Below are 143,081 nucleotides of genomic sequence, written 5' to 3' on the forward strand. Positions count from 1 at the left end.
CCACGTGGCCACGTTCATTAGAGGGACAGGCTCAGCTCTTATCAGTTAGCCATGAACACAGCACATGCCCTCAGAACAAACAAATGCTCAGCTTAAACAGTCCAAGTTGAACTAGTAGTCGTTGAAGTTGTGTGGCACTACCTTTTGGCAGGCAGCCCTCTAAAAAAAACACAAGTGTTGCAGTCATTCTTGGCTCTCTGTGCTCACTATATTTGTGTTGTGTCTGTGTTCACACACAGGTGTCAGCAAGGAGGATCCAGAACTATCCATTGCTGCTGAAGAGAATCAAGATGAGGAGCCAACCAAAGCCAAAAAGAGGAAGTAAGTCCTATCCCTGTGAAAAATTCTTTTTTTCCTTTCTCTTTTTGATTCATTAATCTTTAAAAAAATGATTCTCTCACCACCACCTCTGTTTTTAACACTTGCAGGAAGGAGGACACGAAAGAGGCAGACTCTGAGAAGGAAGCAGCCATGGAGGCAGAGCTCCGAGCAGCTAGAGAAAGAGCTATAGTGCCACTAGAGGCCAGGATGACCCAGTTCAAAGATATGTTGTTGGAGAGAGGGGTAACACATCTTTTTTTTTTTTAAAAAAAGTTTGTTTGAGAGAACCACATGAGATGAATTGTTCCCACTTTTTGAGATTTTCTTTCCATTGCACATGCTCGGAAATGTCAAATCTTTCAGGCTTTTGTCAGACACGTGGTCACCGTTTAGTCTTGTTGTCTTTCCTGCCTGTAGGTGTCTGCATTCTCAACTTGGGACAAAGAACTCCACAAGATTGTTTTTGACCCACGTTACCTACTACTGAACCCCAAAGAAAGGAAACAGGTTATTTTTTTTTGTTTTTACCCTTTTCTCAGTATTTCTCTGTACTGTATTTTTAGCTGTTACACTTTGTTGTGGCCTTTGAGTCATTTTGGTATAATTGTGCTTCAGGTATTTGATCAATATGTGAAGACACGAGCAGAGGAGGAAAGGAAGGAGAAGAAGAACAAGCTGATGCAGGCCAAAGATGAGTTCAGGAGGATGATGGAGGAGGCGAAGCTCACACCAAGGTGACAGGACAGTCCACTTTTACTACATTTCATAGTGGTTTTATGGGGTCAAATCAGTCACCACTACAATTACCCTCAAAGAAAAGTCTTATTACATTACTCGTTTGCCTCTTTTTTACTAGTACCTACTAAGCTCCGTTCAACCATTGGTTTCGGTCATTTTCCATTACAATTGAGTACCTCCTCAATGTGGGTAGGGTCATTATTAGGGTTGGGTTTTGATGATCGATTTATCAATTAAAATCGATTCTAGCTTGGATAATGTAAAATTGATTCATTAAAATCCTGAATCGATTTTTAAATATACTTTTATTTTGCCCGAAACGCCAGAATCTCAGGTTAAACTTCACAAAATTTCAACAACCACCAAACAACTAAAACAGTAAATGTGAGCAGGTACACGGATTCTGCACAAAGACTTAAACACAAAGCTCGAACCCGCCGACGGATCAGAATCAGTGAGACGTCGCCTTTCTCACCCGACAGCATGGACATGGTCGGGGCTGAAAGCTGACAGCTCGCTGATTCGGAGGTTTCGGCAGGTCCACGCTTTGTGTTTATGCCCTTTTTGCGCAAGCTGCAGGTTTTTGTCTCTCTCCAAACAATATTGACTGAACCAGCAGCAACAGAAGATCCAAACTACGCTTCACATTTCGCTTCACGTAAACATCGTCATGAATTCACTCTTAGTTTTGCTGTTTTGCTTCCACCACGATAAAGTCACACATCATGCAGAGCTCGCTGTCTCTCTCTCTCTCTGTACTTCAAGAACAGTTTCCCATCTAAAAATATTTTTCCTGCATTATTCGCTTGCTTATTACGCACAAGTCTACCGCTGTTTACAGCGCTGTCGGCCGCTGTTTTTTTTTCCTTTTACTTACTTCCGAAAAGAGAGCCTCATTTCTGCTGTTCAATAGGCTTCTGAACAAATGTAAACTTTTTAAAATTATGCAAAATTGCAAAACGCTTAGCTGTGTCTCTAATAAAACCTCTGTAACTTTGCTCTGCTTCACTTCAGCAGCATCAGGTAATGTTCATATGTTGATTAATCACTTTCTTTCGTTTTTGATCTACTGCAGAATATTTTTAAGGTCATCTGCTATAAAATCCCAGGCAAGGAAAGTCGCCTTCATGTTTTTCTGTGTTTTATCCTCCGTTACTTTGACACAAAGGCCTCTGCTGTGATGCTTACACTTTTGATAAAGGCTCGCAACTGTCAGCTTTCTTTTTATAGATATAAAAATATGGAAATGTACTGATACGTGATCAGAATTATAATGGTAGAATAGAATAGACTGAGGCAAAATTTCCCCGATTCAAATCTAATTGAATGGAATCGTGGATCGAATCGATTCTAGAAATCAGTGACAATACCCAGCCCTAGTCGTTATAGCAAGGTGGTGAGAAAGTGCCGTGATGTAATTTGTATGCAACATAAACACCACACAGTAATGCAGGACATCGAAGTGACATCAGAAGAGAGCTCGACACATGTTGAACAGTTTTTATCCTGTAGCCGCTAAAGGCTGGTCGGCTATGAATGAATAAATGCAGGAACCAGGTAGCGTAATATTTTGAAATTCTACCCACCCCCCCAAAGGTCAGGTCCTTGACCTCAAGGTCAGAGGTCAGGTTTTCTGAAACTCAGATGCGTGCATCTACTAGGAGGCTAAAGAGTAGCACTGGCAGCCACCAGTATTTTTGCAAGGTCCTTTTTAGACTTTAAATATCTTTGTACCGGGTCGTTTTGCTTCCTAATAATCAGCATTGTTGCTTTTTTGCAGGACAACATTTAGTGAATTTGCAGTGAAGCATGGCCGAGATCCCAGATTTAAGACCATAGAGAAGATGAAAGACAGGGAGGCTATCTTTGTGGAATTCATCACCGCTATGAGGAAGAGAGAAAAAGAGGACTCCAAGTCTAGGGGAGAGAAGGTAAGACTCACTCACACCTCAAAGTGCACCGTCTTTCTTTCTTAGCCTTAAACTCTCCAGAGTTGCGTCTCTGCTGCTGACGTTGTTTTTACACAGATTTATAATAAAGTTTGACGTGTTTGTTTTTTTCTTTAAGGTCAAGCAGGACTTTTTTGATCTTCTGAGTGAGCAGCACATAGAGGGAGGTCAGCGGTGGAGCAAAGTGAAAGAGAGGCTAGAGACTGACCCGCGATACAAGAATGTGGAGAGTTCTGCACTCAGAGAAGAGCTTTTCAAACAGTTCATGGAAAAACAAGCCAAGGTAGGAGCAGCTTTGTGGAGATAATGTCAGGGTTTATGTGCTGATCAGGGTTTATCTGATGTGTTCGAAAGCATTCATTGGAATAATAACTGTTCATGTACTTTTAGGGAGGTGCACATGTAATAAATGTTAACTAACTGGACGTTGACCTGATGTATATGGCACCAGCTCAACCTAACTTGTATTTCTAAAAGAGAGAATTTAGTGCAACATATCGAAAGAAGCTTACACAGACTTCTTGTGATATCACCTGCAGAACGTTGACATTGAGAAGGAGCGAGAGCTGGAACGCCAGGCTCGTATTGAGGCCAGTCTCAGAGAGAGGGAGCGGGAGGTCCAGAAGGCCCGATCAGAACAGACCAAAGAGATCGACCGAGAAAGGGAACAGCACAAGAGGGAGGAGGCCATCCAGCATTTCAAAGCTCTAATGTCTGACATGGTGAGGTGCTCTGCAGAAACACTGGGGTGTGAAAAAACACATGCTCTTATCATGTGTGAGTTTCGTTAAGTTGTGATCATTGTTTGTCAAAAAGTGTTTGAAATGTTACAGTTCATGTGTTGCTTATTTTGGGGATAATCCTACTAGATGGGTTTTTTCCCCCTCTTTGATCCCTTCAAGCAGTTTTTTTTTTTTTCCCCACGACTGTTTTTGTATTCGCCCTTCAGGTCCGTTCTTCTGATGCAACATGGTCAGACACACGTCGTAACCTGCGGAAAGACCATCGCTGGGAGTCAGCTTCGCTGCTGGAGAGAGAGGAAAAGGAGAAGCTGTTTAATGAACATGTAGAAGCGCTGGCCAAGAAAAAGAAGGAACATTTCAGACAACTGCTGGATGAGACCAGCATGGTAAGAAGTGAAAAAACAGGACAGAAAAAGGTGCCAGAAGTCATTTTATATGCTATATTTATAATACGTTATATATGATAGATCTGCAGCTCGATCACTGACAATTTTAAAGAAAAGGCTGTTGTTTTTGTGTGTGTTGTAGATTACTCTGACAACCACATGGAAGGAGGTGAAGAAAGTTATCAAAGACGATCCTCGTTGTATTAAATTCTCTTCCAGTGACAGGGTAAGACGTTATGGGCTCCAACCCATCTTTATATTATTATAAGATGATAAGAGATTAGTCGTGTTGCAAAAGTACGTCACAAGAAAGCAGTATTGCTCTGTAGTGTGTCTCTTTCACTTAAAATCTCACTTAATGCCACACCTTAGGAGTAAACACCCTGTAGCAGTCTTCACAGCTGCTTCTTATCCTATTCCAGTGTTTTTCTTAAATTTTTGCTACTATAACTTTGCACTGTCCACTTTCTGCTGTGATACAACAGATTTCCCACGTGTGGGACTAATAAACCTTATCTTATCTTATCTTATCTTATCTTATCTTATCTTATCTTATCGCCAGTCTAAACAAAAGAATCGGATAATTCAAAAGTGAATTATAAATCCAGTCCTTCTCCATGTCTCTTCAGTCAGCCCAAAAGATGATTTGACTTAAAAGTGCGTCTAATAAAATCCAAACCATGAATCTGAATTTATCAAGAGGGTAGTGAAAGTGATGCTGTATCTCTCGCTCTCTGCTGAATCTTCGGTGGTGTGTGTGGTAATTATTGTGGATAGACTCTCTCTGTTGTTCAGCGAAATGCGAGAAAGGGGAAGTCCAAAAAATTCCAGAGTTCAAATGTCTTAACTTTCGCTTTCAATGTGCTCTGCTGTTTGCAGCATAAAAACATCACCATCGTTTACAGAAGGACAGAAAAAGGACAAATACTCTATTTTTTTTCTTTATTAAAACAGCAATTAATTCATTTTTTGCTTAGTTTAAACCCATGTTGGTTGTTGCCATAAGGTGGTGCTGGATCTCCTGATCACCTTTGGTTGCGAGCTGAGATGCCAAGAATACATTGTGCCAATTAACCTTTTGAAATCCATTACATAGGTGTCACTACAAGGAGGCTTTCTACTGAGTTTGAGCCCTCAAAGTGGTTTCTTACTACAAGCCTCATTCACTCATCACACACACATTCATACAAGCAGTTTTGTGTATCATTTGTGTATCTTTCGCACACGCTCACACTCCAATGGATGGATTTGGGGAAGCTTAAAAGATTTAAATGGATGGGGATTCAGATACATTGACATGCAGAGTAGGGGGACCCACGTATTGAACCGCTGACCTTCCAATTAATAGACGCCTGAACCGCATCCGTCCTATTCAAGGAAACGTTTAGATCGAAGCAAACGCTAAATTACAAATTAAATGTCAGCATGAAAAAAAACGCATGCATGAATTCACACTATTATTCAAAGGCTTCTTGTAATCAAATGATTACTTTCATTGTCATGATCTCAAGGACTTGGCAGCTTACGTTGTTTTGGATTCATGGGGTGTTTCTATTCATAATCCTTCCTCTACAATGAAAGCTGCTGCCTGTGGACTGCAAACCTTCTCAACAGTGGCTGATATATCTTAAACATATTATAATGTGAGTTTAATTATTTGTGTGAAGTACACTTCCATTTTCTGGAGTTCTGACTCCTGTTTGTCCTTGTTTGTAGAAGAGACAGCGGGAGTTCGAAGACTACATCAAAGACAAATACATCACAGCCAAAGCTGACTTCAGGACACTGTTAAAGGAGACAAAGTTCATCACATACAGGTCTGTGCTTTGTTTCACATATGTTCAGTTTGCATAACCCGACACAGTTGTGCCCCTTCCTAGGAACTTGTTATAAATAAAGCTCATCTAGTCTTTATTTCTCTGCAACTTTAAGCAGATGGTGTGTTAAATGTTTAAGTGGAAAACTGGTGTGGGTGAAATCGTATTTATTTTTTATTTTTTTATAACGACACTGGAAGATTCTTGCACAGGTTGCATGACTTGAAACTGTAGTCTGCTCAATAGTGAGAATATCTGAATTACAGTTTTTAACCATTGTCCCTGTATCCCCACTGGCCTGCACTCACACTGCGCTGCACACAATTCACACCTGAGTATGCTTTAGTTTGTCTCAGCAGCTCGCTAGTCCTTGATGTGCCCACACAGAGCACAGTGAGGTTCAAGATTTTCAGAATCTTGTCTACAGTGTTAAAATAATACAACATAACAGAAGTGCTACTCCCAAAATAAAGAACACTACAAAAACAAGCCATTCACACAATAATCCAAGCCCTCTCAGTAAAAGATAATAAATAATTTTTAATATGAAGGAGTCGAGAATTAAATAGAACTTCTCATAGTGTATTGCAGTAATGATGCTTGATGTAGCACAGCTGAATAAAAACAGCTCTTTAGTCTACGTGTCCTTGTTTTGATGGACCTGTAGCATCTAGCACAGGTCAAACAGTGAGTGCAGAATGAGATCTGTCTTTAGTGACTCTTATATAAAGCTCTTGAGTGGTGTCTTTGCTTCTGCAGTCTCTTTGATTGCAACAGAAGACCAGAGCCAGTGATCTTTTCTGCTGGTTTTATTACCCTCTGCAAAATAGTTTTTTTATCTGCTGCAGAGCATCCAGGATGCAACGTTGTTACATTTTGTAGCTTCATGAGGACCAATTTTAGAAGTGGTGACATGCTGTCAGTTAACACAGCTATTTTTACTGAAGGCAGCTATATGCAGCATGCCTGAGTCTAACTAAATTGGGCTGACGTCTTAAAAACATTCAGCTCTAGAGCGAGTACACTCCATCCCCGGGACTCGGAGAGGGTGCTGTTCATCTTATTGTATTCCTGCTTGTGAGCGCGCTCTGCCTGTCTCCTTGTGCGCAGGTCGAGAAAGCTCATCCAGGAGTCGGAGCAGCATCTGAAGGACGTAGAGAAGATTCTTCAGAACGACAAGCGGTACCTTGTTCTGGAGTGTGTCCCAGAGGAGCGCAGGAAGCTCATCATGTTCTACATTGAAGATCTAGACCGCCGTGGCCCGCCACCTCCTCCCACCGCCTCTGAGCCTACCCGACGATCTACCAAGTGACCAATCTAATTACTGTCTTGGCCAGTGCTGTACTCCTCCTCGCCCTCCCTTTGGCCAGAGCATGCCCTCCCCTCAGCACCCCTTGATCTCCGCTCTCCAGGCCCACGGCTGGCCATGCAGTGTTTTTTCAGGGGGGTTACGTTGCTTAGATGTGTACCATAGAGATGAACGGTTAACGTCTCTGTGTTATGTCAAAGTGATGAAAAAGCCCTGCGTTTGAGGCGCAGGGACTAGAGGTTACCTGATCCCAAGGTGACCCTTAACCCCTCACCTCTGACTGACCACATTAGAGGGAGGAGGGATAGCAATGAGGCTGCAGGTTGTGCAGCCACACAGGTGTAAGATAGCCGATGTAAATGAGGTTGAGTGTGTGTATGCATGTGATTGAGGCGTCCTTAAGCCTTACAGATCCACTGTGCCAGGTCATCTTTTCAGCGGCTCAGTGTGAATGTTAGTTTCTGCTCAGTGGTTCACTCCAATGTTGCAGCAGCTTCTCTGTTGAATGAAATAAAGACGACTTCCACTGTTTTTCAATATGCTGTGCTCTGGATTATTTGAAATGTCAAAATCGAGGTAACACTTTATTCTCAAATAACACATGTCAAAAAGTTAAGTCTTGCTGCTCAGCAAGAATCTTTAAGTGCACCGGGACACTTATTTAGGCAGTTATTAAAACTGCAAGTATTTATAAAATACTCCTTAACCCTGTAACAACAAGTGTATCATATTTTAAATGTGTGTTTTTGAAATTTATTTTTTTTAGTGACAAACCTAAATAAATTGTACAATACACACAATTTTAAGTAATATATTGAAAAAAAAAAAACATATCCCTCCTCTGTACGTGTCCCAACCATCTCAGCCTTGTCTCTGTAATTTTGTCTCCAGAGCTGTCCCTCTGACACAAAACCACCTGAGGGGTGGAAATTTCCTGTGAAAGCAGTTTGCTTTATGGTTTCAGCTGGATGTAAACAGCCTCCAGTGACAGTGAGTCATTTTCTGGAAGGTATTAACTAATGCCAGCATTCCGCCAAGCAAGTGAAAGAGGCAACTGAAATCCAATCTCTCCTTAAAAAAAACTTCACGTTCTATAAGAGGGCACCAGAAACAAAGCAATGAACAAAGATGCGTTCATCTGACAACCAAAAATGCTATATAATATATATATTTTCTATAGATATCATTAAAGGTCTGCTTTTCAGCGTAATTTGGAAGCAGTAATCTTGAAAACCACTGACATGCACGACACAGCAGTCGGCCGTCTCTGATTGGTCGAAAAAATCTGTTTGGATCACGTGATATTGCCGGACGTAGACGTGAGTGGCGGTCCAACTGCTGCACCATCATCATCATCACCATCCATCCTTTGTGCTGTATTCTCGTCTTATTCGGCCTCATTTACTTACATGTTAATCGTCACTCCGTTGAGTTTCTACTGTTGTGAACGCACAGAGAAGGTAGAAGCTAGCCTCGTGTGCTATTAGCCTAACGGTCGCATCCTCTCCTCTCCATCCGATCATCGCTGCTTTGCTGTCGCTATGGGCTGCTCTTTGCTCCCTCTTTTCGTCGCTGTGTTGGCAGCCCGGTTTGTTGTCGCAGACCCGGAGGAACACGGTCCTGTCGACGGAGCTCCGCCTTCAAAGATAGGCAAGAAAAGCAGTTATTAAACCATCCTAGTTAGCTGTTTAGTTCAGCTAATGTTAGCCTCTCAGTCAGTCTGAGGGCTGATGAATAAGCAGCATCCATCAGGGGTCTCTGATACTGAAGATAAAGGCAAACACTAACCTAGCCTGAACATTGTGTGTCACGTGATTAAGAAAGCTTAATTATAGACACGAGTTATCTGTTAATTTGCTTTTTGAAGCAACCTTTATTCAAATAAACAGGAAGTAAAGCTTCAGCTGTCATCACCAGCCAGGAGGCCCAAAAAACCTAAAGATATGACGGAAAATATAAAAGCACAAAAGAGGAAATACAGCAAATCTTACACTTGAAAAAACAAAATAATAATGTGTTTGTTTGTTTGTTTTTTAAGTTAAACATCAAAGTAATAAATTCCTTTTAAATTCCTTTTTCCTTTTACATACAGTTGCAGTCAGAAGTTTTTCATACTGTCATCATAAGCATGATATTTGGTATTTTGGGTCTTTTTATGTTGTTGTTTTGCAAACAGCAAATTTACACTGTATTATAGATCTCCGTAAGATTTAAGGCACATTTCATCACCCAACCTCACTCTGTGTCTCTTGCTCTCCAGCTGTGGTTGGGGCAGGGATAGGAGGCAGCGCCACTGCCCACTTCCTGCGGCAGCACTTTGGCCCAGAGGTCCAGGTGGACGTGTTTGAGAAGGGAGAGGTGGGAGGCCGTCTCGCCACCGTAACCGTCAATCACAACGACTATGAGTCTGGAGGCTCCATTATTCACTCACTCAACCTCCACATGCAGGAGTTTGTCAAGCAGCTGGGTGAGTTTATGGACAAAGACATTAATTAGTCACAGCAGAGGTCAGATTTTAAAATTTTTCTTTGCTTTTTCAAACCAGGGGAGGGATTCTTGCGTTTTTTTTAAATATTCCCCAGCAAAAGCGATCACTTTACAAGAGGAAAATTAGAAACCTGACACTATGTTGGTCCTCCGTGTCGTCCTGTGTTTGCCCAAACAAGGTTTGAAGTATCGTCGCAACGTGGCCGGAAAGATGGCGGTATTTAACGGCGAAGAGGTGATTCTGGAGGAGACGGACTGGTACCTGCTCGACCTGTTCCGGCTGTGGTGGCGCTATGGTATTAGCTTCATACGTCTGCAGATGTGGGTGGAGGAGATTATGGAGAAGTTTATGAGGTGAGTCAGAAATTTTAGTGCCTTGATTTTATTATTTTGTCTCTTCAGCTTCTTTGCATGTTGGACACTTGATGGGATGTGGCAGGGGTGCCGCTACAAACTGCACTGTCAGGGTATCATAACTTTGTTGTGGGTGTCTCTGCAAGTGGAAGCAAAGCTTTGTTTATTTCTTAATGCTCATTTTTTCTCCTGCTTTTTTCTGGTGGCAGTATTATTAGTTGATTAGTGGTAATGACAGGAATGCTCCAAAATTGGCACTGCAGATCCAGCTGAGTCATTCATGCCTTGAGTGCTTTTCTTCCCAAAATTGTTTTTTCTATCTCAAAGATAAGGTCTTGCCCTTAAAATGTGCATAGCATTCCCTTCTGGTGTTGCAGTCAGTGGGGGAAGCCTGTTTTTGAGCTATTTATTGCTCTCTGCGCCTTAGGCATCTGCAGCCATAATAACTGCAAAACCTTGACTCATTGTGTGCCTTTCCGAGCATGAGGTCTGCGTAAATATAGATAGCCATCTGCCTGGGATTTGCCAGAGAGAAAGGACCACTGACATGAAACTTGTCTCTATCCTCCAGCAACACAAATATACAGTGTAGAATTGCATGAGTGTATTTCAGATATCATGTCAAATCTTTTGCTTACATTTATATTTCCTCTGCTCAGTTTTGCCTTGAAAAATGAACCAGAAACAGATTTTTGCTTTTTCCTTCCTCCACCACCAACATCTATTTCCTCCCTCAGGAAGTGATTTTTATCTCTTCATCACTTTTTTCTTTCTTTTCTTCTCTCTAAGTCGACAACCACAAGCCTCTATATCTTTCTCTCCGTCTCTGATTTGTTGCCAATAGATTATTGCTGACTGAATAACTTTGAGCAGGAAACGAAACCAAAAAACAAAACATCTCCATATTGCTCTGTCTACTGATTTAGTCGTTAACTGTTATAATTTGTGTGTCTGTGCATGTGAAATATAGGATCTACAAATACCAGGCCCACGGCTACGCCTTTAGCTCCGTAGAGGAACTGCTGGACTCTCTCGGGGGCAGCGGCTTCATCAACATGACCCGGAGGCCACTGTCCGATTCGCTGCTGGAGCTGGGTGTGTCCCAACGCTTCATTGATGAGGTTATCGCACCCGTGATGAGGATCAACTACGGACAGAATGTCAGCATCCCAGCCTTTGTAGGTCAGCTAAGTGGGAAGATGCAAGCAGCAGTGGAGGAAGAAGTGAAGGGGTGATGAGTAGTGAAGTAAGAGGGCAACAGCTGTGAAGGTGCATTCGGGGACAGTTATGACCTGAACGTCTTCCTTTCCGATTTGGCTCAGGAGAAAGGAAAGGACGAGAGAGGAAAAGAGATGCAGGGTTGAGAGTAGAAGAGGAAGGCAAGGTGAGAGGGGAGCGGGGTGGTCTGTGGGAGTGAGAGAACAGGAAAGCGTGTGGGCAGCTGATAATTGGTTTAAAGCACTTGGCACTGTCTGTTCAGCGCGCGTGTGCTTGTGTGTGTTTCAGGAGCTGTGTCTTTAGCTGGTGCCCAGAACAACCTGTGGGCGGTGGAAGGAGGCAACAAGCTGGTGTGTTCAGGCCTGCTGAAAATGGCCAGTGCTAACCTGCTGGAGGCACAGGTCAACTCCATCTCTCCCATCCACTCAGGTAACGCCATCCTGATGTGTCCTGTTTTTTAAGGGGTTTTTTTCAGCTGTGACAGCTTTACTGGTATTGATTATTCTTTGTGAGTCTGTGTGTCCTTTGTATATTATAATCCACCTGTTGTGTTGAAGAGGGAGCTGAACATAAAAGCAAACATGAAAGAAAGAATGAGATGGTTTGTCATCCACAGAGCTTTTTTTGTAATACAGGAGAGGGACTCCAGTACCAGCTGAGCTTCACCACGGCAACAGGGACGGCATCAGAGCTGTATGACATTGTAGTGTTGGCGACGCCTCTACAGGCTAGCGTCGGGTCTGGAGTCCAGTTTCAAGGTTTCACGCCTCCGTTTGATGAGCTGCCTGGCAGCTATCACAGCACTGTAGCAACCATCGTCCATGGTTACCTCAACACTTCCTTCTTTGGGTTCCCGGACCCCCGTCTGTTCCCTTTCGCCAGCGTCTTGACGACTGACACACCTGATCTGTTCTTTAACAGCGTGGCTAGTGTTTGTCCCGTCAACATCTCAGCAGGGTTCCGGCGTAAGCAGCCGCAGGAGGCTGGAGTCTACAAGGTGTTCTCCCCACAGCTGCTGGAAAAGTCTCAGCTCAAAACACTATTCAGGTCAGCCATGTTCTTCCCAGGAGTTGATCCCATAGTCATGCCTGGGCAATTCTGTATTTGTTTGGTCCAAAGTAAAGCCTGACGGATATGAGATTTTTAAAACCAATCTGTAAGAATCCAATATATTGGCCGATTATGTTCCCTAACGTTTCTTAAGTGTAGTTATGTAAGAGTCAGTTTAGTTTAAAAATAAACTTGATTTGTGGTTACAGCAAGTCGTGGAAGACTCCACGTTTACTTGTTTAGGCTCTGACTGGTTCAGCTGTTGTTTGTGCTTTTATTACATGTTTGAAGGGTATTTCTACCATCTCGTCCTATTGAATTTGTAATGTATCAGCTGTGATAAATGCCAGCGCTGATATCGGTAAATATCAGTCAAGCTCTAATGTAAGTTTTTAAATTTACTATTGTATAAGACAGAGAAAACCAGCAAATATTCCTATTCAGGTAGTGAAATTTAGGTATTTATGTTTAGGGGAGAACATTTTTTGTTATCAGAATCCTCTAAATACATTATAGTTGTTTTTTTTTATTTTATTTAAAAAAGTTATTTAGTGATCTTACCACCCACATAGATCATTGGCTGCTTTACTCTATCATACTGTTCTCTTCAATTTTAGGTCGTACTACTCAGTGCAGGTGACGGAGTGGCAGGCCTACCCTCGCTACAGCAGCAGCCAGCGGCTGCCACCTGTGGAGCTGCACCCCAATCTCTACTACCTCAATGGGATTGAGTGGGCTGGTAGCGCCATGGAGATGAGCTCAGTGGCTGCCAAAAACATCGCCCTGCTAGCCTACCACCGCTGGAATAGACAGACAGACATGGTGGACCAGAGAGATCTGGTGCACAGGATCAAAACCGAACTATAACAAACGAATGCTAAGACCCAGATGAGTAATGTGATGTATGTCTGAGTGTATGGACTCACCCAACCAAATTATAAACTTTTTGTGATTTTGACCAGTGGCAAGAGAATTTAGATGTCCATTTATATAATATAACCTTTCGTGAATGCATCGAATTTATTCAGTCAGTACAGTAAGTTGAACATAACCCTGCTGCCTCCTAACTAAACGTAAACATCAAAAACCATAAGTCATTATATTGGCACCATTATAGACTCTGGTCCTGCTCTGCTACTCAAAAGGCCTGTTTCACTTCACTGATTCTCTGTGCCACATAAAAGAGACATGTTGCACTTTTGTTTGTGGATTTCTTGCCGATGCTAATTGGCAGTTTCCATCCAAAAATGATGCCGCAAGGACCTTTCCTTTGCCAAGAAATAAGAAAACCAAGCAAATATGGAGAACACCAGCTGGCGTACTGTATACTGTACGGACTGTTAGGAGGTGGTAGTGCTGTTAATGAACACCATTGAATATAAATACCAGTTTACGGTTTTGGTACTGCTCTTCTTAAACAAATGTTTCTGTTTCCAAGCCAAGAAAGCGTTTAGAACAATAAGCTGTTGTACAGTATGTAACTGATTTAACTTTGTCATCTAATCAAAACCACAGCACTGCTGCTGCTACTCTCTGTAAATGTAGGGACTGTTAATGGACTGGTTGTTGCCACCAATGAAATCTCATTAAAGTAATCTCAGTAGGATTTCTGTAAATTAATAATTATTCACCAACCCATGGTAGTGGCCACTGGTGCAGTGCTCTATTGTCCCTTTCATCATTATCTCCCCTTCCTGCTGCTTTTGTTGCATAATCCAGCAGAATTTTTATTTTTTTCTTCAGGGAAATGAGCCAGCCAGCTTTGACAGTGGACTGAATAAAAGCAGAGGACAGATCCGTGCTGCTGCTGCTGCTGCTGCTGCTGCTGACCACAAATGTTTCCATTTTCTCGCAAGCATTAAAAGCCTCAGTGGGAAAAAAGCTTTTCTGCTGAGGACTTTAATCATGTAAAGCACACACATGAAAATTTTGGGTTTCACTTTCAGAATGGGGAAAAGGTTTTTACGAAGACACAATGAGAAATCACTGACAGCTGATTATCTTCATGTGACTGAGTAGTCTTGTTTTCTGAATTTCTAATTTATCTGCACTGGATTTGGGCTGAAGTGGATTTCTAGAAAACCTTGTAACTCCAAAGGGCTTCAGTTGATGGATAATGTGATTTCTGTTGTGTGTTGAAAAGTGGCTGATGACACTGATTTAAAACACTGTGATGGCCTCAGAATCAATGTGGTGGAAACTGTGTATTTTTAGCCTTTTTTTTTTCTTTTTTTTTTTTTTCAAATTTCAAAAATTGCTTCTTTAGGCAGAACAGTACAATTTGTAGCCCCAGTGCTCGTATATAAATCTTCTAGCGAATACACATCTCAATACTGTTCAGACTACTTGTCTGTGTCAGCTGTAAAGTTCTGATCATGAAAACATGATCAAATTAAAGACGAATGGGGTCTGAAATTGGAATTATCTGGCAAACTCCTGTATTTATGGTCTAAATATTCCCGTCCCAATTTGTGCACTCTGAATAGTACAGTAGTACTTAAATGACGGGGGGTGGGGTTCCTCTACAAGTAAAAATTAGTATAGTCATAAAGATGTAATAAAGCTGTACTGTAAGAACAGAGTGAAAGTAGTAATAAATTGCCCCTTGGTATTACTCATTATACTGTCAGGTCCATAAGTATTTGTATAATGACACAATATTTGCATTTTTGTCTTTGCATAGCACCACAGTGCTGATTTTCATCTTTAGTTGAGTGAGTTTATCAAACGTGTTGCATTAACTGTTTGGAAATTACAGCAATTTTTATACAGAGTTCCCCAGAGGCTCAAAAGTAATTGGACAAACATAATTTTAAATACCAGAATTGTTTTAAATACTTTGATGAAAATCGTTTGCAGTCCAATCCTCTGAAGTCCAGAACCCATGGACATGACCAGATGCTGTGTTTCCTTCTTTTAGATACTCTGTCAGGCCTTTACTGCAGCCGCCTTCAGCTGCTACTTGTTTTTGTGTCTGTGGCTTCAGGTTTGTCTTCAGTAAATGAAAAGCATTCTTTAATAAAGGTCAGATGTTGTAAAGATTTTTTTATTAACCATTGGAAATACTTCTGTCATAATGCACTTTAGTTGTTTTCTGTGATCTTTCAGGCCTTTTGATGTTTCCGAGTTGGTCAGTGCATTCCTTCTTTTTCGCAATGTACCAGATTGTTTATTTAGCCACTCCTAAAGTTTTTCCTGTCTCTCTGTATGTTTATTTTGGTTTTCAGCCTAATGATGTCCACCCCCACAGGCATCAAGTATTTCTTCTTACCTGATATAGAGTTCCAGTGAAGAGCTATCAAATCGAAGGTCAGCTCCAGATCTTTAATCTGGCCATCAATGTGCTTGTCGCATTATTGTTCAATTAATTTTGAGCCTTGGAAAATGAAGGACTAAATAAAAATGTCTGCAGTTCCTAATCAGTTAACGAAATGCTTGTTATTGTCCAAATACTTAACTAACTGTACATGACCTTATTGGTTTGTATACAGCATGTTATTCTTGTAGCTGGCTGGTAAGGCAATTTTACCTACTTGACATCCAGCTGGGGAGTTCAGTCCAGTGATTCCTGTCCTTGGGATCAAGTCCTCCATATGAGAGATCTGAGGGGCTATTGAGGGGGCTTGACCACCTAAAGACTTGATAACAATAATGAGCTGAGGGCTATTTCTGTGCTAGAGGTCAGATGCCTTAATTCACTCGGAACCAACAAGTTAATGTTTAACAAAGTGTTTAATTTCACAAAATGTCATACACTGATTGTAAAATATTGTACTTGCCTAAATGTATTTCTTTTTGAAATGTAAAAATGAAGTGGCATTAATCAACATGTTGCATTTAATCTTTCTGATGCACATAATAATGCATTTTAGAGTAATTTGCATTTTTCTCTGACTGTTAATAGAATAAAAGTTATTCTATTGTAGCGAGCTATTGTTCATTTTGGCTTTCAAACAAGGACACTAAGAAGTCTACTTCAGTGCTGACTATGTGTCAGCAGACAGGGTTTCATTTCTTCTCTATTAATAATTACACATAAGAAAATTGATTTGTTCAATAATGCAAAGTCCTGAAAAACAAGCCTCCTGGTGTCCAGTGAAGTTTTAATTCTGTGCTCCAGTTGGCATATAATCTAAATCACTCTGACAGGGTAAGTACTTATTCCACAATGAATTATTCGTTTTGTTTTTCCTGTCACTGCGTCTGTACCTGGAGAATTGACCTTATCTCCAGGAAGATTACCCAAGGTCCTTTGGTCGTTCTCTGGATCACAGAATTTCTGATGTAGATCAGATCAGATGGTTACTGAAGATAAAGACATTAAAAACACATTTTAATCATCTACTGAAAGAAATGCAATTAAATATATTTCCAGGTTATTACATGTAAACGGATGATGGTGCTGCTGTAGGAAACTTAAGGCAATAAAAGCCATCTCCAGGCTTCCAGCAATGTAATGTAACATATAATGGGCTCTGTAGCTTCTCCTGCTTGGCTTCCTAGCAGCAGGAAAACAATCACACTGCTGAAAATAGAACGCAAGTCTCCCAAGGCTCAACCACTTATGCACTTTTTCGTCATTCAATCAACCGGGTTGATGGGCACATAGCCAACTAGGTCAAACTCTTATAATTAAATATTTATGTGACCATTACCCTGTTTTACAAAGGCTTGATGAGTTATGACCATAGTCATAAATCATCAAGCCTGTCATCATGCACCTTTATATACTTCATAACTCATAATGAATTGACTGAAGATGTTTTCTTCAGATGCAAGGTTCCCCTTGATTTTAAATACTTGGGACATTACATCATTAGTAATGAAAACTGAACAATAAAATATCTCTCCAGTCGGTTTTATAATGCTTTCAGGTTGTTTACACCAGCAGGCCAGACCAGGAAATCTTTTTTTTTCCAATCTTCTATCTAATTTTGGTGAGCCCATTCCTCAGTTGCTGTAGCCTCAGTTTCCTGTTCTTAGCTGACAGGAGTGGCACATGGTTTGGCTTTCTGCTTCAAGGTTTCAAGTGTTGTGCACTCACCAATGCTTTTCTGTGTGTTTTTGGTTGGAAAAAGAGGTTATTTGAGTTACTGTTGCCTTCCTATCAGCTTGAGGCAGTCTGGTCATTCTCTTCTGACATCAACAAGGCATTTTTACTCAGAAAATTGCTCCTCGCTGGATATTTTCTCCTTTTCAGACCATTCTCTGTAAACATTCTCATCACAAACACTCAGACCAGCCCATGTGACACCAACAAACATCCAACATTCATGCTGATATCACCTTTCTTCCCCCTTCTGATGCTCGGTTCAAACTTCAGCAGGTTGTCTTGAGTATGTCTATATGCCTAAATGCACTGGGTTGCTGCCATGTTATTGGTTGATTAGATATTTGTAATAACGAGCAGATGAGCAGGTGTGCCTAATAAAGTAGTTGGTGAGTGTATGTATCATACAGACACAAGCCAAATGGTTTATCTTTATCTGAAATACATCTACTGATTATAGCATTTTTTTTAGAGAATTATAAATTGCTATTAGACATATTTTAGATGTGGGGTAAGTGGTTAAGAAATTGGACTGATGGATTTACAACTACATGCTTATAAATGCTGAAAAACTAGTTGATGCATTAATTACTTCTAGGGTGGACTGCTGCAATTCATTATTATCAGGATTTCCTAAAAACTCCCTGAAAAGCCTTCAGTTGATCCAAAATACTGCAGCAAGAGTACTGACAGGGACTAAAAAGAGAATCCAGAATTGAATTCAAAATCCTGCCCCTTACATACAAGGTCTTGAATAATCAGGTAGTACCATATCACCCTGTTACAGCACTTTGCTCCCAGACCGCCAGTTTATTTGTACTTAAAAGTAGAATGGGGGGCAGAGCCTTCAGCTTTCAGGCCTCTCTTCTCTGTAACCAGCTTTGAATTTGGATTTGGGAGACAGACACCCTCTCTACTTTTAAGATTAGGCCTAAAACTTTCCTTTTTGCTAAAGCATATGGTTAGGGCTGGATTAGGTGGCCCTGAATCTTCCCTTAGTTACGCTGTAATAGGTGTAGGCTGCTGGGGGATTTCCATGATGTACACTGGCTCTCATCTACAACATGTCTTTGTCCTGTCTTCCTCCCCTCACCCCTACCACTTGTGGTAGATGATCAGTATGTAGTACTATGCAGTATGATCCTTTTCTAGGCTGGCGGAACGATAACTCATAACCAAAAACGTGTGCTAAATAAAGGGATTTAATTGATAACAGTGCAGCTGAGTGGGCAGACACGAGTTGCTCTGAGGATGCAGTGAATTCCTGTGAAATCTAATTTCAGCAGAGGCTCAGAAATTCCACAGAACTCTCTCTCTCTCTCACTCACTCACTCACTCACTCACTCACTCACTCACTCACTCACACACACACACACACACACACACACACACACACACACACACACACACACACACACTCCATATTTCATACTGTTCTCTTCTATCTGATTCTCTCCCATCCCTTACCAGCCTGGCCGAGCTTCCCACAGGCCGTTTGATGTGCATGTGATCTGTTTACTCTGAGGCTATTAAATCAGTGGAAGTCTGTAAGACTGCTGTATTCAGCTGACAGATACAGATGGGAAACAAATTAAAGAGGAAAAACTGACACATATTTGTCTTAGTGAGGTATTGGTCCACCATATGTTACCAGAACAACTTAAGTCTGCCTTGGAAGTCTGCAGAAGAGATCGATGTGATTCTTTAAGAGAGTCCTCTGACTGCAAACCCCCACATCTGAAGACCACCCATCAAACCCCCCCAACTATCGTATTATTAACCTCACTACTGTACTAACATTTTTTGGACTTTCACTTTTTGGACTGAGTAAAAATGAAACTGAAAGAGCTATGTTGTTTCATTTTCTGTTAAAATGACTAATTTTTTTCTGCTCCCTTTCTCTCATCAAGACTTTTAGTTCAGATCAAAATATAAGTCGGATCTTTTTTTTTCCAAGGATGTTTTAATGGTAAATTTAAATTTGTTTGTGGCAGTCTGTACCCGTGTTGACACTTGGTGGTTTCTCTTTCCAGTGAAGAGGTGGGTGGAGGCTGCCTGGAACAGTTGGCTTTATGACCCCCTTTTGGATAATTTCTTTTGGAATGAACTCAATGGAGACTTACTCTGTTAGTCCTGCTTTTCCTCAGTCAGAGAGCTGAAAGCTTTTAAATTATATTTTTCAGCTTGCCACTGCTTCTTCAGTGAATCTGGAAGGATGTGTCTGTTCTTCGACAAGGACACTAAGTTGTTTTATCATATAGACTCTTTGTTAAAAAGCTGTTTGATAACTTTGTTTGTTCTTTACTCAGTTAGTCATAACCATGGATGTTCATTTGATCTCGCCAGGAACTCGCATGGCATCTGAGTATATTCTCACTTTATCACCCCATCATTATCACTCCTCAAAACTTTTAAGGAGAACTGTGAAGGGAATCTGTCCGTCCTTGCTCAGTGTTAGTGACTGCACACCCATAGAGTTTCCTGTTTTTATTCAGGGTTATTGACTGATTCATAAAGCCCAACACATACCAAAAATTTGCACTGTTGCAGTCGTGTTTATATTCTCTCCCTTTATGCCTCTGTCAGTGTTTTGTTTTTTTTTAGGTTTTTTTAGCTTATTTCAGTTGTGTGTTTGTGTGATGTGTTTTCCACTGCCTGACCTGGTTTTGAGTCTTGTAACATTTCAACTGTATCTGAATGTTTCAACTATGTTTTGCAGATAGTTGTAGACGTTCTCTCCTGACCTTCACCATTCATACTGATGGTGTTTTGTTCTTAATGTTTTCAAATTTGGATTCATCACTCCATAAGTTCTTGTGTAATTTGACATACCTCAACCTTTTTGCCTTGTTTCTCTTCCTTATTAATGGCTTCTTGACAGCCACCCTTCCACTGAGACCATTTCTGATGAGGCGTCAGTGAGCAATAGATCATCTGAAGGATCAGATGCATCTCTCAGGTGTTGTGTCAGGTCTTTGCTATACTTTTCCCCATTTCTTAATGACATCTGCTACAGATAGACTTTTAGCATGTCCCCTTCTTCTTTTGTCCTCCACTTTTTTAAGGACACACTGCACACTCAAAGGACACACTAAGGATATATCCCAAGTTTTCAGCTAACAGCTTTTTGGGAATCACCTTCTTGGTGCAAAAATGCTATTTTATCTCTCTCAAACTGTGTTATCTTTGGCATTTTTGTAGATTCAGCAAAAGTTTTGTGACTAAAGATTTAAAAAAAAATAAACTGGTACTTTGCTAAGTTGTTTGTTATGTGTAGAAACAACACTGGTTCATCCCTTGAGTCAGATGACTTTGTGTGTTTGAATGATTCATAGATCAGAGTTCACTGTCTTAGCAAACAAACACACAAACAAACAAAGAATATTCCTCTGAAAATGCTTAGGTACAAGGACTGGGCCAAAAATGAATGAAAAAGCAATCGGTGTCTAAACAAAAACTTATTTAGACACTGATTAGACCCTTCCTAATGCCTGACGAACAATTCAAAATCACTTTAAACATATTATAGCGAAACACGATTCCCAAGAAACACAAAAAATCTAAAGCTTTCTAAATAAAATGTAAGAAATTAAAATAATAATAAAAATTATAAATTTGGGGATAGTTTCTTTTGAGTGCTTGGTCTCAGTTTTCTAAAGCAGACAGAAGTCTAATAAATTGTTTATTAAATAATGAGCTGAACCTCCTCAAGAAAGTGGGAAACAATGGTGAAATGTTGCAGGATGTTAAGGTCCAGCCTCGAGCTGCTCTCCCATTGGCCCTGCGGCGCACCACGTGGTAAGGCAGTCACGCGCTTTCCAGGAACCCGTCAGGAAGAAGAAAAACAAAACAAACCCGAGAGAGCTGTAACAGCGTGCGGACTCCATTGAAAAGGGAACGTTATTATCTCTAACACGGGACACACACGAGGTCCAACACCGAGAGAAACGTGTGTGGGGGCGTCCTCAAAGTGAGTACGACCGTTTTTCATCCGTTTCGGGGAAAGTTGGGCTTGGCAGCGGATGGGTGTTTTCATCGCCGCGGCGGATTAGCTTTGAAGCTAACTGTCGGTCGGTTGTTGTTGTGTATCGGGCTTCAGCTGGGATGAGGAAGGGGGCGGACGGAGGCCATACTGACTGAGGCTGCAGCTGAAAAGGAAGCGAGACTGTCCAGTTCCGCGTTAAAAACACAACCAGAAGGAATAAAACACGAGCTGTTTGGTTGTTGTTGTTTTTTCTTCTTTTCTGTTTTTTGGACCGCAGTTTGTTGAGCTCCTGTAGGAAGTGGAGAAATGTGGCTAGCTAATGCTTTACGACGAGCTCAGGTAAATTTCGATCACCGAGCCTAAAAACCTGTCCACAAAAGACAGACTGTTTAGCTGATGTAGTCCTCTAAGGTGTAGTGGGTCAGTTCCCAGAAGTGACTGATTCTGGATCAGCGTGGTCAAAAGTGTACTTATGTAAGAAGATTGGCTTGAACTCTACTTTAAAACTACCTACAGTCATCCTGCACGGCTTGGAATGCACTTAAAACTACACAGCATGCCTTTATATGTGTGGCAGAGCAATTGTAGACTGTTTGGAGGTGTATTTGTGGTAGGAAAAGCCTCGGTAGTCGCGTGAAACCCCTTCTACTGTGACTTTTTGCAGGCAGCCCGAAGTCTCATTAAGGTACACGCCCCCCAATGCACAACACATCGAGAGCAGCTGGAAAAAAACTCGACACAGCCAGAAATTTCCATGTGGTTGAAGGCAAACAGCAGACTTATATTTTCACCGAGGAAATGGCCTTAGTGACGATTTATTAGTGTTATTATATTACTTTGGGTTTTCACCTTTATAGTTTATCGTCTGGATTGGGCACTTAAACGTTTGATTCAGTGTTTCTTCTTCGATATAAATGACTAAACGTGCCCCAGATTGAGTCGTACTGCAGTGCTGCGTTGAGGTTTTGTGGTAGGTGGTGGATTTTACTTTAAATATCTGTGAAACACGGTTATCTAGGCCACGGGCATGTAGGCCTCCAAGTTGTTTATCTTCTGCCTCAACCTAGGCTGAATCCAGGCTGTTTGTGATGAAGCAGCTCGTTTGATTGACGGCTGCGACGGCTATTCCAGGACACGTAGAGGCGGGACATATTCTCAGCTCGGCCAATGGAGGATTGGGATTACGTGGGTGTTGGCACAGAATGGTTAGTTTGAGGCTTTGTTTTGCTTTGCTGAGGATCTGTGATGAGTGCAGTGACTGGTGAGATACTGGTGACATTTATGGGTTTACTGGTGTTTTGTAATAGGCCATTTGTAATGTACACCACTCCGGTATACTCCGATTATTGTTTTGATGCGCACGCTTTTGCAAAACAAATGCATCCACCACGAAGTGGTGCAAATATGTGCATGGAAGACATTTAGTAAGAAGCAGATAGTATTTGCGTCTTTGTGGAGGGTTGATGTTACAAAGCTCACCCTGCATTCATCACCTTTTATCTGTGCTTGATTTTAGTTATGAGTGCTCCTTTTAACAGGATAAAAACATCTGTGTTGTACCATACAGTTATCAGGCCATCATATGCCTCAAATGCAGGGTAGTTTAAAAAAAATGCCTTCAAGCATGAAATACTGATTTTATTTGCTTTTATCAAAGATAATTTGAAACCATATGTTATTGAAAGCAGTGCTTTCAATAACATAGGAGAAAAGGATCCTGGATAGCAAAGTAATTTTACCATTGAAGGAATGCTGGGATCAGAGCGCGCCAAACCTAATTACCCAAAAGCCTGTCCTGCAGTGCTGATAGTGAACTTGAGATTGATTTGAAAATATTTTAGACTCGACTGGTTTATTGGGGATCACCAGATTTAACTGTTTTGTTTGTTTGTTTTTTAAATTGTTTGTTTTTTTGAATTTTAACTTTGTTTGTTGCAATCTTGTGACTGCTTTAAGACCTTTAAACAGCTCTTCTTTCTGTATAGTTTCCAAATGATTCACGTTTATCTACGCCTTTCAAAGCAGGCCTGTCGTGGCAGGAGAAGAGGAGGTAGCTGAGTCGCATGAATTTTTGCCACAGTGGTATGCATTACGTTTGTCTGTGACAATCCAATTAATTCAGTTAAGTTTCACGTCTCATTTTTTTCTTCCGATCACGTGCCCGCCCAGCACAATGACTCTCTGTCCTTCTCAAAGGCAGCCAGCCGCCCTGCAGTTTTGGAACTGCTGTGTTACCTGTAATCTTCTTGCAGGTATGACGTTGTGGACTAAAATCAAACATCTGAAGTGAAGTAGGCGTCAGCCATCAGTGCTTATATATAGTGAAATGATTGATGTTTGTCAGATGCTGAATGCAAAGATTACTGAGCTGCAGGGTTAGTGAAAACACTGTCATAAGATTCAAGATTCAAAGTGTTTATTGTCATGTGTCACAAGAGAAAAGGCATTTCTTTGTGCAATGAAATTCTTTCTTTGCTGTCCACCCACAGATGCCAATTAATATATACAATAGAAATAGAACATATAAATACAAATAGTACAAATAAATAGCTGAAGACAGAAAAGGAGACAAAATATGGAGATTTGAAACAGACGTGTGCAAAGGAGCTATAGCTTAATATGCTGGCTTAATATATAAACATATTCAATTTAAAAAAAAGTCTCTGAATCTTCCCATGTGAAGTTGCTGCGTTAGCTCTTTCTCCGCATAAAGACAACATTTTTTTGCAGCTTTGAAAACCTTTAGGATTTGTATCTGGTTTTTCTGTGCTGCATAGGCAGAGACCATCCTCACTAACTTCGTGTGCAAACCCTGTCATTTTGTTCTATAAGCAGGCTTGAAATATGATAGAAACCTCTCAGTTCAGAAAAGCGAAACAAGAGTTAAGATCTGTTCACTGCGGAGGATGCTGTGGTAAAAGCTGCTCAGTGAACTGAAATCAGTCTCAAGATTTAAAAATCAAATCCTTGCTCATGCTGAAGTTTAAAATAACAGTTTTTCATGGAGTTTGTAAAAAAACGGAACATTGTTTTTCTTAAAAATGCATGAAACTGATTTCCAGATATATAAGAGCAGAGAGAAAGAAATAGATAAACGTCTGTTGGTACATCCTTAATAAACACAGCTGCTTTTCTAATGTTGATATATGTTTTAACATGGAAAATCTCAAGGTGTAAGATAGTTACCTAAATGTGAAAAGCAACTTAAAGTTATTAATATTTTTCTCTGTCAGAAGACAAACACTGTGATCATTCATCACTAGATGATTCCTCTGAATGGCCGACACATAATCAATAATTGCCAGCTCTAGTGCCAGCTCTGTGCCTGTACCACTTAGTCGTAAACTTATGTATAAATAAATAATCTCCAGCCTTTAAGCACAGTTGCCTGTCAGTGAGCGCTCATACCTAGTTTTCTTATACGACTTATGGATTGGTGACCTTTTCTGATATTTGCAGACTTCCTCACATGTCCGTGCTCAGAAACAGACTGCTGTCTCATGCTTGTTATCACTGTAGGGATCATGGGCTGACTGCTATCAGTAGGTAACTCATTCCAAATAAGACATTGCTGACTGGCCTACTTGGACCACGTCCAGTGTTGTGGAGAACGAGAGCTGTTTGCATGATAGCGCAGCTCATGATTTGAACTCAACACTCAACTCCCCCCTTTTTTTCTTTTTTTAACCCTCAGTGCACTGAACTAATAGGGAAGAGAGGAAACAAACACCACTGGGTTTTAAAAAAATGATTTTTTAAATGCTTTTTTCCACATATAAATGTCTGAAGCTTCAAAGTTAATGGTCGCCTTTGAACGCTACTTTCCCACAAATCTATAGATTTAGTCTCAGCACAGTGACACATGTTGCACTCTCACACTTATAGTCACGCTTTCTGTTTTGCTTTTAATTTTAGTAAATGGTTTTTGGTATTGAAAATGCAGCAGTTTTGCTATCGGCTCATTATTTGCTATCGTTTTAATCATTCAGTGCAGTGATGAGAAACGAGGAGCAGGTGTTGTTGTTACTTTTTAAAATTTCCTTTATTTAACCACAAGTGTAATTATTGAAAATCGCCAAGGCCAAGATGGGTAGCAGGTCAATCAGCAGTGGCTACATACATACTCTAATAATGCACACATGAATACACAGCAAAGCACACAAAATAAATATACACACATAGGTGAGACACATACATTATAAACATTAAAAATAATGCAGCTTAAAACTTGAGAACATGTTTTAAATGTGGGGGAAACCTTTGAGAGAGGTTTAAAAAAATGATATCAGGGATCTTAAATATTACCCATAAATAACAGCTGGCATTAAGCAGATACACCAGCGTTATGATCAGTTTATGACTGCAAGGCTTACCTTGTTATGTTTGCTTCAGTCATGTGGCCTAGGTGGGTCTGTATGCTGCTTAAATGGGATGAGACATCTCAACATGTGTTATTGTTAAAAGGATATGCTGGCTTGGGCTACTCAGTGCACCACAGGTGTATAAATGGTGCAGGCCAGTGTCTCCATCTGATGGGATACATTTTTAAAATACTCAAATGCAAGGCCCTCTTTCTGAACTATGGCCAAAGTCTTCTTCTGAAGCCTGAAAACAGAGCTGTGCCCAGATCAGGTGCAGAGTCAGATCGTCTGAATTACAACGTGCTAAAAGGTTGTTTTGGTATTTTGTTGACTTCACAAGCTTTAATAAATACTAACAGATCAGCTGTAAAATGTTGCATTCAGTGGTATTTTTCTACTGGTTGACATTTATATCAATCACCCAGTGTTTGTTCATTGTACACAGAAACAAAGACAACTATTTTAAGCATTTTGTAGACAAGAAACCATAGATTTGCAGTGAAATAGCGCTATGACCAAAAAAGCCAAAATTAGTTGCCAAGAGTTGTTATAGAGAACAACAATTCATATTGTAAAAATGGTGTAAAGCGTGTGAGCAGAATGATGCAGCCAGAGTGCATCCTAGCAGCATAATCAGAAGTCATTTACATTACTGATGGTGAGTGCTGTGTTTTATTACTTGGTCTGGATGGGTAAAAGCTGACCCTGAGTTCAGACTCAACCGAGATGTAAACATTATGCTGCAAAAGAATCTGACCTGTTGAGCGACTTTTTCTATCTTCATAGCAAGCCTTATAAAAGAAAGAAATAAAATCTTTAATGTTCCCAAAAGCAGCCTTGGAGAAAAAACAGAAATGATTGAGCTCGTACAAGAATGCTGATATAAGCGGAGGTTGCTGTGGCCTTAAATAAAGCTCAGTCCTAATGTACAACACCTAATGGAGGCGCTTTTATCTCTGAAGTCCAACCAAACAGAGAGAGGAATTCTTCTTCTGGGTTCTTGCAGCCTGCCACGGTCGGTCATAAATATCTGGCTCTGCATCACAGCCTGTGTCACCCACTGGGTAGTGAGTTGGATTAAACTGTGCTGCTGGAAAAGATTCAGTGCTACTTCGACTGGATAACGGTGGCTCATTTTCCACATGTTTTTGAGGACCTCTGGTTGTGGACACGGGCTTTCTGTTTCCCCTCTGTGATAGCAGCGAGTTTGGATTGATGCTGTTGTTATTGTTCAGGCCATATATGTCATCACTCTGCTTTTTTTTTCTAAACATGAAACCAGACACAGCTGCCCAGGAAGGAAGTGCACATCATGATATGGTAATAAGAGAATTTGTATTTCAGAGGAGGAGGAGCTTCCAAATGGGTGACCAAGGTGGTTAGTGTGTATGTGTGTGTGCAGAGACTTGTTTACTCACATGTGCATTGATGTTGGTGAAGGTGTTGCTTTTACAAATGCATTTGTCCCAGAGGTGTGCACGGCTGTGTATTTTTTTTTTTTTTTTTTTTTTTTTTGCCCACTTCCTGTCTCTATGCAAAAGTGTGTATACATAGCTCAGGGGTGAGAAGTTCATTTGCAAGAGGAAGTGATGTTGTTATCTTGCTCAGAGAGGAGTGTGATTCGTGTGTGATATTGTGTTGACAGATTGCTGCTGGGGTCGTGTCTCCACGCAGACTCTCGTGTGTTTGCTATGCAAAAGCAGCAAAAGGACCAAAGATCAATCTAAATGTTGCCATCATTTGGTGATGCAAGAAAGTGAGCGAATGACAAACAAGCAAAGAATGAACCAAGCTTGATGATGGTGACGGAGGTAATTAAAAAGGTTGCAGCTAAGCTTGATGCGCGGTTGACTCAGAACAGATCAGATTAACTGTGAGCGATTGCTTGGCAGCATTTGAGTTTGACAAAGAGGCTGCTTACCGAATGTTTGATGAGGACAGGGATCAGAAGGTGGCACAAATTTGGTAGAGCGTTGCTGTCTACTTTTCGGTGCTCCGTTTATAGTCTCGAGTCATAGAGACTAATGATCTTTACCCACAATTTTTAGTATTTCATGTGTGTTTTTCTTGCTTGCATCAATTTTACATCATGCATCATTTATGTCACAAAGTTATTTCAGTCTGCTGAATATTTTGGCTGTTGTTTGATGAAACAGAACCGAATTGTTTCTGTATACTTTATTTTGTCGTTTGCTTTAACATTACACAGTTTACCATCCTGCGGTTTCGTTTGAGAACAACAACCAAACACAGCAGCTGTGGTTAAAGTCTACTTCTTTGTTTTCAACTCTTTTGATTTTAATACTTGCTCTCTGTGTGTTCTTCTAACCACAGACCTGAAGCTTACCAAGAACCGCACCAGACCACAACAGACCAGACCTGACCAGGTTGAGCCCAATTATTCACAGTCTCCCTCTCCCCCCCCCCCTTAATTTATTGTGCTGATCGGACAACCTCACACCACTGGGACTGGACAGGAGACCCAGAGGTTCCCACCACTGGAGCTCTAAGCTGTGCCTGGCAATGCCTCAGGTAAGAGGTACGATAGGAGGAGGGGAAATTGTGCTGTCGCTGTTGTTGATTTGTTTTTTTCCATTAACCCATAAACCCACGAACAAAAAGTGACTTGATTTTTTTTTTATTTTTAAATGGTCTGAATGAACTCTCCACAAAAATCTGAGACAAAACTTCCTGTGAGCAAGTATGCAAAACACCTGTGGACAGACAGAATCGTAGATGTGAAACACGGTTCAGGGGCTTGAAAGAGGAGAGTGACTGACCCCAGTGCTGTATGATGTCTGTAGACCCTGCATCCAAACAGCTGCTGAAGCCAGATGGGCTGACTGTGAGCGACTTTCTCAGTCCTTCTAAAAAAATAAGTGCAGAGTGCCAACTCTGAGCAGGCTTTAACATTTTTGTAATTCTCTGCGGTGCCGAATTAATAGCAACGTAGCAAAGTCAGCTCCCGGAAATGATGGTGTCAGCCTTGACAGTGTTTTTTTTTTTTTTTCTTTTTTTTTCTGCTGTTCTTTTCTCCTGTTTTATTATTCATATTAGATACCACAGGGACTGTTTGTTTCTTAGGGTTTTGTGGTATCTTGCAAAATGTGCAAGTATGTTGTGATTGCAGCGCGTCTGTAGCTGCAATCTTATCAAATAATTCCCTCAGCTGTTAGAGTGAAGAACAGGAGATGCTGGTGGTTTGTTGGGCTGAGACACGTGTTTAACTTCAGCGCTAGAACAAAAATAACAACAGCAGCTCTGGAGTAATATCTGTAGATGTTAACTTTATTGCAGATATATTAGTAATGGGTTTTATTTTAAATTGCAGGAGTGTTTTTACAGTATTTTCTATTGCTGATGGAAGTTTTTTTTTTTTCCTTGATGATGATGATGATGGAAAAAATCAGACAGCTATCCATTATTTTGACATATTAGATCACTGATATACTGAATGTAACATGATTTTTTTCTCATAACCTTTAACTACAATATATTATTCTCTGTCAAAGTCATGGAGCATGTCTGGGAGCATTACAGGGTAGCAGGTGCTGTTGCTTCCTGATGCACCTGTCAGTAGCCATGTTTGTGGGTTATACTGATTATTAATCAGATCGGTGTGCACGCAGACACTTCCTCTGATGTTCCAATGGTGGTAAAATTATTCTCACTTTTCATGTCTGTTATGTCGTGTTTCGGTGTCCAGTGTGGCAGTAGAGGGGGAGCAGAATAAAATCACATATGAAAAGTTGTCTGTATGAGGGAGCGGATGGAAAAAAGCCTCCCATTCATGTATTTGATTATGCTTCAGTGCCCAGCTTAAGTTTGCTCAGTTCATAGTTGCGTGTTTGGGCACAATAGCTGCAGTGTTTTTGGTTGTTTTTTTGTTTTTTTTGTGTGTGCTCTAAATGCAGAAAATTTATTTATTTATTTATTTATTTGCTGTTGACATGAGACATGACTGCACAGTCAGTGCTTTATCTTTTCTTTTCTCTCTCATAAATGCACACTGCTTTCTGTTTTAGTTTTTAGTATTATTGTTTATTGAAATACATCTAATGATTATAGGAAGATTGAATGACAGATAATTGTATTGTGACTGATTATATTATGTAGGAATGATGAGATGCAGAGTCGGTCAGACTATTTAAGAAGTTGAGAAACAGCATGAACTCAATATAAAAGATGGACGTAGCCTTAGGATGTCTCCCGTTGGTTAGGCAAGACTCATCTCATTCAAGATCCCAAAAAGCTGATATTATGTAAAATATACAGAAAGAGTATTCAAGGATTTGGCAGTCATGTAAAACTTTAGGATTAACAGTAAATGGTATGAACGCAATTTTATGCTATTAATTGTGAGGGGCAGCACATGGGGGCAACAATAGACTCACGATTGGGTATTTGGAAAAAAAGAAAAGAAAAAGCTTTTTTTTTTTTAAATTAAGGATAAGGAGGTGATCACCACTCTGTGAAAGACTGCGTGGGCAAATTGAGCATTTATTAGTGTCACATTGCAAAGACCTGGATAATGTAATCATGTACAGTACAAAATATCCCTAAAAGATTCAACAGATGATGTTGAAATCAAGGCAATATTGACTGGTGATGAGGGCAGGGATAGCTCAGTAGGTAGAGTGGTGGCCCCATGATCGGAAGGTCGGGGGTTCGATTCCCCTGAACAGCTACCCTGAGGTACCCCTGAGCAAGGTACCGTCCCTACACACTGCTCCCCGGGCGCCTGCTTAGTGGGCTGCCCACTGCTTCACTGAGTGAATGAGTTAAATGCAGAGAGGGATTTTCCCCACGGGGACCAATAAAGTACACTTTCTTCTTCTTCTTCAGGCCTTCGGACAAACAAACAAACAAACAAAACGGCAGACATGACTTTTTTAGTGCAAATCACAGCGTGAGCTAGGGAGCACTTCTGAAACCCACTGTCTGTGAACACTGCATCGATGTTTTGCACAGGTCAAATGCATTTGTGATGTGATGCATCTGGGAGGTGCATTGGTAACTTGCACTTCTGTGAAACCCTTTCAAATAAGACAATGTCAAACCGCATTCTGCACATATTCCAAGAGCACAGCTCCGTAGCAAAACAGTCCCGCTGGTAAACTGGTCTGTGTGCAGCAAATGATAGCTTCATCTATCTTTAGAAATTGAAGTCAGCTAAACTGTGAACTTACATAATTCAAATAACTGCACTCAAGTCGGATTTGTGTGTCCACTCAGCTGTTGTACAAACCTTGATCATAATGACACAAAAATACACACAGAAAACACCTGTAGCTTCCTCCGTCTAGCTTATAATAATTCCTGGCAGAATTGAAAGTATGGCACACAAAATGTAAAAATAATGGTAATAACTTTAGTTTTATAGCACTTCTATAGCACAGTTACAAAGTGCTTCACACTTTAGATAAAACCACACACTAAAGTCAAGTATACATGTTCAAACATATTGTCTTACATTCTTTCCTGCATGCACATGTTGAAAGAACAAGAAATATATGGGCGAAGGTCCTTTAAAAATGAGTTTTCATCAGTCGGTTAAAACAACCCACAGTCACAGAGCCGACAGGCTGAAGAAGGCTGTTCCACAGTTTAGGAGCTTTAACCTCAAAAGTGCAGTCACCTCTAAATTTTAACATAGGAGGATGAAATAGTTAAGAGACACTGATGAGATTATCGGAGAGGAATAAGGTCTCAGCAGCAGCTCTGCTGTATACACAGGGTCAAGGCTCACTAGAGCCGGTGAGAACAGCAAACTCCTGGCACATCGTTTTCAGACCCCACGCGGTCTTTCGCTACTCACATTAAACATGATATATAGGTCACTTAGATAACTTAAAAATGTTCTTGTTTGGCTTTTTTTCTGTGTTTTATTTGTTCCTCAGTAAATCGGTTTGGCTGAGATTAAAGTTATAGTTTTTACACAGCTGAATAAACATCAAACAGAAAACTGATTAAACAGAAGTGTGAAATGGTAGAGAATTTACTCCAATGTCCTGTTATATTTTAGATAGCAAGGAGCAACGGCCGAGTTTATTAAACTCCACCGAGACAATCTGCAAATTTCATTAAAAGTTTAATAAACTATCATCTTGTCTTTATTTTTGGTTGACACATACCTAAAACACTTCAGGCTGTAAGTTAATGATAGCTATATAAGAGCAGATGCATGCTGGTGCAATAAGCTGTACGTTTTACGTTCAATGGATGCATGCTTTGATTAGTCGACTAATCGACAAAAATAATCGGTGACTGTTCAACTACCAAAATAATTGTTTGTGGCAGCCCAACTGCACAGCAATTGTAGGAGATACATTTGAAAAGAGTAACATAAAGAAAGAAGAACTGGACCAAGGATTGAGCCCTGAGGGACACCACATGTGAGGGGCACTGATGAGGACATGTAGTTATTAATATGACATCTGAAGTGTCTTTCAGATAGTAATGATTTAAAAAAACAACAACACACATCTGATAATATGACAACAAACATTACAGAACAATATTCTTTTAAACAATAATCTTTTAAAAACTGAGCAACATTAAAAGGAAGACAAAGGTTGAACTGAGTTTATCAGATTTTACTTGTGTTGCTGTGCATTGTTGTTTAATCAAGTGTTCCCCCCCCCCCCCGTGTTTGTTGCAGCCCAGCGTCAGTGGGATGGAGCCTCCCTTTGGGGATGCCTTTCAGAACTACTCGATTGCTGACCAGGCTCTGACCAGCACTGAGCTGCTCGCCACCAGCTCTGACCCAGATTTCATGTACGAACTGGTGAGTAGACACACACAAAGACGTAAGACCTTGGTAACCATGCTTTGAATCCGGCTTCTTTTCGCATCAGTCACAGCTGCTCATGCTGAGCTGACACTGAGTTGCATCCAAATGAAGGATCCGAGTTTAAAGGTCAACAGCAGCAACTCAATACCGTCCCCCATCACAGTCACAACAGCTTTCTCAAATAAGAAGAAGTTATTTTACGGCAGTGAATGTGTGTATATACAGTTATATTGATTCTTGTTAAGTGCTACAGTTGCTCTAAAAGACTTATATATATTTGTCAAAAAAAATCAATATAAACACTGAAAGTCACCAAGATTATTCTAAACATACATACTCAAGTAGCTGAGCTGTAAACTAAGAAGGTTTTGATTGTGCTAAGCCACATTTATAGATTCGCCAGTGGAGACCCAGTCTCTGCCGGTGGGGCTTGATCAGACACAGCTGCTCAAGGGTCAGCTTGGCCCAAGCACCCCCACAAATATCAAAGATCAATATAAGGTTACACAGCACACTGTTTAAGGGGCCACAGAGCAGGAAAGCTGCAGGAAATCCAGTATCGTTCTTCTGATTAAAGGAAACCATATTATAAATGTTCCAATTCTTCTTTTTCTAACCTAACATTGACTTCAAGAAACCTTAGAAACCAAAGTTATTTCATCAGTTTAATTTCTCAATTCAGCATCTTTGCTTCGCTGGTCTTCTCCTGTAAACATTTCAAATTGTGCAACTTGTTTGACAATTTGTTAAATCTGTGTGCGATGTCTAAATAGAAATCACTGGAACAGTCAAGCCAAACTGAATCAGGGCCTGTCATGTAGGGACTTTGCTGATCTGAAGTTGGTGGGTATAAATCGATTAATTTATTTTTCAGCCCGAGTTGTCTTTGACAAGAGTGCAGTGGCACAACAGTGTTACTGTGGTGAACTAATATGTCCCTAGGCTTTTAACATAACACATATAAACAAGCCAAAGTCATTTCCTGTGATGATTTTCACACAAATTATCAGCCTCGCAGTTGGTTAGTTACGGCTAGTTATTAATTGCAAACAGAAAAACAGGCAGGATATCATTTGGGATGAAACAGAAGGCACTTTGGTTTTCTGGGATGCTTCCGTAGAATGAAGCTATCATTTATGTGATAGATAATACCTGTCAAACCATCTGCTGCAATGGCAAAAGGACTTCTTCGCCAAGATTCACAATTGAAAATATTGAGGTCGGACGTGATTCCTCACCATTTACAGGGATTATTTCATTAATGGTGAGAAATCCTGAGGTTTATAGAAACGTTTAATGAATGCTGCCGTGGACTTGGCTTAACTTCCAGACTGGCGTTTATCAAAGCAGAGACTCGTGTCTAATTGTTTAGAAACTGTCTGACATTTGCCAGGCTCACAGGCAGGTGATATGAAGCACCGCTCATGTTGTCAGCTGCAGGTGTCTGCCTTAATTTACTGTCCTCTGTAGACTAAACAATAGTGATTGACTGCCTCACTCTCAATTTCTTTCACCCTAGTAACCCATTAATGAGATGATGGTGTGCAGGATGACCTTCCATCTCCTTTAGTTAGTTTGTTTATCATTTGGTGTGACACCCATTTATTATTAAAGCAGCACTAGTTAGTCAGGGTGCAGAGTTTTCTAAGCTATTCAGCACAGTGGGGTGTTTTTTCTTCTTTTCTTTAACAAGAGTATTGGAAATCCTGTCTGGGGCTGCGTCAGCATCTTCTGCCCTTTTATGCAATCCCAGACTGATTTCACAATGTTGACATCAGAGCTCTGTGGGGGTTGTACCATCTGTTGCAGGGCTCCCTGATCTTGGTCCTTTCATGCAGGTTCTTTATGGCTTTTGCTGTTTGGGACCGCTGTGTAGTGAATTTCCAGACAGTCAAACACCTGGTTGCTGGCATTATGTGGTGGCTTGTTATCATAAATGTCTTTTATGAAAGTTAACTAAATCATTCAATAATGAAATCTAAGCTAAGTAGAATTTCATACAACATCACCTACCCTACCACCTGCCTTGATCAGCTCTCTGTCTCTTTAAACACTTTGGAGGACTTTAAAGGTCTTTTTTTTAAACTCAACAAAGCATTTAATTGTTACAAAATCTCACACAAGGTCTAATCATCAGATAAAATGAAACGGTGGCACTTCATGTCCAATAGGTCAGCATGACTTCAATGTGAAATCTTCACTAGTCGGTGCCCTTGACTCAGTAACAGAAGAGGAGATTGTGGGAATATTTCACATTCAGTTAGATAGTGAAATGATGACACTGCATGGCTGAAGTTTAGGAGGAAGGTGGTTGGTGGTTTGATCTCTGGCTGCTCCAGTCTGCATGCCAAAGTATCCTTAGGCAAGATACTGAACCTCAATTTGTTCTCCGATGCTTTCATTGGAGTGTAAATGCATGACTGTTGGAAAAGCATTTAGGTAGAAAAAGGTGCTCATATGAATAAGGCATGTTGTATGAAGCACTTTGATTAGAGTAGGACCAGTCCATTTACCATGATCCTTTGTGTCTGGGACAAGGACACGCACTCTAACTTTACAGATCATCCTATCCTATAACAGCTGCATGGAGGTAATTCTTTAATTTGCTGCTCTCTTCAGGACAGAGACATGAGCCACCAGCAGAGCCCCTGTGGGGACAGCATTGTGGGGGTCGGGGATGGAGGCAAGGAGGTTGAGGGTTGCGTGGACCAGCTAATGGGTCTGGGTGAATGTGAGACAGTCTGCAGCAGCTCGGCGTTCGAACAGTGGGACTCCTACTGGGAAGACCTCACCAGGTACTTATGATTTATTCATGTGTTGCAGCTTTTTTTTTTTTTTTTTTTTTAGGCCATGTTAAACAACAACAACAAGTAACTGACACACAAAACTTTGACCTCTTAAACTCTGTGAAGCTGGTTTGGTTTGTAAATGAATAACTAGCAGATACTTTATATAGTGCTTTTCAAAGAGTCACAAAGTGCTTTACAAAATCCAATACAGAGCATACAAAGCCAGGCTTAAAAGCAGCAGAAAAATGGAGCAAATCACTGACTCTAAGAAAGAAGCGAAAACGAGAAGCCTTTAGCAACAGTTGAAAATGCATAGGTCACATATTACATGTGTCAACTTGAATATTGAAATCATACAGAAACACATCCAGTGTTTGATCAACAAAGTCCCGTAAAGTTGACTTGGTGGGTTTTTGTGTGTGTGATAGTTTCTTATAAATTATGTAATTTTAAATTTTTCTGTCTTTGCTTTGAATCACGTGGGTTAGCTGACGGAGCAGAAAGTGTTGAACTATTATGAGATGCATTAACATGTTGTTGATCTGGTTTATTTTTCATGTCATTTGCTGCTATTAAGATAGGTAGGCTTCCTGTATTTTTTTAAACTAACATTTAAAATCTGAAACTCACAGTTATGCTGTATTTTTAAACTATTATTTAGATATTTCACCATCATCTTACTGTGGTCACGCCAGGTTTGTAGTATGAGGAGGCTGTAGTGGGCCCCTGCTTTTTATAAGCTTGCGATTGATGATACGACTGATTTTAAGTTAAATCTGGTTTTAGTTAAATCTGTTGTTACGTCTTTCAATGAGCCTCATGAGAAAGGTCAGAAGGCTTTGAAGGTTTGTACAGAAGTAGAACAGTAATTGTGAAGGCCTGTCCTTTTGGTCTCAAATAGACGCAGCAGATGAGAATTTGAAGCAGATAGTCGGTTAGCCGGGAGGCAGGAAGTGGTTTAAGAGGCCTGTAAACAACAAAGTAGCTGGCTGCCGCAGTCTCCTGGGGTCTCAGGTGATGCTCCGTCTGTCCTGCAGCTACCCTGATGTTTTGCTGCCAGAGTAGCTTGTGTACTCCCCTCCCCAATGTTGAGTGCAAACTGAGGGCAGACTACTGTCTCTGAAAAACAAAGTCCATTAAAACCGGGGTGGAATAGTGCTGGTTGTTGCAGGGTTTGAAAAATCTGCTGCATACAGACTTAGGTTTGGGTTGTGCCGAAGTGGAACAGAGGAAACTGCTGTATCTTTTTTTCCTAATGTGCAAACCATACTTTCCAGCTTTGACTAAGAATGTGTGTTTCGGCAACTTCAGATTAATTTTGTTATATTGTTGTGCTCTGGTGCACCAAAATAACGTTTGGTGCTTGCTGGTCTTACCAAACTATAGTTTTCTTCACCGCACTGAAAGTGCTGAGAGAGCCTCAGAGCTTCCTGTTTATATCTTGTGGCATGAAGAGGCTTCACTGTTATCACTGGTTTCTCACTGAAGTTACAAACTTTAAACTAAGTTAAAAGTAAAGTTGAAAAAGAAAGTTGAACAGTTACAGATTTTCTCTGAAATGTTCCAGCTTGGAAAAATGCATTTGTCTCAAGCTCTGCAAAGATAAAAGTGAAAGTGGAAGAGTCACGCTGTGCTGTGCTGTTTAACTGCTATATGACTGGACCATTGCCATCATGTGACAGGCTGCCATTGCAGTTCTAAGTAGAGACAAGTGCACTTCCACATTTAGCATCCCCTCTGTGGGGAAAACAGGTTTTCACTGCAAGTTGCAGTAAATGAATATTTCCATTACTGGTTTTGCTGAACATTTCCAATATTTCCCTTCAGTCAGTTACTCATCTTCAAGTTTCATATATAACAGCAGAGCATGAATGTTTAGCATGCTGAAATAGTGTTTTAGTAGTTTTTCATGAATAATAACTTGTAAATTCTAGTTTTTCTCTGATGATCATGTTGGTCGGCTGATTATTGTATTTGCAGGGTCATTTGCATGATAAAAATGTGCATCAACAAGCTAGTATTCTAAAGATTTAACAAGCTTAGGTTATTCAAATGTAGACAAAAATAGGAAACAGCTGCAATGCAAAGATGTAATGAAGATACTATGACAAGAAGGCGAAGGTTTCCACTGTTGCTAGTCTGTGTCTCTCTGTATTTCACAGATACACACGGCTGGCCAGCTGTGATATCTGGGGCACCAAAGAGGTGGACTTCCTGGGATTGGATGACTTCTCCAGTCCTTACCAGGACGAGGAGGTGATTGGTCGAACTCCGACGCTGGCTCAGCTCAACAGTGAGGACTCACAGCCTGTGGGTGAGACGCTCTACCCTCCCGCTGACCTGAGCTTGCCCCAGACTCAGTCATCCCAGCTTCCCTGTCACAGTAAGACTCTCCTGGTCCCCGGCCAAGGATCAGGCCCTGGCTCTGTTCAACCTTCACCAAGCTCCACATCCTCTTCCCGTCTTTCGCGCAGCCTTCTCCCGGACTTTCCTGAAGGCTCCCAAAGAGCAACCAGACCTGTTCCTTCCAGCACTGAGACTATGGCTAAGACTCAGAGCCACCTCAGTCTCACCCAGGACCATGGTCATGCTCAAATAAAGCCCATGGTGCGTGGAACCAAAATGGGAGCCCCAACTTCCTACAGCTCTGACTTTGTACGCAAGGCTAAAGTCCGTGTCAGTGCTGTACATAAGACCCAAGCGGACATGCCTCCCCAGACGGATTTTGAGAGGTCAGATCCCATTCTACCTCTCTCCCAGCCTCGAGTTGAGAAAGCCTCTACTTCAGCAAGTGCCGCCTTAGTGGGACTACCTGGTGCTGCCGCCGCCAGCTGTTCGGGTGGCCTGGCGAGCTTTGAAAGGAGAGTAGAGGGGACAGCGAGGAGAGAGATGCCTGTAGGCAGGTCTGCCACTGTGCCTCAGCTGGTTGAGGCGAGCCAGGCTCTGGAGACCAGCACCTCTGGGCTGGTGATCAGCGATGGTGTTTGCAGCGGGGCTGGCAGTCTTTTGGTTGTTGAGGGTACGGAGAAGACCAAGGAAGAGGAGCACAACTACTCTCTCTTCATGACCCGCAGCAGACTGGGCAGCAGAGGCCACCCGCAGACAGAGGAAGAGGATGAGGAGGATGAGGAGGATGAGGAAGAGGCAGAGGCAGAGGAAGAGGAAGGAGATGGGTTGGAGCTAGAAGACGAAGACCACGATGAGGGTTTTGGCAGTGAGCATGAGCTGTCTGAGAATGAAGAGGAGGAAGAAGAGGAGGAGGACGAAGACTACGAAGCAGACAAGGACGATGACATGAGTGACGCCTTCTCTGAGCCAGGTAGCTACTCTCTATTTAAAATAGTTAAAGTGATTTTTATTACCTTTATTTTACCAGGTTGTCTGATTGAGATTACAATTTCTTTTAAAAGAGAGACCTGATCAAGATAGGAGCTGTACAACCCAAAACATTGAAAAAACTCTACACGTACAACATAAAATATAAATCCAAACAATTACCCATAACAAAAAGCATTAAAAAATTAAGTGGCTAAGAGTGAGGTCAAGTAATTTGGACATGTGAAAAGGCATGTGTGGTCCCATTTTCAGTAACTATAATCTCATTGAACGTATAAAAAAAATATGATACATTGCTACATTACAAGCAGATGATTACAGTATTGTGTTACTTGGTATTTGGTGTCACCACAATACTGAATACACAATACATCCTTTTCTTTGTCTCTGTCTCTGTTGCATTAATTTCCTCCCCTTCCTTCTGTGTCTCTCTCTTCTGCCTCCGTCAGGCTGTGACATGGAGCTGATGGAGGACATTAAAGGGCTCACAGCAGGAGTCTCCAGCCGAAAGAGAGGAAAGCGCCGCTACTTCTGGGAGTACAGCGAGCAGCTCACCCCCTCCAAACAGGAACGCATGCTCAAGCCGTCCGAGTGGGACAGACACACGCTGCCTAGCAACCTGTACCAGAAGAACGGGCCTCTCCACGGTACTCACACATGCACAACTATATGCGCATGCAGGCATTATTAAAGTCTCGCTTTGAGCTTCAGTTTTATATGGAATTAAATAATCTTTTGCATTTAAGTGTTTCCGACATTTTATTTTACATGCCCAATATCGGCATAAAAATGATCGTATACGGCTTTTAGTGGATAATGCAGAGTGATCAGAGACAGGCTGGTTGGATCGGTTGGATTTTCCACAGCAGCAGCTGTGCACAGCATGTTGCAGTCATGCTACAGTTTGAGTAATCACACTGGAGTTATTAAATAAATTAAAGATGTATATTTTATTTCACACATTAAAGGACTCCTCTGTTTGCAGCAATGCAGCAAACTATTTGTCTTGTATCCATATTCTTATTTATTCAGTGTTGTAAAGGGAGTTCTTTAAGTTGAATAAAATGACTCATGTTGGATTTTGATCATCATAGTTTCAGGCTTTTAAAAGTTAAGGTCATTGTCAAAAAGTTGCTGTTTGATGATTAATAATTAGGTTATTAATGCATCCCCACACCTGTCAGACCCACTGCAGCTTACCAGCTGTTGGTGCGTAGAAAATCTTTATTTAAAACTAGGGCTGTGCTATATGACCAAAATCTCATATCCCGACATCTATCGTCCCGATTACGATATAAATCACAAAAATTTAACATTTTCTGTAAATTATGTGAATCTCAGGCAGCTCCACTTGCGTGAAGTGTTTCCAGCAGGGCGTCGTGTACCTGTAGTCGAATGTTTTAACCGATGCATGAAACGATACATTTTTAGACATAAGTTGTAACAGCCGCCGTTTTCTTTGTGAGTATTTATTACACAGGGTGCTGCAGGGAAAAGCCTGTTCTAACGTTTGACTCTTAAGGTTTATTTTTTAGCACCTGGCGGCTCTTTTTTACTTCTCATCCGTAAACACTCTGCATACTCTTTCGCGTGATTCAGTTTATTTTGAAAAGTCTCAACAGGATCTCGAGCTTTATTGTGAAAGGTTTATGTAGAAAATAAACAAGCGGACACGCAATGGTTTTACCGTCGTTGTTGCTAACGACAACGCATAAAAGCAGGCGCTTGTCCGTCCGTAGTGTGGTTATATAAAATATAAGAGAAAGAGAGAACTTTAAGAAATTAATATAGCCACTACAGTGACCATCAAAACGATGAAAAAATATTGCCGTAAACAGTTTATTTTGCGACACCACGAAACAAACGATAGCGTAAAATGAAACGATAGACGTTTTTATATCGTCACCCGATATATATTGTTATATCGAACAGCCCTATTTAAAACCAGATCAAGCAATTTAAAAAAACAGAGGTACACTTGCAGTTGGCTGGTTAATTTGAAGTACCATGTGCACAACTAGTGTTTGTTCATGTTTTCGAGAACTGAAACATATAAAATGCGATTGATGTCTAACTCCTTTGTTTTGATGATCTTTACAAAGGAAAATACATGCTGAAGAAGTCTCGCCGCACAGATGTGGAAGACCTGACTCCCAATCCACGCAAGCTGCTGCAGATCGGCACAGAGCTTCGTAAACTGAACAAGGTGATCAGCGACTTGACTCCTGTGAGCGAGCTACCACTGACTGCACGGCCACGCTCTCGCAAGGAGAAAAACAAGCTGGCCTCCAGGTAAACCACGCATTCATGTGTTCGCTGTGTACACATGACAGCTGGAGAACAGCCATATGTAAAGTCCTGATGACTGCAACAGTATTATTTTCAAAAGGCTTTACCCTCTCGAGCCTGATTGTAATAAAGATGCTGATTTGAAAATAACCTTTGTTTCTCAGTGAGATCCTCTTTCCTCCTATTGATTAGAAACTCTTCTTTCTTTCTGTCTGTGTGTTTCAGAGCTTGCCGTTTAAAAAAGAAAGCCCAATATGAAGCAAATAAAGTGAAGCTCTGGGGACTCAGCACAGAGTACGGTACGTTGGCTCTGACGCTACGTGATCTAAATCTTTACTAGAAACAACATCTGCATGTATTTTTTCTTGCACTGTTGGCAGTTCAACGGAAACTTAATAGACAATGATGACAGTGACTGTTATGACATTTTACTTTTTTCTTTTTTTTCTTTTCTTTGTCAGATTAGAAATAAGATCATGATTGATAAGAATAACTAAATAACTGCTCATACTTGTCACCAATTTTAAAAAGAATTGTTACAGTGTCTAACCAGAAGACAAAAGCACAGAATTTTTTGTGAATAATCTGTGGTCAAACTGGTGTTTTCCTGCAGACCGGCTGTTGTTTGTGATCAACGCCATCAAAGAGGAGATAGTGGAGCGAGTGGAGGACTCTTCTCCGCGTCCAACCAACATGTCTGACACTCTGGAGAGACTCATAAAGGAGACACTTGGTGAGAATCGAAAAGAAACACAAGTTAAGCCCGTATTATGCTTTCTGGGGTTTTATCACTTTATTTTAGTGTTGAAGCTTTTTCTTTATACATGCAGATGTTCTGCATATTCACAAAGCCCAAAATCCATGTCAACAGGAGTTTTTATCTTCAGTGTGCCTCAATTGCTTGAAACAACTCGTGAGTCGTGAGGGAAAAGATCCCTGGCTGAAAGTAACATTTAGACAGCATCTGAACACATACAGTGTCTCACAAAAGTGTGAGTACACCCCTCACATTTGTGTAAATATTTTATTGTTTCTTTTCATGGGACATCATTGAAGATATGACGCTTTGATACAATGTAAAGTAGTCAGTGTACAGCTTGTGTAACAGTGTAAATTAGCTGTCACCTCTAAATAACTCAGCATACAGCAATTTATGTCTAAACCGCTGGCAACAACACTGAGTACACCCCTAAGTGAAAATGTCCAAACTGTTCCCAAAATGCCAATGTTTTGTGTGGACAGCATTATTTTCCAACACTGCCTTATTTTCCATCACTATAGAGCTTCACAGGGTGCCACTGGGATCCTCTTCCACTCCTCCATAATGACATCATGGAGACACATTTTGCTCCTCCACCTTCCATTTGAGGATGCCCCACAGATGCTCAATAGGGTTTAAGTCTGATGACATGCTTGGCCAGTCAAGTACCTTTACCCTCAGTTTATTTATCAAGGCACTGATCTTTTTGGAGGTGTGTTTGGGGTTGTTATCTTGTTGGAATACTTTCCTGTGGCCCAGTTTCTGAAGGGAGGGGATCATGCTCTTCTTGAGTATGTCACAGTACATGCTGGAATTCATGGTTCCCTCAATTAATTGTAGTTTCCCTGTGCCAGCAGCACTCATGCAGCCCCCAATAGCGACGTCCCACCACCATGCACCATCATGCACCATCATGCAAGGCAAGACAAGACACACTTGTCTTTGTACTCCTCACCTGGCTTCCGCCACACACCACTGACATCATCTGAAACAAATAAGTTTATCTTGGTCTCATCAGACCACAGGTAATCCCCCCTTAGTCTGCTTGTCTTCAGCAAACTGTTTGGAGACTTTCTTGTGCATTATCTTTAGAAGAGGCTTCCTTCTGGAATGATAGCCATTTGATGCACCTCCAACCTCTGCAGCAATGCTGGCAACATCTATTTTCAAATGACAGCCTCTGGATATGACACGAGCACGTGCACTCAAGTTCTTTGGTCAACCATGGCGAGGTTTGTTCTGAGTGGAACCTCTCCTGTGAAACTGCTGCATGGTCTTGGCCACCGTGCTGCAGCTCAGTTTCAGGGTGTTGGCAATATTCTTATAGCTAGGCCGTCTTTATATAGAGTAACAATTCTTTTTTTCAGATCCTCAGAGAATTCTTTGTCGTGATGTGCCATGTTAAACCTCCAGTGACCAGTACGAGAGAGTGCGAGAGCAATTCAACACACCTGTTCCCCATTTGAACCTGAGACCTTGTAAAAGTAACGTCTCACGTGACACCAGGAAGGGAAATGGCAAATTGGACACAATTTGGACATTTTCACTTAGGGGTGTACTCACTTTTGTTGCCAGCGGTTTAGGCAATAATGGCTGTGTGTGAGTTATTTAGAGGTGACAGCAAATTTACACTTTTGTTCAAGCCGCACACTGACTAGTATCTTCAATGTTGTCCCATTAAAAGATTTGACAAAATATTTACAAAAATGTGAGGGGTGTACTCATGTTTGTGAGATACTGTCCAAATGCAAGCACTGCACTAAGCTACATCTTTGCTATCATAATGACCGCACAGCTGAAACGGTCACCAGACATCATCAACAACACAAATATAAAATCTTTTTGTTTTTTGAGTCGGGGACAGTGCAGGAGCAGGACGGCCGCCATCTTGAGCGGCCGAATATTTCTATTCAGGACTCTTTGTCTCTGGTTACAGTTAGTAACCGACACTCTCTCTTGCCTCTTTTGCTGGGCTAGCTGACCAATCTGATCAGGCTGGGTTTTATTAGCATGTGGAGACTTAACTCTTTACCCCATAAAGACAACATATCATTGCCTCCTCTTAATAACATGTTTTACACCTCAGTATGTATTAATAAACACGTGGTTTGATGACAATTAGAATAGTTTCTGGGGTTTTACAAGAGTAGCTGCCGAGGCAGAGTCATTTTGTTCTGTAAGGAGGCCTGAAATATAACAGAAACCTTTCAAGTGAGAAAAGAGAAACAAGGGTTATTGCTTGTAAGCTCTCAAGGCGTAAAGAGTTAAAGATACATTTTTAACTTTTAGTACAGCTACAGCGATTTTCAAGGTTAGAAAAACGAATGTTCTTTGAATATTAAACCATGTAAAACCTAAAATGCAGGACCCCAAATGAAATCGTGGACCTCTAAGTTAGCATAATATGGTCTTTTTACAGTTGACTGGCCACCAATCAATGAGATACTGTAGTTTACGGTGACTGTGAACGATGACTAAGAATAACTTAAAAAACATTTTAAAGACCATCAGAATTAAATTCATTGCAAAACTATCAAATATATTTGATAATGAATAATTGAAATAATCAATGATGTATCAAAGTGATAACCACAATAAATAGGCAGATGCATTGATTATATTTATCACCATATTCAGTCAGCTATAACCTTCACAATTAGATAAGCTGAGTACAAGCATACAGCAAAATTGGAAGCACCGCTGAGCTTGGTGTATACAGGCAAACATCAACAGTCCTCCAATTAAATAAAAGAGTAATAAAGATGCTTTCTACGCAATGAAAAATAAAATCAATAAATAATAATAAATTAATAATCCTAATGATAGCAGCTTTAATGGCTCAGGTAGGCAGTGAAATTGATCGATACAGTAGACGTATTTTAGTTCAGTTGAAAGTAAAAGTTAACTTTACTTTTAGTATTTAGTATAAACATGTTCTAATGTATCTTTGTATCTGTGTGTGCAGTGCCATCACCTGTTGCTGGGCAGACTTCAGACTTCGTCAACAAGATCTTGGAGAACACAGGACGCGGCGATCCCACTGGCGGACTGGTCGGCCTGCGAGTCCCCACCTCCAAAATCTAGACAGGCCGCCTTCCACTGAGAGCAGTGGACTCAGTATTACGATCGTGCTGTCCTGTTGTAACTATGCTCCCCTCTGCATGCCCCTACAACCCAGACTTTCATGCACATTGTTAGTCACACAAACACACATACCACTTCCTGTGTGTAGGTATGTGTGCTTGTTTTTGCCATGTCATCTGTATGGCATACACCCTAGCTTTCTGGCTCTGCGCACTGCGTGCAGAATCAGCGCATCACAGTTCTCCCAACTCATTGTGAACGTTCGTTGGGGGGGAAAAGCGCCTCTAAAAGCAAGTGATGGTTAGGTGTATAGCTAATAGCACGTCCTAAATCCACTGGTGATGATTAGATGTGTTTAACATAGCATTGTGTAGGGTTGTTTCTGTTGGAGGCTGAGACAAACAGCCGCATGAGCGTAACCACTGGAATACTTTCACACGTTTGTTTGAGGTTGTAGTGACAAAGGACGAATTTACATGAAAAAAGTTCCAGTTATCATTTCTCAGAAGACTTTCACCTCACAGGGCAACAAAAGTGGACTTGAGGTTGTCAAATGAACCCAATCGAGTAAAGCACCTTGATGAAAATGGCCTTGTAAGCTGCAGTGGAAAAAGCGGCTTGTTCCGAGGCGTTACGGGGTGGCAAGAAATATTTTGTATTGAAGGCCTAAATATGTTCATGCCATCCCTGCGAAACAATAAAGCTGAGAGTTATCATTAGAGCTTTTATTAAGCGAGAGGCGTCCTGCTGGTTTGAAGCTCGTGTCAGGCAGGAGGAAGCTTAACGGCTCATAGTTGACCATGTGAAGAGGAAGCGCATGTAGCATGGTGCTTTTTGGCCTTTGTGCTGGTTATAACTGGACTGCGTGGAACAGACCAGTGTGGGATCAGACAGAAAGTGAGGAAGATGATGATGGTGGTGCTGTTGGCGGCGATAGAGATGACATAAACAGTGATCCATCTCCTCCAGGAAACTGTAAATAACTGTGTCTCCCAGCGAACGGCACCGGCTTCCCTTTTTTGTACAGTAGAGATGACCAGGCAGTTTGGTGTGTTCATACTAGTGTTTGATCAGAGTTCTATTCATTGTGCCTTGTGTATGTATGTGTATGTGTGTGTGTGTGTGTGTGTGTGTGTGTGTGTGCGCGCGTCTCTGTAAGAGTGAGTGAGTGTGAGCGGGGCTGAACGAGGAGAGGTGATCGGCCAGAACTCCCAGCCTAGGAAAGGACTACTTATAGCGAGTGCGATGAGGGACACGCTGGTGGAGTTTGTTGTGTCTTTCAGCTGTTTCGAAGATATTCTGAATGTACATAAACAAATGGAAGCTCTTGTCGCGTGATGCCACAGAGTCTGTGTATATAGGAGGGCTCTGCAATAGATTACTTTTGGTTTTTGGTACTTTCGTCTTTGGGGATTTTGGGGGGGGGTTTAAGGATGACAGATATTTTTCTTTTAGAGTTACAAAAAAATATTTGCACACTATCTTTTGATTATGTTTTGTACCAAAGACACATGCAACGAAATGGCGACCAGCCAGTTAAAGTAAGGTTTTGCACAGCTTACCTGACGCCGTATTGAATGTAAGATTTGTGGGAGGGTCAGGGACTTCATAGAACTGTGAAATTAGCTTGGGTCCAATTCTGTACAGAAAAGGAACATTCATTTGCTTCTTCTTCTTCTTATTATTATTTTTTGAATCTAAAATTGAACCCCTCTGTTGGCTTCTCCAGTAGATTTATTGCTTAAGGAAGCCCTTCATTCCTGAACTGATTCCTCCCTCCACCTGCTCATTGTGTTAATGGCGCTAGCTAGGATGAATACCAAGAGTGCTACTAGATAAGCTATGTTACAATTTTCTTTTCTTCTTCTTCTTTTTTTTTGCTTGTTAAAATTTCTCAAACAGTAACCAAAATCTTGTGTTCCTGTATCACTTGTTTGATTTCTGTATGTAGATGAGGTCTATAGACAAATATATTAACTGAATATTGTACATAGAAACATTAATGATATATCTTTGAATGGTGAAACGCCACTTTTCATGACAATTGATTCATTTTTAAGCATGACACATTTCTAAAGCCTATCCTTGCTTTGAGAAAGTTAGAGTACAACAAAAAACCCAACAGAAAAACCAAAAAAACATGCTCTTGTTATATTTTTGTATTTTAGCTGCCTGCTAGATTTCCCGTTGGTTTGGGAGTGTTTGTTGGTCACAGGTGGAGGTGTTTGGCTGATGGTTTGATCTATAAGCTCCACCCTTTCTGTTATTCTTAGCTGGCTGATTTGAAATACAGAGAATCAAGACAGGATTTATATAAAACACAATGCCGCGAAGTGCTGGTCTACTTTGAGGGGTCTGTGAGGGGGAACGTTGAAGTGCCGCTGTCGGCGGTTCTAGCGTGAGAGCAGATAAGGAGCGAGATACAGTGTTGTGTCAGATGGTGTAAGAAAGCCAGAGCCATCTGAGTGTGGCTGATCTGGATTCAGCGCTGTCGTTTAGATTTTCATGCATACAGCAGCGTGCAAAAGTCTCGGCGCAGATGATCTAACTGATCTAAACAAACAAAAAAAAGACGAGCAATGTAAAGAACTCTAATCATGCAAATTAATAATCTACATATAATACTCGGAATCAGTGTAACAACAATTTAAAAAAAAATCTGGTTGACACTCATTTTTACTCCAAGCGGCATCATTACTGCCACCCACTAAGCTGAAGTAGATTTATGTGGTCGCCTTTTTTTGCTGAGGAAATTCAGCCCTAATAAGAAAGAAAATACACTTATCAGGCTACAGCTTCACCTTTTGGTGTCATTTTGATATAAGAGGAAAATAAAAAGATAATCATTCCATCTTTAACTTTATGCCTTTTCATATTAGTCCGCTATACAGAGTAAAACTTGCCCAGACTTTTGCATGCTGTTGTATTCTGTCTTGAAGCATGAAGCTGGTTGAATTGTGTATTTTCCTGAGATGGTCATCGCTGCCTCTGACCTTGCTTTGCTGAATTGAATCTCCATTAGTCATATCCTTCCTGACTGGTCACAGACATAAAGAATAACTTTGGTTACCAGTTACGGTAAAGTCCTTTAAGGAGATGCTACCTATTCTGGGAATGTTTCACAATTCAAGCAGAATTGATTTATTTGGAGGTCATATTAAAACGAGAAAAATGTGAATTTGACAAAGCTGAATTCAGACTGGCGTGACGTGAGTCTGCTGATGATAAAGTTTGTGTTGTGTGACTGAATAACAGCTAGTGCTACACACACACACACATATAGATTTTTTTACTGTTTTCCGTTCCGTCTAAAAAGGGAGAAATGGTGCTTTTTCTGAAACTAGAATGACGAGTATCCATGATTCATATTTGATTCTTAGACTAGTTGTAGCCTAATGACTTGCTCTCCCCTTACCGTCCATAGCTATTTTCTTAGTAGTGATTCAGTTTTGTAAATAAACTATAAGTTAATATGTATCTTCTAAATGTTAAATATATGTATAGAATACTCTATCTTATATGTTTAAAAAAACCGAAAGCACTTTGTCCAAAAAAGAAAAAAAAAAACAAAAACAAAAACAAAAAGAAAAGAAAAGAAAAGAAAAGCATTTTTTTCTCTTCCATTTGCTGCTAAATGGCCTGGCGTGAATGCTGCAAGTGTACTTGACGACTACTTGCTTGGATAGGTCTATTGCCTGACTCTGCTAGGTCTGTAAACTAGCGAGGGGCAGGTGTACGACCTGACGAGGGTTAGATCTACACATTTCTGGAGCCATGACATGATATGAGCGCACAAGAGCGTACCATTGCATGGCTTTGGGAAGCCCAGTGTCTTGACAGGATAGGTCTATTTCCTGGTCAGGGACCGAGTGAAAGTATGTTTGTGGTCTTAAAAGAAAACAAAAATTATTAAAAAAAAACCTTAAAAAAAAAAACAAGAGGGTTTTGATTCCAGGGCCCCTACGTTGATCTTGATGCTGACCCCCTTGGCGTCACGATTCATTTGCCTTCAGTAGAGGTTTCCTATGGAAAAACTGATTCTGCTTTGGCTTCCTCTTCAGGGTGATGTACAGTGTAGACACATTTCTTCAGAGAGCTATATTGTTATCATTTGTAAACTGATTTCTACTTGTGACTTATTGAGGAGGAGGGTTTAGCCTGGGGCGGCCAGGAAGAGCTTGTTTGAAAGACGTTGCTCCCGGCCGCCTTGGGGGAAGTTACTATATCACTGTACTGTATGGCAAGCCAATTACAAATGGAGACTCAATCCGGACACTTATTGCCTTCTTAAATAACTTTTCACACACAAACAAAAATAACAACATGGCAGACAAAGTCGGCTGCCCAGAGTGGGGGGGGGGGCCTAACATTGTTCTGCCGATATGGTAAACAACAACAACAACAAATCAATTCAGCCTGACTGGCTCAAAACAACCTTGACTAAAGTAGCAGACGTGATGAAATGTATCTGAAAGAAAATGACTCCAAAGGTTTGAACTGCTTTGGAAGCGATGCTTTCGGGTATAATTTCATCCAGGTCTGGCAAGGGGTCAGCAGTGGTTGAAGGGCCGCTGGTTGACGGCCGGCTGACAAGAGAAGCGTGCGTGTGTTTTGCTGTCGATCACAAGGCTGGTTACAAGAAAGAGTCCTCACAGGTTTTTACATTTAACAGAATAGGCGCAAGCTGTGCAACTTTACATTCAAACCAGGAGACTCTGTGGCATTTTAACAGTTAAGGAAATGAGTGAAAATCCACGCCAGTAAAACTATTCCTTTTATTCTTTTCTGTTTTTTTTTAAATTTTTATTTCTGATTACATAAATCCTATACAGTCAAATATTAAGCTAATAGAGTGTGTAACTTTGTGCTACTCTTGTCCAATAAAAGCTACGTGGATCCATAAAGCTCTTCTTCAGCAAATCAGGGTAATATCGTTCTTCTATCTGACATATGTGATGACATATATAAAAATCAAAAGAAAGTATATTTATGTATTCCAATTATTGTCGCCATTCTTTACTCTGTACAAAATATTGTGCGTACTGTATGTGTGTGAGAGAGAGTGTGTGTGCGTTATGAATCGTTAATGTCAATCACTATGGTGCAATGCTCTATAAAAGTTAAAAGCAAAGGCCAACAGACTTGTTACAAAAAAACTCACAAAATGTCACCGTTTTGTCCAAATTTGGTCTTCTTGCAAACACAATCTGCAGCATCTTCCTCTCTGAATGGTTTCCACTCTGATTTCCAGTCGTGATCCAGCTGGGGTTTGTCACATGGTGCTGATTACGTCTCGTTGTCCCGAGAAATGCTACGAGGATTTATAAAAAAAACAAAAAAAAAAGGCACCCGTATTCAGATGTGTTTACAGAAAACACTCCGTGTGACCATTTCATTCAGTGTAACTATGATCAGATCAGACTTCCGCCCAGATCACTTTCACTGACTCACTGTCGGACCAATCAGAGGAAGAGTTGTACTGTTTCTTGTTTAAAACAACAACACCGCTTCTGTGCTATCGACTTGTATGATCGTTATTGTTAAGCGTACCAATACTTCTTTTGTAAAAGCCAGTCTCACGGATTTGATACCACCGCTCAAAGCCACAGAGGTTCTGTTAAAGATCACGTGGATGTAGCTTCATTCAGAAAGAGCAGTTTTGAATGAGTGCAATTAAGTGCATAGAAGTGCTCTTGAGATGATTTTTAATAGGGTAATGCTTTGTTTTACAGTGTGTAATAATTTCCAAAAAAATGTCCAGTTTCCTCCAGTACAGCTTTGTGTAATTTGGTGCTAATTCAGGAGAAAGTATTGAAATCATAAACTTCCAGTTATATTATTGGAGTCCAGCATGTCAGCTCAATGTGACATTTATCTATAGCCAGAATTATAAACAGTGATTATTTACTTGGACTAATCAGTTTGTCTACATGTAAACTCTTTTTTTTAGGTTTTGCTTCGTGCTCATCGTCTCGGTTTATTGGCTGCAGTAGATGGCTGTCTGCTGCAGCCAACAACCGGTAGAGACCAAAACAGAGCTACAAGGACAGTCATGTGACCAGTTTTTCTTTGTTTTTTAAAAAAAAAGATCTTATTGTTCCCCTTTATTGGTACCAAAGTACATATGGTAATTGTTTCCAGGAAGCTTCTTACCCTGTAAAATAGACATTACCATAAAAAATCATTACAGGAATAAAAATGTTAAATGACCTAACCTCGGACTAGCTGTGCTGTCAGGTCTAAGAGTCTGGCTTTGAGGGTTTTTTTGTGTTTTGTTTTTTGGCATTTCAAATGTATATCCTGTCTTGTTTGAACCCTTGTTGCTTGTACAAACAAAACAAAAACATGTACTACTACCCTCCACATTTTCCCCTAAAATGAGAACGCAGCTGTCTCTGCATGGCGATTCCCTGCATAGCGCTGAGAGAATCAAGTCTGTGAGTTCCTCGCAGATCGGGAAGAATTCAGGAAAGGGTGTTCATTGTCACAAAGTTGTTGCATGGCTTTTTGGGCTCTCTGTACGCTCTGTTGTATGATTTCATACTTGCTGCTATTGAATGAGCACAAAGAGACATCAGATTTTGGTTTAGGGTGTCCATACCACAGTTACAGTATATTTATACCACACATACCTGTTGGGGTTTTTCTTTTGTTTGGTTGGGTTTTTTTTGTCCCCCCAATCTTTCTTTTTTCCCTCCCTGTGGCAGTTAAAAGACCAACAGCATTACTCACCTTGCACTTGGTTTGTACACTTAGAAGGAAAAAAAATATTTTGAATATGATGCCTGCTGAACCAGGTGCCTTAATCAGTTATATGAGAACACAAATCTGCACCTTCTGTCAGTCTGGAGGGGGTTTCCCTACAGAAACCAGGGACTGGGTTTCCCAAAACCTAAACTTGAAGTTCAATAATGAAATGAAAACCTCATCTGAACCCTAAATCAGTGCATTTTATACAATAGTCAACCTAAGAGGCAGATGAGAGCCGTTAGTCATGTCTCGATCGTAGAATAGCCTTGCTGAAGAAGAGCAGAAAAGACAACCTGTAAATTGAATTGTTTTGGGAAACCTGGTTCTGTTTTGAACTCTTTCTCTGCCCACTATGCCACGTTATCGTGTATTCTGCATTGGCTGCTGCTGCTATCACCGCTGGTGTGTCCGCGTAGAGAAGAGCAAACTTCCACTGTGTCTGAGACAGAGGGAGACTTGGGCCTGCTTTTTACCTAGACAATTAAAATGCATTCTTCTTCTTCTAAGGTTTCGACACAGAGCACTCTGTTGCTACCTTTTGAGACCTTGTCGAGACAGGAAAAAAAAAAAAAATCCCAAATAAACGCGAACTTTCCATTTCTTAACTTTGCTATAATGAAGTGCCAGACCCTCCTTGAAGTCAGTGTTGGCACTGAGTCGCAGGTTGCGAATGAAGCGACAAACTGAGCATGGAGGTACACTGTGGTGCTAATCTGTCAGTGGCTGGGTGCTAACATGGCTGTGTTAAATAGCTGTATTAGCCATATTATTCCTTCTGTTGATGACTCTGGTCAGTCTTGTGTTTCTGACTTCTGACCTGCTGTATGCTGATATAGCGAGGTATATAATTCTGCTGCTGCTGCTTTGCTGATGAATGTAGACTAGTCTTCCTCAGCAGGATCATACAGACAGACGAGCGTTTGGCAGAGCTTTTCCTGTTGTCTCAACAGAGGGAGACTCTTTGTCATCAGGATCCAGAAAGATCATGAATGTCGTATCTTTTAATGGCTGCTGTCCTGCTTGTGTGTTTCAATCTTTTTTTTTTTATTATCAATATGGTTTGATATTTATGCTCTGACTCTATCAAATGTTGCACTTTTTTTCCCTAAATTATATTTTATTGTCATTTTCTCTGATCCCAGTGTTCTTGCCATTTCTTTATTTATTTGTTCGGTCCTTTAATTTAACAATGCAAGGAGACAGTGATTGGAGCTAGACTTTAAAGCTTTCCACTAAAGCAGTCTTTACCACAAGTCAGAGACTTGTCATGAGATTCACAGATCTTAATCAAAGTCACAATGAAACTAGAAACTGTTCATACAAAAATTATATATATTTATTTTTTTGACAAAGATCCAATTAGTATAGAAGAGAATTGGGACCACTGGAAACAATCTTCAAGTTTTGACTGGGGAAAAAAAGAAGAAGAAAAAAATCAAAATCATGAGCAAAAAGTCTGGAAAAAAAACTGGGAAGTATATCTTAATTTTTTCCCTCAACCTATTCTGTAAATAGCTTTTATGTACACACCTGTAATAGCATCTAGAGATGTAAATGTCACTAACTAATGCTCAGTTAGATTTAAATAAACTGAGCTCACCTATCACAAATTGGAAAATAGACACTTTAACATAACGATTACAAACTTAAAAAAAGTCAAATGTGAATCCAACTAAAATTAAGGAATTGTCCTATATTAGTTATTACTTACAAATATTTACTCTTTTTGTGCAAATAGAGTTATGATTGGTGTGACTGAGCTTCATGAGATATTCTCTGCTGACATGTACCCAGACATCCTCTTGCATAATAGTCTAATAATGACTCCCTCCATTAAAGGAGCATTGCAACCATTTTTAAGTTGTAGATGATTTGTTTTCTTACTATAACTTGGCTGAGAAGTTTGATGTCACTGCAGCCAGCAGCCAGTTAGCACAAATACTGGAAACAGGAGACAAAGTAGGGCAGTTCTGCCAGTACTTTATAGTCACAAATGCACGTTTGTTTTTTAGGTGATATAGATATATATGGGGACTCTCTTTTGGCCAGGCAACCAAAAGAGACTTCAGATGTTTGCTGTGATTAGAGATGGAGACTGAAAATGAAACTTTAAGCAGATTTAAGACTGAAGGTGGTCTAAGGAGATAAAAATAATTCATTATTTTCTAAGTAAACCGGTCCAAGTCAGACTACAGTTTCATTGTGAGTTTGAATTATCGCTGTCTGTGGGGCCCATGAAGCGGAAGTTTAATAAGTCCTGAGAAAAGCTCGGTGGGTCACCAGACTGAACCTTGCCTTTAGGTGACTCTTTGGTCATGACTCTGGGCTGAGGTTCAGGTGCTCCACCGCCACGGAGCTGAGGTCAGGAGTTGGCTTGTTTGCGGTCTCTAACTTTTGGTGGGGAAAATTTAGTTTTAAGGAAGTAAAACTTTACCACTGCGCCAGAGATGTTTTGCCCCTTCTAGGTGCTTTTTTAATTTTAATTTTTATCAGAAGGGCTTTGGTTCGCAGTTGTCTTGTCAGGGAACCCCTGAGATTAGCCAGGGGCCACTAAAGGCTGGTGGGCAGAGACCCCTCACCTTCCCCTTTGCAATGAATGATGGGGAAGGGTTAATCTCCTCTTCCGGCAGACTGATTCAAGCAAACAACCACCCACACTTAATAATAATAATAAAAAAGAAAACCCCTCTTTCTATTTCTACATACGTCCAACTCATCATCCAAACACTGCAATGATTTACATCTCCTTCCAGACTTGCCAAAATGCATGAAGCAAGAGACATTTACCGAAAAAAGACGGCATCTGTTTGGTTACTATTCTCTCTTTATAAATTTTAATAATGACAGACAGACGGAGGATTATAATAGGAAATCCATACAAGTCCAAACATGTAGCGGATGTGGAAGGTATCGGCCATACTGAGCTCCACAGCTACATGCCATTGTTACGATGCTTCTGGTCTTGTATGGTATTTGACTCGATCAACAGCATGGGATCTTTCTGTAGTTAGTCCTGTGTGTGTTCCTCTCCCCAGTCTCAGTAGGAGGGCTGTACTTCATTGCTAAGTGCTCTATAATAGATCTCTTGGTGATTATAATTTCATAAAGAAGCAAAACCTGCAGAAAAAGTGTATCCTGCTGAAACTAACTTGATCCTCTCTTTAGCAATGACATCTATATTTGTAGTTCACATATATGCCTGTTCAAATACAATATCTTGACAGTTGCTATATTTATGTTGTGTAATAAATGTTGTGCTGGGTTTATACTTTTGTTTTGACTAACTTTTTGTTTAACGTTGTATTTTTATTTTTTATTTTTTCTCTTCTTGGAGGCACAGTGGGTGGCTTTATGCACAGGCATGGAAAAGTAAAAGACCTTTATTTTATTATTATTATTTTTTGGTTTGTACTGTAACAGCCCGATTCTCTTTCAGAGCTTCTGACAGTTTTTGTCTCTGGCTGCTCGACATTCTGCAGACACCTGCCCTGAATCTCTGTTGTGTAATTGTGCCTCTCTCTTTATTTTCTGTTTTTCTTCTTCTCCTTCTTCTTCTTCTTTTTTTTTTTTTAATCGTTTTTCTCTGTTGTATCAACCAGGAGTTGGTACCACAGCTCTGCTTGTAACCATGTTTGTCTGATTATGTTTATTGATTTTAATATCAAAACAATAAAACCATTAGCACCCCAGTCTGAATCTTGTTTATTTAACTGACCGAGTGTGTGTGTGAGTTTTCCAACCTGATTTTTATAAATGATTTTTGAATTTTTCGTCGCTTAAAAATGTATTTTAAGCAAATGAGTTCATAAAGAGTTCAACAAGATATGCAGGAGAGCATTCCTGAGTACACAACAGATCCAATATTACAGCAGCAGAAGACCACACCAAGACTACAATCAGCATGGGCTCACTAAAATTGCAGCATAAGTATTTGGTGCAATCAGCATGAAAGCATGGATCCACCCTGCCTTATATCAACAGTGGCGGTGCTGTAATGTTGTAGGGGATACTTTCTTGGTACGCTATGGGCCCCTTTGTGCAAACTGAGCATCATTTAAATACTACAGCCCACCTGAGTATTATTGTGAGCATGTCTATCCCTTTACGATAGCTGCTCAAAACTCAGATCATCTCAAACTGGTTTCTTGAACACGACAGTGAGTTCACTGTTCTCAAACCTGCAGCAACTGTGTGACGCTGTCATGTCAGTATGGACCCAAATGTCTGAGGAATGTTTCCAGCACAATCTATATATAAATAAAACGGGATCATTCAAGCGAAGTGAAACTTAAGATCTTCACCAGTGTTTCTGGTTGATTTTTGAGTAATGCCATATTATCTCCTCCACAAGTAGTGCCTGTGAAATGGAGAGATGCCTTTATCCAGCCAAAGAGAACCACTGATAGGAACACTTCTGCTGATGGCTCTAAATTTATTTTTACCACCAGCAAATGTCATTGGGAGACTGCAACTGAAAGCAGACAGCTGCTTCTACTACATACATAATTTCCTTGATTCTTTTTTAAAAAATACTTTAATATAATTTGATGCCCTACATGTACACCGCAGTGGTGTGTGGGATGGCGTCTCTCCCCCTCCCAACCTTTTCATAATGAAAGAAAATGTTTCCCAAAGCAACAATGTGGCTCACTGATGTGTTTATTAGGTTTGGACACATTCAGAAAAGGGCTGCATCTAAACAGGAAGTGCTTATGATTAAGTTCTATTCATGGTTTTATTGTCTTTTGTATATAACAGTATGGAAAAAGACCACATTAAAATAGCTCTTCCACTCTTGTATTGTACATATTTTGCTGGTTTGCTGCTGTTTAGACAAAGCACAAAGTCTATCAGAAAAAGGGAGAAATTTCTGTCTGTGTCTTTGTGTCTATTATCTTGACAGGGTTACTGCTGGGAACACGGATCAGACATGGGCCTCCTTTTTCCTTTACAGGATTTCCACAAAATTAGCTGGTGTAAAAATGACACAAGACCCCCCTTTTCAGTACGTACTGTTAATACTAACACTTAGTAGAAAAGTAATAGTACAGGCTCTATCCATGATGTTAATAAAAAAAAAAAGAGTATATTAGTAACAGCCGAGGCTGAATTAATTTTAGTAGTTTTTTTTAGTTAAAAATGCCACTTTTGACTCTCTAAGTATAGTTTATATATTACAAACTTAAAATTATTTAGTGGTTCTGTTTTATATGATGTTTAAACATTTGAAAACACATTTAAATTTCAGTGTGGATCCTGTCTGTCCAATAAGTAAGGACAAAATTATAGTGGAAGCTGCAGAATGATAAGTAACTGCACTTTTTTTAAAGGAATTATAAAATCCTATTTAAGTATTTTTTTTTGTTCCATTTTAAGTAACATATTTATTTATTCCACGGATAATTAACATCCGACTACCGTTGGTCCTTCGTCTTTACCTCTTTTGGACCTCCAGCTTGCCATACAAAAACAACAATGGCGTCTTCTGCGGATGTTCACGTCCGAATTTGCGCACAAGAAATTATCAAATATGATCTGGAAATTAAAGCTCTCATTCAGGTAAGGAATGAAGAACGAGCGCCTTGTTTGTCCTTTCATCCTGAGCCATTTCTGAACCGTTGGTAACTCTGGAGAGCTGGCTGAACATGCGCACAACAGGTCTTCAAGTTGAGCTAAGAAGAAGCTAACGTTAACTTTCCGACAGTCAAAAGACACAAAACATTCTTGATTTTGTTTATTTTAATTAGGCAAAAAATCATTCCTGAGACAGTTATAATACTTTTGAGTAATAAATCTCTAATTATTCAAATAACCGAGAGAAGAAAATGATCATTTATTATCAGATGTTATTTAAAAAAATATTTACGACGCACTCTTTGTTTAGTTCTGCGTTCGTGATATCCTAATTAGTAAGGGAAATTAAAATAAGTTAAAACAAATTGTTTTAGAAAATGTAAATAATATGAATATAAAAAATATATTAAGTTTTTTTTTTTAATGGAGAAAAATGTGCTAAAATTTATACTGTATATCCTGAGCCAGATGGTGGAACGGCTGTAAGCTGAGAGACACCTGCCCTATCAAAAAGTGACCGCCAGTGTTTCTTTGTCTAATGTCTTTGGTTATATTGCTAAATAGCTCTAGTCAACAGGATTTAAAAATGGATTTCATATATAAAGTAATAAAAAATGACATATTTTGCAAGTATTTTTATGGTTCTACATTACATTGCAATCAATCAAGTCCTTTTGGCCATTTAAAGTATCTTTATACAGCTGTTATATTTGTATAGATTTCTGCTGTCCTCTTGGCCAGATCATCACTGACAGCTGATGTCCGTTGGTGAGGGCCAGAATGTAGAACAACCACTAAATCTCTTTTCACCACAGCAGGCAATTACAGTGCCACATCCCCTACTTCCCCTTTCCCTCTCAAGACCCCGAGTTGCTTTGAACTCCACCACTTGGGGGCAGCAGCTCATGTGTAGTGGTGGACACACCATTTCTCAGCCACCTCACACTCTGCTGCAAACTGCTCCACTGCAAGCTGGAGGTCATTGCTCGATTCAACCACCAGAACCACATCAGCAAAAAGCAGAGATGAGATCCTGAGTCCACTGAATTTGACTGCCTCCACCTCTTGGCTGCACATAGAAACTGTCTTCCAAAAAAACTTGTGAACAGAATCAATGATAAAGGGGCAGAGCTGGTGGAGTCCAGGATTCACAGGGAATGAGTCTGACTTGCTGCCAAGCTCTCAGTACACTATGTACAATGACAAAACACTTTATAACAATGGACCAGATGTCTCATACTCCTAAAGCACAAGCTCCTTTGCTCACACAAAGATTTGTGCATTTATGAATTCACATGATGTATGTCTTACTCGATGTGATATAATTATAAAATATAACTAATACATTATATTTAACTCAATGTGTGTGTGTTGTCTGTAGGACATCAGGGATTGTCCAGGACCTCAGTCTGCTCTTGTGGAGCTCAATGCTCAGGTCAAAGAGAAATTCAACAAGCTGAGGCTCAGAATTCAGGTCAGGCCTCAGCTACACATCCACACGGTGCTGCATCTGACAGGGTTTTTTTTTTTTTTTGCTTAATATTGGATCTGTGTCATGTGATGCCATGATGTTGTTGTTTTTTTGTTTCTTCCAGGATCTGGAGCAGATGGCCAAAGAGCAGGACAAAGAGTCAGACAGAGTGGCCATCCAAACAGAGACCGAGAGCCAATGGAAGCAGATGCTGAGGTGTTTAGACGCAGACGCACACAGACACATCTAAAAAAAATAAGCCTGTGCAGCACCAGTCATTTTATTTTCCCCTTGAATCACTTGCCTCGTGTCCCAGTGAACATGTTGTTGGTTTCTGTTTTGTTGCGATGATAATGTAAACTGGAAATCCAGACACAAGCGAGCACTTAAGATGGAAAAAAAATCTAAAACAAAAACTTTCAGTCTCAAAATTGTTTGCTTTTTCTTGTCTGTCTTGTCAGCAACCAGACAGCGTGGAGAAAAGCTAACCTGGCTTGTAAACTTGCCATAGACAACATGGAGAAGGACGAACTGCTGCATGGTGAGGAAAACCACAACACCAGACAGAGGTAAATATAGTTTCTGCCAAGGCTCTGCTACAGAGCACTGTACTACGAAGACAGTTCAGTGTACCCCGAGTTTGTTTGCGTTATGTAGATTCCCGTACTTCTACACCTGGTTAGAGCTGCTGATATGCAGTCTGAACTTTGATCAGTGATTTTTGTATACCTGCAGCCAAACAGGAGGAAATTAATGTCACCTGTATTAATTTACCTGGTTTCTGTTTAGCTGTAAAAGGCTGATGGGGTATTATCGTTACCCTGCCGGGCAGAGGCATCGTACACACCTTGAGAACAAGGCTGCTTAGGATTTTCAAACTGATACCATAGTTTCTGTCAGTAACTTCTATCCTCTACTTCCTGTAGTTATTACCATTACACTGTTTTCTTTCTGTTTTTAAGCCCAGGCCACCAATAATATTTCTGTTTTACACAGATGTGTGTTTATGTTTATGGAGTGTTATCAGATGAATCGCAGTATGACAACTATGTCAAAACAACAGCTAATCTGCTGTACACTGAAATACAGATACACTTGTTAACATCTGTAAAACTATCTTTTGTCTAATGTCTGTGGTTTAAAATGCTTTCATGAACGATTATTAAATAAGATTTTTTTAATTGTTGCTTTTGGTAATTTGTGATTTAAAAAAATTGATTAAAAACTGGCACAAATGAACCAAAAAAGATAAATGAATATAAAAATAGAGTGGCTAGTTGCACTGGTGGTAGAAACACAAGGTTCTAAACTACTTAATGAGAAAAAGATTCCTTCTAGTCTCCAATAAATCACTTTAATATAATCTAATAATAAATTAGGCATGTCAGAACCCATCTGCAGTACTTCACCTGCTCTGTTCTGTGTGTGTGTGTGTGTGTGTGTTTTTGTCTCAGGAAAGCAACCAAGGAAAATTTAGTGGAAACCAGCAGCAACATCACAGAGAGTCTGATGTCTATCAGCAGGATGATGTCTGAACAGGTGAAGCAGAGTGAGGACACCATTGGCACTCTAGGTAAAAATCTAATTTTATGTTTCAGTCTCCTGTCCACATTTCCTAACCGATCCTCCTAAACCCTTAATGCCTTTAATTCTTCGTCCTCCTTATTCAGCCACCTCATCCAGGACGGTGCAGGAAACCAACGAGGAGTTTAAAAGCATGACAGGAACCATTCACCTGGGCAGGAAGCTCATCCTGAAGTACAACCGGCGGGAGCTGACAGACAAGCTGCTCATCTTCCTTGCACTAGCCCTCTTCTTTGCCACCGTCCTCTACATCCTCAAGAAACGTCTCTTCCCCTTCATTTAGTCGGCCGCCTGGGTCTGTTTTTCCTCAAGGACGTGGGGACTGGCTTGGAACGAGTTAACACAGTGAATTGTAGGAGGTATGAAGTAGAAGCATGAACCACATGGACTCTTAGAAGCAGCACTGAAACTGGACTGTAGCACACAGAGGCGGCGTGAAGTGGGAACGTGTTACTTCTTACATATAATATGCAATATGAAGGGTTGGAAAATATCTGAAGCTCAAGATCCACTTCAGCAGTGAAAGGAGCAAAGTGAGTAAAACTGACATCCAGAGTTTCATAGAAAACATTAAGAAGCCACAGCCTGCCTCGAGTAGATATGGTTATACAATGTATTGTCAAAAGTTTGAACGCATGTTGCAAATGGTCACAGTTGAAGAAGGGATCTGCTGCTTTTTAGCCTTTTCCTTGATGCCTCACACTGCCTCCCTGGTGTTACAGTAAGGACTCTGTTATCCTAATGTGACCATTTCTATCATTCTGGATGATGGGTCTTTTTCAGAAAGCCTGAACTTGAGGAAATTCATGTGTTTACATTGAAATTTACATTAAATTGAAGTAAATACAGAGAGCTTAAAGGTTCAGATGCTCATATTTGCCAAATTGTGTGCAGTTTTTGAAATGTTGATACCTTAAAGCACACTGTAGGTTTCACAATGCAATAAGACAGCATCTAAAGATCAGCAGCCTGTATGCTCATGTAATATCTCTTTGTACCCCTTAAGTCCAGCGTAAAAGGAAGAAAAGGTAGTCTGTGATTCTGCCCTCATGTCAGACATGTTGAAAGGTTGGGAGTTAGAGACTAAAGCAAGGGACCACTGGAGGCTTGTTTTAAGCCTCGATTGCTGCAAATAAACAAAATCCATCCAAAGAGGTGATCTGCGTGATAAAATGTTTCAGCTTATGCAAAATATTCACGTCCTCCAAGCAGAGGGCAACCTTATTTGAATTCAGCTGGAGCTTCACTTTTACACAGAGATGGGAAGAAAAGAGGGGGACAGAAAAGTGAGCAACATTGTAGGACTCCCATCTACTCCTGTTGAGTCATGGTTGGTTTCTGAGCTGTAGTAGTATCTTCTGACTTAACCAGCCTTTAATTCTACAGCTTAAGAGAAAAGCAAACAAAAAAAAAAAAAAAAAAAAAAAAAAAAAAACCCACAACCCCAAAGCGGGTTGCCCTCCTAGTGTCCAGTACCTTTAATTCAGAACTAGTCAGGGTCATGGTTGCAAAATGCACCAACCTTTGTTTTTGTTTACTTTTGTTATAAAGTGTGAATGTGCTCAGGAGTGTATTTAGTGTACATTTTTTTTAACCTCATGCCTTCCTTCCAAACTACTGAACCAGCAATCCAGTGAATGATTGTTGCCCTGAAAGGTGTCAGATTGTGTGAATGTTGAACAAAAGCCCCGTGGGTTAGAGTTCATTTAAAAGTCTCAAGCACCAGCAGATGTCTTAAAACTCAAAATATCAGTTTTAACTGCAGTGCTGTTAAAAGACTTGTTCAACAGGATAGGACTAATTTAAATAACACTTCTGTTTGTTCATCAGTATCACTTTATTTTAATAAAATTCAAATAACTGTTCAGAGTTTGTGATCCATTGGAGGAAAAAACCAAAAAAAAAAAACCCCACAGCATTCAACACCAGAGGTCTGTATGAAATGTGAACAAGTGAACATTAAAAATACATTTCTAACACATATTGACCTATGAGTGCTTTCCTTTCTGCACACTGTGCCTCATCTGTTTCTCCATGGTACACAATATGACTTTCTCCATAAATACAAAAGCAGATTCATAACTCTGTTCCTAAAATGTTGTGATGCTGTGTAAAAGTTCAAATTGAGCAAATGTTTTTCATGAAACAGTAAAGTGTCCCAGTTTAAACACTTGGTAGGTTTTCTATGTTCAATACTGAATAAAATATAATGCATTCTAATGGTATTTAGATTTTACACAGCGTCACAACTTTTTTGGAACTGGGCTTGTAAACAGGATACTGACTTTGAGCCATGAGCTACACTTGACCTACTGATTCCGTGTGTGTACGTCTGATGCTGAGCTGCAGTGGTCTGTGAGATTGAAGTGAGGTAGATAATTGTTCTTCCATCCTTAATGGAGCACAAATGCCCAGCAGATTGAATAAGTTATGATGCATTACTACACTGAATACTTTTAGCCACTACTGCTAGTATTATAGAATTGTGTACTCAGTTTCCATCTGTCTGTAGAGGAGTGACACTGGATTTCTCAGACACAACTGAATCTGGTTCAGTTGTGTTGTCTATATGACTGAGCCCATCCTCTGGTTTAGCCTCTGTTTGTTGCTGCAGGGGTCCCCCAGCAGCGATAGGCCATGGTGCACTGGTGGGTGGGAAAGTGCTTTGGTTGAGGGTATCGGATTGGCAGAGGGGGCAGTTTCCGGCAAGGCTGCTGCAAAGCGACCCCCAGTACTGCTCGCATTGTTCACGCAAACGGCGTCCGACCCACGTCTTGACCTCCTCTCCGCACTTCAGCAGGAAGTTCGTCAGCTCCACGTATGGCCTGGCAGGATGCGAATACATCAGGGTCATCAATAAATACTTGGCTGTTTTGTCCAAATGTACATTTAGAAAAAAATGTCACTTACAGGAAGTGCCAAAAACAATAGAATGTCCCAGTTTTATTCATTTTTCCATTTGAGCAATTAATGACATAATTTTGAATGCATTTATTTGTACACATATCTATCAAAACAATAAAATTGTGGCTGTTAGTAGTTAATTTGTGTGAGTTTGTGTTTCTCACCCAGGGGGAAACATTAGGTGAAACTGCACCAGGTTTTCCACGGTGTCCATGTGATCCCGCAGTGCCAGGCAGAGCTGGTGTTTGGTGTAGCACTCCCTCTGAAGCACGCACACCATCTCCTTTATCGCCGAACACCGCCGGCTGATGCAGCTGAAACGCTGCCGCAGCCCCAATGCCAGGCACCGCAACGTGTCCTTCACAAATGCTTTGCCCTGCGAGAAAAAGGAGAACAGTGAGTGGACGATTACAGGGAAACCTATATACATACACACGATTCCCCCCCCCCCCTAATGTTTTATTGCAACCATGTTTTTATTTCCAATAGTCTTTTCTATCAGATTCAAAGACTTCTATTTAGTTTTTTATTCTATTATTGATTTATTATTTATGTCCATGTTTGATTTATCATCTTTTCAGTCATCTATAAAGTACTTTGAGTTGGTCTAAGTTCTATGAAAGTGCTACGCAAACAAAAACAATTTGTGACAGCCTTAAATCAAGGGGTTTACCTGAAGTACTGTTTAGGAAATAAAACCATTTTTATACACAGTCCTTGATTTTTAGAGGCTGAAAAGTAACAATTTTAAAATAAGGAATTTTTATTTTATTTTTTAAGTAGTTGGATTAAAATGGTTTGTAGTCACCGACTGTGTGACGTCTAGAACCATCAGACATCACCAGATGCTGCATTTCCTCCCTTCAGATGGTACGTCAGTCCTATACTGAAGCCACCTTCAGTTTAAGCTCATTTGTGGCTCTCTTTAATTTCAGTTTTATCTTCAGAGGCTGAAAACCTGCTGACTTGAAGAATATCCCATTTCTTTGCATTGAAGAACTCTTGTGCTGAATTGCTAACGCTACAGCTATTGCAATACTTTTGTTAAATCCCTTGAATTAAAGCTAAAATCTACACTTGAATGATTTGAAACCTGTGGTGTCCAGAGACCAGAAAACCAAATGCTCTGTGAAAAACATTAGTTTTTGCTGTATGATCTTTACCTCACAATATAAAGTGCCTCAAGGCAACCGTCTTTGTTATTTGGTACCATGTAAATAGAACTGTATTGAAAAATAACTTATGACTTACAGAGAAGGGGTGAGGTTAAATAAATGTCCACTTCTTCACACTCCTTTTTGAGTATGTAAACTAAATATCTTGTAATGCATTTCACTTCATTTTTGTATACTTTAAAAGGAATATTTTTCCTAAATTACATTCTGTACACTGTTGGAAGTTCTAACAGACGCTTGGGGTAGGCTCTGAAAGCCAGACTATCCTCATCCACTTTTACAGTAGAGAGCGAGAGAAAACAAACCACAAAACCAAACCACAACATGTTGACAGCCTGGCACAAAAACCGTTTGACCTCTGTGGATGCTCTACATAGATCTTCATGACAGCTGGTGAACTCGCCCAATCGTCAGTGTATTTGGCCAACTGCTCAACTGGAGTAAGGTCATTTGGTGCTGCTAGCGCATTAGTACAGTATGTGAGGAAAAACAGATATAAGAGGGTGGCTGTGCATGTACAAAGACAAATTTGAATCTGCGAGTTAAGCAGTGAAGAAAACAGAAAAAAAAACAAAAACACGAACCTGTGGTGCCGACCTAAACAAATTTCAGATTGTCATCTATACCCTCAACAAGTGCCCCAGCAATAAGTGGTGCACACTAAGAGAATGGTAAAGGCCTAAATGCTCAACCCCTACATTGAGGGGATCCGGTGGCTCTGTAATGCTGCGGGGGGCTTTTTGCTGGCACATATTGGGTCTTAGGGGGATCTGCAAATCTCTACAAAATTCTTCTGGGTGATCATCTTTATCATGTTATGAAACATGAAGCCCTGAAGAAGTTTCCTGCAACACTTTATCCTTTAATCCACGACCATCTGTATCAGGTACATTCACTCAGAGATCTTCAAAGAACATCTTCTGTTTCTGCTCAAACTGGGGACACATTAGGCCTGCATCATTTTCTCATACATTTCTATTCTAGTAATGTGGACAGGATGTTCCTGTTCTCTCCTTTCACTTCCCCTCTCACGCTGTGCTGTAACTGTGCTGCCATGCATAACGATACACTGCTTCTTATACAACAAGCATTCCTCACAAATGACCGCAATGATGGAAGGGATTAAATGAAATAAAAACACGCATCCAGATATGCCTTCTCCAACCCTGCCCAGGCAACTTCTGAACTTCCCCTCAGCCTGTCAGTGCCCCGCAGGCGTAACGACACAACTGACTTAATGAGTTTATTTTGAGTGTGAATGAATGTGAGACACACTGGCTTATCCTCACCTGCAAGTCGTAGTGTCCAGCGTTGTGCAGCAGAGTAAGACATATGTGGTCCAGCCCTCGGATTTCACAGGAGTTGTTGCTCAAACACTGAAACATCCCACAGCCAACATCAGCTGAACTCAACAGGCAACTCTGGAGCTCCGCTACGAGACACAGTGAGAGATCAGCATTAACTTTCCAGGTGAATGTATGTGCCAAATAATATAATATTAAAAACAATACACATCCACTGTCAAGCCTCAGACCTTTGGCCTTCACTTTTCAGAAATTAGTATTGTGCCATACTGCAAATTTTTCATATCAATCCAACACAAAGGAAATGCAGGGCCAGTAATAATAATAATTTTAACTTAAACAGGCAGCTTATGTAGGGGAGAGGAGTGTGTCATGATTTAGTAGATGAATCATCATCCATTTGCAAATTCTGATCACATTTTAATGACCGCTAAATTACTGTGTTTGTTTATTTCCCACAATAATTAAACAAAGCACACCTTTCAGCTTTTCATACATTTTGACACTCATGTTTTTGGAGAGGTATACATTTTTCCATTTCCAAAACAAATAAAAATGTATTAAAAACAATTCACTGGGCTACATACTGAACTTAAGATAGAAACAAAGTATCGATCCTGTCGAGCTAATATGGATCCACGTTGGTATCGACAGTATCATGTTTGGATCGAGCCCCTCAACTATCAGAAACCTATTTGTAAGTGTACAGAATGTAAATATGAGGATTTAGACATTTAAATGTTAGATAGTACTTTTTGATCAGCTTTCCTTACAGATTAGACACAAAAGCACAACCAGAATTCATACATAAGGCACACTGTCGATTTTTGAGAAAATGAAAGTATTTTAGTGAAAGGTTAGAGTCCGGAAAATACAGTATATGAGTTATGTAAGGTAGTTTGTTTCGGGCCAGGAGACAGCACAGTTTCACACACTCTTCATTTTGCACTTTATGGCGCTGTTGTAAATGGTGAAAATACTAGTGCTAGTTGCACGGCGTCAACACGTTAACGAGGTAACCGCTAACCGCAACGCTAACGCGTTGACGCCGTGCAGCCCCACGCACGGGGCGATCCGCGGTAACTCGTTAACGGAGACTTGTCGCGTTAATACAGTTATGGCGTTAACCTCATTTTAACGAGTGTAACGCTGCAGCACTAAAATAGTAATCTCCAAATGTTCTCTTTTTACAGACCAGCGCCTCTTTGATAGCTGCCGCGTCCATCTTGTCGTTAGCTGCAGGTGAAGCGATGGGGGAGGGGGAGTTGTGTTAGTGAAGGAGAGGCCGAGTAACACGTAGAGAGAAAAGCGAGACAAACTTGCAGTTCCATGAATATAATTATAACGTAACAGTCTATATAAACGATATAGTCACACAGCTTATCTCGTATAAAAATATATCGATATATTTTTTAAAAACTCGATATATCACCCAATCCTAGCTAGAAGCATACTTTAACGGGTAAAATTAAGTGGCAAGCCGTCTTGGCTTTATGAATATGAGCTACAAGCATACTCTGATGGGCAAAGTTAAGTGGCAAACCGTCATACTAACTTAACTTTGTGCTGGAATTACTATGACAGCAGAAATGTGCATAAACTACTTACGGTAGGACGTGTTGCCAAAGGGATACAGAGGGAATGTGCATGGACAGGGTCGAACCACCGGAGTCGCGCATTGAATTACAGTCACCAACAGCACAGGAGGTTAGAGAGGCGCGCACGGCCAACAGGTTGTCTTACAATGAGATTAAATGTGCAATAAGGGGGAGAAAAAAGTAGCACCCCTCAAGCTCTTTTTTAGGGCCAACAAGGGCCTCGGGCATGTAAAGTTTTCTTCAAAATGCAGTTTCCGACGCTTAAATGCGACCGTTACACGACCTGTGAAAACTTGCACGTGGCGGCTCACCTGTGCTCTGCAAAGAGAGGCGCCTTCTCATCTGGCTCACTTCTTGCTCCAGAACATCATGCTGGTCGTTGGTCAGCACATGACACACCAGCAGCAGAAAAAACACAGTGGAGACAGCGGACGCGTTCACCGGCATCACTGAGGTCGAGTCAGCGTATGTGCGGTGCTCTTTTCTTCTCTTCTCTTGGTAGAAGTTCGCGCAGCTAGAGCTCGAAGCCTTTGAATAACTTTACTCTGTGACGAGGAGATCGAGGCTATATATATGTAGAGCCGCAGGAGACCGGCGCGTTCACGAAGGCTGGAGCTTGGGTCTCCACCAATCACAGCCTAGCGCCGTGACCGCGCAGCACTTGCGCAGCTGAAGGTTTATCATTGATGAGAGTAAAAGAGGAACCTCCACCCCCTCACCCCAGCAGAAGATCCATGAATTTGAAAACAAAAAGAGACAAGTAGTGATTTCGGGGGTTTTTTTTGGTTTCTTGGTTAAAAAAAAAACACACGAAGAAGGACCCACGGAGGACAGAAATGGGATCAGGCAGAAATGGGAAGGATCACGTTGAGCGAACACACAAAAGAAAGTGAATCCCATTCCCATCAGCTCTCCCCAGAAGTGAAAATGTTCTTATAGAGGCCGCTTGTTCCTCCAGAGTCTGCGGGGGTGTGTTTGACGGCTTGCAGCTGCTTTCTTGGCGAGGCGCAGAGGCGTGCAATGAGGAACGTGTCAGACGCGCCCGGGCTGCAGCACATTGAAAGAGCACCGCGTTTTTCCAACTGTGAGGAAATCCTACAGTTTTCCTACATCATATTAGCGTGAAACAACTTCTGCGTAAACACGCAGCATTTTTATACTAAACATCCAGGAACACTTTCACACGCGAAATACTTAATCTTTTATAGATCTCTCAAAAGGCACTAAGAAGCAGCGCAGGTAGTATGACCCGTTGTCCAAGCGGAGTGGGCTGCTGAGACTGCACAGCAGCCCACTCCGCTTTTTGAGACATTGTCCCACATTGTGATGTGTTGATCTATGGCTCCATCTTTACTGACAACCAAAGAAAATGAGCAAACAGAAGTAGAAGTACCAGTGCACTGCAATAACTTCTAAAGTAACAGTTTTAGAAGTTCTTTTAATAGAAAGTGAAAATATAGATGTGCACAAAAGAGCTATTGCATAGCCTCCATTTACATTCCCAAGACTTCAAGTCAAAACTGATCTAAAGTAAAATATAGTAGCTATAGTTAATTCTCCTTCACATCTTTGATACTAAACCTATAACCTGCACAGTTTGTGCATGTTAGGAATATCAGACCACCTTCCAGTAATCGCTCCATATTATTTCACCCTAATGTCACCAAAGACACTACTGGAGCTGGAGGCAATACTTAATGATTAATTTGAGAATACTTAGATATTTATCTGTGTGAGACTTAGTTACACATTCAAGTGTTGTTGCCACCTATTATCAAGTTTTTTGTTTGCTTCCCGTGAACAACTGGCCAATCAAAATTGGGTCAGCAGAGACTCAACTAATGTTTGATCAACTATTAAAGAACAACTTCAACTTTTTAACACCTGTCAGCCTAGAAGAAGCAACTTTTGAAACTTAGGGAACAAAATAACTGGGTTTGCATCAGAGGTTAGTGAGGGCGGTCTCTGCCTATGCAGTCACCCTTGGAAAAACCCACCAAATATTCAACTTGAGGTCAAACCACAACTTTATTGAGATAAACTAAGGTGTCTAGACTTTACATTAAGAGAACAGGCAAGGTCGTCAAATGTCATTTTGACATTGGGGAAAGAGTTAAAGAGAAATAAATCCACCAGCACTATCTGATATCAGTTAGAAAATAGCGCCAGTGCTCATATCATGTAAAATCATTCAATATAGCCAGACCCCCTTTAACACTTTATACCAACAGTAACCATAAGCTCGTGTTATTTGAGCAGGAAGGTGGAGGAGAAGCCAAAAAACCCCCAACGTGTAACAGAAAACCTGAAAAGCTGAATACATACATGAATAGCCTGTCATTCACAGCAGTCATGCCCTTACTTTTAAGCCTTGATACAATTTAAAGAAGTGAGTTTTAGCTGCACACGAACCTGCAGAGTTAACAGACGTGAACCAGTCAGAGTAACTGCAGTGGCACCTTTGCATATGCATGTTTAAGAATGTGTACAGCTCTCTCCTTTTACATATATTTTTGCAAAAACTTTCAGCTGTCAGGACAGATTTTTTTCCTACAAAATCATCGTGGCCAAATAGATTCGCAATAATTGTAGTAAAGATTAATACTACAATATAAAAATGGATATGGATGGATATCAGGAAATCAAGGAGAACCTGTGCAGTCCTGTGTGGATGCAATTTGGTCTAAAATTTGTTGGACAAAGGAAATGATTGTAGTTTTTATTTACAGTGGCTTGCGAAAGTATTCGGCCCCCTTGAACTTTTCCACATTTTGTCACATTACAGCCACAAACATGAATCAATTTTATTGGAATTCCACGTGAAAGACCAACACAAAGCGGTGTACATGTGAAAAGTGGAACGAAAATCATACATGATTCCAAACATTTTTTACAAATAAATAACTGAAAAGTGGGGTGTGCGTAATTATTCAGCCCCCTTTGGTCTGAGTGCAGTCAGTTGAACATAGACATTGCCTGATGAGTGCTAATGACTAAATAGAGTGCACCTGTGTGTAATCTAATGTCAGTACAAATACAGCTGCTCTGTGACGCCTCAGAGGTTGTCTAAGAGAATATGAACACCATGAAGTCCAAAGAACACACCAGACAGGTCAGGGATAAAGTTAGTGAGAAATTCAAAGCAGGCTTAGGCTACAAAAAGATTTCCCAAGCCTTGAACATCCCACGGAGCACTGTTCAAGCGATCATTCAGAAATGGAAGGAGTATGGTACAACTGTAAACCTACCAAGACAAGGCCGTCCACCTAAACTCACAGGCCGAACGAGGAGAGCACTGATCAGAAATGCAGCCAAGAGGCCCATGGTGACTCTGAACGAGCTGCAGAGATCTACAGCTCAGGTGGGGGAATCTGTCCATAGGACAACTATTAGTTGTGCACTGCACAAAGTTGGCCTTTATGGAAGAGTGGCAAGAAGAAAGCAGTTAACAGAAAACAATAAAGTCCCATTTGCAGTTTGCCACAAGCCATGTGGGGGACACAGCAAAAATGTGGACGAAGGTGCTCTGGTCAGATGAAAACAAAATGCAAAACACTATGTGTGGTGGAAAACTAACACTGCACATCACTCTGAACACACCATCCCCGCTGTCAAATATGGTGGTGGCAGCATCATGCTCTGGGGGGTGCTTCTCTTCAGCAGGGACAGGGAAGCTGGTCAGAGTTGATGGGAAGATGGAGCCAAATACAGGGAATCTTGGAAGAAAACCTCTTGGAGTCTGCAAAAGACTTGAGACTGGGGCGGAGGTTCACCTTCCAGCAGGACAACGATCCTAAACATAAAGCCAGGGCAACAATGGAATGGTTTAAAACAAAACATATCCATGTGTTAGAATGGCCCAGTCAAAGTCCAGATCTAAATCCAATCGAGAATCTGTGGCAAGATCTGAAAACTGCTGTTCACAAATGCTGTCCATCTAATCTGACTGAGCTGGAGCTTATTTGCAAAGAAGAATGGGCAAGGATTTCAGTCTGTAGATGTGCAAAGCTGGTAGAGACATGCCCTAAAAGACTGGCAGCTGGAATTGCAGCGAAAGGTGGTTCTACAAAGTATTGACTCAGGGGGCTGAATAATTACGCACACCCCACTTTTCAGTTATTTATTTGTAAAAAATGTTTGGAATCATGTATGATTTTAATTCCACTTCTCACGTGTACACCACTTTGCGTTGGCCTTTCACGTGGAATTGCAACTTTAATTTAAGCAGTTTAACAAAAGTATTTCATTAACTGTTTAGGAACTATGAATATTTTATTACACAGTCAGCCATTCCAGAGGCTCAAAAGTAATCGTACAGACATACAAACATAACTGGATTGTTTTAAAAGGTTGTTTGAAAATCATTTGCAGTCATTCTCTCCCTAAACCCTATATCCAACGGACCAATGTCTTTGTGAAAAAAATTATAGACCTAACTGTACGCGCCCACTCATGTGTGTCTGTGCTATGAGCCATAATTTATATTTCTTGTTAAAATATTAAGCAATTAATTTAATTCCTAAAAAAAAAATCAGATGGTACATTTTGAATAAAGACCAGCCTCCGATGTCGTGTTTTTCTCATCTTGCACTCTATTTGTTGTGGTTAAATGTTTTGACTCGGAGTTTCATCAGAGTCTCCATACGAGCTAAACAAATACCTCATCTCTCTTACTCTCACTCTACTGCTCAACTACTGGCAGCTTAGCTTCATCTTCACTGCATTCAAGTGGCCTTCAGCAGGACTGACTGAGAAACATTGTGTGTGCGTTGCAGCAGGAGGTCAAGGAAAAAAGGACAGAACGTGTGTGTGTGTGTTCATGCAGGGGCCCAGTATAGGAAGACATCCTCTCACACGGGGTAATATTTGGACATTTGAAGACTATTTTCATAACTTTTCAAGCTGATTCGGCCTCCCACAACTTGTGGTGACCACCCACACAATGACCCTTCACTGCCAACAACAAACATGCACACTCGCATGTTCAAAACAACACCAGTGCACACACATCGCTGTGCAAATAGTATGTATGCAGGGCCTTCTTGTTCTTGCACTCTCATGATAAACACGATACATGTCTGCCTCATTGCATACACAAATCAGACTCACTACTAGATGTAAGATGTTTATGTATGTGTTTTGTACAATAGGTTACAAAACTTGGACAACTTCAGGGATGATATAACTGGTTTTAAATGTCCCAAACCACAATGACTGCATTTTTTAATTTATGTCACTAATGTAGCCATAATATAAATCAATAAAGTCATATTTTCAGCCAAAGCTTTTATTTTTAATCATTATTGTTTCATCAAAACACCTTAAAGTGAGGTTAGATGTTCCAGTTAGCTCTACATCTCTGTCGTGTTTATCTTCTTTTGCTTTGATTTCTACTAGATATCAATAAGTAAACATGTTTTTTTTTATGATTCAGTTGAACATCTATAGATGATCACACGTATCACAAGTACTGTATTGATAGACAGGAGGATGGCGGAGGATGACCAATGGATCTTACACAGTGCAAACATACACATGGTGCAAGCGTGTGGATCAGTCACCTGCTGAAAACAAGGAGTAAAATCAATAATATTAGCCGCAGTGACACACAAACACACTCACACACTACGCCGACTGACTGACTTTAGGATTAAAGCCAGAGTTCATCGAGGATTTCAGAGTGACAGGGCTTCTCTTCAATGAAAACTGTAAGCACAAGAATCCCAGAGGAAGGGACACTGCTGCATAAACTTGGATGCTGATGATGCACATGACAAAAAAACATGTTTGAGTTCTTTTTCAATTTTTGCTCCTATAGTTTTGATGGTGTTTTTCCAGTACAGAATAACCATTCATGGTTTATGTATGTACCACACATACACTGCTGCATTTTTTGGCAACGATTTTCAATTAACACAACCGATTAGCAGTATAAATGTTGGGAATGGTGACAGCCCGTGCACAGAAGACTATAGTGGACAAAAATATATTAGATCCGTAGTGGTTTAGGACTCCCAAAGAGAACGAATTGGAAACAGTTTCGATAAATGGTAGGTGGATTAGTTCTTATATAGCACTTTTCTATTCTACCTGAGCACTCAAAGCGCTGTCCAGGGAGAGTTTTGAAGCTACGGTTTAGAAAAGTTCAGTAACTGTCATGTGTTTGAATATTGTTTAATTCCTGAGTCTGTTCAAGGAAACCTGAAACATTAAGCAGTTGAGGACGTTCCCAAGGATGTCACAGTCTGACGTTTAACATTAAGAATAAAAAGATATTGCCTCCCCGTCGGGGAATCGAACCCTTTAGCTAAACGGCCTAAACCGTTTCCCATTCATTCTCTATGGTAGTGCTAAACCACCACGGATGTAATATATTTTTGGCCACTACGGTCTTCCGGCGCTGTTGCGAGTTTGAGATGCGGCGGCACTTTTAAAAAATCTCCTCTTTTACGTTTCGGGAGAGAAAACGAGTAACTCAACGCTCGCAACACATCCCAACGCTCCTCATTCATTGATCAAAGGTAAGAAACGTCGTTTGAAATAAGAGTAAACCAACAGAATACATTTACAGGTGTATATTACAGGTAACAGGCGTGTTGCGATTGCATTTACGAAGCATCCATCGGTCAGTTAAAGACGTGGGAGTTTATCTACTGTTGTAAAGTGGCACGGTAAAAAATGAATGAACGTGATCCTTAAATAAATTGCGTGTTTCATTGACGTGTTTTGCCAGTAAATAAACTTTGTAGGTTTCCGACTGCTGTGACACTGACATTACTATAATGTGGTACAATTAAATAACCAATAAGTGTCTTGTTATGAGATGACATGCTAAATGACTGAACCTGCTTTAAAAAAATGTATTGCTTTCATGTTGTAATGGTCAGTCACCTTATCAATGCGAAAGTCTGTTTTGATATCTCTAACATGAGCAATGCCCACTCGTGTATGAATAAACACGATAGCTTAAATACATATATGTTGTTAATCTACCAGCAATTCTTATGTGCCATGACTACTAAGCAGTTACCACAAATTTTGCAGATATGCCAATAATCATTCAACCATGAAAGGTTTTTATTTACAGACAGAACAGTTTGTTATACCTGGAGGAAAAAACACTTTTATCGCAAATGTTGTCAATGTTCTTTCAAATTGAGTCTCGTTATTGTTCTCCTGCATCCTGCTGTGTAAACCCAGCAGCAAGATTATAACCTGAAATGTCTTTGTTTGTGTTTGGAATCAATTTTGTTTAATATAATTGTTTATTTTTTCACTGCTTATCAAGATGCAGAAGAAAGTTGCGCCATATCCAGGGAAAATCTCTGTGGTGTTCCGCAAGGGGCCACTTGGATACCTTCTCCAGGACCCGTTAAAAATGACCCCAAACTGCAGGACAAGTCTGCACCTGTGAGGGAGGATGCTGTACATCAGAATGCTCTGACTGTCATCTATCAGAGAGGAGGGGATGAGTCTGACATGAAGGAAGTGCAGGGAGAGTACATGCTGCAGTTTGGAAAGTATAAAGGGAAATCTTTCCGGTGGCTTCTGGGGAAGGATGTCGGGTACACCATGTACCTGATCAAAGATCTCCAGAAGGAAGAGGCTGCAGGGACCTCTGTGGAAGAAGGGCATGGCAAGGAGAGCTTGCATTCATTTGTACAGTATGCCCTCAGCTTTACAGAGATAAAGACTCTTCTGAACTGCAAGACCAGCAGAGTGAGTGTTGCTGCAGAAGCCTCTGAGGATGATCAGCTGGTTGGCTTTGGCTCACGAGCCAAGAGCACCTGGAAGGAGATTCGGGAGTCTCCTTTCTACGAGGCAGAGAGACAAAGATGGGTGGAAGAAAAGAGGAAATAGGGGAGAAACTGTTGATATTGTACATATAGGGCTGCTCAATTAATCGAATTTTAATCTCGATTACGATCTGGGCTTTCAACGATCATTAAAAAAGACTGAGCCGATTATTAGCCCCTCCCTCATGCTTTACTCTCGCGCTGCTCCGTGTGGCAAATCGAGAGCACCTCTCTGCATTTCGAACACGTGTCACAACAATTAAGAGCAGCGGTCCCCAACCTTTTTTGCGCCACGGACCTGGCAGTTTATGCCCGACAATATTTTCATGGACCGGCCTTTAAGGTGTCGCGGATAAATACAACAAAATAAAACTAGTACCAGTACCGAAAAAAAAGATGATTTATTCATAACACATGTGAAAAGACCAAGGAAAACCGAGTAAACGATAAAAACGATAACAAAATAACGCTGAAAACCGATAAAAACCCCTGAAAACACCTGAGCCTCAACTCTCGCGGCCCGGTACCAAACAACTCACGGACCGGTGCCGGTCCGAGGCCCGCGAGTTGGGGACCGTTGATTAAGAGGACCCGAGGGAAGCTCGGAAAGCTAAACAGAAGTTATTTGGAGAGGAGAGTGACTGCCGTTGGTTGAAAAGAGAGATAAAACAAACTTCAGTGGTGTGGAAACATTATGGGTTCGCGGAGTCAGACGTGGATCAAGCAGACATAGTGTGTAAACTTTGCTACGGTGTCGTAGCTGCACCACAGAGCAACACTGCAAAGTTCACTAAACATAGATGTTTACATTTTTCATTTATTTTTTATATTGCAAACATTTGCACTGTTATCAGTATTTGCACACTATTTTATATTATTTTTTGACAATCTTTAAAGTCATTATTCAATACATTGTTAAATAAATATCGTCAAATAATTGAGATCTCAATTTCAGTGAAAATAATCGTGATTATCATTTTTGCCATAATCGAGCAGCCCTATGTACATAAGATAGTTTTGTTCTAGTTTTGTAATGTTTATTTTGTTTCTATAAATAAACTGATTGTAAATATAAAAATGTGAATAAATTGTGTTCTGTAAAAATAGCAGCACAGCTCTCTTCTTTATAACCTCTTAGAGTTAACCTGTATGTTTATATACCTGTGTGTGCTCACCATCAGGTAATCAGTTTTAAAAAGCTGTGAGTGCTGCCCTGAAAGCTTACATATTATTTCTAAATCACTTCATGTAATGATAACAAGCCATCCTTTCTCTAGTGGGGTCTCACAGCTTTTATCTTTATAATCTTTCTGGTTGATTTGTAATATTAGAAACATGACTGCTGTCTTTTATCTGTTTGACTATACAGCCTGTCTCAGACATGACAACCAGACAGTGTCTGAAGTTATCTTTAATACATGCAACACAGCTGGAGATAGTCCAGACACTTTCTCACTTCTGATGATAATATTTTTGGTTTAGGTATTGTTGCTTTCTGGCTTGAAGCTTATCTACAAAAGCAGTTCAATAAGGAGAGATCATGTGGAAAAAACGAACATGATTTATTGAGATACAGAAATAAATGTAACTGTTTGGCAGTTAGACTCCAATGACCCATCATAGCAGAAAGAATCCCAGCAGTGACAGGATGTTGCACAACCACCACCCCAGAGTCAACATGCTGATAGTAATGAAGATGAAGATGGAGGCTGGGACAGGGCTCTGAGTGACCACAGTGAGGAGGAGAAAGGAGAGGAGGCGGGCTGCATGGCTGCGGATCTGAAACGCAGAAGCAGAAGAGCAACAGATTTAAACCATGCTCGGTGAAGGCAGGCAAGAGCATGACTGGAATAAAGTAATGATGTCAGTACTGAGTTTGTGCTGGAAAATGAATAGATATAAACTAGCAGTTTATAGTTTTAGCTTTAGTCTTTGTATTAAAAGTTGGATGTGTGCATAATTGTAGACTATATGTCTGGTATGTATCATCTCAAAACTGTGATGATACAGATTAGTCTGAGTTATGTAGTAATGCAGGAAAATTGTTCCACAGGCCATAACACTATATAATATAAACAAAATGATAATCAAATAATAAGAAAAAGCAAAGTGAAAAATAAATGTTACCCACAATAAGTAAATTGAAAATGGTGTTTAACTTTTGATAATGTAACACAACCTTTGTCCCAACCAGGACTCGAACCCGCGCTCAGACAGTTCAGTGTAAAAAAAAAACCAAACTCTTTTTTTTTTCCCCCAATGCCCGAAAAGCTGCCATTTGATTGGCTGTTTCTCCGTTTAACCTATACGCGATGGGCCAACTCTATCCACAGTGGGCTAGTATTGCCGTTTCCCCGTTTTGATACGTTAAGTTGTGCACGCCTGTAATGTATATGACGTTTTATGGTAGATGGATTAGTTCTTATATAGCACTTTTCTTTTCTACCTGAGCACTCAAAGCGCTGTCCAGGGAGAGTTTTAAAGCTACAGTTTAGAAAAGTTCAGTAACTGTCATGTGTTTGAATATTGTTTGATTCCTGAGTCTGTTCAAGGAAACCTGAAACATTAAGCAGTTGAGGACGTTCCCAAGGACGTCACAGTCTGACGTTTAACATCAAGAACAAAAAGATATTGCCTCCCCGTCGGGGAATCGAACCCCGGTCTCCCGCGTGACAGGCGGGGATACTCACCAGGAAGGTGACATCGGACTCGTATGTTCCAGGACCGATCGTGACTCAACTATGTCCACAGTGGGATAGTATTGCCGTTTCCCCGTTTTGATACGTTAAGTTGTGCACGCCTGTAATGTGTATCAAGTGTTACGTGCAAATAATAGCGGACAGAGATTATAATGACTAGAAGCCTCAACGCAGAGTTCTCTACCGTCAACGAAAGAGACAAAACCTCTTCCAAAACAACCATAATGAACGTATCACGTATAAACTACAACAGCGCCAGAAGACTATAGTGGACAAAAATATATTACATCCGTAGTGGTTTAGGACTCCCATAGAGAAGGAATTGGAAACAGTTTCGGTAAATGGTAGATAGATTCGTTCTTATATAGCACTTTTCTATTCTACCTGAGCACTCAAAGCGCTTTCCATGGAGAGTTTTGAAGCTACGGTTTAGAAAAGTTCAGTAACTGTCATGTGTTTGAATATTGTTTGATTCCTGAGTCTGTTCAAGGAAACCTGAAACATTAAGCAGTTGAGGACGTTCCCAAGGACGTCACAGTCTGACGTTTAACATCAAGAACAAAAAGATATTGCCTCCCCGTCGGGGAATCGAACCCCGGTCTCCCGCGTGACAGGCGGGGATACTCACCACTATACTAACGAGGAAGGTAACATCGGACTCGTATGTTCCAGGACCGATCGTGACTCAACTATGTCCACAGTGGGATAGTATTGCCGTTTCCCCGTTTTGATACGTTAAGTTGTGCACGCCTGTAATGTGTATCAAGTGTTACGTGCAAATAATAGCGGACAGAGATTATAATGACTAGAAGCCTCAACGCAGAGTTCTCTACCGTCAACGAAAGAGACAAAACCTCTTCCAAAACAACCATAATGAACGTATCACGTATAAACTACAACAGCGCCAGAAGACTATAGTGGACAAAAATATATTACATCCGTAGTGGTTTAGGACTCCCATAGAGAAGGAATTGGAAACAGTTTCGGTAAATGGTAGATAGATTCGTTCTTATATAGCACTTTTCTATTCTACCTGAGCACTCAAAGCGCTGTCCAGGGAGAGTTTTGAAGCTACGGTTTAGAAAAGAGCACTAACTGTCATGTGTTTGAATATTGTTTAATTCCTGAGTCTGTTCAAGGAAACCCTGAAACATTAAGCAGTTGAGGACGTTCCCAAGGACGTCACAGTCTGACGTCTAACATCAAGAATAAAAAGATAGTGCCTCCCCGTCGGGGAATCGAACCCCGGTCTCCCGCGTGACAGGCGGGGATACTCACCACTATACTAACGAGGAAGGTGTCATCGGAGTCGTATGTTGCAGTACCGATCGTGACCCAACTATGTCTTCAGCGTGGTAGTATCTCTGTTTCCCTCGTTTTGATATCAAGTTTTACGTGTAAATAATAGAGATTATAATGACTAGAAGCCTCAACGCAGAGTTCTCTACCGTCAACGAAAGAGACAAAACATCTTTCAAAACAACCATAATGAACGTATCACGTATAAACTACAACAGCGCCAGAAGACTATAGTGGACAAAAATATATTACATCCGTAGTGGTTTAGGACTCCCATAGAGAAGGAATTGGAAACAGTTTCGGTAAATGGTAGATAGATTCGTTCTTATATAGCACTTTTCTATTCTACCTGAGCACTCAAAGCGCTGTCCAGGGAGAGTTTTGAAGCTACGGTTTAGAAAAGAGCAGTAACTGTCATGTGTTTGAATATTGTTTAATTCCTGAGTCTGTTCAAGGAAACCCTGAAACATTAAGCAGTTGAGGACGTTCCCAAGGACGTCACAGTCTGACGTTTAACATTGAGAATAAAAAGATATTGCCTCCCCGTCGGGGAATCGAACCCCGGTCTCCCGCGTGACAGGCGGGGATACTCACCACTATACTAACGAGGAAGGTGTCATCGGCCTCTTATGTTGCAGTACCAATCGTGACTCAACTATGTCCACAGTGGGATAGCCTGTAATGCATATCAAGTTTTACGTGCAAATAATAGCGGACAGAGATTATAATGACTAGAAGCCTCAACGCAAAGTTCTCTATCGTCAACGAAAGAGACTAAACCTCTTCCAAAACAACCATAATGAACGTATCATGTATAAAGTCGAAACAGCGCCAAAAGACAATAGTGGACAGAAATATATTACATCCGTAGTGGTTTAGGACTCCCATAGCGAAGGACTTGGAAACTGTTTCGGTAAATGGTAGATGGATTAGTCCTTATACAGTGGCGGAGCGGGGGGTGGCTTACTGGGCTTAAGCCCGGGTTGTTTTTTCAGAAGCCCGGGGTCTTTTGGAGTGTATGAACATAAGGAGCTTCTTTCAAAGAAAAAACTCTGGTAAATGTTATTTCATATATTATGCTTTGTATGTTGTTCAGTATATTTCTATGCAAAACAAGAGGAATTTCAATACACAGTATATTCACAATTTAAACCAGATATTTACATACACTTTATGGAAAACGCAAGAACATTTTTTTTCTGTACAACATCAATTTAGAGTAAACTTGTTTTGTTTTGGATAAATAAATATTGAAATATCTTTTGAATTAGTTAAATGTCAGAATAAAGAGAGACAGGGCTGTCTATTTTTTGTCACCTTCATCAAATTTAGGAGTACATGTACACTAAGTTTATTGTTAATTAATAAGAAAACTTCAGACGATTCCATTCTGAGCTGAAGAAGCTTCTGATAGGTTAGTAGAGTCCATGTGAGTAAATTGGTGGCACACCTGTGGATGCATATAAGGCAAAACACAGAGCCTGTTTCTTTGAAATGGGCAGGTCATAACTTCTTACCTGAAGTTCAGTTCACCTGACACTCGGACCGGCGGCTGCCTCGGGTCTCTCCTCCTGCCTCCCCTTCCCTCATCCACCTGCTGGCCTCTGTGGAAGCCCCGCCATAGCCACCACCAAACAACTGAGTTATTTTTACACATCGACCTGCATCTGGCCAATCCACCACCTCTCATTGTTCATGCCATTACAAAAAAAAATAAAAAATAAGTCACTGGGCATGTTATGGATAGGCGTAGCTTTGGGTCACGTGGTGTCTGTAATAGTGATTGCTATATCACCTGTTCACGGCCCGAGGGAAATTTTGTGAATGAGTGGGTGATGGGGGAAGTCGACTTTTGCTGACCGCTCAAGCTTGGAATGTTTTTGATCACTGTTTTTCTACGGATTTTAAGGATTTGATAACAAATAAAGGAGTTTTAACTTGGAACTTTGACTAACGTTTTAAACAGCGGGCGCGTCAACATTATTCCCCTATTCAGCTGCTCGGCGACTCAAAGGCTTGATAGTCGCCAACATTTGTCAGCAAAAAGTGCGACGGCAATGGACCGTCCCGCAATCAGCGCTGAATAAACGCCGATGCGAGCCCACACACCGCCGCCACTACACCCGTAAAAGCGGCTAGACCGACAGATAAGGAGAAGACGACGGTGGTATGTAAACTGTGTTTTTGTGCTGCGTATTGTTTGTTTGAACGCAGTTTGGATTCTGACCATACGAAGATGTTTTTGTGACACGCCCACCGCTACGTATGCTGTTGGATTTGGTGTGTGTGAGTTGTGGCTCTGCAGGCGTTCAACTGAGTTTGAAGGAATTGCTGTTGCCTTTGTTTTGGATTTTGGCATGCTGCTTATGTTGAATGCTTAAAATGAGTGGATCACAGGCTGCATCTGTTGTTGGAAAAACTGAAAAGGATAAAAGAATAACTTCCCTCACTGAGAAAGCTCTTGCAAACAAAATTGAAACCATCCAAACAGATCGGAAAAGGCATGTAAACAAAATGAAAAGTGTTATTATGTCTCTTAAAGAGCTAATGAAAGATGATAAAAATCATTCACAAGTCAAAAAACAGTTTGATGAGTTAACACACCTGTTTAAGGATGCCAGTGCATTGCATGAATCTTTACTTTCTCTAATCTCATTTGATGAGAAAGATAAACAAAATACATGGTTCTCAAGCATCGCTAAATACAATAAAGGGTTTATGGAGGATGTTAACATATGGCTTTCTGAAACTGATAAACATTCAGGGAGGCCATCATCTGACAAGGCACAGTCACAGGAAACTTCCCTGGGAGGAGAAGTGGAGGTTCGAGAGCACACTGGAAAAGAACCTCAATCATCTCTTAATCCTCAGAATGATGTTAATGATGACGTGTTGCCATCCGACAGTGTGTCAAATCAAGGCAGTAGGTCAAGCTCAAGAGTATCATCTACTTCATCTGCACGTCTCAGGGCAGAAGCTGAAATGGCCGCCTTGCTCGCACGTCAACATATGCTGAAAGAAAAACACTCTCTTGAAGAACAAGAGGAACAATTGAGGAGAAAGAAAGAACAACTTCAGCTTGAAGCAGATATAGCTGCAACTGTTGCAAAGGTGAACGTGCTGAGAACTGGATCCACTATGCGGAGCGTCGCTTCACGGAAATCTAATGGAATGGAATCATATTTTAAAACAAAGGGAAACAGCCTTGAAATTCTTAATGCGGATGCAGAGACTTTTGTTTCTCAGACGCTTACAAAAGGAAATGCAATCACTGGGAATGCAGAGCTTCAAGTAAAAACAGTGCAACAGAATATCAAAAGGGAAAGGCCTGCACCAGCTTTTATGGGGCCTTCTGATGCTTTTGGATCAATTCCACCTTTGCCTAAGCTACAAGCTGCTCTTCCAGTAGCCAATGAAAATCTGTTGTCCATTATGGAAAAACAAAATGAATTAACTTGTATGTTGGTCCATCAGCAAAGTCTTTCTTCACTGCCCAAAAGGGAGATTCAAACCTTTGATGGTGACCCTTTACATTTTCAGGCCTTTATGCGCTCGTTTGAACAGGTCATAGAAGCAAAGACTGGCGATGCTGGTGACTGCCTGCATTATCTTGCACAGTACACCAAGGGGCAGCCCAATGAACTTGTTAAAAGCTGCCAACATATGTCTGGAAGTGCTGGATATGTAAAGGCAAAGACTCTGCTGTATGAGCACTTTGGGAATGGACATGTGATTGCATCTGCCTATTTGAACAAAGTTCACTCATGGCCACTGATTAGATCGGAAGATGGAAAAGCTCTTCAGGCATATTGTTTGTTCTTACGTGGATGCTGCAATGCAATGGAAGAGATTAATGATCTCTCTGAATTAAATACACCTGCCAATATGCTTGCTGTGATTAGAAGACTGCCATATAAGTTAAAAGACAAATGGCGAACAGTAGCATATGACATTCAGGAGAGGCAACATCGCAGAGCCGCATTCATTGACATTCTTTCCTTCCTTGAGCGTCAAGTTAAAATCGCAACAGATCCCATCTTTGGAAATCTATGTGACGTTCCAGCAACACATCTAGCAGCCAAGGGCAGCAATGGAGGGAAATGTTCTCCACATCTAAAAGCTAAAGGAAGTAGCTTCGCCACAACAGTCTCTGACGTCGAGAGACAGAATCAGATAGAGGCTCAGGATCGTCACAGCACTGTGAAGGCTTGTTTTTTCTGCAAAGGTGGACACACACTGGAGTCATGTGCTCTGCTTGATAAGAAACCTCATGATGAGAAGATTTCTTTTCTTAAAAAGAACCGCATTTGTTTTGGCTGTTTGTGTACTGGGCACATAAGCAAAGAATGCAGAAAACGCCTTTCATGTAAAATCTGTGGCCTCCGACATGCAAGTATACTCCATATCCACGACAAAGAGAAGAATGAAGTCAAACCTAATAATGAGGCAGATAACATTCCTGTTACGATCCAGACTAGTGGTCTTACTGGGGCCGGTGAACAGGACTGTAAGCTTGCCATTGTGCCAGTTAAAGTAAAATCAAAGAGAGGTCAAAGAATAGTGGAAACGTATGCCTTTCTGGACCATGGGAGTTCAGCATCCTTTTGTACAGTGGGTCTTATGGACAAGCTGAATATTGCTGGGAGGAAGACAAAGATTCTCCTGCGCACCATGGGACAGGAGAAAGTGGTGGACAGTTTCATTGTACCTGAACTTGAAGTTGCTGGATTGGACAGTGACATGTACTGTGATATGCCTAACCTCTTCACTCAGCATAAAATGCCTGTAGATACTGGTAACATCCCAAATCAACAGGACCTGGATGACTGGCCACATTTGAAGCACGTTCATTTGCCAGAAATTAAGGCCAATGTTGAGCTTTTGATTGGCATGAATATGCCCAGAGCTCTAGAACCTTTGGAGGTCATCCGGAGTGTAGGTGATGGACCCTTTGCCATTAGGACTGTGCTCGGCTGGACTGTGAATGGGCCACTTAATCGAGAATGCTGTGGAAGGCCAGGATGTTTGGCAACAGTTACCGCCAACAGAGTTTCTGCTGTCATACTGGACAAGCTATGGAAACAGCAGTTCAAGATGGACTTTCCTGAGAGCAGCAATGATGAACAGATGGGGCTGTCAAAGGAAGACTTGAAGTTCCTGGAATTGGCCAGCAAGACGGTGACTTTGGGGGATTGGCACTACAGCATTGCCCTGCCACTAAAAGACCGAGACATAAGAATGCCTGACAACTGTGCAATTGAGCAACGAGCCTTAGGTTTGAAGAAAAGGTTCATCAGAGATAAAGACTTTCACAAAGACTACACTGCCTTCATGACAGATCTTATATCTAGAGGATATGCAAAGAGAGTCCCAGTCACAGAATTAGAGCGCCAGAAATGGGGAAGGATTAAACGCAACTTCGTTCCCGGAGATGTGGTCCTTATAGTGGATGATTCTGCACCTCGTGGTTCCTGGATCGTTGGGAGAGTCACCGGAGCTGCACCAGATGAAAAGGGGCTTGTGCGTCAGGTCTGGATTAAGACCCCAACCAGCCATGTGTGCAGACCCATCACAAAGATATGCCTTCTTCAGGAGACTTCTGACCCATGATTATGACATTTTGACACAGTGTGACATAACTAACTTTGAATTGACTTTAATGTTATGAGATGTACATTACAGACTGACTATATTTAGGCTAAGTGCTGGTAACCTCTGGCCTATGACTGACTGACCATGTGCAGACAGAAGAGAAGACATGAGAAAATAACTTTGGTGGACTTTTTGAGTATGTTATGTTGTCTCACTGGGTGTCTGTGATATGATGAAGTGTGTGTTGTGAGTTGTGGTGTTGGATGTGTAATTATTACTGTAAAAATGTAATAATTAGGGGCCGGAATGTTATGGATAGGCGTAGCTTTGGGTCACGTGGTGTCTGTAATAGTGATTGCTATATCACCTGTTCACGGCCCGAGGGAAATTTTGTGAATGAGTGGGTGATGGGGGAAGTCGACTTTTGCTGACCGCTCAAGCTTGGAATGTTTTTGATCACTGTTTTTCTACGGATTTTAAGGATTTGATAACAAATAAAGGAGTTTTAACTTGGAACTTTGACTAACGTTTTAAACAGCGGGCGCGTCAACATTATTCCCCTATTCAGCTGCTCGGCGACTCAAAGGCTTGATAGTCGCCAACAGGGCATGTGCCCGGTATGCCCGATGGCCAGTCCAGCTATGTTAACCTGCAACCAAATCTGCAGCTCCATACAGCAATGTTACGACTTAGATTACATCTTATAACTCATAACTCTTATGTTAGCTGCCCTCAGTAGCATACTGTCTGATATATTCAACGGCTGCAATAATTCTTTAAGTGTAATTTTTTCCTTGGTATTCTAATTTCACCGAAGTTTACTAAACTCAACAAACTTAATATTACTTACCTGGACATTTATTCTGTTCTCATTTTCTTTCACTGAAAAATTGTTTCCTGTAGTGCCGTCTTTCGTGCTTGGCTCTCCTACCTTTGCTAACTACCTTTGCCAACATGATGCACATAGCGCAGAAGCCGATGCTGCATTCACTTACACTCGGATATCTGAGCTTCACCGTGAAAACATAATCGGACATTTGATATTTGATTGAATTTTATTGTTTTGCCTTTGGGGTGGCACCTGGGGTGGCCAGTCTGGTTGGGGGTGGCCTGTGCCCCCCCAGGCCACCCCGCTGGACACACCACTGGTGGAAGGCAACAACTGAAAATATGAAATAAACACACATGTAAGCTGAGACTCTCTAAAGAGACAGAGTTGTTGTTTGGCTTTTCATTTCGCCATTTGTTGATTCACTCGAAGAGCAAGTAATGTAATATGGGTCAAGTGATCTGTTTGACATCAATCTTTTGTGATACACCGTCATATATTTGCATTATTTGTACAGTACGAATGATTTGCCTTGGTACCTGGTCAAACTTCAGTTCTCCTCTGTCTGCCTGGCTGCGCTTCTCCAAGAGCACACTCGCAGTGCTTCAAATATTGTGTGTAGTTTTTGTTTTGTCAGCCAGGCATCTAACTATGAAAAAAAAAATACACTCCAAAAGACCCCGGGCTTCTGAAAAAACAACCCGGGCTTAAGCCCAGTAAGCCACCCCCCCGCTCCGCCACTGGTTAAGGACCTTCCCAAGGATGTCACAGTCTGACTTTCAACATTATGAATGAAAACGTATTGCCTCCCCGTCAGGGAATCGAACCCCAGTTTCGCGCGTGACAGGCGGGGATACTCACCACCAAACATGACTGTATAAATTTGCAACAGCGCCAGAAGACTATAGTGGACAAAGAATATATTACATTCGTAGTGGTTTAGGACTCCCATAGAGAATGAATTGGAAAGTTCGGGACCGTTTAGGTACATGGAAGATGGACCCGTTCTTATTAGGGGTGTGTTTAAATAATCGATTTTCCCATTTAAATCAATTTTAGCTTGAATAACACCATATCGATTCATTGAATCCTAAATCAATTTTTAAATACAAATCTACTTTTCCAGAAACGCCTGAACATACACAGACCTTCAGTGCTGAAAGCCTACAGCACACAGATTCTGAAGCTGCAGGTTTTGTCACTCTCCAACCAAAATTCACTGAACAAACAGCAAAAGAAGATCAAAACTACGCTTCAGGTTTGATAAACATCGTCATTAATTCCCTTTTATTTTTGCTGATTTGCTTCCACCACGATCGCACATCCTGCATCGCTCTTTCTCTCTCTCTCTCTCTTCAAGAACAGTTTCCCATCTCAAATCTGTTTTCTGTATTATTCGCTTGCTTATTATGCATCAGTCTACCGTTGTGTGCAGTGCTGTCCCGCTGTTTTTTTTTAAATGACCTCGGACAAGAAAGCATCATTTTTACTGTTCAACACTGGAGAAATTTAAACTTTTTAAAATATGTCAAATTGCAAAACGCTTACCTGTGTCTGTAATAAAACATCTTTGACTTTGCTCTGCTTCACTTCAGCAGCATCGGGTAATGATCATATTGAGCGAAATGCTGCGTCAGACAGCTTCTTTTATGTTAGACTTAACAAAGAAAACTAATAAACGCCATACACCAGCTTTCTTTACACAGAAATTGCTGCAGAGGTTTCCATCATTAAAAAGCGTTACTGTCATTTCCTCTCTGTTAACTGTATTGCCATCTCCTTTAAAGACAAACTGATAAAAATATGGTGTATCCACTGATGAAAGCTTAGCAACTAAGAGGAGGTAGAGAAAGACAAAGAGGGACATGGTGGCAGTTGTTTTTAATGTAAGCACATGAGATGGACAAACTTCATATTAAGCACACACACCAAAGAAAAATCTGACATGATGAAATGAAAAATTATGGCCTGTAAACATGAAACAAATTCATTCATTGCATTGTTCTTCAGTAATTTAGTTTTTTCCCCCTCAGTCTATCAAAAATGAGTGCAGACAGTGTGCAAGCATAAAAAATAAAAATAAAAAAAAGTAACAGGAAACTGGAAAATGTCTATATCATAGGCATAAACAGAGTGAGTGAACAATTGGCTCTGTATTTAAAAAATATATAATTGCTAAAAAAAAGAAAAAAAAAGAAAGAAAAAGTAATGCACATTGGAAAAAACCCCAAACAAACAAAAAAAGCCAGTACCGAAAAAAAATTAACAATCCACACTCAAACGACGACAGTGCACCACTCAGCGTTGTAGCCCTTCTCCCGAAGCAGCCTCACGCAGGAGCAATGACACACTCCTGACTAATCCATTGAATTGGAGGCACAAAACAGCCTCCTCTTTCCTCCTCTTCATCGTCCACCCGTCCGATGCTGCACCTTTCCAAAGGTTAATGCAGCCATACAGAATGTGCAGACCACTAGAGACCAGCATGTGTGCCTGTATCGAGAGAGAGAGAGACTACTCATTTTTGAGCTGCTGTCGACCTTACGCTGTGCTTTGGGTTTTAAACACACACCTCAGGGGGTTTTGGGGCCAGAGGCAGACGGAGCCTCTTGTGGTTCTGTCTGTTCAGATGGAGCAGAGTTCAAACTCGAGGTGCTTTCCTCCTTCCTGTCCCCTGACAGAAAGTCGTGGATGGCTGTTTCTATGTGCGGTCGGAAAGTGTGGTTCATCTTGGGGTCCACGACCTGAGTTATGATCCTGTCCACACCAGACTCCAGCATGCCCGATCTTAAAATACATAAATAAATTATGGCTGAGTGCATGGTCGTGCAAAAGTCTTCAGTCACTTCCTCATTTCTTTATATTTTGCTAGGAAAATGGGAAATAGATACACCAATTTATTGAAGCATGTGTAAACATAAACTGAAATACAATGTTTAACACAAAAACCCAAAAAGTGAGTACTTCAAAAACAGATCATTTCTTTATTTTATATATAACCTGTTCACTACAGTCTTTTTACTAATTTACGTAAAGAAATTAGATGTAAAAAAACCCCAAAAGCCAACATGTGAGTGTGCACTGCAGTAGTGCTGTTGTGGAAGGAAAGCTCTGGTTTGCACAGTCTGCATTTAACTTTATTTATTCATCCTGTTTTGTGGTTGGCGCTACGTTCTTCTTCATTAATATTGAGCGCAGTCTTGGCAGACGACATAGGCGATAAGCCCTCATACCTCCCTGTAGTGTGTTGCAGTTACAAAAACACATTTATGTGGTTTTAGTGTATGACACGTCAACAATGAAATTCCACATCAACTAATTTTTATAGGTGACATTGTCAATTGTGTTAATTAACCCTATTATCAGGCAGACAACTGAAAATCAATGCTGTTCATGTGCTGTAGATAGTTTTTAAGGCTTGCAACTCATTCAGTGTCCTCATATTTTTAAGGACACACTGCACACCATGCTGAGCTACACCAATTTTTCAGCTAATGACTGTTTGGCAGTCAGCTTGTTGGTGCAAAAATACCATTTTATGTCTGTCAAACTGCATTATCTTTGGCATTTTTCATAGATTAAACTAAAGAAACCGGAACAGATGATATGCCAAAAGATACAGTTTTTGTCTGTTACGTGTCAACAAGAAAGATTCATTCCTTGAGTTAGGTGCCCATTTTTTCCTTGAAGGATTCATAAGCCAGTGTTACATAGCTTAACAAACAAAACAATAGTCAGGTACAAAGGCTGGACTAAAAACGAGTGAAAAAGCAGCAAATGTTCAAAGAAAAACTTTGAAAGACCTTCTGAAAGCCTGCAGAACTATTGGTAAACGAAAAAAAGCTCCTTGGAAGCTCACATGTGTAGTACATTCTAAACAGGAGCTGAAAGGTTGCAAAAAGCTCAAAGGAAACACTCACTGAACAACACTTTGCCTCAGTCCGTTCCTCATCTGGTTCTTGTTGATGGACGGGTTCCAGTTCTGCGTGCTCAGGTGCGATGTGACGAAGTTGTCCACTTTCTGTCGCAGGTTCTGATAGGCCGGCTGACAACAACAACAGCGCGGTAAATATGCAGCAATAGCGCACACTAAGTAACGGAGTACACTGTGCGTTGAAAGTATACTGTAGTATACTGTAGCCAGCTAAAAAGACACTCGGATAGATTTAGGACAGTTAAAGTGGCACTGACACGGATAACTTTGTTTGTGTCAGGTTAGCTAAAGTTAAACACAAACAAAGCAGAGTTAGTAGATTACCTTTGTATCGACGTCGGCTAAACAGTCCCGACGGAACTCATCAAAAAGACCCCGGTTTTTCAGATGCTCCACAATCATCCCGATGAGCTGCGGGTCTCCCGGTGGGAGGTTGGCCGGATTGACGTTAACATTACCGCTTCCCTCGGCCATGCCAAACCCAGGAGACTATTTTATTACTTACCTGTTAGCTGCATTGAACTAGCCAACCACTTAACTATCCACACTAGTTATTCTACAAGACGTACGTTCGATTCATTGCCCTCGAACAAACTGCGGACAAAGTGATCGTTAGTCTTGCTGAACAGCAGACGCTCTTTTAAAAAAGGTAGAAGCAGAAGAGCAAATCGAATGCCTCCTTTTCCCCCTTGTCTTCCACGCACGCGCACAAGTGGCATAACCTCGGATGTACTTCGTTTTAGTGCCGTTGTTACTAACTGAGGGTAAATCAAAACGTTAGCGGGTTGCGCTGAAACGTTCATTTAGAAATAAAAAAAGAATAATTATAACACATTCAAAGCACAAAGCTGGTTCTGTGGCGGGGATCTGACTAAGATAATCTGCACCGTTAACTTTCGCACCAGCCAGAGCTCACTGTGCCTGGACTATCGCTGTGAAAGGTAACGCTAGCCATGCTGGCTAACATCAACACACTTAATCTAAGTGTTAATCACGGACATAAAAATATAGCAGAGGTGAATGACCGAATTAACCTGATATTAACTCAGATACAGCCCCCTTTTGAAGACGGGCTGTAGGTTTTAGCTCACATTGAGTCCAGCTGTCGGTTGTTATCCTTGACATTGTGAAGGATTAAAGCAGCTGGCTGACATTTTCGGCAGTTACAGTATAGTAACAATGATGGTACTCATATGTGATTAGTTGGCTATGGGCAGTTAGATGGGTGAGTAATATCCAGATTATGAACCTGTGCAAGACTCCAGAGCAGGATATTAAATCCAGGCTATTTCGGTGTGATAAAGTTGTCATACAGTGTCTCTCTATATGTCTGAACATGGTAATCTAATGTGTCACTTTCTTGTCGTAGATGAGTGGCAAATCAGATCCCAACAAAGAGTTTATGGAGCAGCTGCGGCTGCAAGAGCTCTATGATCAGAGAAATGAAGATGGCTCAGACCCATACACCTACACCGATCCAGAGGATGGGACTGTGTATGACTGGGATCATGAAAAGAAGGCCTGGTTTCCCAAAGTACAAGCTTTCTTTGACTCTCAGCTTTTCTTTCTTAAGCTTTTTTTAGTCTACATTGAATTGAAGCAGCTTTACCTTATAAATACAGTCAAAAACTTGCTGTTGCTCTTGGGATCATTTTCCTGTTGCATGACCCCATTCTGGCCATGCTTCAGCTGTTGGAGAGATGTTAGTACAGTACAGGGTATTGCACTGACCTGTGGAGTGTTGGTATTTGATACAGAAACTATATTGTTATAGTTTTCTTACTTGGCTATTGGAAGTGTGTAGTTTTCTTTTTTATATAGCATAAAAGCGCTGACTAGTAAAATTAAAGTGAAAAAACAAAGTTATCATTTATTTTATGATAACAGCTTTTATTAGATGTGTCAAAATTGGTCCGAGTTGATTTCTGTGTCAATATTAAGTAGGTTTGATTTGTTCCTCTAGATAACAGAGGACTTCATGGCAGCCTACCAGGCCAACTATGGCTTCATTGAGAAATCGGCTCCGGATGGAAAGAACGCTTCCCTGACCAGCACCAACCCAGCAGCACCCGGGCCTGACAGCAAACCACCACAAAAACCAACAGAAAAGGAGAAACCAGAAGATCCCGCCCCAAACTCGGCCTCAGAGCAGCATGAGACGCCAGGCAAAGAAACCAAACAGAAAGGGGAGAAGAGGAAAGCTGAGCAAGGTAAACTGCCATCCAATCACACACACACACACACACACACACACACACACACACACACACACACACACACACACACACACACACACACAGAAATATAAATCTAATAAGAAATTGTGCTGCTGTTATTATGTTAATTTACTAACTGTTTTTATACAGTTATGTGCAATTTTTAAGTTGTAAGTGGAATGTCACTCTTGATCAGTTTCCCTTTTTCTGCCCGTAGGATGGTTTGATATTGATGAAAATAAAAACACGAATGTCTACGTGTCAGGTTAGTATCACCTACATACCCTTCTTCTGAATGCCAAGAAGCTGGCGTCCCATAAAGTACCTGACTCTGTTTATCACGTGGCGCTCTCTTGCTCTAATCTTTCTCTCCTGGTCTCTTCTTCTCAGGCCTGCCTCCTGACATCAGCTCCGAGGAGTTTGCAGAGCTGATGTCAAAGTGTGGGATTGTAATGAGGGACCCCATCACCGAAGAGTACAAAGTCAAACTTTACAAAGACAAAGAAGGAAATCTGAAGGGAGATGGTCTTTGCTGCTATCTAAAGGTTAGTCTGTCCTGCTCGGTCAATGCCCCAGACACGCACCATAACTGTGCAAATGTTGTCACTTAATATTGGCAATATTGGCCATAGAGGGTGCCATACGTGGAGCAACAACGTTATTTGTAGTCCTCTTGTTGAGTGGTGAGACAAATCTCCTGCTCTTGCTTTCTTTACTCTGGTCAAATGACTGTGTGTACTTGTTTGTGGTTCTCTGCAGAAGGAGTCTGTGGATCTGGCTATACGCCTGATTGATGAGTCAGAGGTCCGAGGTTATAAACTGCATGTGGAAGCCGCACGGTTTGAGCTGAAGGGGCAGTATGACGCCAGCAAAAAGAAGAAGAAAAGCAAAGATTATAAGAAGAAGCTACAGCAGCAGCAGAAGTAAATTCTGTTTTCTGTTCTTATCTGTTTATTTCTGTGTAGCAGGAATGAACTCCTCAGTAGAAGCACTACTGGCCGCTGTTTCTTTATTCTTTGTTTTGTTTTGTAGACAGTTGGATTGGAGGCCAGAGAAAAAAGGAGACGCGAGGAAGAGGCATGAAAAAGTTGTCATCATCAGGAATATGTTCCATCCCAGTGACTTTGAGGTGTGAGAGGAACACGTACACACACACACACACACACACACACACACACACACACACACACACACACACACACACACACACACACAGAGCATTGTGCATTAATCTCTTTGCTCTCTGTAGGAGGATCCACTGGTGCTGAATGAGTATCGTGAGGATCTGCGGAGTGAGTGTGAGAAGTTTGGGGAAGTTAAGAAGGTCATCCTCTTTGATGTGAGTTTGATTTCTGTATTTTGAAGGTCGTGGTAGGAAATTAGCTAAGAAAAAGTTGAGATGAAGTGGATGTGTGGCTGTATTTGTGCTGCAGAGACACCCGGACGGCGTGGCATCAGTTGCTTTTAAGGAGCCTGAGGAAGCTGATGCGTGTATTCTGTCGTTCAACGGGCGCTGGTTTGGAGGAAGGCAGCTATCTGCTCAGCTTTGGGATGGAACGACAGACTATCAGGTAAATAAAGACAACAGAAATATTGAGGTTTTGGGGGTCTTGGTGATTCACAGTCAAAAGCAGTAATACCTAGCCTGTCATATAATTAGCTCCCTGACAAGTTGGAGTAAGTTTCACAATTTCTAAGTGACGTTTTGGTTCCTGCATGAAATGAAATCTGCGAAAGTTTTAATTGTTCCAAGGGACAGATTTCAGAGTCTGCTTCGTTTTCTGTGCTTCTGTTTGCAGTTAAAGCTTTACTTGGTTGTTCTTTCACTTTCTGACAGCTGTAATTGTCTTTAGCATTCTGTTGTACAGTTCAACATGTGCTTTGTGCCTGAAAGTTAGTACATCTTTTTTTTACTGTAGTTCATGTACATTATTGTCACTTTTTTGGGTGCTAGCAGCACTTTATTGCATGAGGTGCTGATTAAATTTTAGGGAACATATTTATTTTATTTTAAATGTATTTTTTTAAAAGAATGTTTCGTAATTGTCCTGTTTCATGACCCAGTTTAAGGCCAAATTGAACTATCAGACAGATAGCCTGACATGTATCTCTAGAATAATTTGGTACACAGAGGAGTTCATGGTAGACTCAGTGATTGCACAGTGTCCCATTTGGTATTTATTTAAGTAAAACAGGTTATATTTGAATTATTTTGATACGTTAGACTGCCTTAGACTCTACACGTGGTAATATCTCTCGCCTTTCATGTTCTGTACATGCAGGTAGAAGAGACGACACGCGAGCGAGAGGAGCGGCTGAAGGGTTGGTCACAGTTTTTGGAGGGTGGAGAAGGAGAACAGCAGAAGGACTCCAAGCCTGCAGAGAGCAGCACAGCGACAGAACCTAGCGAGCCCTCCAGCACCACTGAGCCAGAGCAGCAACCCAAATCAGAACCGCAGTCCTCAGAGGAGCAACAGGAGGAGGAAGTGGACTCCACTGACAGCAGCCTAGCAGGAAGTGAGGATGAGGAAGCTTAGATACTCTCATCCTCCTTTTATGGCCCTGTGTCAACCAACTAGGATGTCCTGCTTAAAGTGAACTTTGGGAAAACTTCCTGTTGAGAAAGGGAGGAGGAATTTGGACAGTTTAAGCTGTTTTGTAATGTAGAAAATAAAACTAATTTTCTCTAACCTATTTTCATCATTGTGGTTCACCCTGTAATTAGACATGCACTCAACCAGCTTGCTACACCTTACAGCGCTCCCATAATTCAGTGCAGTTTGCTGACACTATGCATTATGGTGACAGAGCTAAATATTAATGACAAAACACAAGAGAGACTGAAACTTTGTTGGATATGAACGTGTTTGGCTTCATTATGTTTTTCATTTTATTTCACATTTGCTTTGTTTCGTTCTTTAATCACTGACAATTTTCCGAGCAGTATTGGAACATAAAATAATCACATGATGGAAATGTGAGATTGCAAAGGGAGAAGCCATCAGCGTTTGCACACACTGCAAAAATCATTGAGCAAAAGTTGTAAAGAAAAAACATAAAAATGGCATAAAAATTGAAAAACGGGACTCCTTGTACATTTATTTTACTCAGCCACTTGGTACAAATTGTAAGGTGTATTTATATTCAGCATATTGCCAAATCTTCACTACAGCTGGCTGCTAAAGACATATTTACACTATAAACAACAAAAAGATGATTGCTGGTTCTAAAAAATACTTTTATTAAAGTGATTTTCAAAGACTGAACATTACTCGGCACATCAACGACCTTAATATGAGAGGAATCTTAAAACAAGAACCAGTTAGTGAAGACAACGATGGTGGGACATCTGCTCACCTGCCTCTGTTTAAGCCTCTGATCTGTACTGCTGTGTCTATTTAGTTTGAGACATCTTTATGAAGACAGGGAGGAGAGTCACAGTTAAAACCAGATAAAGGTAGATGCACTGACAAGTGTTACAGGAGACACTCATGTCACAAAGATAGCAGCGATAGATGGGAAGGTTTACAAGATGGCAATGAAGACCTGCTGTGATCTATGGTTTGGTAACGGTGGCACTAATTAAAAGTGACCGGGATGGACATTATTATATCATCGGTGCATTTCAAGTTGAGTGTTTTGGAGGCAAGGCTGAGGTGGTTTGGACATGTGCAGAGGAGGCATGAGGAAGGATCGTTGATGTATTGGACAAAGGGTGTTGAAGATGGAGCTGCCAGGGAGGAGGAAAAGAGGGAGAGCTCAGAGGAGGTTCATGGATGTAGGAGGACATGGAGAAGGTTAGTGTGACAGAGGAGGATGCTAGGGATAGAGTGGGATGGAGGCCACTGTGGCAACTTCTCAAGGGACAGAAGACAGAGATCAAACCGGAGACATGCTACATGGAAAAATGGCTCTGGAGGATTCCCCGACGTGAGAAGCAAAGGAAGAGCTGCAGAAACATTACGAAAATACAGAAGAAATGTGGCTCACCAAGTAGAAAGAGTGGATAAAAAAGGAGTCCAAGCTGGAGGATGAAACCAAACTCCTGTTACAAAATGCTAAACTATGTCACGTCAGCTGATTTCAGAAGCTGGCCTTAAAAAGTGACAGAGAAAAAGGGCAAAATGAAAAAGGAGAGAGGTTCTTCTGCTCTTTTGCTTTCTCCTCAGCCCCATCAATCATTTTAATGCTCCAATTTTTTCTTTTTCGCCACTCTGCCACTTTCCACATGCCCCACTTCCTGTCCATCCTTCCTCCTCTCGTACGCCACCAACCTATGCTCCAGTCCTCTCCTCAGCCTTCTTACCCCTTCATGTGGGAATCATGTGTTTGCTAAGTATTTGCATTGCAGTTACATGTTGTGCACAATATGTTAAACCAAATGTTTCCATTTCCCCCTGTTTTTTAAATTCTTTTTCAGCCCCGAATCACTGTGAAGGTTTTACATATGCCTCGTGTGAAAACCAAACTTTATGCATGGATTTATTAACAGCAACGAGGACAGCATCATACAAATATATTCATTGTTCTCATCATTTGATCATGGTTAGTGTAGAACGTCTGCGTGCTACTTTGCCTCACCACTAGATGGCACTGTAACCCTGTGGTCGCCTCTGTTAGCGGACTAACCTCATTTATCGTTGCTCTCTCTCAGTTATGTCACGGTGAAACAAAACAGCGCTGCTTCTTTAAAGAAGAGATTTAAAGTTTTGTAAACAAAAACTATTTCCACTGTTTCAAATCTGACATGTAAAATTTTATGTCAGGACTGTAAATCCACTGTGAGACTTACTAAATATGGCTCTCAGACAGTGGTAGTAAATACTGTACACGAGTAAAGCTTTGAGGTAGTTTGTTGTAATTATGCACTCACATACAGCTACTTCATTAGGTACAACTGTTCACTTACTCATAAATATCTAACAAGCCAATTACACTGCAATGCATTTAGGCATGTAGACTACTGAAGTTCAAATGGGAAAGAAAGGTGATTTACGTGACTTTGAACATAGCATGCCTGATCTGAGTATTTCAGAATCGGTTAATCTACTGGGATTTTCCTGCACAACCCTGTCTAGGGTTTACAGAGAATGGTATGAAAAAGAGAAAATGTGTATTGTTGATTCAACAGTAGGCATCAGCAACTCAAACAACCACTCGTTACAACTAAGGCATGAAGAAGACCATCTCACCTCCTTAGACCTTGGAGCACATAGGCTGTAGTTCCACTCCTGTCAGCTAAGAACAGGAAACTGAGGCCACAGTTCACACAGTTTCACCAAAACAGGACAAAAGAAGATTGGAAAAATCAAAGCTGATGAGTCACAATTTGGCATAAAAACATGAAAGCATGCATATATCCTGCCTTTTATCAGCGTCTCAAGCTGGTGCTAGTGTAACAGTGCACTTGGTACACTTCACACCCCTTTGTAACAACTGAACATTGTTTAAACACTGAAGCTTACTTGAATATTGGTGCTGACCATCCCCATCGTACTTCACAGTGGGCCCATCGTCAGATGGCTGATTCTAGCAGGATAACTTGTGATGTCACAAAGCTAAAATGATCTCAAACTGGTTTCTTGAACAGGACAATGAGTTCTCTGTACTCAAAGGGCCTCCACAGTCACCAGATCTTAATCCAATGGAGCACCTCTGGGGTGTGATGGGATGGAAAATTTGGCTCATGGATATGTAGCTGACTAATCTGCCATAACTGTGTGGTGCTATCATTTCAATATGAACCAAAATCTCTGAGGAATATTTCCAGCACCTTGTTGAATCTGTGCTATGAAGAATTAAGGCAACTCTGAAGGGAAAAGGGTTATCCGACATGGTACCAGTAAGTGTCTGGTGAGTGTATCTTCAATTATATTCACTACATTTATTTGTTAACTTTACGTACAAGTTATAAAGTTTATGCATTACTGGGAAATATAGATTAATTAGACAGCACTAGAAAGGTACCTAATAATTACCATTACTTGTTGTTGGTATTGAATAATGAGCGCTTGTGGTTCTTTTGGTGCCTTATTAATTCCTCTATCACTTCTTCATCCTTGTGCATTTGTTTGCATGTGCAGTTGATCTATTTGTGAGAAAATGTGCTGCCTCAGTCTGAGCCAGGTCTCCCTTGTAAATGAGATGCCTGACTCCAGAGGGACTAACCTGGATAAATGAAGTCCTAGAACAGGCCACAAAGCTTGTAATGTACCAGCGAGTGCAGAAAGTTCACCAGGCCAAAAACACAATACTTGATTTTGAACACTGTGTTCTCTTTGTCTCAATAAAGCATGACTGAAACATGTTTTTGTTTTGTTTTTAAAAGTAATAAAACGATGAATGAACAAAGAGGTGCAGACAGGAGATGGCTGTGGATCGCAGCAGAGACAGAGGAGGAAATGGACAAGAGCATGTGAGGGCAGGGCCCGTGTTTGCGAGTGTGTGTGTGTGTTTTCTGTTCCCTCGAGTCCACCCTGGAGATCGCTTGGGAAAAAGACCTCTAGGTCTGACTGAGGTCTGACTTGCAGCCAAGAAAAGCAAGACTAAAATAGAGAGAGAGAGAGAGAGAGAGAGAGAGTTTAAACCTGAGAATCAAAGAGAGAGCTGGAGGATGGCGAGGGCGTGAGAGGAAGGAGGAGCAAGAGAGATGGAGAAAGAGTGTGAACAAAGAGCTTTGTATCTGAGGAGTAATGTATGGAAAATAAAAACATTCACATGGTGTCACACACACGCACACACACACACACACACTGTTGATTGGAACCATATGCTGACAGAGAGAATAATGGGAAACTGTGAATTGTTTGATTTGTTTTTCCTCTTTGTTGCATTGGGACGGGGAGAGGGCAAGATGGAGGAGTTGGAAGGCACCCATGACCGTAGATGATGATCAGCCATGGGAAATTCTGTCCACTGCATTGCATAGACAGGTCCGGTCCATTAACAGCGCGAACAGGAGGGCACTTCCATTGAGTAAAGGAGGAATTTTAGCAGCCGAGTGCCCAAGAAGACATGCAGTCAATTTAAAATCATGATTACAGGGAAATCTTATACCGAGGCTGAGTCATTTAGAAGTCATTTAGGCTGGCATCAACGACAGAAATACAGAATACTTGTTTTTACTGAAGGAAAGCAGTACATGTGACTACACGCAGCCACATTTCGATGGTGAATTAAGCTCTGCAGAGAGCCTGGGAAGTAAGGAAATTAATGCTCTAATATTTTTTTCCTATTTCACCTCAGCTCTTCTTTCCTTTCTCTTTTTTGGGGGTTTTGGTCGAGAAAGTGTGATTGATGAGGCAGGTCGAGCTGAAGACAAGCACCTGTTCATGACAGCAAACATGGATCAGAAGCCTGTGTGTGTTTTAGAAAAATAGAAAGGAAGTTCTGGCCAGTTAAACTTGTTCCTAATCACAGAAAAATGCAAAGAGGGGAAAAATAGAGGAAGAGGGGGGAAGTAAATGAGTGGGAGACAGAGAGAAAAGTGGGAGTGATTGAAAAGCCACACTGATTTGCTGCAGATGCTCCAGTTTACTGGGAAACTGACACAGGGTTGATCTTTTATAGAAGCGGGTGTGTTTATTATTGGTGCGTGGGTTTGTAAAAAAGACATTGTCCCCCAAATCTAAACCAAAGTTGGACCAGCGGAAAGACTAACAGCAGCTTAGCATTCACAGAGCGGAGGCTGCGGACTTTGAGCAAGGCAAAGAAGGTAAAGACGGCGAGAACTGAAGACGCATCAGTTTGAAAACTTTTGCAAATGCTTTTTTTCTTCTCATCGTAGTGCTGAAAAACATGAAAGCCCTTGATTACATATTGATTTGAACTCAAAACACTATGTACAGACCAGCTTTTCATTATTTGCAAGTACTCTGATCACAAAATGTTTCAAAAATCTTAATCTTGATATGAAATAATGCCCCAAAAAAGTCCTTTCTTCTGACTATCCATCCATCCATCCATTTTCATCCGCTTTGTCCGGGGCCGGGTCGCGGGGGCAGCAGCCTAAGCAAAGAGGCCCAGACCTCCCTCTCCCCAGCCACCTCCTCCAGCTTATCCGGGGGAATACCAAGGCGTTCCCAGGCCAGCCGAGAGATATAATCTCTCCAGCGTGTCCTGGGTCTGCCTAATGTAAGTCTAATATTCGCTCTGTTTTTGGTCTCCACCAGCCTATTTAGCCTGATCATAATCACTAACAAACCTCCAACTTCATGTTATGTTGCTGAATATGAAGTACGCATCAAAAGCTGCCAGTCACAGCTGAAAAAGGAGAACCAAATGATAAAGTTTTGAAGTGCAAACAGTTAGACCGTGTAGCTGTAAAGTTAGAACTGCCTGTGTTTGCTTACAAATAATATTAATATGAAAATACAATCAGAGTCGCTTAAAGGTTCATAAACAGGTTATAGAGAACTTCTGATGTTATTGGATGTGATAAATGGTGGTCTTCAGTGATTAGATGTCTCTTTCCAGGCCTTTTTTTTGCTAAATGAATGAGATCGTGGTGTACGCAGAACTGAATAAAAATACGTTAATGAACAGGAGGTACAGGGGTTTGGACTCAGCATGCAGTAAAGAAGGAATTTCGTGTTTATAAATGTGCGTGGTGTGAACTATTTGACAACAGCCATGTGAACGTTCAGTCATGACTAAGTCTCTCTTGCCATATTCTGTTTTCTCCCATGGGAAATGTGGTGCTGCATCCTGTGTGTCTGATGATGCATCCACTTTTTACATGGAAACTATGACTGTAACACACGCAGACTTGTTTTTGTCACTTTGAAGGACACTGCATTACATCAGTCCTTTAGCCAGCAACAAAGACTTAACCCCGATGTTTCACGGTTTACCGTGAAACATCGGGGCAGGTCTTTCGTGTCCAGTTGGGGAGGAGAAGCACAAACTCTCACTTGGGCGGGTTACAGAGTATATAACTGTTATACAGTTATATAAAGCAAAAATAGTCATAGTTTATAATCTTCTCCTGGGTCTATCCATTTGTTTGCCTTCCCCGTGGTCTTAAAACAAGGCCAGCAGCATTTATTTATAAAATGCCTATGCAACAACTTTAATGGGCTGTATTTTTAATTAATATTCCTCATCAAGTCAGCATTAAATACAACCAGAGATCTAATCCAAGTGCTAGTAATCATTTTGGCATTGAATATTCAGACACTACAACAGCGTCTCTGTTTCTCCTGTGAGCTGGAATCATAACTCTGACCCTTATTATGTCTCCTCTGCTTTAACACTGTGCCTCGGGCCCTTGGTTGTTATTTTAAATCTTTGCTAATTGTTGGACTTTGGCTTGGTTCCTTTCCATCACCTTATGAAATCCAGTTCATGTAATGAATGTGTATTGTGTTCTCTCCCTTTCTTTCTGTGTGTGCGCACACGTGGTGAGTTTTACTGGCTGGCGATATCAATGTATTCGGGGCATGCTTGTGTAAATAGAGTGAGGTCACAAGTGGGGATCATTTCCACTTTCCCTTACATGAATAATATTATTGTAAACTATCTGTGACCTGACCTTTCTGCTATAACTTTCCTGCTGAATAAAAACACATGTGGCCGATCTGGGGAAGGTTGGCCGCCATTCGAACACTGTGTTGCTGATTGATGACATCACAGCTTCCCAGCGTGAAAGTGGCAGATTAGGGTAACTCTGGACGCTCGTAAAGCGGGAGTTTTGTGCTGTATTTTAGCTTCTAGTCATGAAAACAATAGGTGGTTTTTCTCAACAGATAATTGCATGTTTGAGGCATTTATGTATTTATATTCCACTGGTGATTGTCTCTGCCAAGTTGCTCTTTAATTTTGGACACTTTCTAGTGCTTAACGTATGTTGGGTTTGTCAGTGGATGAGCATGTGGATGTGTGTATGAGGGAAAAAAGTATGTCCTGTCTTGAAAACACACAGAGTGTGTAGGGAAATGGGGGATGAGGATGTATTTATGTGAAGTGACGGTGGTGGCTGGGGGCATGATTTCAAGGTCGGACAGGAAATGCCTGTGCAGATGGAACAGTAATGCAGACACACTGAGAATGGTATACAGGAAACAGCCTACTCTGCAGCTGTGTGTGTGTGTGCGCTCGACATTACCAGCAGCAGCTTGCTATTATAGAAAGAAGAAGCAATATATATGTATGTAGTAAGAGTGCAGAGATCTGTGGCATTGCACGATGTCACAACTGGAAATGTGAGGCACTCTCTATCGTGCTCTCTTTTCATCCTAAACCGTAGAACAGTTTGACATTTTTTGAGTTTAACTGAACTTCTTGATATTTATCTTATAGTAAGGTCCATATGTTTTTTGGACACACATTTGGGTTTTATTTTGGTAAATTTGCTTCTATACACAACTGCAGTGGATTGGAAATCAATTAAATGAGCTTAGGTTCAGACTTCAGTTTTAATTTGAGGGGTTAGCAGGAATTTTTTCATTAACTGTTAAGGAATCACAAGAATGTTTATACACAGTCCCCCTTTTTCAGGAACTTAAAATGAATCGGACCATTGACTGACAAGCAGTTTCACAGGCGGGTGAGGCCTGTTCTCTCGTTATTTCGTGATAAATTAAACAGATTAAAGATCTAGATTTGATTCAAAGTATTTAACGTCTGTTTAGTGTCTTTTCACTGGAACTCTCAATATGACGTACAAGGAAATGTTGATGCACGTAAAGGAGGCCATCGTTAGTCTGAAAAACCAAAATAAAACTGTCAGAGAGACAGCAACAACTGCAGGAGCAGCTAATCCAACAATCTCGTACATCCTTAGAAACAAATAATGAAGTGACCAGCTCAGCAACATTGAAACCCCCCTGAAAACACTGAAGGAGATCACTGAAGGGGATGATACAGAATTATTTCAGGGGTTCAGAAAAACAACTTCACAACATCGAATACAGTCAAGAAACACAGATAGTTTGCAACAAAGTGCAAACCACTGGTTACACTGAAGAGGAGCAAGGCCAGATTAGACACAGTTCGGGAAAAAATATTCTATCAGACTCATGTGAGGAGAAAAGTATTTAGCTCGTGATCATCATACATTACAATATCATCTGTCAAACGTGGTGGATACAGTGTTATGGCATGGGTATGTATGGCTGCCGGTCACTAGTGTTTATTGAAGATGTGACTGCTGGCAAAGGTGGCAGGATGAATTGTGAGGTGTACATGACCATACTGTCTGCTCAGATTCAGTCAAATGCTGGAAAACTGATCAGAGTTTCACATTACAAACCTAAGAGTTCAGTATATTCTTCAGTGGCGAAGTTAGTCACCTGATCTCAACACTTGAAATAGCGACGGTGAGTTTAACAGACTGACAGTGGCAGAGTGTCCACACTGCAGATTATATATATAACTTTACAAATTTAACATGTCAGCTATAATAAAATCTATCTCCTTATAAAGGGGCTGTGAACGGGGAAATTTGTACCGCACTGTAGACATGTTTATTTCTGATGTAACAGTGGCTATTTTAATATGGGAGACTTTCCTTTAGAACTGGCCATTGGAGGACATTCGAGGATGCTTTTTCTCCTACTGTTCTGTAGTTCTCACTGTGTACATCTAACATGTTTAGTTTTCTGTCTAATGCTTGAATTAAGCTTTCAAGAAATGTAACTACAGGACACAGCCTGCAACTATTGTGATTGGCCTGTTCAGTACTCTCGATTCCTCCTGTGTGTTTGCGACTACTTTTTCGCCACAGATTTTATATTTATCAGTGAGAGAATAACAATCGTCATCTCATATAAGGAATAATAATCATAGCATCAATATAAGGACTCACAAATGTCAGCAAACTCCTGGAGGGAGATGACTGAAACTGTCGCACCGGATGTGAGGCATTGTGCAAAGGACAAATATGTTTGTCCCCCCCACAAACTGACCACAACAAAGAGTGGGGACCTAGGAGGGACCCCCCCCCCCCCCCCCCCAGCCTTTTATTTATTTTTTTCTGCTGACTGGCCACATATAAAACACTGGGACATGACCGCATGGTAATTAACACATAATGCACCACACACAAGCATAAGGAGGCGATGGTTACGTTGTAAGCGCTACGAAGACTTCCCTCAGAAGTCCAAATCAGACCTTAGTCTGCAAACAGTGTGGACTCAGCATCAGTTCAGCAAGTAATGTCTGGTGTGATTAAACATCCTGTCTTTTCCACCATCTTCTAATAACTATCACAGTGTAGATGCAAATTTGGGCACATGTTAAGCCAGTTGTTTTCGTCTTCCTTTTTCTATCTATGTAATGGACTGAAATACGGGTCACTCATGCAGGAAACCATACATCTCCCCCTGGGGCAAAGGGGACTTCCCCTGTTAAGTTAGAGAAGCATAGTGTAGTGGCTGAACACTCGAGTGGGGTTCACAGTTGACAGATTTTCATGTATTTATACAGTGAGTGTTTGCCAACTTTAAGACTGGGGCCATGGGACATTTAAACAAAGGTGCTTTCCATTATAACACCCATGACTCAAAGGGAAAATATGCTAAGTTTTCTGCACTAAAAGGACAGTGTAAAATGTGGATTTTAGCACTAATATCAGCTGGTAACGTGCAAATTAAACACGTGATATATTTGATTAAATTAGAGTATTTCAGGAGGTACTTTCTAGTTTAAGGAGTAATTTAAAGGGCATGCACGCAGACACACAAACATTCCCTCACTAGGTCACTGCTTTGATTGACAGACAGACAGGTAAACCACAGGGCATTCCAAGGCTGCTCAGGTGTGTGCCTGAGTGTGTGTGTGTGTGTGTGTACATGCTGCAGGCTCATCACTATTCATCAGGCTGCGCTGTATTTGCGTCTCATCTACATACTGGTCCAACAGGGAACAGATTAGCATTAGAGAGAGAGGAAGATGGAGGAAAGTAGAATCACTTTAATTTTTAACAAGATGATATGAAGGAGACACAAAGACCCAAGTACTGCTGCTGCTGCTGCTGACAAAGCCAGGAGAGAGAGAGAGAGAGAGAGAGAGGGCCGGGTGATGCTTGTGAGAGTGTGGGAGATGGGGGGAGGTGGGGTGTGAGACGGCTGAGGTAAGGAGCACCACTGGCACCGATCACGAGAGAATGAGGGCTGTGGAAGTGGAAATAAACAGCGGATCTGTGTCTTCCAAATGAAAATAACTTTAAAGACAATCCCGTGTTAATGTTGCACATTGATCTCTCCGTCAGTGTGCCTCATTCGTTCGCCACTTGCGTTTGTAGGAACTAGGCAGAACTCACATATTAAACGTTCATAAATAAATAAGTGGGATAAACAATGTAGCACAGTCGCAATGGAGTCAATATCTCATTAGTGGACTGCACACAGGCAAACATGCATAAATAATTCCCGAAACATGTTATTTACCATAAAATTTGAGAGCCTCGTCGGCTGCACTGTTTTTGTGTGACCTTCTTTTTTTATACGTGTTTCATTAGATTCTTGTCAAAAGAAGCCAGAAGTAGTGACAGTAGAAGGTGCTGCACCTGTCTGCATATATTTTTCTCCTTTTACAAAATTGCAACTACACACTGAAATTTATATATATATATATATATATATATATATATATATATATATATATATATATATATATATATATATATATATATATATATATATATATATAGCACTAGGTGCGGTGACTCCCAAGCTAGGCGAGTGGCTCCAGCAGATCCCGGGAATAACATCGGAGATCTCTGTCCAGAAGAGCGCAGTCCTGGGAACAGCTAAGATACTGCGCAGGACCCTCAAGCTCCCAGGCCTCTGGTAGAGGACCCGAGCTTGAAGGATAAACATATATATATATATATAGCTATAGCTATAAAATATGTAGCATAAAAATGTAGCAAGTGCACACTAGATGTGAACAAACATATGCATCATGAATGCAGTCATAAGGTTGCCATTCGGTGTTTTATTGAACTGTCATGTTCATAAAGCCTCATCCACAAAAGTGAAATGATTTGCTCATTCACATTGCTTTGTTTCTGATAGTTAGGTAATGCATTTCCTGCCCAGTCATATGCCAGTCAATGGTACTCTGCACACTGAATGAGAAGCATGTTTATTGTTCTCCTTGAAGTTGGGAAGAATTTAACCGTCGACCTCACTGTTTCACTTGCCACTGGTTATTCTGTCCATCATCACTTGACTTTGCTGCATCCCATTCACTTTCCATGGTAGCTGGTCTCCATGACACTGCTCATCACTACCCGTGGCTGACGGGCCTTTAGAGTCAGCATAATTTACTTGATTGAATTCAAATGATTTATTGTTCTTGGGATGACAGTAAAAATTGAGAAAACGCAAAAAATATTTTACTCAAGTAAATATGAAGAGTCCAGTTCAAAAAGTGCATGTATGTATTCACAGTATTTTCATCAGTGATGAAAATAGAGCTCAGATTCTTGTATGCATTGCGCATAGATGAGAAATTTCAGTCGAGAGTATAAAAATAAATGAAATCCCAGTTTGCTCCTGTCACTTCTGAACGTGCAGTAATAAAAACTCTAACTTCTGACCTGTCAAACTGTTGTAGTCTTGGACAAAGTAAGCCTCTTGGGTTTGTGTGATGTTAGAAGCATGCTCATATTTCCATCATGAGTGCATGAGGCCCTGGTGTGTTCACATCACTGCCCTGGAAATTATTAGTATCCTCCTCTCCCCTTCTCATCTCTCTTTGACTCGCACTCCCTCCATCTTTGCCACGCCATCGCTACAGCCCCTATGATAGACCTTGATCTCCTTTCTCCCTCCCTGCTACCTTTGTGCCACATTCAAACCTTTTATCAATATACAGCACGTCTCGTCTTCCTCTCTTTCTCTCTTTTCATGTAGTTTAATTCCCCTATCTATTTGTGTTTCTTTCATCCCTTTTTGCTCTCAGCTCAGTTCCACACTCTTACCATAACAAAGTGAATAGTTTCTCCAGTTAAACCCAAAATTACCATGCAGGCTTGTTGACCGGCAAACTGTCAGAAAGAACATTATTTCAAGAACATACCCGTAAAAACAATTAAAAGTGTCGGAGTAAGGTGTGGGAAGTAACATTGCAGCTCTTCCCTTGTTACTTGTGTCTAAAGGAACATGACAACAGGCTCTCCAGTGATTTCTAGCCCTGTTTTGTTACTATTATATATTATGAAGAAACAAAGTATGTGTAGTAGTACTTATGTAGTTGATGTTTCTTTAAAGTTCTGTGTAACCTGTTATATTGTTTTTACTGTGTAGCCAATACAACACATTCATGTACTGCTGCGACAAAACAGCAGTTCTCTTATCCTCAAAGAAATATTAGTTTTATCAATATCTGTGAATACATGTGAGCAAGATTTTAAGGAAACTAGAAGATGAGTAACATCCTTGTTACGTCCTGTGTCATTCTGGCAAAAATGTCTAAGCATCTTGTTTGCTTATGTCAAAGGAACTTTTCATTTTGGTGGCAGCGACTTGTTCACTGACAAAAATGTAATGGATTTGAACTTGAACTTTTTGGATGTTATATATAAAGTGTTGATTCAACAACTGCATTAGCTCAAAACGAATCTTCAGAATCTTCAAAAACATTGTGACCCAAGCCACTGAGGAAAAAGCAAGTAACTAAAATGTATTTATTTAACAAGAAGCTGAGATATATAGCCTGGAGCTTTTCCATTTAGTGCTCTGGATGTACATGTGAGAATGCTTATAACAAATTCTAATGTGAGCTCACTTACTAGAGCGTGTTAGGAGTCAGCATTTTGTTTGTTTGTTTTGTTTTCCTTTCAGTTTTGTCCATTTAAACTGGATCATATTTGTAAGAGACTACAGACCTGCTGAACCTAAAGCCAGACCTTGCTGGATCACCCTCCTGAAACTATAGCCATGTCCAGACCAGGTGTTCACCAGTAACTACATTTCCCTCCTTTTCTACTGACATGCTTAAAGTATGATCTAACTTCTATATAACTATATACAGCTATGACCGCTTACATGAATTCATTGCATACATGTGGCCTGATGGGTATCTTTAGCTCCACCACTTAAGGAAGCTGTGCAGTAAAGTGCAAATATGATGCATATTCACATCATTCACAGGGATTTGCATGGCCTAATCCCTGTGAATGATGTGAATTTTCATGCAGAAAATTTACAAAACATTTTTATGCTCTATCCTAATTTCTCGCCACATTTATCACTACTTCAACTGCAGCTAACAAAACACAGATTAGAAATAATCAGTCTATTTGTAGCTTTTCTATCATTAAGAATATTAAACCAGGAAAAATAATTTCACTTTGATCTTTGAGTGTTTTCCACATCTCCGTCATCACTTTTGCAGTTTTCCAGCTCTAATGTGCAGCTGTCATGTTAGAAATAGACATCGCCACAGAGAGCGCACTGAGTGGGAATTAATTACATAATTTATGGATTAATCATTTTCTGCAGCATTGCTCTTTTATTTGCAGCTGTTCATGTCTTATTCTTCATAGACAGGTTTCCCCTTCCTCTGAGAGTCAGATGACTTGCCCAACGCCCCCTTTTATGGTTAGTGCACAGATGCTGCAGCAGAAAGCCTGAGGTAAGAGAGACAGTTGAGAATAACTGACCAGGGTTTTTGATTTGTTGAGTCAGCTAAACTGTGCTTCAGCAGTGGTATTGCGCCAGCTGTCCATCCGCAGCCCGTCGTCAGCTTCGGCGTGCTCGTCTACCTGCAGAGTGCTGTCTACCTGCAGTGCTGTCAGATGGGGACAGTGTCAAAGATAGGTAGTGCAGTCTGTCTTCGGGCTACTCTCGCTTTTGCAGTGGAGAAGATTAAAGTTTTAACTTACAAGCTGAAGTAGAGTGTTACAGTGAAAAGTATCCACTGCAGCCGATTTCTGTGCTTTCCATTTTGCCTTTTTTTAAGCTTGTCACATACCCGGTGAATTCCAGTGTCACTCTATTTCCTGTTGTCAACCAGTCAGCAACATCCACTTCGAACAACATGTTGGGATTTTGGAGGACTGCATGGGACCATGTTTACATTGGTTGAAAATATGACTCCATGGACTTTCCGTCTATATAAATGGAAACAATTTTGGTACAATAAATTAAACACGATGCAAAGAAAGTCTGGCTATACTGAACTCGATTTGTAGTACCGGTACATCACTTTGCAAAGTACGTCTCTTAATCTCTGGTGATACGAAAAAAGGACTTTGGGTATCACCAAACAGAGTTATAAGAAAACAGTATTGCCAAAAGTATTTACTCGCCTGTCTTCACATATAAACGAACTTGAGTGACATCCCATTCTTAATCCATAGGGTTTTTTTTTTTAATGTCGGCTTGACCTTTGCAGCCATAACCTCAGCTTCAACTCTTCTCGAAGGCTTTCCATAAGGTTTAGGAGTGTTTAAGGGCGTTTCTGAGCATTTTTCCACAAGTGCATTTGTGAAATCACACACTGACGCTGGACCAGAAGGCCTGGCTCACAGTCTCCACTTTAATTCATCCTAATTATGTTCTATTTAGTTGATGTCAGGACTCTGTGCAGGCCAGTCAAGTTCTTCCACACCAGACTTGCTCAGTGCACAGTCATGTTGAAACAGGAAGGGGTAACCCTCGTCCCCAAACTGTTCTCAAAAAGTTAGGTGCATGAAATGTTTCAAAATGTTGTGATATGCTGAAGCATTAAGAGTTCCTTTCACTGGTTCTAAGGGGCTCAGCCCAACTGAAAAACAACCCCAGACCTTAATCCCTCCTTCACCAAATTTTACAATTGGTACAATGCAGTCAGACAAGTACGGTTGTCCTGGCAACCGCCAAACCCAGACTTGTCCATGAGATTGCCAGACAGAGAAGTGTGATTCATCACTCCAAAGAGGACGTCTCCACTGCTCTAGAGTCCAGTAGTGGCATGTTTACAGCACTGCATCCAGTTCTTTGCATTGTGCTTGATTATGTGAGGTGTGGATGAAGCTGCTCAGCTGTGGAAACCCATTCCATGAAACTCTGTGCACTGTTCTTGAGATAATCTGAAGGCCACATAAAGTTTGGAGGTTTGTAGGGATTGAAATTTCCACCTCAGCCCTGCTTTGGGATTTCATGTGGCTTACCACTTCTTAGCTGAGTTGCTGTTGTTCCCAATTGCTTCCACTCTGTTATAATCCCACTAACAGTTGACTGCGGAATATTTAGTTCTCTTAAACTCAGTGGAGTGAGTCACATGCTGTCCCTGTCTAAACACACAGCAGTTAATATGTAAAACACCTCTGCAATCACCAGCAGACAAACCTTACCATAAAGGAGTGTCTTGGAATTGTGAAAGTCAGTCCTCCTGTGCCCTCTGTGGAAGTATTAGATTTGGGAGTTTACAAACAATACCCTGCAGCAATGATGAAAAGTTCCATTATTTTGTTTGTTTGGAAAATACATTTTTATAATACGGGAATGATGGCAAAATGAGGAGTTAATGGGTTGCTCATATTTATGAACCAATAGAAAACCCTCACCTGATTCTCTGAAGCTCCTCTCAGCTTTTGTTAGTCCACCGTTAACAGCCACAGAAAGCAAACATCTTTAATGAAAAACTCTGAAACAAGCAAAAACAAAAACCTGCCTAGCAGCAAACAACAGCCAGACGCAGTGAGTGGTCCTGAACTTGCTGAATGAAAATTTCCTCTCAATTTTGCTGAATCTCTATTGCAGCTTCTAGCATGGTTGTAAACACATTAATGGCCAGTGGTGAGTCTATAGAGTCAGTATCCAAAATACATAAGTTTTGGAGGAAAATGTAACAGTGTGGGGACAGATTTGTTATGAGTTTTAATGCAATGCCTGATCTACTGCTGAAGTCAAAACAAAATCAAACCTTTCCTGTTTTTTGTTTACTTTCACTACATTTAAACCCATTAGTCTGCTTTTTTGTCTTAAATTTATTATCGAATTTGATTAATTTGCAAAGGTACAGCTAGCACCTAATGTGGCCTGTAGTAAATAACTAGCAAACAGTTTCAGGTATTGTAGTTCTGTGATTCTATACGTTCAATAAAAAACATGGTATTATTGTGAAATGCATGAAATAATCATAAATGGCCCACTGTGGATTAGTCACACATGGTAAAAGATATAAACTTTACGCTGCTACTTAATAGGCAGAATCCCCTTCATTAAGACACAACAAACATACAACAAGTGGCTTAAATAAGTAAGCTATGATATATATGACTCAGATATGTTCTGTGGCTCTTTACAGATTTCTTGGATTTAAAATTGCTTAAAAGTGTCTCTTATGATAGGAAAGCATATCAAGCCTGGCCTATAGCAGCTAAACAAAACACTACAAAAGAACAGTGTTATTATTGCATGATTCAAATGAATCATGAGGATGATAAAATAAAATAATAATAAATAATAAAATAAAAAATAAATAATAAAATTTAGCCCTCGTTCTCCCCACTGAACCCACTTTTATTTTGCTTTTCACTCGCTTGTAATGTTTTCTCAGGTTTTGTTTGTTTTTTTCATGCTTCCATTACGAGTAAATCTAATATTATTGACAGTATAAGTGACGCGTTTGACTGCAGCTAAATTTGTCTTTGATATTGTGATACTTTGGCAGCTTCACATTCACTCATTCTCCATTACATTTATAATCTTTTTCCAAGTCCCACATATCAGTCTGTCTTCCCTTTGGGCCCCTTGATGATGATCTAGACCTCATCCTCTCCACACACACACACACACACACACACACACACACACACACACACACACACACACACACACACACACACACACACACACACACACACACCATTCATCCCTGTGGGCCCCTTGGCTGTGGTGCTACCCCGCTGTAGTGCCACTCCTAAAGTGTCGAGGCTCCCTGAGGACATGAACTGGATGGTTGTCCTTCAGGGGCTGGCACCAGCATGTTCTCATCTCGCACACACACACACACACACACACACACACACACACACACACACACACACACACACACACATGAACACTTTTACCATCCTCTTCAGACAGCAGTGGTCTCAGCGGGGCTGCCCCAGAGCATGCTGGGTACCTGAGAAGCCAGCGATACCAGGGCAGGGCCAGAATGTTAAGTGGTGCGAGTATGCATGTGTGTTGCCTGAGTGGGGTCAAAATGCTAAGTGGTAGATTAATCAGTAGTAATTGTGTGTATGGTCCATTAAGGCAAGGGCTGGCTGACAGACAAGGGTGCGACAAAGAAGGGTGAAAAAAAGGGAAAAAAATAGCGATGGGTGTGTTTCTATATGAATGTGTGCGCGTGTCAGCCAATAGAGAAGTGAAACTAGTAGAAATAGCATTTTAACTGTACAATCCTTTCTATGGTGCTCCATGTCTTTTTATAAATAACCGTTCTTGTTTGCTTTTCGTGCACCCCCATCATCAATCTTCCTCTCTTTTTTAGAAATTCATCCAGCTGTGCCCAGAGCTGTTGCGAAGTTACTCTCCTACTTTTAGAAGCAGGAGTTACTGAACAACGGTCACCACTGGAAAAACAAGGCTGCTTTCCGCTATCTGTCTCACTCCTTCAGAAACACACACACACACACACACACACACGCATGCACGCACACACACACACACACACACACACACACACACACACACACACACACACACACACACACACACACACACACACACACACACACACACACACACACACACACACACACACACACTCTACACCTTTCCCCCAGTGATCTCTGCTGGCTGATTTGGTATTCAAGTGCTGTTGCGGGCCCAGCAGGCCTAAAGCTCTCTTTGTATTGTTTTATTACCCAGGGGCTTGGTCTTGCCACACACACAAACACACATGCACACACACTTTCTTTCGAGCACAGATAGCATACAAGTGCAAAGCAGGATTAGCATATTAGTGTATTAGCATCCTGTCTGTCAGTTGGCTCTGTCTGGTTTTCTTTCCTTCACACGCTGTAAGAATGGAGAGGAAGAGTTTCATCATCAGGAGGCAAAGAAGGAGAAAATTTAAGGAGATAAGGAGGCTAGTCAGCAGGAGGAGGAGAAGAAGGTGGAAGGGTGTTCACTCCTTTCCAATAGACAGATGGTCGTCTGACTCCTACTGAGTTGTCAACAGGCCAAAAGAGAAAGACAGAGAGGAAGGGATTGAGAGGAGGAGAGGGAGAAAGATGAACCTTTCCTCTACTTTTTCATCTCCTCTTTCAACCTCTCACTCACTTTGGCTGCCAGCTTCAACTGTTTTTATCCATCTCTCCCCTTCTACCCTCCATCTTTTTTGCAGCCAGCCATCAATCTCTCCATTCAGGCCTCTGTTTTTGTCGCTCATCTGTCAGAGTTTACTATTTTTCTTCTACACTTTGTCTTCTTCTTTTCTGCGTTCATCCATCTCTTTCTCCCTCCCTCTCCCCCTCTCTGTTGATGAAGCTCTCTGCCCCAGTAGCGAGTCATCTGGCCAAGTTTGGATATATTTACCAGACAAACAGAGAGCAAAAGAAAGAAAGAAAGAAAGAAAGAAAGAAAGAAAGAAAGAAAGAAAGAAAGAAAGAAAGAAAGAAAGAAAGAAAGAAAGAAAGAAAGAAAGAAAGAAAGAAAGAAAGAGAAAATTGAGAAATGTAGGGTCAAACAGTACAATCTTGTGGGAGAGTAACTTCAAATCTAAAATGAAAATGTTACAAGCCACAGTTGCATTTTTATGTTAGTGATAAAACACTATTTATACAGTTCACCAGTTTGTGGAAAGCAATTATAGTTCCTCAAATACTGTCCTTAAGTGTGGCATTTGTTGCTGAGTTAAAGACTTCAGTTCCACTTGACCTTTTGCTTCTCTATGAATTCACAGTTTGAGTTTACATTGACATTAAAAACATACACTAACAAATATAAATACATGACAGGCTAATAAATAACACAACATTTTAAAGATTATGACATTGAATTTCAGATATATTTTAGTTTCATAGCAGATTAAAAGAACAAAGCCAAACTGATCCATTATTTTAAACATAAAAAACGTAAACTGTAGAATTCTTTGCCATCTTCTCTGTACAGAGCTAACGTCTTCATAGCCCTACATGTGTGGACCCTTAGCAGAGGACCCAGCTCTCACGTTTCAAGTCTTTTTTGTCATATACAGATAACAGCATAACATCATTAGCTGTAATGAAACTCGTTGACTTCTCAAATTTAGCTCAATAAAAATACACGTCATACTTTTAATATATTGTTTTTGCAACAAAGAGCAGAAATCAACACTGCTCAGTGCAGGCAACAGTTTTCCAGTCTTCTATTACCTCATTTTGGTGATCCTGTGTGAACTGTAGCCTCGGTTTCCTGTTTCTTAACTGACAGGAGTGGCATCTGATGTGGTCTTCTGCTCCTGTCGTCCATCTGCTTCAAGAATTTGTCGATTCATAGACGCTCCTCTGCATACCTCGGTCATAATGGGCAGTTATATGAGCTCCTCTCGCCATCCTATCAGCTTGAAGTAGTCTGACTATTCTCGCCTGACCTCTGGCATCAGTAAAGCATTGTCTGCTAATAGTCGTGTTTGAAAATACCAGCAGATCAGCAGTCTTGCATTTCTTCCCAGAAGATGATCTCGACCATGTCTGCTTGCATAAATGCACTGTCATGTGATTGGCTGAATAGATGTCTACATAAACAAGCAGGTGCACAGGTGAACCTAAACACAGGTTCACTTGTCAGCATCAGTCCAGCATCAGGTTGGAACAGTACCCTAAACTAGCCCAAATACCATACTTAATAATATATGAGTCATTTTTGTACAAAAAGAGTACTTTTACTTTGAATTGAATTTATTTACTTGTTCACATTCATTTTCGTGTATGTGTGCTTTAAAAAAAATCTTTAAAACTTTTATTACATTAACCTATTAGAAGCTTACTGAAGGATTCAAATATTGCCATTGCTGCAGAGAAATATGAACACACTGACACATTAAAAGCTCCTCTTGCTGAGCATTTGTTACCTTCATGAGGAAAGGCCGTGAGCCTCTTTATTTTAGATTATATATAGTATATGACTCTGTTTGACAACAATAACAACAGGGGGCAGTGTGGCTCTGTCCATCACACCCTTCAGTCTGCCAAAGCACTCTTTCAATGTACAAGACAGTGCTTTACACTGTAATAGAATACAATATGATTTATGCATATTTTAAAGCAGCTTGATGTGATCTTTCCAGGAGCTGGAAAATCTCAATAGAGGCAGCGCTAAAGAGTGACATAAGTCTCGGTTTGACCTATTTTCTACTCTTGTTGTCATAATGAAAAATGCAACAATGTAGTTTGGTAGTTTGCACAAACAAAGGCGAAAATAACACAGTTTTCCTTTGGCGCCCCCCTTGAGCTAAAAAGGGTAGAATTACTTAAGAGAAAATTTGAGCCAAAAAAGAGCCGACCTCTTCATGATTCAGTGTCTTTCCATTTCGGGGGGGAGAAATGGATTTTACATGTTGCAACCGAGGGGTCAGAAGTCATAAAAGAAATCTGAAAAGCATTGTTTTAGAGCCAGTTCTGTAGCAACAGGCGCTTCGGGGAAGTTTGTGATGGTTTTAATCAAAAGATAATCACTCTTGTTTATACTGTGACTGCTCCAAACACATTTTGAGGTGATTTACTGCAAATTCACCAGCGATATTAGCTCAAGCAAAATAAGTTAAAGCAGTAATTAGTCTTGAGATGTTGATTGGCCTTTTATTTATTTATTCTTTATTCTGTTACAGACCGTAGTCGTCTCTGCCCACAATCACATTTTGTTCATGCATTTAAACGTTTGTGACATATGAGGGGTGTTGGATGCTATATGATATTTACACTAAAAACCCATCATATTTATACGTGTGGTGGTGCTTTCCCTCGAGAGAACAGAACTGACAGTTTCTGATGCTAATATTACCCCATATGAACATACATCCTTTTATCCACCATATGTGTGTTTGTATTCATTAGCACTTGCTGTTAGAGCTTCATCACAGCTAAAAAGGCAGTTTGTTTTGTAGCAGTGCAAGAGGTTTTGTAACTCCCAGGTTGTGCACGCACACTGTTTGTGTTAAAGGGATTTTGTCAGCTTAGTATGGTAGCAGTGTGCGTGCGCGCGTGTGTGTGCTTGCACATGTATGTGTGAGCACTTTTTTTTGTCTGTGTGATGTACTGATGAGAAACAATAAAATGACAGCCATAAGCAGTGTAATGACAGTGTGAGACTTCTGTCACTTTTCAAACAAATTTGTGTGGTGCGTGTGTGTGTGTGCCCGTGTGAGATTGTTACACGTGCGCATACATGGGTGTAGGTGTGTATCGATGCGTGTGCGTGCTGTCATTTATTTGTCATCTGCCAAGTAAGACAGAGATATCTTTTATCCTTTTCCTCTCATCTCATCCCTGATAGAGAACATAGTTGTGTTTGCACAGAATTACACACATGTGCATGCGCGCGCGCACACACACACACACACACACACACACACACACACACACACACACACACACACACACACACACACACACACACACAATACGTTGGTTGTTTGTCTCGAAATGAGCCCATAATTATACTGCTTGTTTATACTTTGTCTGCAAACAGAATGCTACAAAGTGTTGAATCCTGTTTTGTTTTTGCTGAACAAAAATAGTTTGCTTTGTCTCTGTGTAATGATGCTCCACATCATTGTCACACATCACAGTGTAGCAGCAGCACAGAGTGAATATGTCTGTGTGTGCAATATGCACGTTATGTAAAGTGAGGTTTTTGTCTGTATGTCTGTGTGGTGCACATCTGTTTCCACCAGTGCGATACTGTGCTGAGGTTAAATGTTGTGACACTAATAAGGAAAAACTGTGGATACTCACCTCACCCCCCCGATTGTCTTAACGTGTCAGAGGTGTTTGCAACTTTTTCTCACTCAGCTTGTGTCCTGTGCGCTCTTGTTTCACAATAGGTGTTTATAACTGCTGCACAGCTCTGCAGTCTTACCTACAAGGCTGAGATAAAGAGCTAATTGGAAACATAAGCATTGTCTCAATGTAATGATGTGATAATTTGATTCTGAAGTCTGCAATCATCTGCAAAACCCCCCACCAAAAAACCAAAACAAACAACAATGTGCAGAATGTTTGGACATTAAGTGTAATCGAGGACATTGCACAGAGAGAGGCAATAAAATTATACCGGTGTCTGCAGACAGCTCAGCCTATGACTCTTACAACTGACCAGAAACTCTAATAGCATTCATGCCACTTCATCTGGTCAAATACAGGGAGTGCAGAATTATTAGGCAAATGAGTATTTTGTCCACATCATCCTCTTCATGCATGTTGTCTTACTCCAAGCTGTATAGGCTCGAAAGCCTACTACTAATTAAGCATATTAGGTGATGTGCATCTCTGTAATGAGAAGGGGTGTGGTCTAATGACATCAACACCCTATATCAGGTGTGTATAATTATTAGGCAACGTCCTTTCCTTTGGCAAAATGGGTCAAAAGAAGGACTTGACAGGCTCAGAAATAGTGAGATATCTTGCAGAGGGATGCAGCAGTCTCAAAATTGCAAAGCTTCTGAAGCGTGATCACCGAACAATCAAGTGTTTCATTCAAAATAGTCAACAGGGTCGCAAGAAGCGTGTGGAAAAACCAAGGCGCAAAATAACTGCCCATGAACTGAGAAAAGTCAAGCGTGCAGCTGCCAAGATGCCACTTGCCACCAGTTTGGCCATATTTCAGAGCTGCAACATCACTGGAGTGCCCAAAAGCACAAGGTGTGCAATACTCAGAGACATGGCCAAGGTAAGAAAGGCTGAAAGACGACCACCACTGAACAAGACACACAAGCTGAAACGTCAAGACTGGGCCAAGAAATATCTCAAGACTGGTTTTTCTAAGGTTTTATGGACTGATGAAATGAGAGTGAGTCTTGATGGGCCAGATGGATGGGCCCGTGGCTGGATTGGTAAAGGGCAGAGAGCTCCGGTCCGACTCAGACGCCAGCAAGGTGGAGGTGGAGTACTGGTTTGGGCTGGTATCATCAAAGATGAGCTTGTGGGGCCTTTTCGGGTTGAGGATGGAGTCAAGCTCAACTCCCAGTCCTACTGCCAGTTTCTGGAAGACACCTTCTTCAAGCAGTGGTACAGGAAGAAGTCTGCATCCTTCAAGAAAAACATGATTTTCATGCAGGACAATGCTCCATCACACGCGTCCAAGTACTCCACAGCGTGGCTGGCAAGAAAGGGTATAAAAGAAGAAAAACTAATGACATGGCCTCCTTGTTCACCTGATCTGAACCCCATTGAGAACCTGTGGTCCATCATCAAATGTGAGATTTACAAGGAGGGAAAACAGTACACCTCTCTGAACAGTGTCTGGGAGGCTGTGGTTGCTGCTGCACGCAATGTTGATGGTGAACAGATCAAAACACTGACAGAATCCATGGATGGCAGGCTTTTGAGTGTCCTTGCAAAGAAAGGTGGCTATATTGGTCGCTGATTTGTTTTTGTTTTGTTTTTGAATGCCAGAAATGTATATTTGTGAATGTGGAGATGTTATATTGGTGTCACTGGTAAAAATAAATAATTGAAATGGGTATATATTTGTTTTTTGTTAAGTTGCCTAATAATTATGCACAGTAATAGTCACCTGCACACGCAGATATCCCCCTAAAACAGCTAAAACTAAAAACAAACTAAAAACTACTTCCAAAAACATTCAGCTTTGATATTAATGAGTTTTTTGGGTTCATTGAGAACATGGTTGTTGTTCAATAATAACATTATTCCTCAAAAATACAACTTGCCTAATAATTCTGCACTCCCTGTAGTTACTTCATGTAAGGAGGTAACCTGCCTCCAAACAAACTTGGACTGACTTGTCATTCTCAGAAAAACTGGTGACTGTTAGCATCTAATTTCTAAAGGCAGAAAAATGTTAACATGTTGCAATCAGTCTGAGTCAGTCTGCACCGATGAGCACAACCCATCTCTGATGCATCTCTTTGCAATAGTGGACTCCTCTCAGCTGGTTGCCAACTGGTTGTGTTCTTGTTGTATGTTTATATAAAAGATTACCGAGCACCTATGTCATTTGGCAAAATCAATGTTCTTCAGTAATCATGACTTGTGACGTAAATGTTTCTGTATGTAGACGCAACAGATTTGCAGCTTTTGCTGATTTATCACAGTTAATTGTTATATTGTCACAAACACATTGTGTGTAATTGCCAACTTTACCCCATTCAGTTGCAAACTAATATGGACTGACTTTAACAGCTGTTTTATAGCCATGCATCAAAGTTGCTTTGAAGATGGTAACTGACTGCAAGTGGTTGCACACCTGCTCTCTGTGTTAAATACAACCAGATTGTAAGTTCATTGTACACTGTTTCAATCATCAGTGTTGTGCTGTGATCGTCATTACCATTGTCCTCAGTGTGAATGTAGCATTATTAAAAAGTCCACTGATTTTCTTTCTTAGCCAGAGAGAACTTTAGCTATTGTAAAGCTAGTATACTATTTCCTATACTAGCTTTAAACAAAACAAGTAAAATAACCATAAGTGGATCGCTTAACCTCTTAACATTCACCAGTTCAACCCATCTAGGGTCAGGGTTAAGTGTTCCCACTACTTTCAAAGAACTTTAAACTCAGCAGCTAGCTGCATTATCTAGTTTCTCAAAACTCTGCATCTTTAGCATGTAGCTAAAATAAGACCCAGCCCTGATCTGGTGGATGTTTAGGGGAAACAACATAAATATCCCTACATTCTAAGAAGGAGAACATGCACAAGATCCTTCTTCAGTAGTGAATGTTACAACAAGGCTAACAACAAAGTTCACAAAAAAAGTGTGTGGTGATGAATCTGCGACAGAAAGAGGTACTGGTAGAAATGTATGATGCTACAAGCCTGTGTGCGTTCAAGTGTTTTTTATTGCTAGTTCAGTGTTAGCATGTTGTCGTTGGAAGAGCTTGGAGAGATTTGATAGTGTGTTTTCAGCAGTGGAGAGTTGTTTCTGGCCTGTGCACAGTTTTCACAGTTTTCCGTCACATTCTTGTTCTTTTCCCACAGTAAATTCAAACTTTTGAAGCTGTAGACAGTTATTTTTGTACTTCTACGTTAACAGCGGTAAAGGCAATTGTTGTGAAAGCTGCATGAAAAGACTGGCACTATTTACCTTTTAGTTAGGACAAAACACAGCCATCTTCATCATTTCACTTATACTCCAGGACTCTAGCTACATGTTGGTTATAGTCAGTATAGCAACGAAGGTATACTATCTGGTAAATTTACGTGTTTCTGTGGAAGTTACACAATTAACTTTGACCAACCTGGTGGTACTTTATTTATTAATCAAGCAGACAATGATCATTGCTTTAACTTTTCCTTATATATCTTATATGTAACATATTTGAGTTTTTTAGCTACTGATGTGGGTTATATACATCAATCAGCTCTACTTGGTATTCAGGTGTGTGTGTGTGTGTGTGTGTGTTAGAGGCCTTCTGTGGTCTGTTTATGGTAGATTCCAGCGCCTTACATACATATTCATAACAGGAAATGGGAATGATGCCCAAATATGGAAGAATGCGGCTTACACGAACAAGACGATGTCTGTCAGAGTTAAGTCAAGAAATGCTGGCATGCAGAAATACTCCCACGTACACAGAGTCTCTTTAATGCTAATAATTGTAGGTACAAAACTTCAAATCAATTTTAATCAAAGAGGGAAGCTAGCTGCACCACGAGGTATGTGACCTTAAATGTTTGCACTTTTCTTTCTTCCCTCCACCTCATTCTCGCTCTATTTTCTACCCTCCGGCTACCTTCTGGCTGTCCCTTGAGGCGTCTTGGTTAAATGTGCTTCTGCTGGGCCAGTTGTGGTTTGTTTGTGTCTATATGTGTGTATGTGTGTGCATTTTGTTCAGTAAGTTTGTGTTGAGGCTAATAACTGTATTAACAGTTATGGACTTATAGACCATTTGGAGGACAAGAAAACAGGGTGTGGGAAGATGAACTTAGAACCAGGTACGATAGACAGACAGATAGATAGATATATAGAGTACAGAGAAGCCACTCCCCTGTCAGCATTTACAGGCAAATTTCCCTTGAGGACCATCAAATGTAGCTTGGGACGACAGATGGAGCAGACAACGGAGTATTTCTTTTCCAAATTTGGTGGTGTGTCTGTTGGACTTGTTTGGGGTAAAACACAAGAGAGACAACACAAGTGAATTTTGTTATTGATGTTTTTGCATTTCACAATCTCATGGCATTGTCATGACAAATAAAATTAACTGCAGTGTAAAGGGCTGATGCAAAACAAAAAAGGACTAGGTCCTCTGTAGTTGGTTCACTGTGTAATCCAGGATTTAAAAAATCTGTCACTTATGTTTGTGAGATACCTTGTCGTGTCGGTGCCGATGTAATATTAAATGCCAGGTCTTCTTTTAAAGAGCAAAATGCTCGTGTGCCACTCTCATCATAACCTCTGTGCCTCTCAGTATGAACTCCAGTGGACGCCTTGTGCATATCCGCGTGATGCGAGCAGCTTTGATAAAAAACCATCCATCTCAGCTTTGCCCTGTTCACAGGTGTGTTACATCCTCCTTGCAGATGATGTGATAGTTGCAAAAGCTGTAAAAGAACAGTGATGGTAGAACTGACAGAAATAAGTCAAGATGATGGAGGGATGGTAGGTTTTCAGAGCACGGAGGAGACATCAGTCTTAGTGCACTATGAATAGACCTCTGCAGCTGTCCTGCCTTCTCACTCAATAACACACACACAGACACACAGACAGACACAAACATACACACATACACTTACATGCAAAGGCTTGTCCTGGGTGGCCACAAATGAATGGCTGCAGCTGCCCTTAAGATTTGCCCAGGACCTGATCTTAGCATCAAGGCACTCTGCAAGTTCAAGAGTAAGGCTTATTCTTCCCTTCAGGCCACTGAATGCTGAACACATTATGGAAACCATTAGACTGCTGTGTTTAAACCCCTGTTTGTCTGTGTTGTTTTGGTATGTTTACACAGCATACTGGGAGGAAAAAAAGGGCTTAAGACTGGTAGTCTGACACCAGTTTGTTTGACGAACTACAGCCAAACAAAATGATCAAGTGTGGTGCTGAGCTAAACCATAGACAGTATAAAAGATGGATGTACTCCTGTGACGTGGTCTTTTCGCTGTTGTCTACTTGGAGTTTTGAACCTGAAAAATGTCATGTTTCAGGCTCAGGAGCTACATCCATCTTTATATCATATATATTCTATAAACCAAATGAAATCCCCTCTCTTTTATGCTCTGTCTTTATCAAATTAAAGCTGATATAGAGATGAAAACAAAACAAAAAACATGAATAAAAGCATTTTGCCTGGACTAGAGAGTAGAAAACGCAAACGTCTGGTCAACCACTTGGGAAAGCAAACTCTGGGTCTGTGAACATTTTTGCCCATGCGGTCTATGCTAAACCACCCAAACACTAGGTTATCTGATATTCTGTAATCCCCATTTTTCCTAATCTCAACAAAGCCCGTTGAAATGTCAAGACCAAGATTGATTCAGGGGAGGTTTGATACAGTCTTAAACTCGTCATTTTCCATTCATGGTGAGCACTTTTAGTTCAGTTCAATTCATTTTTATTTATATAGCACCAAACTTTATATTGTAAGGTAAAGACCCTACAATAACACAGAGAAAGACAACCACCTATGAGCAATGACTTGGTGACAGTGGGAAAGAAAAACTCCCTTTTAGCAGGAAGGGAGGGGCAGCCATCTGCTGTGATGGATGGAAAGAAGATGGGGCAAGAGTAGAAGAAGAAACCAGAGATTAATAATGATTAAATGCAGTTGTGTACTGAAAAGAGATGAAGAATGGGAAGAAGAAACAGTGATGCATGATGGGAATGTCCCAGCAGCCAAGGCTTACTGCAACGTAACTGAGGGATGATCAGGTGATCCAGTCCTAGCTATATGCTTAAGAAAAGTTTTAAGCCTAATCATAAAAGTAGAGAGGGTGTGTGTCTCCCAAATCAAAACTGGGAGCTGGCTCCACAGAAGAGGGGCCTGAAAGCTGAAGGCTCTGCCACCCATTCTACTTTTAAATAACCTAGGAACCACAAGACATAACATCTGTCTGACACAATGCTTTGCTATCAGTCAACAACACAAATCTATGACTTTTTAAAAGTTCATTTAAGGTAAACTAAGTACAAAAGCCTTCACTGATCACAGAGTTTAATTAATCTTAAAGTCCATGTTCAGTGAAGCGTTCTTGTATACACATTTTACCAAAATAGCTGCTTAAGGCTGGTCTGCTTCTGCCACTGATCCAACTTTATAAATAAATTGAGAGGCTCTCAGACTTGAGTGACGATAAATAACCGACATTCAGTACTCTGGGAATGAACCAGAAAAAAGCAACCCCCCCTCTGCTGCTCTATTAAGTTGTTTTGTCACTCATTACAGGCTTCATAATGCATTGCAGGAGGGGCTCTCGACACAAGACCATGTCCTGCAACCCTGAGACCAAACCTGGCAACCCAGATCGTTATCGTACCTGACCTTACCACCCTGATAAACATCACAGCCGTTACACACAACGGCTGCTCAATTAGAACAGCGCACAAACACGGACATGCAGTGCAATGTGACACATGGTCAAACAGACACACACACATACACACATTTAGTTCATGTTATGTTATAAACAGTACATGCTGTAGTAATTTACAGTGTTGTGTTAACCTCAGCTACATTAACCACAGCGACAAAAATTGGTGCTGCCACCCACGTGAGCCTGTCTGGGGTGGTGGTGGCGGTGGTGCGGGAGACACAGTGAATTTAACTAATTCTGCTGATTATACCATCATTTTTTTGGAACTCTCCCTAATGAAGAGTTTGGGTCTCCTTGCAAGTTTTAACCGTACTTACAGCACTTTCTTCTATAAGCACATTTGCAGAGAAAACGCATGCAGGCACAGAGAAAAAGACGTCATCTATGGTTTGAACCAGGAAGCTTCTTGTTGTGGAAGATTTTCATAGCTTACATCTGTTTGAATCAAGACACGTTCCTCTTTAGTTAAATGTGATAAACTTTTGGTCCAGGCTTTCAGCTGTTAAAATGCATAATAAGAATATAAACAAACATGATCATGTATTGCCATATAAGAGAGCCACCTTCTTTCTTTGCACTTTAGGGTTCAGTTGATCTGATATTTTTAATTTCTTAACCATCTAGTTTGGCTGCTGAAGATGTCTGTGTGGCGTGGGTGTGGTCCTTGGCCAGCTGCAGAGGAGGGGTGACGCAGTGAGCTCCCGGGGCGGCGCAGGGGCGGGGTGAACAGGTGTGCTGGGATCTGACAGTGATTGTGTCTCTTTATATGTTGGCAGTGACAGACGGAGACGGGGGTGACAGCAGAGAAAGAGAGCGCGGGAGTATATGTGTCCACGTACAACCCCGAGTTTAATAAAAAGTTCTGCATTGTCAAAGTCGCTCCGGCTGGTATTTCTTGGGTCCACCGTTACAGTCTGTTAACCCCTTAATGTCGAGTTTATCATATTTGATACATAAAGTTTTTTTTTTAAAGTTTTTGAGACTTATCAATGTAATTCTTCCCCCTAAAAAAGCTAAATAAATTGCACAGGAAATTTTTTAAAATGCTGGCGTAGCAAATATTCATAATAATGTATGGAAATTCAAATTTTAAATAATTTTTAGACAAATTTGTCAGATGGTTCAATAAACTCTCCATTTCCCCCCCAAAATGGAGTTTTATGCCAATAATTTCATGGTTCAGGCTTTAAAGGGATATTCACACTTCTTTGCTACTGTATATAATTTCTGTTTCTGCTAACAAAATGTGTTTCCGAGTTGTACACTTTATTTTTGTTAACATGAGATCTAAAAGTCTCTACAGCTACAGCTTCTCTTCAGCTTTATTTATTTATTTATTTATTTATTTATTTTCCTACATCACCTTCTCTCCTATGCCGCATGAAACATGTGAAAGCACCTCCTTATTCTTAAACATGAAAATGAGGCCCATGGGCTTTCTGGCAAAAATGCATCCTGACAATCTCTACAGCTTCAAACATTCAGTGTGAGATCTCACGAGGGAGTGTGTGTGTGAGTGTGAGTGTTTGCACATTTATTCGTGTATGTTAAGTGTATGTTACAGTGGGGGATGGCAGGTATGGGGGGTGGCTGGAGATGCAAAAATCAATCTTTTTAAAATCTTAATTGCTTTTCAAAAAAAAAGAAAAGAAAACTCAGACAAAGAATGAATCACATGCTGTTTGATTTCAATGATTTAAAAGCGGTAATGTTGAGATGTCAACAACTGTAAATGCTTATAATCGCCTCCCTTAGTCTGTGATTGCATCTTTCAAGATAAATTTCCTTTAACAGTTGTCAGCAGAGAACAACATAGATCTGCAAAGCCATTCTTGATATCACTCACAAAAGTACATTCATTTAATTATCCGGGTTAAAAAATCATTTAAAAAAAATCACCGTTTTCTGTTCTGGGTAAAAACAGCTTAATGCTGCTCTGTCTGTTCCTTTCCAGAGCTTAAATAACAATACATGTGCTTGAATAGACAAGAAAGATGCAAATTTAATGCGTATCTTTATGTGTACATTTACCAAAAACTTCATGCCTGTCCAGAAATCTCAAATGGGAGAAATTACACACAGTTTGTAATTTGGACAGATTTTGTTTGAGTCACTCATGTTGTGGAAAAATGTGTCTGAGCTATTGTGAGATGAACTAACAATAGTGGCAATTTGACATCCTCCATGGAGGCGATCACTTATTAAAACATACTGAACCTGAGGCATAGATAAATATAACCATCTTGTAGTTGCTGTCTGTCTTTCTGGCCATAAACAAAGTACCATGGACAGTATAAAAGATGGACCATGATGACACCCTTTGGTAAATTTGTAAAACAACTGCAACAAACAAGGGAGTGGATGGGAAGTGGACTCGATGTTTTATTCAGGATGTCCTGAAACTAGCAATAGAGTGCTTACCAAAGCCATGGAGAAAGAGCTATTTTTACCATAAACTTCCATAAAATCAAAGGTCTTCATAAAACAGAATAAGTAATTCTCTGTTGGTGGCCTGTAAACTTTGTACATCTTTTACACCATCTGTGATAAAGCTGGTGCTTTTCAAAATAAGAAAATGTATTAAATTTGTGTACAAGTTTAGGGCGTGTGTGACGGTAATGTCACAGTATGCACAGCATGTGGCTTTCTACCTGTGTCTTGAGCCACTCTCAGTTTTTTATATTTTGCTTCTAAGTAGCCAGATTTTCGTATCATTTTTAAAGTGGTCTTGAGCAATATTTTTCCAGTCTTTCTAAAGGTCTTTCAAAAAATTTTCTTAACTTAACCCTTCAGTTGATCATCTACTGTTCAATCAAGCCTCATCAGAAATTGTCTCAGTGGAAGTGTTGCTTTCTTAATGAAGGGCAACATATGCATCCCAGATTGCACAAGAACTGGGATGAGAATCAGTGGCAAAAGGTCTTATGGAGTAATGAATCAAAATTTCATTATAATATTTATGGTGGGGAGAAAGGTACAACAATGAGTGTCTACAGCCATCTGTAAAACATGCTGGAGGCTACATTAAGTTTTGGGGCCAGTGTTTTTGGGGATAATCTCAAAATTGATGGAATTATGAACACAGAAAGGTATCATCAGATTTTGTTCCACCATGCAATTCCATCTGAAAGTTTCTGACTGGCATGTTCCTTCATTTTTCAGCATGACAATGATCCCAAACACTGACAATGCAGTAAAAACATCCAGGGTTAGAAAAACACACAGTGGAGCACTATCAGTCATTGATTCATCTCCCCAGAGTCCGGATCTAAACTTTAGAAGTAGTGTGGGATCATCTGGACAGAACAAAGAACAAAAGGCAAAACCATCCAAAAAAGAGCTTTGGCTGTCCTTCAAAAAGCCTGGAGAACCATTCCTATAGACTGCTTAGCAAAACTAAAAGAAAGCTTGGCTAAGCAAATTCAAGTGGTGTTGAAGAAAAGTCATACTAAATGTTGACTTTCAAGCTTGTTATAATTGTACAACATTTTGTTTTTGACTTATATACTGTGTTCTCATGCATGCTTGTAAGTGTTTTAATAAAACAATACATCTATTTCCCATTTTCCCAAAATATAAAGAAACGAAGGCTGGCTCAAGACTTTTGCACAGAACTGTATAGCTTGTCTTTAAGCAGATTTTGTCAGCTCAGTAGTAAGATGCAGCCAGTACATTTTTTGAGCGTGCAGCTTGGATCAGACTGAAAGCTGAGGTAAATGATGGTAGGGTAGGATCCAACCTGCGAGTACTACAAACTCACGCATCAATGTATTCATGAGTCATGTGAAACAAGTAGGTCCTTTACTGAGTAGAAGTAGCTGGATTACAGTGATAAAACACTGTTACAAGTACAGTATGAGTTCTGCACTATAAATATAAATAATCAGTATGTAGAACAGTATACATCAGTCTGAAACTGACCAAATTATGTATATCAGTTTAATGACGCTACTGGAACTATTTTTTAAAGTAAAAGTGTGCTATAGCCTTAAAATAAACAGATGTGCTAAAACACAGTCGAGGCCGTGAACTGTTGTTTGGGTTACTTTTGTTGGGAACAAGTGTTTGAACTTCCACAGCAGCTCAGAGTCAAAACAGGAAGCTCTCAAGAGCTTCATTACTGGGTCCTGTTACAAGTAACACTCCAGAAAGAACACACACACACACACACACACACACACACACACACACACACACACACACACACACACACACACACACACACACCTCTAGTTATTTGGTCTGAGTGGTCCTGTGCCTGTGATTGTTTGGTATCTAATTAAGTTGTGCTTTCATCGCAACAGTTGCTGTGACCACTGCATAACCTGACAGAGTTGACCATTTACATTGCAACATTAGGTGCACACACACACACACACACACACACACACACACACACACACACACACACACACGCCTTAACATATCATCAACCCCATCCTCCTCTACACGCCCCCTTTCAGGATGACCTCTGAAGTCAGCAGGGTGTGTGTGTTTCAGTGCGCCACATGTGTCTGCTGCTACTGACAAACGAGAGACAAGTGATGACTGAGATTATGCAGGGCTGTGACTGGAGGACAGACCACCACCATCCCCCCACACCCAAACCCCAGTCAGCCTATTAATTTTTATTTATTGTCACATGTGTCAAACTCCAGCCATCTGCCGCCACAGAAGGCTGTAACATTCTATAAAACATTTTTACAAATACTTCCAAACCCCAGAGAAACCATATATTTCTTTTGTCCTGCTGCTCTCGTACTCTTTGCCAACCTGTTTGACTTCCCCCGTGTTTTATGTTCTCCTTTTTCCTCAGGCTTTGCTCTGTTCCCCTGTGCTGACTGAAGGAGAGTGGACAGAGCTAACCAAGCTTTTACTGCCTATTTCCTTCTCACCCACCTTCCTGCTTTTCCTTGGTCCCCCCCAAAGTCTTCCAGAGAAAACACAGCTTAATGGAGTTTACGAGCTGATTATTGCATTGACACACTGCTGGCTACTCCCCTACAGCGCCACAAACACACAGACTCTCAGTACCGGTCGCTGCGATGCGGGAGAGAGTCACAAGTTTACCTGTCATCTCACATTAGTAACAGTCCAAACGACTGCTCAAGCCACAGAGGAAATCTACTTAATGTTGTTCCAAACAGGAAGGTATATAGGGTTGCATGCTTTTAATAAATGTCAGTCCATTAAGCACAGATAGTTCTCAGTGCTGTTTAGGTAAACTTAGACACGACAGTGTTTCTTTTAGCCCACACAACACCATTGCCAGCTATTAAAATAAACTCTGAGTAAGTAGTTGAGAAAATAGTGGCCAATGAGCTGACAAACAATTAGGGCCAGTTTTCTGAATTCCGAGCAAGCCAAGCAGCATTAGACAAGATGTCAACCATCCTACCACATGATCTAACACCTGCCTCTCGAAGCAGCTAACTGCCACCCTGGGAAACAAGTGTAACACACCCAGTGAGAGACTTTGTAGTGGACCAGCTGATTCTAATTTTGAATCATGTACTAGTCTGAGGGAAACCCATCCTGGAAGGAAACATCAAGAAATTCTCCTTGCATTAAGAAATATCCCCAAAACGTAAATGCCCTCATCATTTTATTTCCAACCTTACAATACCTTCAATGTAACTCTTAATCTTTGCTTTATTTTTAAGAGACAGGCATATGGAAACTAGTCACTGTACTAACCCTCCCCACTCTTCCACTATAAAGCTCATGCTCTCAAGCCATCTTGCTACCGTCATAGTAAAAAGAAAGTGCACCCTCTCTCATTTCAAGCCATAATGAAAATAATCATTTAAAATGACGTAAATACAACCAAATATAACACACCAAACTGCGCCATTATTTATTAATACAAACATTAAGCCAAAATGCAGAAGTAGTGTGTGTGAAAATCTAAGTACATCCTTACTGCTAATCAGCCACGTGCTGCTAATCAAATGCACTTCATTAACTCATCATCAGCAAGTGTTAGCGCCTCTGTAAAAGCAGGAGTTTTTGCAGTTTGCAGGTCTGGAGCAATCAGGTTTGTGTTAACACAATGAAGAGGAGGAAAGACATCAGGGATGATTTCAGAGAAGCAGCTGTTGATGCTCATCAATATCTGGAAGGGTTACACGGCCATTTCAAACAATTTAAGCTCCATCATTCTATAGTGGGGAAGATTATTTACAATGAAAAAGGATTCAAGGCATCTTTTAGGTTTGCCAGGAGTGCATGTCCCAGGAAATTCACCCCAAGGTCTGACCAAAAAGCAAAAAGAATCAAATAAAAATAACAAGAGTTACATCTTAGACTCTACAGGCATCAATCAGCAAATTAAATGTTAAAGTTCATTAAAGTACAAAAAAACAGGGTGAACAAGTATGGCTTATTTGGAAGTATTGTCATACAGAGTCATACAGAAAACAATTAGTCTAGTTATTGCTTCTTAAGGCGGCTCTACAAGGAACCAGTAGAAGGAGAATACATTGGCAGGGCTGGCAATCACATATATTTTCCAGTAGAATTAAAATAGAAACATTTGTTTTGCACTTTCTTCTTATTTTTCCTCTAAAAATTAATAAAACTAAACAAAGAAAAAAAAAACATTCTTCAGCTGAAACATTCACTAAAAGCAGACCTTCATTTATTTTGAGGGGTCACATGCCAAAAAAGGAAATTAGAAATCATGACTTTGAGTTTAATCTAACCAAAATATTAAAAATCCAGCATTTTCTGTCTTAGCTTAAAGAAATATTAAATAACACTTCATCAGATTTAACTCTTCCTGTTACCAGGCAATATTATTTTCTTGGATATGACGGAGTTCGAGTTATAAATGGGAAATTCCCAGCTGGTATGTAGGTCTCACAACCTCTGTGGGTTTCAGCAATTCCGGTCAGAAAGAAATGAGGCAGCTGCAACACATTAGTTTAGCTAATGTTTTGATGATATTTGGAGACATGAGAACAGGAAATCATAAGGTACTGCGCCAAAGTCATGAACCACGCATCATTTCTTTATATTTTGCTGGGGAAAATGGGAAATGGGTGCAAGCTATTTATTAAAACATGTGCAAACATAAATGGAAATACAGTATAAAAAGGCAAAAACAGGGTCTGTACAATTCTAAACATCTTCAAATACTCTTCATCACATCTAAACACTCTTCTTCAAGCTTTCTTATAATTTTTTGAAGTAGTCTTCATTAATAGTATTAATTAATAGTATGCTGGTTTCCTTTTTTTCTGTTCTCTGTCATGTTGATGTCTGAAATCTGGGGAGGCCGATCCATAACTGATAGTGTTCAATTAACTTTTCCTATCCAGGTACAGTTAGAGCCATAAATATTTAGAAAGTTTTGGTTCTGTACATTACAACAGTGAATTGAAATTGTAATGTTCTGCCAGGTCTTTACTGCAGCTGCTTTCACTTACTGTTTGTTCTTGGGCCTTTTTGTCTGAAGTTTAGTCTTGAACAAGTGAAATGCATTCTTAACTGGGTCAGGATCAGTGACTGACTTGGCCATTCGAGAATATTCAACTTCTTTTCTTTAACAATCTCCTGGGTTGCGTTAACTGTTTGTTTTGGGTCATTGTCCATCTGTATTATGAAATGCTGCCCAATCAGTTTGACTGTGTTTAGCTGGATGTGAACAGACAGTATGTCTCTGAACACCTCAGAGGTTATTCGGCTGTTTCTGTCCTGTGTCACATCATTAATAAACACTGGCAGCCATGCACATCCAAGCCATCACACTGCCTCTGCCACGTTTTACAGATGATGTGATATTGTTTCAATCATGATGGCTTGTTTCACCTGCATGACGAGAGCCTTTGACCACATGTTGTCATGGTAAAAACTTCCAAATGCAAGCACAATACCTTAAATCAACTTCAGGCCTTTTATCTGTTTAATTGATAATGACATAACAAAAGAACTGCCCACACCTGCCCACAAAATAGAGTCCAATTACTTTTTGTCCCTTTAACAAGAGGATGGCACATGGCAAGGAGTTGAAACTCCTGTCTCAGTAAACAGGTAATAAAACCTGTGTCGGTGTCCAAATATATATGGATCTAACTGTATGCACTTCTTTCAACCTCCACTTTTCCAGCTGCCTCAAATTTTTCAACGACACACTACACAACATGGAAATGTTATAGTAGGATTTTAACAAACAGCTCTTTAGGAATCACCTTGTTGATGCAAAAAAACCCTCCAAAAAACAATTTCATGCTTGTCAAACTGTGTTATCTTTGACATTTATTTAGATATAACTCAGGAAATGGGAACAGATGATGTGTTTCTGTGACAGAAAAAAGCAAAAAATGCATTCTTTGCTAAGGTGTAATAAATTATCCCTTTAGTCGGGTGCCTTTTTTATTCTTGAATGATTCAAAGGTCAGTGTAAAGTACCTCAAGAAACATAAGAACATTCTTCTGAAAATAGTAAGGTACAAGGACTGGATGGAAAATGAATGAAAAGCAGCTAATGGCCAAAGAAAAATTTTGAAAGACTTTTTCCACAGCACTGTATTTCTGTGCTAATTCTATGAATATTAGTGATGTACAGAATTATTTAAAGTGTGCATTTAAGTGTCATAAATGTAGGATGTGAGCGTTCACAACCATTACAAACATCTGGTGCATTTTTCTAAGTAGTTGATTCAGCTGACATTACAGAGTCAGTTCATTGTACAGGGAGTGCAGAATTATTAGGCAAATGAGTATTTTGTCCACATCATCCTCTTCATGCATGTTGTCTTACTCCAAGCTGTATAGGCTCGAAAGCCTACTACCAATTAAGCATATTAGGTGATGTGCATCTCTGTAATGAGAAGGGGTGTGGTCTAATGACATCAACACCCTATATCAGGTGTGCATAATTATTAGGCAACGTCCTTTCCTTTGGCAAAATGGGTCAAAAGAAGGACTTGACAGGCTCAGAAAAGTCAAAAATAGTGAGATATCTTGCAGAGGGATGCAGCAGTCTCAAAATTGCAAAGCTTCTGAAGCGTGTTCATCGAACAATCAAGCGTTTCATTCAAAATAGTCAACAGGGTCGCAAGAAGCGTGTGGAAAAACCAAGGCGTAAAATAACTGCCCATGAACTGAGAAAAGTCAAGCGTGCAGCTGCCAAGATGCCACTTGCCACCAGTTTGGCCATATTTCAGAGCTGCAACATCACTGGAGTGCCCAAAAGCACAAGGTCAGAGACATGGCCAAGGTAAGAAAGGCTGAAAGACGACCACCACTGAACAAGACACACAAGCTGAAACGTCAAGACTGGGCCAAGAAATATCTCAAGACTGGTTTTTCTAAGGTTTTATGGATTGATGAAATGAGAGTGAGTCTTGATGGGCCAGATGGATGGGCCCGTGGCTGGATTGGTAAAGGGCAGAGAGCTCCAGTCCGACTCAGACGCCAGCAAGGTGGAGGTGGAGTACTGGTTTGGGCTGGTATCATCAAAGATGAGCTTGTGGGGCCTTTTCGGGTTGAGGATGGAGTCAAGCTCAACTCCCAGTCCTACTGCCAGTTTCTGGAAGACACCTTCTTCAAGCAGTGGTACAGGAAGAAGAAAAACATGATTTTCATGCAGGACAATGCTCCACCACACGCGTCCAAGTACTCCACAGCGTGGCTGGCAAGAAAGGGTATAAAAGAAGAAAAACTAATGACATGGCCACCTTCTTCACCTGATCTGAACCCCATTGAGAACCTGTGGTCCATCATCAAATGTGAGATTTACAAGGAGGGAAAACAGTACACCTCTCTGAACAGTGTCTGGGAGGCTGTGGTTGCTGCTGCACGCAATGTTGATGGTGAACAGATCAAAACACTGACAGAATCCATGGATGGCAGGCTTTTGAGTGTCCTTGCAAAGAAAGGGCTACATTGGTCGCTATATTTTGTTTGTTTGAATGTCAGAAATGTATATTTGTGAATGTGGACATGTTATATTGGTTTCACTGGTAAAAATAAATAATTGAAATGGGTATATATTTGTTTTTTGTTAAGTTGCCTAATAATTATGCACAGTAATAGTCACCTGCACACACAGATATCCCCCTAAAATAGCTAAAACTAAAAACAAACTAAAAACTACTTCCAAAAACATTCAGCTTTGATATTAATGAGTTTTTTGGGTTCATTGAGAACATGGTTGTTGTTCAATAATAACATTATTCCTCAAAAATACAACTTGCCTAATAATTCTGCACTCCCTGTATTTTCACTGCACTGGAAGGCAGCTCACTGAGGTCTGGTAAGGTCTTCAAGGGGAAAACCTTTTCAGCCAAAATGATTGACCAGCTGTCAGGAAAAGTTTGTCCAAGCTTCTCTATCTGCACCGCAATTCTCACGGGTACGTTATGCTGTCATCATCAGGTCTTACATGGCACCTGTGACCTGTTGATGATTTCCACATTAAAAGGAAAGACCATTCACACACAGCTGTCTCCTAATAGACATATCTTTGCACTGCAGACAGTTACAGAAGGCGGAAAAGTTGTGGATAAAGCAATAATATCAAAGTGATAGAGAATATTTTGTAGCTTTCTAATACATGAGAGACTTAAATGGAGCACAGATGCAAACACACCTAAATTACATACACACACGTAGCTGGTGGTGCATTAGTGTGCATCCTGATGCTGTTCTACAGTCAAGTCTCTGTGCCTCACTGTAATGTAATAAAACTACCGTCTCACTCCCACACAGACCTGCCTGTGAAGCAAAGCACTCTGGGTAGATTCACTACAGGGTCCCCTGAGACACAATGTGAAACCGCTGAAAACGGTCCTCTGTACACACACACACACACACACACACACACACACACACACACACACTGCACTTGCTCACAGAGAAAAAGGGAGAGGAAACATTTATGAATAAACAGATGAGGGTCCATTAGATGTAATGTTATTATCCAGCTGCCTGAATTGTGACCTCGCTCAGGGTGTGTGTTTATGTGCGCACCAGAGACCGAGAGTGATAGAAAGGTTGTGAGACTATTTTGGTAGGCAAGGATATTTTTTAAGGGATCCTTTTTCAAAAGCAACACATTAGCCCTTAGCCTTTTGCTGGGATGACTATGTCGATCATCACTCACTGCCTAGTTACCATCTCAGACAAGTTTTCACGGCTGTGTAGTTTGTAGGCGATTTCTTCACCCCCTGGTCCACCGGAGGGTTTTTGGTTTTGGTTGCCTTTTTAACTTTAACTTGTTTTCTTGGTCTACTCGTCTTTGGTAGGTCGTTACCCACGGAAGATCATATGACTTGTTGAGCTAGGAAAAACACAGGTGTTACTTATAAGATTAACAATGACTGTTAACAATTATTGTGTAACTACAAGCTTCACTGCAGCAGAAACCAAAACAGCTACCTCAGTTGTTTTGAATTTAGTTTTTACACCCATAGCACATGTTCTGTGAAAAGGCATGCTATAGTAACTGAAAAAAATTGCTTTGCCTTTATCTTTGTACAAAAAGCAAGAACATAAAGCAAACTAACATGCTTCTCTGAGTCATTATCCATACTGAAGAGGAACAATAAAAAAAGAATCAATAGTGCGTGAGTAGCTTATTGTAAAACTTTATCATAAATGTTAATGTGAAATTACTGAATATTAAAAGCAACCTAAAAACGCTTCAATCTCAACAGTACAAATGTAAAACGCAAACATACCAAAGGAAAGCCAAAGACAACAACAGGAGGATAAAGTGAACTCTTTACTCTCTTTATGTGCATGTGTCCTGCACTCTGATACTGGAGCTGTGCAGCCTTCGCAGATAATGCAGGCTGACCTTCTGCAAGGGACTAAAGCAATACATACATAAAATAGAGGCGACAGTCAGACATCCACAGTTTATGTATGAGGTATATTTTTAATTTCCAAAAAATAATTGATTTAACACAGTTCAGTGCTGAAGTATTGATCCTATAGCACTAGTGTCGATCCACTATCAACACTGGTATTGGTATCGATACTACTGATATTTGGATTGATCCACCCACCTCTACTCTGTGGCATCCTTTAAAAACAGCTGAGAACTCTAAAATCTATTCAGAGAGGCATTTGAATAATGTCATTGTGTTTGTGGTGTTTTCCTTGGTTGGTCTTTTTAATACCAAAAGACTTTGTGACTGGTTCCTGTCTTAAAAACACATTTACTTTCTTACTAAATGCTGCTTTTATCAGCTATATTGCTGATTTTGCAATACATCCATCATGACATCTGCAGCTTCTTTTCTAACTTTCGGGTGTGATGGAGTAGGATCTTTAAGACCACTTTATTTAAATGTTTTGTCAGTTCCACTAAATTCATGTACACGCCGGAAATAAAAACTAGCAGATGTTAATGTGCTTGGGACTTTTTAAAAGCACCATAAACACATATTAGATTTTTTGGGGGGGATGCTCACATATTTGCAAGGGGCCACCACAGCAGATGGAAACGCATATTTGATTTGGCACAGACTTTTATGCCGGATGCCCATCCTGACATAAGCCTTCAAGGGATCTCCTCCCCCTTTAAAAAAAGATCTCTCAAAGATCTTTAGGTGGACGTGTTAACCACCACGCTATGGAGCCTCTAAATACGATACAACGACGACTTTTAAAACGATGACTTAAAAGAAAAAGCATTTTAACATAGCTAATAATAACTGTGCCCCTGTGAGAGCGATTTTACTGTTTCTTATGTAACAGTAAATACTTAATCCGAATAATGTTTTCAGTTTTCCTGTTTAAAGGTACCTGATGTTCACATGCTGCATAGGAACCTTGATTATCCTTGTTTTTAGTCTTACTCCCCTCGAGTGGAGAAGCTGCGGCGTGTTCGAGATGATGACGATAATTAACCGATTAACATAAAAATCCTTTACAGTAACTCATAATATTGCTGACTGTGCATGTGTGTGAGGAACGGTAAGAGAAGGTGTGTGTTAATGCTGAGAGGAGGACTAAAGGGCCATTTATAGCTGTCATACGCTGACAACCATTACCCCTGCATTTACAATGCTCTCAGCACACACTGTCAGGAAGACTATGCGCACACACACACACATGCTCTTCCCGCTCTACCTTACAGAGCCTAATTATCGACACCTCTCTCTGTCGGATGAAACAAAAAAAAACTGCTCTATTTTCAGACTGATGGAGTCTGAAGTCTCTCTGTCGTTTCTCTTCTTCTTCTCCCCCTCTCAGCGTCTGTTGTCGTCTCTGCGCGATGCCTCACCCGCCGCCCACCCCCTTATCTGGCGTTTGATTCTCGACTTGTTAAATAAGACTCAAATTAAAACAGACAATGAGGAAAGTTTCCCCCTCACAGCCACTTTCATTTGTTTTGATTGTTATTCAGAGTCATGGATGGCGGTGTATGTGCGTAGCGTGAAAATGGCAGCAAGTGCCATCTTGTCTTTGAGGCCTGCTTCATTAGTTGTCAAACAGAACAGGCGTGCTCACCCCTGGCCCTGGAGTGTGCATGTGTGTGTGTGTGTGTGTGTGTGTGTGTGTGTGTGTGTGTGCATGCTGGGTGTTTGGGATCAAGTGGTATCTCTGCAGCTCTGCAGAATTTGTTTTATGGGAGGTCAGTTCAACTTATCCAAGCCCTAATTCATTATTTGTTCCTCTGCCCTGATGTAGCAGTAATGTTATATCACATGTGTGTGTGCATATGTATTTGCGTATGCATGTGTGTTAAAAATAGTAATTTATTTCCACATGGCATTTCTGTCTTGTGTGTTCAGTTTTAGTTGGACAAGGAGTCCACACAAAAATTGGATCTAACCGTTTAACCAGCATTTACGTGCGTGCATGTGTAGCTGTGCGAGCACGTCCACTTATGTGATTGTTGGCACTCTCTAGTGAGCAGATCACCTTTCAGAACATTCCAGAACAATATAAACATTAATATAAAACTGAGCATGCACGTTCTTTCAAACACTCGGTGCTTGGTGAATAAACCAGCGAGAGAAAAGAGTCGATAGATTTAATTTAGTCAGAGCCAAAGCTGTATGGACGAAGCGAGGAGAAGAACTGAGATTAATTATAACCTCAAAAATATCCTCAAGTAGCAAAGTTGTCCTGGTAAATTCCTCAAAATCTAAGTTATTCAATTTCATATCAGCTGGTTTCATTATTCTCTGTGGTAGGGACTACTTTAGGCTAAAGGCCATTCACTGACAGATACATCGGTAGGAGTTTATTTTGCCAAAAAATGCTTTAAATATAAGTTCATGTAAATAGTGTGAAAGTATTTTTTAGACTCACCTATTCTTAATGCAGCCGTTCACACTGACTGCGTATTTTCACAGGACAAATTTGCGTCACTTATTTTTTCAGATCAAGCTCGATGGTTCTGATTTCTCACATGTGAATAAACAGATTTGACCAGTCAGATCACTTTATTTGGAAACAAGTATGCTCCTAGCGCCAAATGTGCACTGGTACTGATTATACAATGCTATAGAAATAGTAAAATAATACTATTTTACCTCACATGCACAGCTAAATGCTGCTCCATGTCAGTAAGCTCTGAAATTATTCCTATGCCTGCTCAGATGAGGTCCCAACTCTGCCAACAACAGCTCAAACTGCCCCACTGACGACTGAAACCAGTGATTCAGCTTCAACTGCTGGATCAAACCATGAAATTCTCCCTGCTGCTGCCTTGTTGATAGAATTTTGTGAACCCAGAACCTCCATTTCTTGTTTAGAAATGTCAGGATCAGGATATATGCTACATGACAACATTGCAATATATCAAAATTCAGATTTTAGTGTCATTTGTTGCAATGCACTCAGTATTTAAAAGACTTAAGGGCTCCTTTGCATATAGATGCACTAATTCAGTTATTCATCCGAGTATTAGCATCACACTTATACTAGCTACATGGCAGTACAGTATTTGGCATGACTTTTTTAAAATAAAAATGTAATAGTTATAGCCCCCAAATCACAAATTTATCTTTACTGTTTATCCTTTGGACACCACCAAGAGGTAACCCTTATGTCTCTCTTCTGAAGTGAGTGGTTTCTGTCATATTTCAGGCCTGAAAATGGCTGGGCGATTTCTTCCTATACAGCTTACTAGTGCTATCCTTGGACAAGCCCAGAACCCGTTCTTATGGTTGTCTCACCATGCCTTTGTTAATGTATACTGAGGTATCAAAATTTGTCATAAAGGGTACCGGGGAGGTCGTCAGATGTTGTCTTTACGGGGGAAATGAGTTTAAAGCATGGCTGTAATGATCTCACATGAGATGATTTCCTTTCTCTCTCTAATAACCTAACATATAAGGTTTATTTTTACACCCTGTAGCGAAGAAATTTGGAGTACTTCATACCTGAAAGGAATAACTGATGATAAGCTTCCTTTTTTTTTTTTGGATAGTACAGTTTCATAAGTGTGGCATGTAGATGAGTTTAACAAAGCTATACTTTGCATTAGGTAGTTTAACAAAACCTAAATTCCCAAGCAAAGATAATAGGTATCAGGACATCGGCTGAGTAACAGCTAATAGAAAGTTATGATGAACATGAAACAGATTTACAAGAGCAACACTGGAACTGCAAATGAGGCATGTGGGCATCATTAATCTTGTGAGGTCAGGAGTTAACATAGCTCTATTTATTTTAGCACTCAGTGCACATGACAGCTGCTCATCAGAGTGCTGAAAACTTTAAACTTGATCCACTTAAAAATGACACCCAGGAGGAGCATTTAAGTCTCATAATGTTCAGTAATGAAGATATAGAGAAATAATTGTAGTTTCTGGCCAAAACAAATGTAGATAGCGAATATCAAATATTCTTTGAGATAAAATATCCACAAACAGAACTCCATTTGCTAATCTGTGTCTGTCATTTATACATAGGCTCTTTAATACAGACATTTTACCGCACATTTGACATTGCAAACCATTTTATCTATAAAGCAATACAGGATAAATCTCCAGCTTACCTCTGGATTTCCTTGCCTGTCTGAGTGCCAACTGTTAACACCTATCTAAACTTGCTTTTTATTGTGCTGCAGGTTTTGACTGATCTGGAGAAAACAGCCTCAAAATAATACTTTCAACATATACTTCGTACGTATACATGTTATTTTTTAATTTAAAGTCAGTATAAAAAAATGTGGTGAAAGAGAGATGTTGTTGTTTTTCGTGAGAGGCTCCCAGTACTTGTTGTTGCCTTGTTATATCATGTCCTTGCTTATCTAATATGTTGTGCATTTGTATTGTCACCAATCTTGATCTTAATGGTACTTAGTAGTGAAATGAAGGTAAATTTAAAAGTACACTAAAATAATAATTAGTGCTGTAAAACAGACTTATCTACAGATTAGGAACAGGCAGTGCAGGAGCTGTCATTATTATCAGTGGGATGAACCACAGTGTAGATGACAATCCACCAGCAGATATGCGAACACCACCGTGTGCACAAACACTACATACAGTCAATAGTGGAGGCTTCACAAGCTTGTTCAGCACATTTAAAGCATCCACAACAAGTTTAAGTCTCTTCCCAGAATAGCTCACTTTATTTGTATTCATGTAACACTTTTCAAATGAAAGTTGCAAAGTGCTTAAAAATAATAATGATTATATGATGATTATAAAAAGGCAAATGATGAGATGTAAACTGGGATCCTCATGTAAGGAATTTGATAGTTTGTGGGGACTGAAAAGACTCGAACACCTTTAAAGACTAGATGAGCCTTTGGGACCAACAAAGTCATTCTGATGATCGTTGATGATAGTTTCTTCTTCACTCATGTTTTTCACTCGCTATGTGTTCATACACCACTCTGCATTCAATTATTAGTTATTATTCATCTGCTCTTCCAGTGTTTTTCATTGTGACTCTCTCCCATCACCCCCAACCGCACACATCAGATGGTTTTCCCTATAACTGCCTGATTCTGATGGGGTTTTTTCTTGTTAAAAGGGAGTTTTTATTTCCCACTGTCACCAGTTGCCTGCTTATAGGTGGTAGTTTGATTGTTGGGATTTTCTCTGTATTATTGTAGGATCTTTACCTTACAATATAAATCACCTTAATGTGATTGTTGTTGTGATTTGACTCTCTCTCACTCTATATATATATAACTGAATTGAATTGAGTGATACCTCATTGTCATTGCAGACTAACAGCACTGAATACAACACAGTATTCTTTTTCAGTCGTGCAAATCTCCAAAAAGTTTGCAATTATCAAAATTATTTAAACCTGAATAATATGAAGTAAATCTCAGGCCCAGTGCCGTATTTATACTGGAAATTACAGGAGAGTGACATCAATCATGGTGTCAACATATACATACTGACATGGCAGATAAAAAGCGATGAATTTTGAACATATTTACATAACTTTGAGTAACAAAATAAAGATTTAGCGCTTTAAAAAAGAAGCTGGGGCAGATCTGGAGAACTGGCCTCTTTTATCATCCACATCACTTCTTTACTCTTACTCATTTCATCAAACATAGAGTTATTTGAACAGCTCAATCCCTTAATTTGCTAATATTGCTAATATTTACTAACATTATTTCAGGCTCCCTAATGTGATATTCACATTAGTAAAAAGGCAGTTATACTTTGTCCAACTGGAAACAAGTTTTCTGACACATTTCAACACCGCCTGGATTATGTTTCTGTATAATCATTCAGCTTTATGTCTTGAACAACACTGATCTCGATTTATTTCCTCAGCACTGTTTTGAAAAGTACTGAGTAAATACACCAGAAAGACCACAAGTTGTTTTAAACATTGCATTTGAGAGAAAAGTTGGGGTCTTTCCCAATGAGGTCAGCACAGGGAAATTCTTCTGTGAGCCACTCGAGGAACTGAATGATATTTGATGCACCTTTACAACCACTTTAACAATAATGAATATGTGTGAGTATATGAAACATTTGATTTTTGGGAAAACAGTATAAAAACAACATATCAAATAATGAGAAATTTGTTTTTTAAATGTGTTTTTGCTTTATTTAATTGAAATTGTTTTAAATATGCACACAATTTGACTTTAATACACAGCAAACCAGACCATATTTACCAGTGTACTGCATTACCTCTAATTAGCTTTTAGCTTTTTTCCTATACAGTCATGCTGCTGCTTGCATGCCCAAATTATGGAGTTACAGACCCACAACTGTTTGATGGTGCCTAGACAACTTGTTTTGAGAGTGAGACTTTTTATTTTCTTTCTTCTTCTTTCTATTCATTTTTTTGTTTGAGAGGTGCAGCTGGTCCTGTACTGATGAGGGCAGTCTGACTCTTTTATTTAGATCCACTCAGTTTGAGGTCATGAATCCACTGTGATTGTGAGCTGCTAACCTCTGGATGTCATTGCACTCAGCATTTTTATCCTGAATTGGTTGAATTAAAAATGGCAGTTTTATTAAAATTTTTGTTTTCCTCTCATGACTGTTTCAGTCACTTTGGAACCCGATAGACACGCCGGTCCACCGTGTCCATTTCACGCTTTGCCTCTCCCTCTTTGAGCTCTCTGGCTTTTAGTTAAATATAGGACTTAAATGATTTACAAATCATTGTATTCTATTTTTTTTAAGTGTTGCATCTTTTTGGAAAAACAGGGTCATACACTGGCTTCAACATTTGGCTTCTTGTTGTTTGTACTTGCTCCAATCTCATGATCAAACTTAAAATAACCATCAAATAGAGACTGACCAAAGTTACATCACTTTGTGAAGATGTTCTTACTTGAAAAGCAAGAAACTGGTTCTCAGTAGGACACACACACACACACACACACACACACACACACACACACACACACACACACACACACACACACACACACACACTGAGTCCAAATGCCAACTTTCCATTCCATTCATCACCTTTCCTCTCTGGTCCCACGCTGCTCTGCTGGAGTAAATAAATAAACAGAGGGAGTGAAGATGTGTGTAGAAGAGGAAGGTGATGGGAAGGCTATTGGAGGAGGTATTAACTCAATCATTCATCAGCTCATGTATCAGACCGCCCTTCCTATTTATCTCTCTTTGCAGGGTGCTGAGAGACTGGATGTTTTCCTGAGTACCTTCTTTTCTCTGGCTTCGATTCTGTCTTGACGTTTACATCTCCATCTTTCCCTCCTCTGTCTCTACTGTCTGCTCTTTCCAGAGGATAGATCATGGTGAGCATGCAGCCAGTAACTCAGCATATCAATCACAGTGCTGCACTGAGATGGCTGACTGGAGAGCAGTTCAGTGAGTGATGCCACTAGGAGGCTCCACTCCATATTCACCCAGGAGTTCTCATTTCAGAGCAGTGAGTTTCTGCCTGTTTTAATCTGCACCACAGACATTGGACCTGACTTCTAATTACTGCACCACTTTGTCCCACAAAGAATAAGAAACATATTTTGTGTTATTTTTGCTTTGCAATGTAATGGCCATAAAAAAGAGCTTTAAACTTACGAGATGAAGTTCTGTTTAAACAGGAGAAATTAACCCTCAACTTGATGATCTTTCTAGTACCCATTCTTTCACAGAGCTTCGTTTGAATGTTTGTTCATATTAGAGTCTTTTATTTGCTATAATATATGAAATTCTATTTATTTGGACTCTTTTTAATGTTTGTGTACTGATAAGTTGGATAATTTGATGTATTTGGGTTTTTTGTTTTCAAATCTGGCTTCTTATCACCATTTCTTTTTAAACTTTACAAGGGACACACGGATAGCTGTCAAGGAGATATTTGCCACATCACTGTAAGGGAATATTTATTGCACTTGGTGATAAATACAGTTACAGTGATAGCTTGTGGTTGACGCTGGGGTTTTGTCATGATTTTCAATTTTAATTCACAGTTTTGCTAGGTTTAGGAAAATGTTCCGATTTGTCTCAAAACACACCTTTCC

The 143,081-nt window shown here is 40.5% G+C and overlaps 7 protein-coding genes and 3 non-coding genes across 18 annotated transcripts in view; 5 read left to right on the forward strand and 5 right to left on the reverse strand.

Moving 5' to 3' along the window:
• Positions 1-7,800, forward strand: part of tcerg1b (transcription elongation regulator 1b (CA150)) — a 21,716-nt gene extending 13,916 nt beyond the window's left edge. For 2 of the 4 annotated variants that reach the window (XM_026181188.1, XM_026181190.1), the window contains 11 exons: positions 240-321; positions 429-564; positions 739-828; positions 937-1,055; positions 2,840-2,990; positions 3,127-3,291; positions 3,548-3,730; positions 3,958-4,167; positions 4,280-4,363; positions 5,854-5,954; positions 7,065-7,800. In XM_026181188.1, the coding sequence (XP_026036973.1) occupies positions 240-321; positions 429-564; positions 739-828; positions 937-1,055; positions 2,840-2,990; positions 3,127-3,291; positions 3,548-3,730; positions 3,958-4,167; positions 4,280-4,363; positions 5,854-5,954; positions 7,065-7,266 (1,523 nt within the window). In that variant the 3' untranslated portion in view covers positions 7,267-7,800. The remainder of the gene's footprint in view (positions 1-239; positions 322-428; positions 565-738; positions 829-936; positions 1,056-2,839; positions 2,991-3,126; positions 3,292-3,547; positions 3,731-3,957; positions 4,168-4,279; positions 4,364-5,853; positions 5,955-7,064) is intronic. The other 2 variants (XM_026181189.1, XM_026181191.1) reach the window with 1 other exon arrangement.
• Positions 7,801-7,882: 82 nt separating this feature from the next.
• pcyox1l (prenylcysteine oxidase 1 like) lies at positions 7,883-15,791 on the forward strand. 2 transcript variants are annotated; one of them, XM_026181192.1, is made up of 8 exons: positions 7,883-8,913; positions 9,524-9,730; positions 9,930-10,104; positions 11,075-11,335; positions 11,427-11,488; positions 11,611-11,751; positions 11,958-12,369; positions 12,990-15,791. In XM_026181192.1, exons 1-8 carry the CDS (start codon positions 8,805-8,807, stop codon positions 13,237-13,239), a joined length of 1,617 nt encoding a protein of 538 aa, XP_026036977.1. In that variant the 5' UTR covers positions 7,883-8,804; the 3' UTR covers positions 13,240-15,791. The 2 variants fall into 2 exon arrangements, with proteins under 2 accessions (XP_026036977.1, XP_026036979.1); XM_026181194.1 differs by lacking the exon at positions 11,427-11,488 and having other exon boundaries at positions 8,070-8,913; positions 11,075-11,286.
• A 5,409-nt stretch (positions 15,792-21,200) lies between these two features.
• On the forward strand, positions 21,201-47,152 carry crebrf (creb3 regulatory factor). 3 transcript variants are annotated; one of them, XM_026181832.1, is made up of 10 exons: positions 21,201-21,392; positions 28,103-28,307; positions 32,430-32,555; positions 35,181-35,356; positions 37,513-38,669; positions 39,136-39,333; positions 40,789-40,978; positions 41,201-41,274; positions 41,589-41,708; positions 44,701-47,152. In XM_026181832.1, exons 3-10 carry the CDS (start codon positions 32,445-32,447, stop codon positions 44,817-44,819), a joined length of 2,145 nt encoding a protein of 714 aa, XP_026037617.1. In that variant the 5' UTR covers positions 21,201-21,392; positions 28,103-28,307; positions 32,430-32,444; the 3' UTR covers positions 44,820-47,152. The 3 variants fall into 3 exon arrangements, with proteins under 3 accessions (XP_026037617.1, XP_026037615.1, XP_026037616.1); XM_026181830.1 differs by having other exon boundaries at positions 28,103-28,300; XM_026181831.1 differs by lacking the exon at positions 21,201-21,392 and adding an exon at positions 21,438-21,746 and having other exon boundaries at positions 28,103-28,300.
• A 9,846-nt stretch (positions 47,153-56,998) lies between these two features.
• On the forward strand, positions 56,999-62,179 carry bnip1b (BCL2 interacting protein 1b). The gene is made up of 6 exons (XM_026181495.1): positions 56,999-57,128; positions 58,525-58,617; positions 58,739-58,830; positions 59,076-59,183; positions 60,069-60,187; positions 60,285-62,179. Exons 1-6 carry the CDS (start codon positions 57,045-57,047, stop codon positions 60,479-60,481), a joined length of 693 nt encoding a protein of 230 aa, XP_026037280.1. The 5' UTR covers positions 56,999-57,044; the 3' UTR covers positions 60,482-62,179.
• Positions 62,111-67,738, reverse strand: stc2b (stanniocalcin 2b). Its single transcript, XM_026181494.1, has 4 exons — positions 67,491-67,738; positions 65,567-65,709; positions 63,267-63,478; positions 62,111-63,023 (listed from the first exon to the last, which is right to left on the reverse strand). The coding sequence occupies exons 1-4, from the start codon at positions 67,624-67,626 to the stop codon at positions 62,690-62,692; spliced, it is 825 nt and encodes a 274-aa protein (XP_026037279.1). The 5' UTR covers positions 67,627-67,738; the 3' UTR covers positions 62,111-62,689.
• Positions 67,739-78,247: 10,509 nt separating this feature from the next.
• On the reverse strand, positions 78,248-78,319 carry trnad-guc (transfer RNA aspartic acid (anticodon GUC)). The gene has a single exon. It is a non-coding gene; the product is annotated as a tRNA-Asp (tRNA).
• A 578-nt stretch (positions 78,320-78,897) lies between these two features.
• Positions 78,898-78,969, reverse strand: trnad-guc (transfer RNA aspartic acid (anticodon GUC)). Its single transcript has one exon. It is a non-coding gene; the product is annotated as a tRNA-Asp (tRNA).
• Positions 78,970-79,512: 543 nt separating this feature from the next.
• Positions 79,513-79,584, reverse strand: trnad-guc (transfer RNA aspartic acid (anticodon GUC)). The gene has a single exon. It is a non-coding gene; the product is annotated as a tRNA-Asp (tRNA).
• Positions 79,585-87,612: 8,028 nt separating this feature from the next.
• On the reverse strand, positions 87,613-89,952 carry bod1 (biorientation of chromosomes in cell division 1). 2 transcript variants are annotated; one of them, XM_026181496.1, is made up of 4 exons: positions 89,653-89,952; positions 89,315-89,439; positions 87,967-88,181; positions 87,613-87,887 (listed from the first exon to the last, which is right to left on the reverse strand). In XM_026181496.1, exons 1-3 carry the CDS (start codon positions 89,800-89,802, stop codon positions 87,968-87,970), a joined length of 489 nt encoding a protein of 162 aa, XP_026037281.1. In that variant the 5' UTR covers positions 89,803-89,952; the 3' UTR covers positions 87,613-87,887; position 87,967. The 2 variants fall into 2 exon arrangements, with proteins under 2 accessions (XP_026037281.1, XP_026037282.1); XM_026181497.1 differs by having other exon boundaries at positions 87,613-87,908.
• htatsf1 (HIV-1 Tat specific factor 1) lies at positions 89,424-94,238 on the forward strand. Of its 2 annotated transcripts, none has more exons than XM_026181493.1 (10): positions 89,424-89,459; positions 90,698-90,862; positions 91,292-91,538; positions 91,762-91,809; positions 91,935-92,089; positions 92,304-92,467; positions 92,577-92,673; positions 92,794-92,883; positions 92,978-93,115; positions 93,827-94,238. In XM_026181493.1, exons 2-10 carry the CDS (start codon positions 90,698-90,700, stop codon positions 94,079-94,081), a joined length of 1,359 nt encoding a protein of 452 aa, XP_026037278.1. In that variant the 5' UTR covers positions 89,424-89,459; the 3' UTR covers positions 94,082-94,238. The 2 variants fall into 2 exon arrangements, with proteins under 2 accessions (XP_026037278.1, XP_026037277.1); XM_026181492.1 differs by lacking the exon at positions 89,424-89,459 and adding an exon at positions 90,064-90,269.
• Positions 94,239-143,081: the final 48,843 nt, after the last annotated feature.

The sequence above is a fragment of the Astatotilapia calliptera genome, chromosome 10 (assembly GCF_900246225.1).
Source record: "Astatotilapia calliptera chromosome 10, fAstCal1.2, whole genome shotgun sequence".
Classification (NCBI taxonomy): Eukaryota; Metazoa; Chordata; class Actinopteri; order Cichliformes; family Cichlidae; genus Astatotilapia; species Astatotilapia calliptera.

Coding starts and splice junctions, on each gene's coding strand:
- pcyox1l (XM_026181192.1), top strand. CDS start 8,805: ATGGGCTGCTCTTTGCTCCCTCTTTTCGTCGCTGTGTTGGCAGCCCGG. Junction 11,336..11,426: donor GTGGAGGAAGAAGTGAAGGG/GTGATGAGTAGT, acceptor GATTTGGCTCAG/GAGAAAGGAAAGGACGAGAG. Junction 11,489..11,610: donor GAGTAGAAGAGGAAGGCAAG/GTGAGAGGGGAG, acceptor TGTGTGTTTCAG/GAGCTGTGTCTTTAGCTGGT.
- crebrf (XM_026181830.1), top strand. Junction 40,979..41,200: donor AAAAACAAGCTGGCCTCCAG/GTAAACCACGCA, acceptor TGTGTGTTTCAG/AGCTTGCCGTTTAAAAAAGA. Junction 41,275..41,588: donor GGGACTCAGCACAGAGTACG/GTACGTTGGCTC, acceptor GTTTTCCTGCAG/ACCGGCTGTTGTTTGTGATC.
- bnip1b (XM_026181495.1), top strand. CDS start 57,045: ATGGCGTCTTCTGCGGATGTTCACGTCCGAATTTGCGCACAAGAAATT. Junction 58,618..58,738: donor AGCTGAGGCTCAGAATTCAG/GTCAGGCCTCAG, acceptor TGTTTCTTCCAG/GATCTGGAGCAGATGGCCAA. Junction 60,188..60,284: donor GGACACCATTGGCACTCTAG/GTAAAAATCTAA, acceptor CTCCTTATTCAG/CCACCTCATCCAGGACGGTG.
- stc2b (XM_026181494.1), bottom strand. CDS start 67,626: ATGCCGGTGAACGCGTCCGCTGTCTCCACTGTGTTTTTTCTGCTGCTG. Junction 65,710..67,490: donor CCTCTCTTTGCAGAGCACAG/GTGAGCCGCCAC, acceptor TGTGTCTCGTAG/CGGAGCTCCAGAGTTGCCTG. Junction 63,479..65,566: donor CTGGACACTACGACTTGCAG/GTGAGGATAAGC, acceptor TTTTTCTCGCAG/GGCAAAGCATTTGTGAAGGA.
- bod1 (XM_026181496.1), bottom strand. CDS start 89,802: ATGGCCGAGGGAAGCGGTAATGTTAACGTCAATCCGGCCAACCTCCCA. Junction 89,440..89,652: donor TAGCCGACGTCGATACAAAG/GTAATCTACTAA, acceptor TGTTGTTGTCAG/CCGGCCTATCAGAACCTGCG. Junction 88,182..89,314: donor CTGAGGCAAAGTGTTGTTCA/GTGAGTGTTTCC, acceptor ATGTATTTTAAG/ATCGGGCATGCTGGAGTCTG.
- htatsf1 (XM_026181493.1), top strand. CDS start 90,698: ATGAGTGGCAAATCAGATCCCAACAAAGAGTTTATGGAGCAGCTGCGG. Junction 91,810..91,934: donor CACGAATGTCTACGTGTCAG/GTTAGTATCACC, acceptor TCTTCTTCTCAG/GCCTGCCTCCTGACATCAGC. Junction 92,674..92,793: donor TCCATCCCAGTGACTTTGAG/GTGTGAGAGGAA, acceptor TGCTCTCTGTAG/GAGGATCCACTGGTGCTGAA.